The sequence below is a fragment of the Lygodium microphyllum genome, chromosome 27 (genome assembly GCF_053477565.2).
Source record: "Lygodium microphyllum isolate KBCC chromosome 27, Lygodium_microphyllum_v1.1.10, whole genome shotgun sequence".
Taxonomy (NCBI): domain Eukaryota; kingdom Viridiplantae; phylum Streptophyta; class Polypodiopsida; order Schizaeales; family Lygodiaceae; genus Lygodium; species Lygodium microphyllum.
This window is the reverse complement of record NC_141161.1, coordinates 93,088,642-93,232,820: the sequence shown is the minus strand read 5'-3', so window position 1 is coordinate 93,232,820 and position 144,179 is coordinate 93,088,642. Positions and strand designations below refer to the sequence as shown.

At 41.6% G+C, this 144,179-nt stretch overlaps 1 protein-coding gene across 1 annotated transcript; it reads left to right on the top strand.

Moving 5' to 3' along the window:
• Window positions 1–42,466: 42,466 nt before the first annotated feature.
• LOC148012606 (lipase class 3 family protein) lies at window positions 42,467–127,223 on the top strand. Its single transcript, XM_087669442.1, has 15 exons — window positions 42,467–43,643; window positions 44,009–44,118; window positions 54,575–54,637; window positions 54,740–54,947; window positions 55,053–55,157; window positions 55,231–55,382; window positions 55,551–56,136; window positions 67,193–67,258; window positions 67,394–67,470; window positions 81,070–81,351; window positions 120,695–121,031; window positions 121,129–121,281; window positions 121,675–122,232; window positions 122,370–122,652; window positions 126,804–127,223. Exons 1-14 carry the CDS (start codon window positions 43,332–43,334, stop codon window positions 122,547–122,549), a joined length of 3,189 nt encoding a protein of 1,062 aa, XP_087525568.1. The 5' UTR covers window positions 42,467–43,331; the 3' UTR covers window positions 122,550–122,652; window positions 126,804–127,223.
• Window positions 127,224–144,179: the final 16,956 nt, after the last annotated feature.

Genomic DNA, 144,179 nt, shown 5'->3' with positions numbered 1-144,179 from the left:
TGTTGATATAAGCCTTACTAGCATTAGTTGGGGTATTGGATTGGATAATGATGAGAAATAGTATGCAGTTAAATTTGGGGGAAAGCTATTGAATAAGAGACAAAGAAGATATCCACAAATTAAGAGAGAATTGTGGGGAATGGTTATAGCTCTAAAATGTGAAAGGGAGTATTTTATTAGAGTTCTAGTGATTATGGAGATAGACCATTGACCTCCTCTTGGGATGATTATGAGCTATCTCATATTTCCGTGTTGCACTGGAAAGCATAAATAAAATCTATGAATCTTGAATTTCAACATGTTGCAAAAAAGGATAACTTGGTGGAACATATATTGTTTAGATCTAGGTATGAAGATGAAGAGAATATGATGGCTCATGATGAAGAGGCTAAAATTGCAGGAGGTGTACTTGATCATGAATGTTCTATTTCTTCTATAAAATCTCCATAGATAAGCTATATGATAGGGAATGGACAGTATTTGAGTACATTGGTAAGAAAAGATGAATGGACGGATGATGAGCTCAAGAGAATTAGAAGGAAGGCATGTGGCTATTTTCTCAAGCATTGCTTTCTTTGGCATGGCAACACACTCCCCCTCAGACATCATATTTTATAGACACCCCCCTTAATCAAGTTTTAAAAATGTATTATATATGGGCAATGTCTAGATGTTTAGCAACCATGGCATACATCAATATACCAATTGAAAATTCATAAGGAACATTAGTCATTTTAGCCTTTTTCTCATCTGCCTTGGGGCTATCTTCTTAGCTAAGTTTCAAATATGGAGGCAATGGAATACCAATATCCTTTCCCCTCTTCACATTGAAATGCTCCAATACCTTCCCAATGTATTCCTTATGGGACAAATAGAGTATCTTTTTTTCTCACTCCCACATAATGTGCTTACCAAGAATATGACCAATATTCCCGAAGTCCTTCACGTCAAAGGTTTCATGCAATCTTTTCTTCAATGTATCCACATTCCATGATCAATTTCTTAAGCAATCAACATTTCATTCATAAAGGCAAACTCATGATACCATTCCCTAGGAGCATGTTTCAAACCACACAAGTTCTTATGCAACTTACATAAGAGCTTACATATCAACTAAAGCAAGAACTATATGAAGGATAGTCATATTGAATACTATTGAGAAAATATTATCAAAGTCAATCTCTTCTCCTTCTCCTTCTTAAATCATTTGGCCATCAATCTTACCTTTTACTTAGGAAATTTATAAGATGGAGATACCTTTGGCTTGCAGGCACACTTACATGGTAGTGCATGTTTGTCCTTGGGAAAAGGAATTGACTCCCATGTAGCATTCTTTTCCAAGAAATCCATCTCCAATTAGATAGCTATCTACCACTTATGACTATCCTTCCTAGTCATAGCATCGATATAATAAGAAGGCTCACAACAATCCATAACCATGACATAATCTATAGATGGATTTGGTAGTCTAGAAATCCTCACAGACCTATGTAAAACTGGCTCAACAAGAGTCATTGGTTGTCCCATTTGTCTATCCTATAAGTCATGAGGCTATCCACCATGCTTGGCACTCTCACCTTAGTATTTGTTGGCTTTCCAATCCTTGTATCCTATGAAACAAGCCATTTATTGCACATGTGCTAGTTGCCCATCCTCTCAAAACACTATTCTATGTATCCCTACCATTTTAATAGGCCAAAATATACATTTCTTGGACTTAGGAACAAGCTTACTTTGGTTATCCCTAGATGTGTGCGTAAATGCCTCACAAATAAAAATACTCAAATTATCATAACTAGGTATTTTGCTAGACCATAATTCTTCTAGTATCTTACCATCCAATGGCTTGCTAGGAGGCCCCTTGATCAAATGCATTGTTGTCTTTACAATTTCAATCCAAAATATCTTATTGAGACTGACATTAGAGAGCTTATTATGGACCCTTTCCTAAATGGTGCTATTCATATTCTCAACGATACTATTTTGAGCAAGATTTTTAGGAGAGTTGTTAACACTCTCTTGGTACCATAGCTTGCACAAAATTTTGTAAAGACATGAGGGGTATACTCACCACTGAAGGGGATGCAATGGCAGTGGAGAAGGAGAAGAGGAAGATGCGGGAGAGAAGAGCACACACAATGTAGGTGCTGTCCAACTGAACTGATAGCCTTATTACACTATCATATTATATATGAATAAAGAATGGGCGGTCACAGTATACACGGGTAGGCCTAGAGGCCTTTTACCCCAACAACCTCCCACTAAAAGGCCAATGTGGCTAGGGAGTGAAAACAAAGAAAAGAAAAGAAAAAAGACAAGGTGAGGAATCATAACATCTCACCCAACGTCCAATCAGAAAGCGAGCTGTGCAAGAAGTGTTGAGAACCTCTGCAGAAGAAGAGTCAAGCATCCCTGAGTCCATGACATCCAGGAGATAAGCGATCCCACGGCTCCATACAACGAAGCAATCCAAGAATGCTTCTCATGAAGCAAGCACAACTCATCAGTGCACGGCTGTAAAGCATCAAAGTCGCGCATAGCATTAGCGTGGCGCATATAAGACAACGGAGAGCAGTCAAACTCTCCAGAGTCAATCATTGAAAGAGAGCCAACATCTCAGACACTCGTCCAATGGGGTCTCAAGACTACATGTGGCCTCAGCGAAGCGGAAGACTAACATATGGCTGGCTATCTAGCCTGCAAAACTACAAGAAAACGGCTCTCATGAGCCTGCAAGGGGTCTAGCAACTGACCACCAACATCCTGACCCTGATTGCTATGCATAGCTATGTCATTTGGGCCAATAAGTGCCTCATTTTCAGCATAAACAGCTTGTAATGGCACTGTAGCTGCTATAAAATCAGTCATAAAGCGTACTGAATGCTCATCAAGAGGGCTAAGAGGTGTCTGTGTCTCATAGAAGACAGCATGACGGCTGTGTATGACCTGTTGGGCATCCAAATCCCATAATTTGTAGGCCTTAAAGTCACCATCTCCATAACCAAGGAGGATACATCTACGTGACATAGGCTCATGTGGCATACGTACAAATGCTTGGCAGCCAAACATCCTCAAGTAATCATAGGAGGGTTGCATGCCACTCCATGCCTCATGGGGTGTAATACCATCCAAGGTCAAGCATGGCATCCTGTTAACCAAATAGACTGCTATCATAAGGGCCTCAGCCCAAAATCCATAAGACAACCCAGCTGTGGTAAGCATAGAAGCAACCTTTGCCTGTAAGGTCAGACACATGCCATGAGCAATCCCATAATACCGTGGGCACAAGAAATCAATGCCATACTGCTGATAAGAGGTCCGAAAGCTGGGAGAGAGAGCATGACTCTCATAATCCATCTGCAAGCACCTAGGCCTGCTACCAACAGAATCCATAAACCTGTCAAGCATAACTGCAGTATCCTCAATCTGCACCAAGGGAAAAGCCCAAATACGATGGGTAGCATGATCAACAAAGGTCACAAAGTACGAAGCTCCACCAAGTGACTGGGAAGGCATAGGTCCATATACTGCACAATGGACAAGATCTAGAGGAGCATGCCTCATACGATCGCCATAAGCCAAGGGGGCTCTGAAAGGACCAAGAGTACAATCAAGGCAAGCATCAAGATCTGTAAGTGACATAGGAGGCAGCAATGAGTCTGAATGAGACAAGATCTCCATCTCTCTTTGGTGCATATGGCCTAGGCGATAATGCCATAACAATGCATGTGGTATCCGGATAACTGCAACCATAGAATCTCCCACATGAGAGACATGCATTGGGTAATGAGAACCAACTCGAGAACCTCTGGCCAAAACCAAGCAACCATGACAGATCTTCCATGACCTAACCTGAAGAGAAACAGAGTAGCCTGCATCATGCAATTGACTCACAGAAATTAGGCTCTTACTGAGCATGGGAACATGTAGAACATCCCTGAGGATAAGAGAAGTCCCATTAGGCAAAGCTAGGTGTATGTTCCCTGTACCAACAATAGCATAAGTCTGCTCAAGGCCCATATCAATACATCCATCGACCTCCCTGTAAGAAGAGAACCATGCTCTACGAGGGGTAACATGACAAGATGCCATAGAGTCGAAAAGCCAATCAAAGGCATGGGCCTGATCATTGAGCAAGTAAGTTGTAGGGAAACTAGATGACAGGAGGATATGCTCAACTACATCATCATGGGTAACTGCATGTACCTCACCACTAGAAAGAGTGGTAATACCTGCTGCATTGCTAACTCTCTGCTCATGTCAAGTCTGTCTCTGTCTCTGTTACTCTCTAATCCATCTAAAGCATTTTCTTTGAACATGCCCAAGCTTCCCACAATGGAAGCAAACGACATCTGAAGTAGAAGAACTTGTAGAAGATGACAAGGAATCCAAGTCAGCATGAATAAGACTATCCATAGCATCCACGGAGCTCAAGCACTCAAGGGTTGTCCCAACATAGGGAACCTGCTCATAAAGACAATCATCTGCTAGTACATCAGTGGTAGAAGCATGCTGCAAATGCTCATGAAACCTCAATGGATGGGAGGACATAAAGGCATCAATCAAGGATGCAAAAGCTCCCACATGAAGAAGAGTCGTAGCCAACTGCATGACATAACCAACCACAGTACAGTAAAGCATAAGACATCTGTCATAAGAGCATATGATATTCAGCCATGAAATCAGCCCATAAGCATATGCATACACATAGCTCTGTAGTACATCATGCCACCAAGGAACATCCAAGTCAAGTAAAGACCATCCTGCAAGAGTCAAGCTCCAAGTGAAGCCCAAACATCTATACAACAACATCCAAATAAGTGGCTCTGTAAGGTATATAACAGTAGACCATGTGCATAGACGGGTAAGCATACATAGCATCTGCTCTCTAACATGGACGGGCAATAGGAGCCCAACTAGCATAAAAGCTAGACAACAGAGGAGCAAGAAAGCCATAACTATAAATCCCAAGCACTATCCAAGTCCACTGATTAGTAAGTATCCCGCATATCACATGCAATCGAGCAATCACAGCTCAATAGGCAACTGCCAAAACAAGGGATCAGTTCACTACTCAATACTGTAAGTGCATCCAAGATCCATAATCAGAGCATCAAATCCCATATACTATCCAAGGTCGTAACGAAAAAAGCCAAGTCATAACGGAAAAAGCCAAGTCAATGTCCAAAAACTCAAGGGAATACTCAAATTAATGTCGAGACGAGCTCAAACAATTGCCATCCATAGCTAAAGCATAAAGCATTCACCAAGACATCATAACCCGTATTGGGTAGCCTAGGCATAAACCATGTCATAGATGAAATGCCAGCTACAAAGAAGTGACAGTCAAACCCAAATCGAGCTCTAATCTCAGCTCAAAAGTATTCCGGAGCATAAACAAGACATGTGGCATAGTCCAAATACATCATGACATCATACTGAGTAGCCGGGAGCACCCCGTAACCAATAGGCATAACCCAACTGTAGCATAAATAGCTTCAGCCCTGAAATTTCCAGCAGCATACGACCTTTGTAAACTGAGCAAATCAGTGCTCAATCCAAGCTCAAATCCATAGGCAAACCATAGGCATACATTCCCATATGTATAGGCACCAACCGTGCATAATCAAGCATCAAATGCCAAGACCTGTAAGCATAAAATTGAAGTAACAAGTGGCTGCCCTGTTTTGGACAGATCTGGGATTGTTCAAAATAGTCAATGACTGAGCTAAATCAGCTCCAAATGCGTCTCACATAAGAGGCATAACATCCATAAGTGATCCGGTATCAATAGACATCAGTAGAAGCATCACATAAGCCATAGGCATACAAATACATGCTATCTCAGACCTGAAATCTATTGCAGAATATTCTGCCATCAGAATTTGGCAAATCTGATATCACCATCGCGTTCGAAGCATGCCAAAACCCCAAGTTAGACTCTTACCTTGCCTGAATCGGGTTTCGAATGCCCGAGATATGACAAAAAGAGTGATTTTTGGGCAAGATTTTGAAACATGTGCAAAAAAAACTTGAGCTGGCTGGGGGGGGTCTGCTGTCCCATGTGTCAAAAATGGGGCTCAATGGGGGCCAAAGAAGGCCTACGCCAAGCCTCAGCAAGCCTTGATAGGCTGGAAGCAAGATCTAGGTGAAGGAAGCTCCAAGAGGTGTGAGCTATGGCTGCCCACAACTTGTGAAAACCCTGTTGAGCTGAAAATTGAGTGAGAATGAAGATCTCATACCTCGTGTGGAAGGCCGGGATGAGCTCTTGAAGACCCGCTCTGATACCAGTTGAAGGGGATACAATGGCAGTGGAGAAGGAGAAGAGGAAGATGTGGGAGAGAAGAGCACACACAATGTAGGTGCTGTCCAACAACACTAATAGGCTTATTGTACTATCATATTATATATGAATAAAGAATGGGCAGTCACAGTATACACGGGTAGGCCCAGAGGCCTTTTACCCCAACAACCACCATGATCAATTCTTAAGAACTTGAGCTTTTTGCTTGACTAGTTCTCTACAATTCCAAAAGAACTTTCAAATATTCATCCAATACATCACTCTTCTTGCAAAAAGGATAGTCCCAATCTTTACAAAATATAGACAATATATAACTTATAGGAAAGTGGCCTAATTCAAACAATGGATAACTAAATATATTAAATCTAAATTAACTAGTGTTATACCCTCAAGAACCTCACCCTATCATTTCCACTTCATATTTGATATGATGAGGAAGGCTGCAGAGAATCACATCATGGACAATTGATGGATTGTAAGGTTATAGAGGGTGAGCACTTTATTTGCGTAATGGATAGTCTGGTCTCTCTCCTCACGTTATGTTTAACAAGGTACCTAGCAAAGGCTTCTCAAACAAGTATATATATATTATGCACATTATGCCTATCCACAAATCTAGAGACCCTCTAAATCCAAGCAACTACAAGGACCATTATGGTGGGCCACACACTAGGCAAGATCTATGGAGAAATGATGGAGGTAGAGTTGAGTGCCTATATTGGGAGAGGGGGATTGTAAGACAAAATGGATTTGGAGAAGCCCTCCTCTACAATATATCACAACACCTAAAGAGGGATGATGGAGTAGGAAAAAGCCAAAAACAAAAGACTCTAATATTGCTTTGTAGAAGCATTGATACAATCCCACAAGATATATAACAACACACACTCCATAAAGGCAAGATTCTATTAGATAGAATATGGGATATCTATGTATTACATGAGAAGGTGATGAGGCGAGTCTCAAATGCAATCTCTAGCACATCAACATGAAGCAAGGTTGTTTCCTCTCATCTATACTATTTGGACTTTACATTAACGAGAGAAAACACCACATCACATGAGCTAGCAATGATGGGGTGGACATAGCATGTATATTGGCCATATTATGCTTTATGTTGATGACATTTTCTTGGTTTTGAAGTCATACGAGGGTTTGTAGCAACAAGTCTACATCCTACACAACATCTTTACAAAGAAGATCTTTCACACATAAGCCCCAATTAAGTAGAGGTTAGTTGCTTCACTCTAGGAGCAAGTTAGGTGGAGGTCATTGATTCACATTTATTTGGGAGTTACATTCACCACATCTATGTAAGAGATATGGTCATCCTCAAGATAGGCATGGTCATGTACAAGGCATTTATGCAATTTCCTTTTGCTTTAGTGCAAATTGGGCAAAACTTAATGCAGTTGCTAGCAATTTGGGCATGATTTCGAGTAGGATATGCACACTAGATTGAGCAAATAGGTTGTGCCAAGTGGCAGGTAGTAGATTGTGGCATTTCTATTATTATCTTATTGGTTGTTGTGATGGTTGTTTCCAACATGTAGTCAACCACTTTTAACTAGCTCACTTGATGTATTTTGTGTGATTTTGTTAGTGTATTTATGGGACTAGCCTACATGAGGGTAATTTTGCTTCAATTTCTTGCAACAAATGAGATAGAGCTTTGATACTTTGATAGCCATGGTAGTAGAGCAGCATAGAAGGACTGATTGATTGTGGGAAAACTTGAAGAGCCAATTTTGGTGCAGCACTAAGGCTATGTTTTAGTGTTCGAGGGCAAGGAAGTGAGCTCACATCAACATAAGGTTGAAGCGAGTGGAGATGCACTTGAAATGAAGGGAGTTTGTTGCTCTTGTGTAGGTTTCTATCAAAGAAGGAGAAAAGGTTTGTTTTTAGCCATTTAGAGTAGGGTTTGATTTTTAATCACCTCTAATGCTTAAGGGATGTGAAGAAGGGGTGGATGAAGCCCTAGCAAGATGCCTTTTTGAAGTCATAGGAGACTAACCTTCATTTCGTGTAGGTGCTTCAAGGGCCATGCCATCAAAACTCAATGTGGAGTTTGAGGAGGTGATTATGGACCAAAAGGTCCCCATATTACCAAATCTTCCACACGATCAAATGCTAAACGGGAAGAACTACCGTATTTGGTAAGTGATGATACTTATCATCTTAGAATATTGTGATTTGGCAAACCTCAAGACAGAGGCCACTGCCTATCCATTAGCCCAAGATGTTTACAAAATTTCTTCTTTAGAGAAAGCAAAGTTGGTCAATGTGTAAGCACACAGTGACAAATTGAATGTCCACATCCATTCTTTCATACTTATTTTATGTAATCCAACCATGATAATCCATATTGAGCATCTTACTAATTCTCAAGAGATAGGACATGAATTGGATTGGCTCTATAACTGAATAAGTGTCATGAAGAGGTTTCTCTAGAGGTGCATATGTGGAATTTGAGTCCCAACAAGTCCACTTCCATGTGGACTCATGTGAACAAGATTCAATAGCTATAGACATAATTTCAAAATGCAAGCAAGGTAATCACATCTGGTGATATGACAATCACAATGCTATCACAATTGCCCCTAGATTCAATGCATTCTACTTTGCTTTGATTACTTCAATGCAAAAGAAAGAGTCTTAAATGGGAGAAGCCAATTCATATGGTCTTGGACCAAGAGGAACAATTGCAAGGTGGAAACTCACTGAAATTTAAGGCTTTTATAGTTTAGGAGAAGAAGAATACAAAACAAGGACTATTGGGCTATCATCAAGAGCTTTTCTACATTTTGAGGTTATTGAGCCTTCTTTACAAGATCCATCTAATGCAACGTTGATGACCCCATAGACTCGAGAGTGGATTGTGGACAATGATGCTTCTCATCAACACATGACTCCTCCAAATGGCATTGCCCATTTTTGTCCAATGTAAGGGCATATTCTAAATGTTTTGGAAGTTCTTTGGTTCATATACTTCACAAGAAGAAGACTCTTGGGCTATCATCTAGAGCAAAGAAGAATACAAAACAAGGTCTCTTGGGCTATCATCTAGAGCATTTCTACATTTTGAGGTTATTGAGCCTTCTTCACAAGATCCATCTGATGCAACATTGATGGCCCCATAGATTCAAGAGTGGATTGTGGATAGTGACACTTCTCGTCGACACATGACTCCTCCAAACGGCATTGCCCATTTTTGTCCAATGTATGGGCATATTCTGATTGTTTTGGCAATTCTTTGGTTCATATACATGGTAAGGGTGATATGCAATTGATTCTAGATGGATAGGATGTTGCTCATACTTCAAAGATTCTTTATGTTCCATGCTTGGGCTATCATCTTCCTTCCTTAAGCAAGATGTGTGGACTTAGCCTAATGGCAACATGAATTCCTTTTGAGTTCTTGATGGAAAGACAAAACATGTGCTTCACGAGGGGCATGAGAAGAATGGTGTCTATGAGATGTAGAGTTCTTTGCCCCCCTTACTTCTCTTCTTCTTGCTTCTCAGTCGCAGTTTGCACTATGGTATGCTTAGTATAGCCACCTCAACTACGAGTACCTTGGAAAGGCAACTCATGACCAAATTATGTGTGGATTATCAGATGTTGGGGTGAGCCATCCACCATGTGTATATTGCATATGTGGTAAACAACATAGAGATGCAATCCCTAGCAAGTCTTTGAGGTGGAAAAATAGGCCCTTAGGGCATGTTTCTACATATTTGTGTGATTGGCTTGAGGACCTCTCTCTCAAGGAGAGTCCTTACTTTATGTCGATTGTGGATGAGTACAACCAAATGACATGGATATATTTTCTGGCACTAAAATTAAAATATTTCTTATACTTAAGGATTGGCTCATATTTGAGAAAATTTGTTTAAGCAACAAGCTTAAGATAGTGAGATCCAACAAGGGTGGAGAGTTTGTATCCAATAAATTAGCTTAGTTTTGTGCAAGTCAAGGCATTCATTAGGAGTTTCCTAACACTAACCCTCCTCAAGAGAATGAAATTTTTGAGTGGAAGAAAAGAGTGTGGCCAATATGGCTCACAAACTATGATGGAGAATTTGTAGACACCTTAGTGTTTTGGGCTAAGGTAGTAGGCACACCTATTCATATCCTAAATCAATTTGCTACATGTGCCATTACAGATATGACTCCTTTTGAGGCATATTTTGAACTAAAGCAAGATGATTCTCATTTTAGGGTATTTAGATGTGATGCCAATGTCAACATTCCAAAGAAGGAGAGGAATAAGTTTGAGCCAACTTTCAAGACACATGTGTTTGTTGGCTACAACTCTCATTCATAGGGGTGCATGATATATAATCACATCTCACAAGATGTCTATATGAGCTGAGAGATACAATTTGTGGAGTTTCCAACTTTGGGGGGGTGGGGAGCAACCCATTCTTGGAGATCCAAGTAATAGTTGGGCACTTGAGAAAATTCCTACTATGGAGCCTATGCCTATTGAGGCTCTATCTCTATAAGAAGAGGAGGATATTGCTTCTCCATTGGTTTTTCCACTAGTAGATGTTCCAAAGACTTCAATAGAGGTAAAGTGGTAAGGGGAGTATTAGACTCCTTGTTGTTGGGCTTGTGAGACACTTCGTGAAGCAAGTACTGAAGGGCTTCTCAAGTGGTGGTGGTCATAGGATGGCCCACAACGATCTTAGAGGAACTAGGCACATTCCACCAAGCTTGTTTGTATTAATAATGGTTTGATGAGCCATGCCATATAAGATAGGAGGCCACCATTCAGATAGTACTAGCTTTTATCAACCATAGGAGATGTCTAGTCTATTATTTGGATGTCAAGTCTACATTCTTAAAAAGCAACTTAAAGGAGGAGATCTATGTTGGGCCACCTCCTAGCTTTTCTTCCTTAGATGCTAAAGTATATAGGTTAAAGAAGACTCTCTATGGCCTCAAATAGGCTCCTTATTCTTAGAATAAGAGGATAGACTTATTCCTTCAAGATAGGTTAGGGTATCAGAAATCTACATCTGATCTAAATTTGTGTATCCACACATCAGCTAGAGGGCACGCCGTGTTTGTGCTCTATGTGAAAGATCTCATCTTAATAGCTAACCATACCTTGATGGTATGGCAAACTAAGGAAGCACTCCATGAGAAGTTTGAGATGACATATATGGGGCTTCTTCATTTCTTCCTAGGTCATAAGATATGAAATTTTGAGAGGGGGACCTTTCTCTCCCGACAGTGGTATGTGTAGGAGCTCTTGACCTCTTTCAAGATGTAGGAGTGTCAAATCATTTCTACTCCCATGGATCCAAATTAGAAGGCTATGTTTAATATAGCTTCACCATTGGTGGATGCTTCCCACTATTGATAATTGATAGGGTCATTGATTTGGATTCTAAATACATAGATTGATTTGTGCTTTTCAATGGGTTTTCTTCTAGGCTTTATGATTAAACCTAAGAAGGTTCATTGGTAGGCTACATTATAGGTACTAAGGTTCTTAAGGGGAACCCCCAACCTTGACCTATTTTATCTAGCAAGTGCAAATAGTTCAGTCTTGGTACTACGAGATTGGTGGACAAGAGATGGTGGAGATATTGACTAGAGGAGATCAACTACACGCTATGGTTTTCTTCTAGATATAGGTGCCACTTCTTGAAGTAGCAAGAAACAACCTACAGTTTCTCTTTTATCTACAAAGGCCAAGTATCAAGTGTCTTGTACTACCACTTTTGAGACTGCCTGCCTTTGGAGGTTATTCGAGGAGCTTGGCTATTCAAAAAGAAGAGCAATTACACTTCTATGTGATAATGAGAGTTGCATAGCCTTGGCATGGAATCCCATTTTCCATGCTAGGGGTGAGATCTAAACTCTCAAGGCATTGGCAACATTGTTAGAATAGGGAGACAACTTGTAGAGAATAGTCCCCACAAAGTGTGGTTCAAGAATGACAACATGCATCTTATATTTTCCTCAAAGAAGAAAATCCTTAAGGGATTATCCCCACATCAAGTCAGTGGTTTGAAGATAGTCTAAAGCTAAGCATATATGGTAATACCACTCATTGTGGATGAAGCCTTGCGCATGAGCAAGAGCTAGTCCCACACCTCTACAGAAATCACATAGGAGATAACTCTCAGTAGGACTTCTTTAGAGATGCACAAAGGTGTGTTAAATATGTTCAAACATTGCCAACCAAGGTGGTTCTTTTCATATTCTTATTCATCCCAATTTTCAAGTGGTGTTGATTGTTTTAGAGGACAAGGATCGGCTCTAGAGATGGAATTCCACACCTTTTTCTGCAAAAACTAAGCCTTCACAACAACATTCCATGACATTCAAGCTTATCCTCTTTGTTTCTACATGTGGGAGTGCCATTAGAGAGAAATATGAAGTAAGAGATGAGGAAGATAAATATATATGGGGAAATTGAGTGGTCAAAGATCCTTGGAAAAAAACACAAAATTTCAACTGTTCAAGAAGTCATAATTCAATCATAAGTGACAAAATGCACGTGTGCTCCAGAAATATGGTCCACAATAAACACAGTTGAGTGAGACCACTGAATCAAACATGAAAGACCCTCTCTTAAGCCCAAAACACGATGTAAGAGTGTGAGACGTAAAACCCAAGTGAACAAAGATTAGTAGCATTAGTCATCTACATAAGAAGTCGATAACTTTGCATGAAATATTCACACCTTGGTCAAATAAAAAAGATGGCAACAATCTACTATTCAATTCAACATGCTATTAGTCCAAAATACCATGTCACCAATAACAAGGGAATATATAATACCATGACAATAACTAGTGCTCAAATTACCAATCACAATGCCTCTACCCTCCCTCTCTCCAAGGATACTAGACAATGCAAGAATGATGGGTGAATAGGAGTGGAAGCCGATGTATAGGCACCTATGAAGTTGAGAACCAAGAGAATCAAGTTAGTCATTATGAATAGTCACCCAATGGTCTAAGCATGGCACCCACTAAAAGCCCATGAAATACACAAAAAATGCAATGCATAAAACTAAAATTTCTTTTATGTACCATTGACATGCCCAAGTGAATTACAACTAAAATCTTGAGTTGTTATAGTCTCTCTCTCTCTCTCTCTCTCTCTCTCTCTCTCTCTCTCTCTCTCTCTCTCTCTCTCTCTCTCTCTCTCTCTCTCTCTCTCTCTCTCTCTCTCTCTCTCTCTCTCTCTCTCTCTCTCTCTCTCTCTCTCTCTCTCTCTCTCTCTCTCTCTCTCTCTCTCTCTCTCTCTCTCTCTCTCTCATCCTACTATGTTGATTAAGAACTAAGATACTTGTCTAAGAGTAATCCCTATGAAAGCCAATAAGGTTTTCCAATCTTGTAAAAGGAAAAGAAGTTCCATGAATTGAAGCATTGTTTTGTAGTTTCATCACCACAAACATATCTTGTCTATAGAATGACTCTTACCTCAACCCGAGGATTGTTAAAATCACCTAGTTGACAATTAAAATTTCTAAAAGACAATTATAGGAAGAGTAACCAAATCTTGCTACTTCAAATCTATTTATACCTATATCTATTAAGGCCAAACATGAAAAGAGATTGATCTCTTGGGACTAAATAGTAGAGACAATGACTTTGTTAGAGATGGGACAAGTTTTGTTTCTCTCTACTAGTTCTTTGAAAACTAGCCACAAACCTTTTAGATGGCCCTCTACATCTAGTTTAACATGTCAAAACTAAGGAGATAGTTCTTGTTTATTTTTCTAGTATAAGAGGTGAGCAAGTCTCTCCCATTTAAAATTTAAGAACTAAAGAGATAGATCATGTTTCCTTTTTAATATGAGCTACGAGCAACTCTCTTTAACTTGCAAGGGGCACTTATATGTTGGGCGTAACATTTGAAATTTTTCAATCTCCCCTTAAAAATGAGTTACTTGAAACACATTTTATCTCATGTATAAATTTGGTTTTCACTCCGCCTCTTAGGGACTACTTTCTAATCATTACATCATCATTTTCCCTTTCATGCATTTATTACTCAACGACTACCTATACGATTTTGTCTTTTGCACATACCAAATGGCTTCTTTCTAATCAGCATCTCATCCATTTGTGCCTTTTTACTCAAGGTGAGAGATAATGATTAAATAAAAGGAATCAAAACTGTTTTAAAAATATTGATTTCACTTTTTTCATGTTGTGATTAAAGGCATTCATCAATGAACCTTGTGTAATGGGATTAATTAATGAAGCTATTTTTATATGTTTCATAGCATGGCAATACTTATTTAGATATGACTGGATGTGTGCATGAAAAGTGGGTGGAAGATTGTCATTGACAACATTATCTGATGAATGGGTGGAACCAATTAGTCAAGGGATTTCTGATTGATGGAAAATGGGAATAGGGCCAAACATTGACTTCCTAGTTAGTGTCATACATCTCAACTAAGTGACGTTTTATAGGGGGACAAAGCTAAGATTTTGCCTTATGGGCAAAGAGCTCGATCTGATTCCCCCTCATCTCTCACTCTCTTTAAACCAAGTGTATCAATTAGTCTACTCTCCACCCTAATTGATTACAATGTGATCTTCCCAACCAGATGCTAGAATGCTGCTAAAGACTATTAGGTCTTAAGTATCCTCAGGTTGATCCTAGTTGATCATGGCTATATGCTCTGCTATGAGGTAGACTCAAAATGACTAGCTAAGTTTTTCAATACTAAGGTGTTTGGATGGTGCTTCCCAAGATATGTTTCCAAGCAACTACCAAACATCCTCTTCTCCCACTAGGCTAGGGCAGGTATATCACACACGGTATCAGAGCAAAACAAACAATGGGTCATATTGCACAAAAGTCAAAAACCCTAGTTATCTCAAGATAATGACAACTTGATTTCTCTAAGGGAAAGAGAATGTAATAAATTCAGTCCACGATGTCCAGATGCATGTGAATACCAAGAATGACTTTTGAAATTACCTCTGATAGTGTGATAGAGGCATGGATGTATTGCTCTCCCTATTACATGGCCATAGCAGAGCCAGGGATAGAAGTAGAAGCAGAAACAAAGAGCCTATTCTTCTCTTATAAACCCCCTACAAAGGCAAAGATAGAATCCGAAGAGGACGATGATGAAAGTGAAGGTATAGATTGTGAAAGTGACCTAGGAGAGGGTACTTATGAGGAGGACATCCCAAAGGCTACAAAAACTTAAGATCCCATGTTGTTGGATAGAAGGACTATGGTACCTTTTGAACTTGTAAATGAATCTCATCATATGCAAAAGATTTATAAGAAGTGGATTAAGCAAAATAAGCCTTCCTTTAATAGTGACTCTTTTCACCCTAAACTACCCTTCTTAAGAAAGGATGATGATGATGCACCTTACCAATAAGCACCAGTCCCACATCTCGAACAGAACTTAGATGGTCCATGTTATGTGACATTTTTGGATGCATCCTCAAAAGGTGAGTTCTTGAGTCAAGAAGTAAATAACTTCAAACAAAATTCAAAACATCCTCGATACCATTTCAGCATTTCAAAGAGCCAAATGAATCCGATTGAAGGTCAAAGTTGGTTCTAGTGGAGCATCAAACGAAGAAGCTACTTCCTTGAAGGACTCTGACACGTACCCAAAAGCAATCCATGGGACTTTCATTCAAGAAGTAGAAGGTGAAAATCAGTTGACTTTTATTGATGCAAATAGCACAGAAAGGCATCTCGAGGCGGGCAACGGTCTTCTAGAAGAGAAGCTGTCGACTCTTTATAACCTATTAAAAGAGAACCTTTATATTTTTGCTTGGTCTTACAAAGATTTAAAGGCGATTGATCCCACTGTGTGTCAACATCACATCTACCTAGAGCCTAATGCTAAGCATGTACGATAATGACAAAGATGCATGAATCCAAATTACTCCACCCTAGTGAAAGCAAAGTTATTAAAGCTCTTAGAAGTTGAGTTCATCTATCTAGTAGCCAATAGTGAATGGATTTCGCCCATCGTGTGGTCGTACCTAAGAAGAGTAGAAAGTCGTGGATTGGTGTGGACTTCTAAAAGCTGAATTCCAAAACAAAGAAATATAATTTTTCTATCCCCTTCACTAACCAACTATTAGACATAATGACAGATCATGAACTCTATCCCTTGCTAGATGACTTTAATGGATACAATATGATGTAGATTGCAAAAGAAGACCAATCCAAAACAACCTTTACCGCAATATGGGGGACCTATACTTATAGAGTGATGTCGTTTGGGCTCTCTAATGTCCTTGCTATCTTTTAGCGAGTTATGGTGGCCACATTCCAAAATCACCCACATGATTTCATTGAGGTGCATCTAGATGATTTCTATCTTCAATATTCTCTATAAGCATTGGAGACACTTGGAGCAATGCTTTGATCGATGCCAAGAGTATGGGATCTCCCTCAACCTTGACAAATGCATCTTTGGAGTTTCTTTAGGCATTCTATTGGGCCATCTTTTCCCTACACAAGGAATAGTGATAGACTCTACCAAGTTTGAAAAGATTGCAGCCCTAACAATACCTATGAATCTAAAATAGTTTAGAGGATTTCTTGGTCACGTGGACTACTATAGATGATTCATCGCCCACTTTGCAATTAAGGAAATCTCCCTACATAAGTTTTTGAGGAAAGATGCAGAGTTCATTTGGGCAAATGACAATGAAGAAGTCTTTAATACCTTGAAAGAGTGCCTCATCAAAGCACCCAACCTACAATCTCTCGATTGTGGACAAAGGAATTCCATGTGCACATTGATGCATCAGTCAAAGGGCTAGGTGTAATTCTCTGTCAGAAAGACTCCTCAATGTTGGACCAACCATTTATTATGCAAGCCAAAAAGTCATTGATAGGGAGAGAAATTATACAGTGACTGAGTTACAGTGCCTTGTAATGGTGTTTGCCGCCCTAGAGAAGTTTTAACATTACCTTCTGTCAACACATTTCAATTTTTACATGGATCATGAAGCTCTGTCCTTCCTAATGAATAAAGCATATGTCAAAGGCGAAATGATGAGATGGCTCCTTGTGTTTTAAGAGTTTGATCTTGAAGTGGTCACTAAACTTGGTCATTCCCATGTCCTTACTGATCATCTATAATGAGTCCCTCAAAGTAACAAAGGGAAGCAAGATTATCCAAATCTTCTTGATGCAAATTTGTTTCTAATAGAGACTGTGACTCCATGGATTGCAAACATTGCCAACTTATTGGCCACACAATAGTATCCTCTTGGCATCTCTAGTCGAGAGAAGAAGAAGCTCCAATTGGAATCATTCCCCTATACCTTGTTAGGCATTGCATTATACAAGAAAGGCAAAGATGAAGTGTTGCAAGGCCTCTATGGCCTTAAGCAAGCACCTAGGGAATGGTACCGTAAGTTCGATACTTTTATGCATTCACACGGATATAGCCATAGTGTTATGGATCCTACTCAAATACAAAGAAGACTTGTGATGGTAGACTTATGATTTTGGTACTCTATGTGGATAATATGTAACTCAATCTAGGACGATTTGTCTTTATCCCATAGGCACAATGGAGGAAAAGTGAAACCATCCTGCAACTATAAAAGAGTGTACTTGACAATCATTTGAATGCAATGCTATCATACTTTGCACTTTCAATCTTATCTATATCTACTTAAGATTGTGTTTACGAGTCTAAGCCAATTAATCTTGGAACCTAATTCACTTAATAGTCACAGTGTGTCTAGTCTTAGTCATCATGCTTCTTGTCATTGACTTCCATCCTCCATAGCTAAACCTTGCTCAAGGATTCGTGTTTTTTAACATGGTATTAGAGCCATGGTAAGCTTGGCTTAGCTAATCTCAATGTTCTTCAAACTCCCCACAACCTCTCCTTAGCTCAGCTTCATCAAATGACTTCATCTCTCACTCCATTTCACTCTACGTCTCTTGACTGCCATAGCTAGCCACACTCTACTCTGTTGGAGCTCCTAGATCTCTCAATACATGCCATATCTCTAATTGATTCCTTCTAGAGACTTCTTTCATTACTTTTGGTGCAACCTCTTGGTACGTCAATTCCTAACAGTAAGTTCTTAAAAGCCTTGCATTTCATTTTTCCCCATTCGTTGTTCCAGATCTACACCAATAATGGTCGTACAACTGCCGCCATCGATTCAGGTCTCGGGATTAGTCCTGTGACCATAAGACAATGGAAGATTAATATATAGGCTCTCTCCTCATCCAATCTTTCATCAAATATTCACTAAAAAATCAAGCCCCTATCCAAAAACCCTAAAGATAGCCATAGCCAATTTCTCCCAAGCTCTTCTTTCACTCTATTTTCTCACTCCTCTTAGTTCAACCAACCCAGTACTACTTTGATCCACTGTGCCTTGAAGTTCTAGAAAGATTGCCATATCAAATTAGCAAGGAGGAGGGGAAGATTCAACCATCAAAGTTCAACATTAAGTTCAATAAGTATAGTATCTTTTGATACTCATTAGTGCTTCTTGGCACTTATGTCTCTTGACACATCCAAGCAAGTCACTTGATGGTCTAATCTAAGATTTTTGGTGACGATTTGATGCTCCTCCTGCCATCTAGTATGGAAAAAGATTCACCATCATGCAGCCTCAAAGGAACGAGCTTCCACACTTGGCAAACAAGGATCAAGTTGATCCTAACGAAGAAGGGCCTTTGGTCAATAACTAGTGGCTATGAGAGGAAACCCAAATATTCTACTCTTGTAGCAGTATGGCAAAAGAGTGATGACAAAGCCCAAGCCATTAATAATCTTGAGCTTAATGACAATTATATCCACCATGTAGACACATGTGATACATCTCATGTCACTTAGGAACAATTGGACACACTATTCGGTGCCCAATCTAAATATTCAAAATATGGATTGTTAATTGAGTTTTTCAAGTTGGATATAAAAGCTAATACATCCTTTGCAACTCACCTTAATTATATGGAAAGTCTACTTACTGAACTTGCAAGGATTAACTTAAAAATGGAAGAAGACATACGCATTACAGTCTTGCTTAAGAGACTTCCTTTAGAATTTGGTAATGTCTCCACCACACTAATTAATATATGCCAAATCCAAAGTTGGTAGACATTAAAGCATCACTTCTTGAGGAAGATAAGAAGCTCGTAGGTATAGAGGAAGCAAGCACTTCAAAAGAAGAACATGTGCTCTATGTGAACAACAAGTACAAAGGGAAAAAAGACATTGTTTGTGACTTTTGTAGAAGAGCTGGGCACATTGAAAAATTTTGTTACGCCAAGAAAATATCATGAAAGGCCTACCTTACAACTATCAAAGACAAAGAAGATCGTGAAGAAGAAGAAGAAGAAGAAGACACTCAAGAGCAAAAGAACAAGCCTCATCAGCCCTTCTATTCCCACGATTCAAATCGACTTTTTTAGAGCATTGTATGTACTCGCCTTAATGTTCTTATTATAAGCCTTGTACTCCTTGTGTAACATCTTACACTATAGCATCTACACACTTAGTGAGGCCTTGTGATAGCCTCTAGCTTTATATGGTTCATTTTTCCATATCTAAACTTAGCAAGGTTCTACTCATGACAGCCTCTGTATACTCAGTGCTTTTCATGGTTGTGATTGAGGAGGGGTGTTGAGAAATATGCAATCACACCTATGTGTTTCCTCTTTGTATGGAACAACTAGGCAAGAAACATGCAACTCAATCTAGGAAGAGTTGCCTTTATCCCATAGACATAGTGGAGGAAAAGTGGAACCATCCTACAACTATAAAATAATACACTTGGCAATCATTTGAATGCAATGCTATTGTACTTTGTACTTTTAGTCTAGTCCATGTCTACTCAAGATTGTGTTTATGAATCCAAGTTAATTAATCTTGGAACCTAATTCGCTTGAGCAATAATGTGTATCTAGTCTCAATCATCATGCTTCTTGTCATTGACTTCCGTCCTCCATAAGTAAACGATGCTCAAGGATTTGTGTTTCTTAATAAAAACTAAGTGAATGCAAGCTCAATTGAAGCCAAAAAGCATTCTAAGACATGTGTCAAGCATCCCCAAGTGTCAAAAGGAACATTCAAGCATCAATACCGAGCCTCGAAAGTATCAAGTGACTAGAGGCATATGCTTTTCCCAAATAAATGGCATTCAACCTTGTTATTATAGCAATGCAATCTCTAAGAAAACTGAACTAAATGTATACTCAAATCATCCCAAAAACATATCCATGCACCAAAATAGCATCTCCCACGTATCAAACATACATTATGGAATTTATTGTTTGTTGTCCAAACCAGAACAATTCTATTCTATGTGAAACAAAGAATAGAAAAACACACAGAATCAACTCTATGAGTACCCAAATTTGTGAATCTTATCGCTCTCTTTGTTTTAAGCAAAATAACAATGCCTATATCTGATATTGTATAGCAAAAATTATGGCCAAAATGCAACAATGTTGTCAAGCTACCATAGATGTCCACAACTTATACAACATGCTCTGTATCCATTCAAAAATAGATAAAATGGCTGCACCTCAACTCAATAAGCACGTAATAAGGCTTAGCTAAGCCTTGAAAAGCTCCTCAACAAGTGCAAAGCAAGCTGGAGCAAGTCAAAAGAAGGAAAGACTCAATGCATATCTCAAGAGAAAGAAATAATGGCTATCATGAAACCTTGAGTTAAAGCTTTGAATCCGAGTTGAAGTAAAGGATGAAGAGGCTCCTTGAATGATTGGCTCTGATACCAATTAAAGAAAGTGAGCCCAAAGTGGAAGCACATGAGCGGAAGCAAGAGCTATGATGGAGGAAGAGAGAGAGAGAGAGAGAGAGAGAGAGAGAGAGAGAGAGAGAGAGAGAGAAGATGTGGGAACTCTAATAGTCACAATGTGTGACTAGTCTTCCCTTTATTTAAATATCACTAAAAGAATAAAAAATGAAGTGATAATGATGGGTGCTCGCTACCTGTATATGTTTTGAGCTTTGCTGGCTCATTTGGCATTCAACTTTTGCTTTAGTGGGAGCTACTTGACTTTATGGATTGAGCCACATTGACACTTCGATGTACTACATGGAGCATTTGGTTTATGCAATTGAGCTTTAGATTATTACAGTGAGATAGTGGAACTCATTGTGACATGTACATGCTCTCTTAATATTTATTAGATGTAGTTATTCTATCGTGAGTTGATTTGATATCTCGGCTTAGACCTAGTACTTATGGCTATTAGGGTGTTGTCAATTTTATTTATGTGCTTTTGGGTTATGTATTGAGCTTTGCTTAGTGGGTTATGCATTTGGCAGTTCTCTTTATTTACCTTTGAGGCCTACCCTGTGCTTGACATCTATGTCTATTACATATATGGTTTCTAACACATCATAATTGTGACAATCTTCAGTGTTGGCTGTTCATGGCTTCTTCCTTCTTGATTGTTCATGGTTGGTTGTTGGCATATTGTTGCAGTTTATTACAACAACCTATCATTTCAATTTTATACATTCTATTTAAGGGTAGTCACTTGAACTTAACATTCTTTTGCTTACATGCTGTGGACAACTCATTACTTTGTCTCCACTCTCCCGCTTGATTTAGCACTGGTTTTGGGGCTGATTTGCAAGGTATTATAGTAGCATGTCTTGCCCTTCTTTGTACTTGCTTGGTCTCATCATGGCTAGTGATTCTCATGATAGTGCTATCTTCAATATTGAGAAACTAGATGGGACCAATTACAGCTATTGGAAGATTCAGATCTTGCAAGTTTTAGTGCAAAAAGTACAAGTTAGACTACTCAAAAATGGGGATGCCAAACCTAAAAATATTACAATCGAGGATTAGGATGAACTAGATGAGCTATGCAACTCCACAATCATTTTCTCTCTCTCTAAGCAAGTTCACTACAATACTGTAACTAGAAATCAGACTACATATGAGCTTTGGACACAGATTAAGAATCTTTATGACAAGCACAATCCTGCATCTCAAATGTATTGGCTAAAGCATTCGATGGGCCTTCACATAAAGGAAGGGACTTCTATGTTTGCACACTTGAATGAGTTTCATTCTATCATTAGCCATTTAGCTTTGCAAGAGATTGAGTTCAAAGATACTTCACATCCTTTATTTTTGCTTGGTACTCTATTTGAGTCGTAGGACACTTTTCATATGGCTCTCTATGCTAAGGATGGGCTGAAATTGCAAGATGTTGAGAGTGCCCTCTTGACAAAAGAGGTGAACCAAAAGAATGTGGATGCTTCCCATACGTCACATGAATTAACTATGAGAGGTCAGCAGGATGGAAATGGTTGTGGTAGAGACTCTAACAGGTCTCAGTCTAGGACACACGGACAGTCTTGCAATAAGTCCCATGGCTATAAGTTCGGTCTTACTTGTCATTATTGTGGGAAAGTAGGTCATATTCGACCACACTACCATAAAATGCATGAAGACAAGCGCAAGGAAAAGGGAAAGGGTAAAGCGTAGAATAAGAATGATAATCTCATTGTGTGCCTAGTAAGTCTAGTGTCAAGCTTGAGGAGATTAATGTAGTATAGCATGATATATCTAATGATCTTATCTTGGCAACTTTTTCTTTGGATGCTTCATAGTTGATTGATGCTTTGTCAATATATAATCAATGTTGGATAGATTCAAGGGCTTCCTTTCATGTGACTCCTCATAGAGAGTGGCTTTACTCCTATCATAGTATAACTGGATCTGTCCATTTAGATAATGACATGGTATTAGATATCATTGGTATTAGTGATGTCCAATTGCATTTTGGTTCTAACAGCATGTTCACTCTTCATGATGTACATCATGTACCGACTCTCATGAAGAGCCTTATCTTTGCTAGCACCTTGGATAATACAGGTTATGTTGTCTCTTTCGGTGATTCCTCATGGAAGATTACATGTGGGAATCTTATTATCGCATGTGGTGCTAAGTCTAGTACCCTCTATATTTTGCTGGAACTAGGACAGTTGACCATGTTTTGGCTATGGCTATAGTTCCACATGTATCTCATTGGCATCATCACCTTGGGCACATATCTTTGAAAGGAATGAAATTGCTTACCAATTTGCAAAATCTACCACCCCTATTTTGAGTATTTTGATTATTGTTTATATGGCAAGTAGACAAGTAGTATGCATAAGAAGTCTAGTATGAAGTGTATGGGTGGGCCTTTAGCTCTTGCTCATTCAAATGTATATGGTCCCATGCCCTGTCAATCACTAGGTGGTGCAAAGTACTTTGTTACATTCATTAATGATCACTTACATAAGGTCTAGGCTTACCCTATTAAGAAAAAATTGGATATCTTATCTACCTTTTAGCATTGGCTTGCTCTTATTGAAAACAAGTCTTTAGTATAGGCTGAAATGCCTAAAGTCGGATAGTTGGGGTGAGTATGTCTCAAAAGCTTTTGAGCAATTTTACAATAATCGAGTATTAAGTGTCAATTGACCCCCCTCTCCCTAACATGGTACTGTTGAATGTATGAACATGACGATTCAAGAGAGATTTTGTAGTATTCTTAACAAGACAAGCTTACCACAACATTTTTAGGTTGAGGCACTTACTATAGTTGTACACTTGATTAATCGATCCCCTTGCGTTCCTATTGATTGCCAAGTTGTAAAGGAGGAATGGACTGGAAAACCTCCATCGTATGCTCATTTGCACATCTTTGGTTGTGATTCATTCTGACATGTTCCCGAGGACAAGCACAATAAGCTGGATCCTAAGTCCGTGAAATGCATCTTTCTTGGTTATGGGGATGTAGGTGAGATGGGCTATCATCGATTGGATCCATAGGCTTATAAGGTGATCCATAGCCATGATGTTATTTTCCATGAGGAAAATATACATAAGGAGCCTAAGCAGGTGGTTGAGGTATGCAGGGTGATCTTTTAAGAGAAGCCTCCTGCTCCTATATGGCTAGATAGTTTGCAAGCAACTAATGCTCCAATGGGCAGGCCCCACCCATTGTGCAAGATTAGCCTACTTTGAGACTCTACTAGAGCTAATGAGCAATTTATGCCCTCCATGGATTATATTATGGTGACAGATACAAGTGAGCCTCTCTTTTATGATGAGGCCATGCACAAAGATGATAGTCACTCATCATGGGATAGGGCTATGTAGTCTAAGTTTGACTCCTTATAGACTAACCATACATGGGATTTGGTTCCTTTGCCTTGTGATGAGAAGACATTGCCATGCAAGTGGGTACACAAGGTGAAAAGTATCCCTAGATACCCCAAGCCCACTTATAAGGCCAGATTGGTAGCTAAGAGTTTCAAGTAGGAATATGATGTTACATCTAGACCTTTATCAAATGGATGTAAAGATGGCTTTTAAACATGGAGACTTTCATGATGAGATCTATATGCAATAGCATAAGGGCTTTGAAGAAGGAGGTATGGAGAACACCTAGTGTGCAAGTCAAGAAAGAGCCTTAAGCAGGCACCTAGGAAATGGTACTACAAATTTGATGCTTTTATGCATTCACAAGGATATAGCCGCAGTGCTATGGATCTGCGTTTATACACAAAGAAGGCTCATGATGGCAGCCTTATGATTTTTGTATTATATGTGGACGATATGCTTATTGCTAAGAGAGCTTATGATGAGTTGGATGCCTTGAAAACTTAGCTTAAGAAGAGCTTTGAGATGAAGGACATGGGACAAGCCTCACACATTCCTAGGATGCACATCACATGTGATCGCTCTAAGGGACTGCTTTATCTATCATTGAAGGAGTGTATCCAAAAAGTCATTGAGTAGTTTCATATGCAAGATGGTAAGCCTATTGGATGTGTCCTCTACCTTCTCATGTAAAGGTTAGTCTACAGGCCGATTGTCCACAATCTAATTGAGCAAAATGCCAAGATGGCCAAGATTCCTTATGCATCCGTAGTGGACAGTTTGAAGTATGCAATGGTAGCCACTTGTCCTCACATAACATTTGTAGTGGGAGTCATGACACACTATATTAGTACACCTGAAAGACAACATTGGGATGCCATAAAGGGTATCATGAGATACCTAAAGGGCACAACAGCTATGTGCATATGTTATGGTGGCCAAGATACAAGAGTCATGGGGTACACTGACTTTGATTATGTAGGACATGCAGATAATAGAAAGTCCACCTCTGGCTATTCTTCACCTTTGCTATAGGTGTTATTCATTGGATGTCCACAATGTAGAAATGCATGGCCCTCTGTACTACCAAGGCTAAGTATGTTGCAACCACTGAGGCTTGCAAGGAGGCTCTTTGGTTAGGCTATTTGGTAGTAGACCTTGGTATGGCTGATGTGATCTCTACATTGGATTTGTATTTTATGAGTGCTTATCAATTGGCCAAGAATAAGGTCTTCTATGCGAAGACAAAACACATTGAGGTGCACTACAGCTTCATCAAATAGGTCATTAAGGATAGGTCTATTGACCTTGTCAAGATCTCCACACTGACCAAAATCCTCACTAAAAGTCTCTCGGTGGAGCATTTTGCCTTCCTTAGGAAGTCGATGGGCATTGGATGAGATGGCATCTTTCCTTATCCTATTGTACTTATGTACATTTGTACTTTGTCACTTTTTTCTCGTTCTCTCCTCACTAGGGTTGGGCTTTAAGTGGGAGGTTATTAGGGGTAAAGGCACATGTGCCTAGCTGCCCGTGTATTAGCTACACCCTGTGCCTAGCTCTTTGTGTAATTAGTTACATTGATAGTACCCACACACTTGTACTCTGCAGGTGGTGGGCACCCATCACTATCACTTCATTCTTTATTCTTTCACCGATATTTAAATAAGGAAAGGCCGATGGTCACACATTGTAACTATTGGAGTCTCCACATCTTGTATCTACCTCTCTCTTGCTCTTGCTCCTTCGATCATAGCTCTTGCTTCCACTCGTGTGCTTCCACTCCTGGCTCACTCCCTTAAGTATTCTTTCTTTTTATGGTTAGCGAGAAGGATGCATGGTTACTTAGAGTGGTGTTGAGAAGATAAGGTGAGAGATTATCTATCAAGGTGAGTTGTAGCTTCTAAAATAATAAAAGTCCATCAAATTTCCTAACTATTGTGTATTTATCCCAACAATATAGGGTAACAATGCCACTATAACTTTAGAGAAAGTGATGATGCTTAGAACGTAGTGATGCCTACAACATGTCATTATAATTTCTTTCTCCATAGTAGGGCATCTTCATGCAACTAGTTGAACAATGATGGAGGGCAATTGGGATTGAAGGCCATATGCTTAATATTGGGTGGTAGGGGAGAGAGAAAAATCATAAATATGAAGTGGTCTAGGCTTATTTATACTAGGTGAGAGAGAAAAGGTGTAGGTATGGCAGACCACTACAAAAAGAGAGGAAGACAGTGATGGAAAGACAGGATATGTGGACCACAGAGTGGGTTTATAAAGCAATTAGGAGAGGAGGTAAAACAAAAATGCAATTTTTATGAAGGATACAAATGGCTACTTTGGGCCTATATTCAATCATTTCTAGTTGGTGTGAATTATCTTTGGAGAGTAAAATATGGGGGGTCTAAGCATGCCCCTATTCTTTGCTAGAGGATCCAAGAAGTGAGTTATTCATGTCACGATGGTCAAATGAAGTATTTGGAAAAGATCAACCTTGCAATATGCCTTGAAGTATCCATATTTTAATGAAATAATGCTTTTTATCATCATTCACATGGATAAAAATATAAGAAATCTTCTAATGGGAGGTAATGATTTATGTGGTTAAATTGTTCAATTAAATCAAAAGGTCGAGGTGGGCTTATTCATATTGAACAAAAGCTTTTAGTAATGGCCAAAAGTGTATCATACCAAGGCATCATATAAGATGAAAGGACCTTACATTCTTTGCAAGAGTCAATACAAATGTCTCTTCAAAATTTTGAGGTAGGTTAAAAAACCTTTAGTAAGTAAGGTAGATGCCTATTCTATCAAGGCATTATCTTTTGTACACATATGTTGGTGCTATACATGCACACATATTATCTTATCGGAAAGTTGGATTGAAAATGTCATTTAGTAGTAATGGTAAGATTGTGAATAGTTTGAAGCGCTTAACATACTTGTTATTCCTTTAGTAATGCAATTCCTTTAGTAATCATAAAAGACTATACATACTTGCTATAACCACATCACATTATTTATTTAGATAATATTCTTTCAATAAGCATCATTTTTTATACACATAGATGCAAAGCTCTAAATGATTTAATGCTAATATATACAAAGAAAAACATTTGGGAGACAAATACTTCAACATGCTCTATAATCAATGCAAAACACTCACTATTGACTCCACTCCTTATTATCGATGTATCATCTCATAACCAACCTAAACCCAAAGCCAAACCAAACATCTCTCTAGACTACATACTTTATTGTGTTGCTCATACACACAAAAACACACATACGTAAACACATTAACACATGCAATCTTGCATAACATGTACACACCGTAGATGTATGTAAGTACATATTTACATAGATGTACATGTGCATACATAGGTACATATGGACACATATATGCATGCATATTTCTATGTACATGCATACATATGTATGCTTTTATGCATGCACTACATGAATCTAAAGAGAGAAAGAGAGAGTGCACTAAAACTCCTAATGCATTTCTTATACATAACCAAACCAAATGTAAAAAGTTCAATCCATGCTAGTTTTGTAAGAAGTCCTTATTTATGTCTTTTGTAGCCAAATAATATTATAGTTCTTTTTTTATATGTAAATACCTCCTCCCCCTCTATCGTTAATATGATTCTAGGTTTTTCCACAATGGATGTTAGATAGACCATAAATTAAACTCCCTATTACAATGAGCCAATTGTATGTAGTCCCATCTTGAGACATATGTAATATGTTTTTAAGTCTTATTAAGTAATTAGATGAAGGAAAAGGAGAATTGGTTTTCCATATTAACTTCAATAATAATTAAAGAGTAACACAAAAGTTTCATTTGGCATCTTTGGTTCTTCCAAGATGGGAGAAACATAAGAAGTGCTACTGGAGGATATAGGTTAGCTTGAGCATTGAACCTTAGAGGAGTCAATCTATGCTCTCAACACTAGCTCAAGTGTCCAATTACATTACTTGCCAAGTAGAGAATATCTCAAGTACCGAATCACATAACAATATAAGCTTTTTCCTCTCTTCATGTGGATAAAAAATCCAAAGAGATTATTATCATGTTTGGGAAAAGGTGTAACTATTTTGAATCATGTTGCTTGGTGCATGCTTAGCTAGATAGGATCATTCCATTGCCCACATTGTGACCATGGGTGCACAACACAAGTTAGTTTGCAAAATATTTGGGTGTGAAATTTAGGCAAGAAATGGATCTAATTTTGAGGGTCTTACATTGCATAAAGCACTCTTGAATATGCGTTGTCCAAGTGGTTATTTTAGTTCCTATACCTTAAGATAACTTGAAAGTTTGCAGTTACTATGAATTTCCAAAGATAGAGGCCTCATTTGATTGGAAAAATCATCAAATAGAGAACTATGCTTTCTAAGATTTCATATGCATTCCCAAGCATGGAGATTACATTCAGTTGGCAAAATCATTGTATGGAGAACTATGCTTAATTTCTATGTTAGTTTAGGTGAAGCTTCAACATTCATTTTGTGTGTAGAGCTCCAATATTGACTTAGCCTATGTCTAGAGCTTCAAATTTACATGATTGAAACATCAATTCAAATTTACATGATTGAAACATCAATTCAAAGCCCAATCAAGTAACCAACACTCTACAAGTCTTGTTGGATAAATATAATGGTTTGAGAGAGAGAGAGAGAGAGAGAGAGAGAGAGAGAGAGAGAGAGAGAGAGAGAGAGAGAGAGAGAGAGAGAGAGAGAGAGAGAGAGAGAGAGAGAGAGAGAGAGAGAGAGAGAGAGAGAGAGAGAGTGTGTGTGTGTGTGTGTGTGTGTGTGTGTGTGTGTGTGTGTGTGTGTGTGTGTGTGTGGCTATGGGAATGCATGTAAAGGGACTTCCAAAGGACAAACCTTATAAGGGCATGCTTTAGGTTTTAATTATTTAGTCTCATTTGCATATTCAAAATGTAAATGGTCAAAAATGATCTAAACAAAGGCAACAATGAAGGACAAGCATAATCACCACCAATAGTGGGTTACTTCATACATTCTAGCAAGTCCTTAAAAATGCTTCATGTAGTATAGTGGTCTTGCAATGATTAGTTGAATGTTCACTTCATGCAACTTGACTTGAAGCTAAGGGAAAACAAGTTGCTAATCAATTAAGTTACCGTGGATGTGTGATTGATCATGTTTTGAAGGGTTCCTTGTCCAAGTAGAAAACAAAAGTGGTTCACTTCATAGAATGGCGGTGCCACCTCAATACGTCTACATGTCAATGGTACGATTCATAACTCCTAAATGAACTTGTTTCTGTGTGATCCTATCATGTTATTCCTTTTTGGAATGTTATTCGAGATGCTCTAGTTTTAGATGTGTCCCTTAACTTAGGGTTTGTCCATCAATTAGGTTCAATAAAATTGCATATTGGATTTTAGAGAGTGTTGACTTCATTAGGGAGGACACATGGTGTTGCCAAAGTACTATGTGTGAAACTTGCTATCTCTATTTGAGGTTTCAAATAGGCTGCTGATACTTACCTTCTCTAATGCATCTTATTGCATTATAGAAGAATAGCTCTACGTGCCTTCATTAGATTATAAGCTAACAACTATATTCTACTCCCATAATTCTAATGCAACCTCATGTAGACCTTATTTTTTACATGCTCAATTATTAAAATAGAGAGTGTACAACCATCATCATATTTTTCCTAGTGACATTCTCATTTAATTCAAGACATTTGAGATGTTACTACTTCTTCATTAAAAATGTGTTAAATTTATGATGTATTTTCCTCATGAGAAGCTCTTATCGAGCATGAACCTTGTAAGAAGCTCTCTATTTTCTTTCATTAGTATATGGCAATTATTTAATAGGATGGATAGAAGGAGCTAGAAGGATTAGTGTCCATTGATTAGCATGAGAAATGTTTGAAGGAAACTCTTAGGAGTTCTCAAGCAAAACAAACTATGGAAGTTTGAATATTGAGTTTCACAACATTCATGTGCATAAATTACACTTCACTATCCAAATTTTACTTTATTTTTCAAATCACTTTAGTGCTTCTCTCTCTCTCTCTCTCTCTCTCTCTCTCTCTCTCTCTCTCTCTCTCTCTCTCTCTCTCTCTCTCTCTCTCTCTCTCTCTCTCTCTCTCTCTCTCTCTCTCTCATTTTATGTTTGGTTCACAAATGGCCCCAATAATGCACATAACTGCACATGCATGGATGTAGGATTCCTTAAAGTCCATCCACTTTATTTGTATGCTCATTAGTGCTTTTACATGGAGCCTACCATGCTTTTACGATGAGTTGGGGCACTATCTAGCATTTTGTTAAGGCATTGTAGTTTCCCATTATCTTTTCATTTCTTTTTCCCAAGAGGTCGTCACTTTTATACCCATACTTATCATTTGGCCATTAACATCTTGCAAATGCTTTCATGTTTCAATGTTGTTTGCTTATCTCTTCTGGCATTAGATTTGATTTCTTTTTAAATTGAGTTTCACACCATAATAGCAAAGGTGAGCACCAATTTGTTTTGTTAATCATGAAGAAAACATTTTGATAGGCTTCAAATATATTTGCAAATGTGACTTAAGCAAAGCATTATTTTCTTGTGCTAGTAATTTCTACATTATGGACTTTTTGAATGGCACATCATACAATTCTATATTATGTATTCTAGTTGTGGTAATGTACTTAACTATAGTAAGGATTCTAATCAAAATAGATTTGACACATGCAATGAAGAATATATTAGTAATTGTTGTCTTATGCACTTCAATATTCTTCGAACAAGTGAGAAGCTAGTGCTTTGTATGCTTTATGGCAATATCCAATTGGTTTTAATGCAATTTTGTTAAGAACTTCTAGTTTTCTTAGTTGCCATCTAGATCAAGGTTTCCCTTGCAAGCATGTGATTATGACGATTGAAGTGCCCCTTCTTTACATCACTTCACATTAACTAAAAGGAAGCAAGCTTATCATATTAAGCTCTAAAGTCTTATAGTAGCCAATACCTTAGGACTACCATTCTTATCACTATTAGGACTAAACCCAAGACCTTAGCTAATCTTAACTTTTTTTTCAACTTTTCTCAACTCACTTGCATTCTTGGACTCTCTTTTGAGGTGGCAAAGCTAACTAGATTCAAAGCTAGTGGGGGTGTTGGTTACCATCACGAGGCCAATCCCTCAACATGTAATTAAACGAACACATTAACTTTTGAGTGAAGAATGCTAGATGTTTCTCATTTTATTATTTAGAAGATCTTAAGTTTGGATAAGCTAGATGATAAGGACATTAAAATGTTGATAAGGCTACTTGAACTTCGACCTCCCATGACTATCTTAATAGAGATAATATGAAATTTATTTTTTTTGCAAAACAATTTCAAAGCATGAGTGGCACAACCTGTGAATGACCTTTTAATCAATGGAAAAAAAAGATGAGATGTATTTGAAATGTTTGTAATAGCTTATTCATGAATAATGTAAAAGACTATAGAAGACACCTTGAAAAAGATCAATTATCATTCTTTGTTAAGTGCCATTAATGTGTTTATGTGGTACGATAGGAGACATTAAAAAGGAACAAATTATCCTTTCATGGATTGCAATAGTGTAATAATGCAACCATGTCCTAGCTATGGTAAAGTATCATTAAATTATTTCGCAAGATATCAATACCAATTTTGTGATGGTGACAAGCATCTCCAAATATTCCTTAGGGTTAGATGTGCTTAGTTTTTGTTGAGTTTGCATTTGTTTTTTCCAATCATACTCAATAAAGCAAGCAACTATTAGGATAACACCATCCATTATGAATAAGAAAGTAACTAGACATGCACTATGATGTGTCAAAATCATAAGTTTTGGTCCACATTGGCAAACAAATAATATGCCCCCTTTAATTTGATATTGTAAGATAAAAAATTTTGCATAATTTTTTGTCATGTTATTGCTTATTATTACATTGGGCAATTTATTTTTTGAAATTGCATGGCAAAGCAAGAACAATGGACTTTCTGAAATCTCACAAGTGCTTGGAAGAAAATAGAGGTATGATTGAGTTAGTAAGTTGAAGTACTTAATTTAAACTAAAGCATCGATAGTCAACAAAAGATGGTGTCTATATGTGTACATGTGTGCACATGTTTATGTAGCACTTCATACTGTGAGAGGAGTTTGAACTCTCAAAGTCTATTTTTGAGCTTGAGCACTAATCATGGTCACTAATGAAACATCGATTATCATACAGACTTATGAATCCTTCGTAAAGGATATACAATGTTTTTCTTTATGGTGATTGGGCTTCAACTTACTTGTTTGGAAAACTGTTTTTGTAAAGAACACTTAATTCCGGTTGATTTCTTAAGTTAGAGACAAACTTTTTATAGTGAAAGTTTTTTGCCAAGTGATTGCACAAGTAGTGAAGTTGTCAATGTGACAACATGTTTATCCATTTGCCCCACATCCGTGGCACATGGAAGCTTGTGTGGAAATAGGATTTATTGTTTCAAAGAGGTCTATCTCATCATTTTCTCTCACAAGTCCTCATTCAAAGCACCCATTTAAATTTTTGTATTGGGAATGGCCAATTCACTACTCATTGGATCTCAAGTCCTCCATCTCATGCCATAGTCCTTTTATGTTTATTGAGACTCATTGAGTCCAAGAATAAAGAAATGGAATTTGTCTCTCAAGGAGTCTCCCCTCTTCTTTGCTTCTCTCTAGTACTACCTAAAGAGTTTGCATATTTGTTGCAAGGATGATAGGACCACAAAAACAACTCTTTAAATGTTGAATTCCAAGGTTGGAAGAGTGAAATGTGCATTTTTGCAAAGTAAATTTGTGTGTGTAAGATGTTCCAGGCATGCACCATGCTGCGCACAAGCACAAGCACATGCACCCACACACACACATGTGCACGCGCGCGTGCACGCACGCACACACACAGACACGGGGGGAGAGAGAGAGAGAGAGAGAGAGAGAGAGAGAGAGAGAGAGAGAGAGAGAGAGAGAGAGAGAGAGAGAGAGAGAGAGAGAGAGAGAGAGAGAGAGAGAGAGAGAGAGAGAGAGAGAGAGAGAGAGAACACATGCACACCTTATCTTTGATAAGGTAATGTATAATATTGCAAGACCTAATTGGCATTAAGTCTCATTGATTGTCAAATTCCCTCTAGAACAACAATACCTAAAAAAACATTGAGTCAATTTTGCCATGTTTAACCTCACATTGTTTTGCCTTATCTAAAGTAAAAGCCCCATATAGACTTTATGAGGCCTTAAACTTTGTCTCACAAAACCTTGTAAGGTAAAAAGGCTTGAAAAAATAAATCAATAAGGTCTAATACCTTAGCCAATATGTTGATCATGTTGCTTCTACGTAAACCTCAGTGTTACAAAGCATTGATATCATTCTTAAATTGGTTAATAGATAGTTTTGATTGGTGGATAGGTTGTAGCATTCAAATTTTATAGATCTATAATGATGTAAACATAATAGTGTGTATATACTCATTTTTTCCATAGAAACATTATTGTTTTTGCTCATAATTGACTATGACCTTATCCTTGCTCTATTATCTCTCAATCATGGGTATTAGTAATCATATGTTGAACATTGCAAATCAACAAAAAATTAATGTGGTACATTTTCTACATTTTGGTTATGTTGATTAATATAGTCCTTCCTCCCTTTCTTAGACCTTTATAGTTTCTAGAAGAATATACCTCATTAGGTATCTAAAAAACTACCTTGACATCTAATGTATAGGTAGAATAATCATATTTGAAAATGTCCAAAATGATAATTATAAATAGCTTATTTTGAACATTTATATCCATAAAAAGGGTACTAAGGATAAAGAAAACTCTTAGCCCTATATTGTTGTTGAAAGCATTATCTTAGGAAAATCGGTCCATCTTGGTTATAAAGAAACTAAAAAGAGGTAGGATGTAGTGCGCATACCTTTACCCTCCACAAACTCTCCAAAAGCAAGATATGTATAAATTTAGTTAAGATAATTTTTGAGAAACCTCTCTACCTAGAGGCCTTAGTTTTTGTCATACTTCTTACCAAAAAACTCTTATATCTACTCTATAAAGGTTTGTTGCCTTAGTTGAGTAAAAGACTACTTCTAAGAATTTATTTCTCATCTATTAGTTGATTTACATGTTTAAGATGATACGATGAAATTTCACATTATCCTCAAAGATTGACTTATTGTATTATATCATCCAAGTTAAAAAAAAAATCATACTAAGTCTTGTATACTTTGAGATTTCATACAATATTATTCTCTCATGTGTGGATCATGTATGTTTTTTTCTCGCAATTTTTGTAGTCAGAGATAGTCTAATCTTTCAATATCAATAGCAAGTCCCACAGGGTCTTATTCACTTGTCCACCTCAAATAAACAAACATAGTTCTAATTTTTATTTGGGGCCTGTTGGTAGGTGAGCTTAGTGGGTTGAATATTCATCTCTTTCTTCAAAGACAAATTAAATCAAGACACATTAAAGCACTCAAAGTCTAGATTCTTTTAGAATCTCTTTGTTTTCAAATAAGGCCCCTTAAAAAACCATAACTTTATTATTTTATTGTATTGTTCTTTGATGGAATAGCCAAATCTCTTGGATAGTTTTATAAAAAATAAATCTTCCACAAGCAACCAATCATGCACGTAGGCACACATACACACCCAACCACCCACCTTTACTGCAATCTATACCTTGCCTATTTTGAGTACAACATTTGCAAAATCATTGCCCAACGGAATAGATACGAAATACTCAAACACATTTCCCACACCTTCAAAAACTATGATGATCTCCTTATGGTCAACATACCAAATCCCATGCTTTTCCTAAAGAACGATCCCAACTCCACATTCACACATTACAAATAGGTATTGTTGGAGTTTGACATCTCTGGGAATTCATTCTTTATCTTTGAGATCAAGTGCTTCATTTCACTCTCTATACAATCCTCGACTATGGAGCTCTCTTGCTCCCACAAACATACAATCATAGGACATATGACAATAGAATGCAACTACCCTTGTCTTATAATAGATTCATCCACAAGGCAAGCAACTGTCCTAGGGGATGGTCACACAAGGTAATACTTTCCCAAACCAGGTCGATCCTCTAATGCAACAACCATGCAAACACAACCTATGCTCGCATTTGAGCACTAGTATAGAGGTATTAGTAGATTGGAGCTTTGGCAGCTTGTCACAAAAGCCTTATCAAATGATTGGCTAGTTGAACAAAAAGGAACTCCTTGTCATTGTGCTCTATTAATGGGTGTGTTCTATGGGACCTACTCCATGACAGGGGTGGTCCATAATTACCAGCCACCCTGGCTTGGTCTCGGTATGTATGGGTAAGGGTAGGTTTACATCTATAATGGTGTTTAGACTAATTAAGGGGGGCAGCATCTTTTATATTTAGGGGTAATATGATCATCTTATCCTCCCTTTATCTCCATTACATGATCCCTTAAATTGATGAAGCTCCTAACCCCTTCATAATTTCCATCACAACACTACATCTCCTCAGAGAAAATCCCACTCTTTTAATTGCAAGTAGGTGTAATCTTGTGTGCTTTCTAATTGTTGCCAAAAGACATGAAATGTGCCCACATATGCATATGTGCAAAAAAAAGAAATCAAATTGTAGATTTGGCTCCCCAAGAAAAAAACCAAGAAACTATCTTTCTAGCATAGAGGGATGACTACTCAAAGCCATTGTTATGCAAATACAAGCAAGCCTTCTATATTTGCCACACAAACCTATGATCAATTGCCTAGAAATCTGACAAAGCCTTACCATACATAAGGTGAAAATTCACTTTCTTAACATTGTGATAATCCCAACAATATTTACAAGTGGAAGACAACTAACGTCTACACACACTTCTAAATTAAAACTATCTCAACCAAAATCATACACTTTCAATTTGGAAAGTCTACATGTACACTTTCAATCTAAAATTGTGGACTCTTTGGAATGCGAATATATATGCCTAGCTTATAGTTGATGCTAATGGTGTTGCAATTGATAACACATCCTACGTGATCAAAGTGGATACAATAATCACCAAAGCATTTGCTTATTGCATGGAAAATAAATTAGATGGTTTAAAGTGTTCACCAATTTATTAACACATTTTATTAACAAGTAATAACTAGGTGCTCACTAGGCTATTTGCATTTGTTTCTTGTTGCCTTTGAAGAGCTTGGAGATAACTTTTAAGACACACAAGTCTCCTAGATGAAAGATCAATGCTACTAAAGCATAGGGCCAAATTGCAAACCTTGATTCATAGATTGTGGATATTTTCTTTGATATTGTGATTTTACAAAGAGAGACATTGCATTAACTAGCTATTAAGTGAGTATGCAAGTCCTTTCAATGCCATAATAGCAGGGTAAGCACGTTGCAAATGTGGCATCTTATTTTTGTCAACTGCAACAAGGCAAAAGACCTCAAATGATTTTATTGAGTAGTGTTCTCTATATTTACCCTTCATTGGCACAAAGGATGCAGTATCATTGAAAGAGCTATATCACAAGAACCTAGAACAAGATCGTGCAAATACTAGCAAACCACAAAATCAATAGCCATATCAATGCATTAGTCGTCATTGATTCATCATTTGTTGGTAGCTTTCGACATGAAGCAATGCCTCAAGGACCTTTATGCTCTTGTAAATGACCTTTATCGGTTATAGCCCCTATGTATAAATCCACATCATGGCTTAACATGAACCAAAAGGCATTGATGGATGTGTCCCTTTGTATTGTGAAAAGTATGTCTCTTCTTTGCAATATGAGGAGAAGCTTTGAAAAACATCATCAAATACGGTACTCTTTTTAGGCTATTGTCTTCCCAAACATGACCTTTGAAGATCATGGATTCAAAGATTGGAACCGTGATCAAAGAGGATGCCCTGAGCTCGACGCCAAGGGATGTGGAAACTTAGAACTCCACTAGTAAGATCTACAAACCTGGTAAAACAATGTTTCTAAGGTGATGGCCCTCTAAAGTCAAGTCTCTGGTTATGGAGGATGCAACACAAGCCATAGGGGTGACAAAGTAGATGAATCTCTCTCTCTCTCTCTCTCTCTCTCTCTCTGTGTCTCTCTCTGTATCCTTTTTGTGGACAAAAAGAGCCTACCTAGCTACAACTATATTGTGTCCCTAGGAATAAAATCAAGAAGAGACACTTATTAATGCTCAAATGTCACATCACAAAAGCAAGTAGGTCAATGTTGGATTACATTTCTCTTTGCATTTGTTTAAAATGCATTCCCACCAAACATTGTATATAGTCACCCACATATCTCTTTCCTCTGTATGTGTAAGGTTCACGATTTGGATTCACAGTAGTTGTTCTTGATTACTTTGTATGTTCAAATTTAGGAATTACACAATGAAAGCATGGTCTACTTTGTTAAACACATGACCTTATAAAGGTGGCATGTGAGTTAATAAGAGATTCTCTCACTTATAGACATACACACATACACATATCTGTATATACACATGTATGTATGTATGTATGCATGTGCATTTGTGTCTATGAGTGTGTATACACATAGGCATAGACGTGTGTGCACATGCATGCATGCACACGCGCACACGTAAACACACACACCCCCCCATTACATGCACATTACTTATATTGATGTCTTATAAGGTCTAAAATCATAATTACATGAAGAATCATTAATCACATTATCTACATGCTTCTCTATCTTATTATAGACAAGGCCGTTGCAAGTTAAAATATAATGAAAAAAGTGATGGTTTATACTAATGGCATGTAAAAAAAATGAGTAAGATGATGAAGTGTAACGTTATGTATGATTCATAGGACTTTAGATGCTAAGGGAGTTTTGTATAGTAGATGTTATGGAGGAGTCACGCTTTGAGAGAGAGAGAGAGAGAGAGAGAGAGAGAGAGAGAGAGAGAGAGAGAGAGAGAGAGAGAGAGAGAGAGAGAGAGAGAGAGAGATTATCTCTTTAATAGGATCTTTCTTTTGGTTGGTTTCATAGGCAAACTTCTTGGCAGACACACCATGTGGGGTTGTGTTTGGAGTTCAAATTCCCTTGAGACTCTCTCTCCCTCACACACACACACACACAAAGAGAGAGGATGTGTTTTTTTAGTGAATCAATACTAAGTGTTTAAATGTATTCACATCCATGGTGGTATACACATTGATGCACCAAAATTTCAAACACACACAAATCATATTTATAATAAACTTTAACAATGTATTATTGTACATAAGGAGCATAGATGACCATCCTTATGTGGCATACTTTGAATTGATGTCTTGCAACTTGCATCTTGCATATAAGTATAAATTCTTGGAATGATGAAGCTTTTGGAAGTGACAAAGGTGCGTGTTTTCTTTGTCATCCTTTTGTCCCAATTAAGTAATTTTGGGTTGCATATTCGTAAACCTTTTTTTTTTTAATGAACCAATTTCCATGCTTATCTAGAAGTATGCATGATAATCAATGACTTTGCAAATTATAGTGAATACTCAATTTTGATATATTTTGTATAGTGGAGGGTTTTATATTTGTTTAGGATATTGAATTTCAATAGTATTAGCCATTAATGTATTTGTAATCATTTGTTGTTTAGTTTAGGATATATAGCCTCCTTAATGACAACCCACTAAATGAGATCCTTTGTGGATTAAATGTCAATATAGTTGTGTTTTTTGTTGTTTGTATGTTTAAATTATCTTACATTGTATTTCATTGTTTCATTCATGACAATATAATTGCATTTTTTGTTGTTTGTATGTTTAAATTATATTGTATTGTATTTCATTTTTTCATTCATGCCATTTCCTTTCTTGATAAATTACTCCTACGTATACATCTATTTCAACACAACAATTTGAAATATTGCCAATTTTAAGATGAAGGAGAGTATGTGCATGGTTTATGATCATATTGTGGCATAGTTTGAGATTATGGTATTGTGAGAAAATAATGAGATAGGGTGGTGTGTTGTGATTGTATTGCAATATGCAAGTTTAGAGTTTAGGGTTACGAAAGGTTTTTAGAGAGAGAAGGGAGAGAAATCATGCGAGAGAGAGGGAGAGGGAGAGGGGGGAAGTAAATACCATTTGCACTCACCTTTTTGATCCATGCTTGTGTGAGTCCTAGCATGGAGTGCTAGTTCTTTAGTATATATTATTTATACCTTCGGTTCAATGTCCCCCAACTGAGGAAAAAGTCCTCGAGCCTGTGCGGCATAAGCAAGAAAGGCTTGGAATGCAAGGGTGAGTGGAAATGTCTTTCCATTATGGTAACTATGTGTACACACTCACTCTCTCCCCCTCTTTTCAAGACACCCGTTTCCTCTCTCGTTTACTTCAAGATCTCTCTCTCTCTCTCTCTCTCTCTCTCTCTCTCTCTCTCTCTGTGTCTCTCTCTCTTTCCGTGTGAGAGGATTAAACCAAACATTTTTATTTTTGTATGAATGTTGAATAAAGCTTCCATTTGTTCGCATGATGAATATGAAGCCTTAAGCTCATAGTGAGCACTTTTGGATACAACATATCTAGCTCTCTTATATGTAGGTCCAACACACACACATAAAGAGAGAGAGAGAGAGAGAGAGAGAGAGAGAGAGAGAGAGAGAGAGAGAGAGAGAGAGAGAGAGAGAGAGAGAGAGAGAGAGAGAGAGAGAGAGAGAGAGAGAGAGAGAGAGAGAGAGAGAGAGAGAGAGAGAGAGAGAGAGAGAGCATGCCTGTATGCATGTACATTTTTTGTCTATTTCTCTATTCGGATGTATACATACACTCTCTCAATCCATGTATATGTGTGCAGGCACAAGATGTATCCTTTCTCAAAATATTTGAAGGTGCTTTCATAGAAAATTCATTATGTAAGCACAAACTATACAAGGCCCAAAGCAATGAAGCAATCTAGCATGCGAGCATATATGGGTCTCTTTGATGGGCTACGTTTTGATGTTAATAGGAGTGCCCTCTAACTTGCAAATTCATGGTTGCAATTTTCGATCTTTGGGTTGTTGGTAGTTACGACATCACTAGGCACTAGGTTGAGTCACTAAGGAGAAATAAAGAAAAAAATGAGCATGAAGCAAGGAAGAGGAAATGTATCGATGATGTTTGTCTATGATACTGGGTGCAAAATTGTCCCCTCTTTGTAATGCTACTCTACTTTTTGAAAAAGAGATGTAGCTAAGAGCCATCAGTAAATCTATTGTCATTGCTTGATCTTACATGCTACTCTTAGTTTGTAAGATCAAGGAGAAAAGTCAAGACGCTTCTTGCAATTGAAGTTGAGACTTTATTAATAATCCATTATCAAGTAGTTAACATCAAACTTTTTGTTCTGTTTGTTCAACTCACAATGTATTTTTCATGTCAACTTTGGCAGATGGAGGCACTTGTAGGTTGATGGTAGGCACAGAGCTAGGCATGGGTACTAGCCTCCTTTGTTTCAAAAACTTATTTTAAAAAAAAGAGTAAACCTAAGTCCCACCACATGCAATACCCCTGCATATAGCCTATTTTCCAAGGATGGAAAAAAAAAGAACCCTCTCCATTGGGCCTTGCCTCTCACTTGCATGTCTTCAATCAATTGAGAGGGGGACTCAATACCATGGCCTACGAATGGCTCCCTTGCCTCCCTCCCTCCCTCTCTCTTTCACTCTTTGTCTCTCTCTCCTAAATGGCCCCAACCTTCTCCTCTACTACCTCAAGGATTAGCTAGATCAAGGTGCATGTGCAAGCACATTGACATGTACTCACCTTATTGCCATATGAGTTTGCTAAAGTAAATGATTTGTCATGTAGATGAAACAATGCAAGTCATGGCAATTTTGGGTCATGCTTATAGTTTATTTTAAATCTCTATTTAGGAGAGATTCCTTAAGAAATATCTCATATTCCAAATTTTTAACTTTACTTGATTGTTTTGCTGGCAAACTCCTTGGAAGACATATAAATGCTATGAGTTTGGGGCTTCCTTACCATTGAACTGATATTACATTCTCTCTTTTACCATTTCAAGTTAATTAATTGGCTTACCCTATTTGAAATGTATATAAAATCTATGATGAGTTGCTATGAATGTGGCATTTATCATATTATTTTTAAAAGAAGTATTGTAAATGTTTATATTGTATATTTTAGATAAGCACACTAACTTACAGTTAAACTTTTTATGGGAAGTCCCTATATTAATTTTATGATCATCAAAATAAGTACATGCACGTGGGAGATGAATTGGTGGTAAAATTATTCTTAAAAAATGCCTTAGTATCCTTTCGACATTGAGAAACATATGAGCAATTCCCTTGAGGGGTTTTTTTGGGGGGGGGGGGTCTCTACTTTTCTTGGAAAACCCCTCTTTCTCAGGAGAAACCACCTATACCCTTTTTCCAATAGGAAATCTTCACTTGAAAAAAGAAAAGGCATCCTAATCATGTGGACCGCCGAGTTAACAGGGATATTTTTAAAAGGTTTTTATTAAAAAGATTAAATAAGAAACCTTTCAACATGGCACAAAAAGAAAGATAGCTTCTAGATATGCGGACATTTCAAATGTTTTTTATTAAAATAATCAAAGGGGGTTTCTAAAAACCTCCCGACTTGAACTCGTTTGCAAAGTTAGAAGCGAGAACACACTTGAAAACAGTTTCTTGTGAGAAACCCTCACGAGAATAGCTCCATACATTTTATAAAATGCTTTTATGTTTTTAAAAGTATCGACGTTGGCCTTGAGAGACTCTTATGGTTTGTCATATTATGAGGCATAGAGTACGTTGTTCATCTTGTTTTGTGAGAAAAGGGAAGTGGCCGTGTGTTATTTGTGTGAAGCGCGTGGTTCATCCTTTTTGGTGAGGAGAGGGATGCAGCCATGTGTTGTTGGGGGCTTCGGAATGATGCCAAGCGCGTGAAGCGGGGTTAGCGACCTTGAATATTTTGGGCGTTGCAAGTGAGAGCTTTGTGCTACACTCTAACAACATCGAGAGACAAATGCCGGTTTGTAAAGAAAAAGGGGTTTTATTTCCCGGCTCCCTGCAGGCGTTGCTATTTTTATACATTTGATGCCAAGTCATGTTTTTCGTCACTGCTCGAGGCTGTTCGGCGCAGGTTTGCTTTGATCGCCCAATCGTTGCCAGTTTCGAATTTCGCGATCGCCCTCCTCCACACTCGGCACAATTGTGCTCTCCCCCCTCACACAAATTTTGACAGAGGACAGAGGACCGGGGGCGCTATCGCTGGCATGATCGATGAAGAAAGAGAAAGAATCTCAGTCGACTGAGGCCGTTACCTGCTTAGCACAAGCCCGCAGGTGCCGGCATGAAGTTCCTGAAGGATTGACAGAGCAGAGGACCTGGCGCCATAGCTGGCTCGATCAAGGAAGAAAAAGAATCACAGTCGAATGAGGCTGTAACCTGTTTATCTCAAGCCCGCAAGTGCCGGTATGAAGTTCCTAATGAGAAGGCTCCATCACCGAGGATGATGTGGCCTCGATAGCTTTTCTGTGGTCATCATGATGCTAGACATGGCCTCGAGAGCTTTTCTGTGATCATCGAACAATATCATACTGCCTCGTGCTTATCACTGAGTCGACATCTAGAGTTTACCTTACCTGTATTGGAGCAACATCTTGGACTTGAGCTTTTTGCTGATCGTCCTTGCCTGATGCTCATCACGTGAATTGTCACTAGAGTTCATCTAAACTGTATCGGAGCAGGCATGTTTGGTCGCTGCAATAAGGGCGTTGCAGGAGAATTTCCATCTGTGCTCTCCAAGGAAAGAAGGAAGTGGGGGAGGAAGGTCTACATCGCGACATCAGAACACAGTACAAGGCAGCTATGGCTGGCTTAACTGCCTGGGTAGGCTCAATCCAGCAACGCCTGGACACATGGGCACGGCAGCACCGTGACCTTGTGTCATCTGTTGCAGCTCCTTTGCCTCCTGTATTACCATTGCCATGGCGGCCACGGTGGCAATGGACCTGGAAATGGCCATGGCAGAGCAGTCAAGAAAGCAAAGAGGAACTCGAGAAAGAGTACAAGAGAAGGAATGAGCAGTTGCAAAATCTCTGTCGTGCTCTCAAGGCAGAAGATGTAGCCGACCTCAAGGACATTTTGGGAGCCATGGTCCTCTCTGAGTGTGTCTACAAGGTAATAATAAAATGGGCTACTATGGCTGAAGCACGTTTCAACTAAGCTAAGGTTGAACCATACAGTGAAGAATCTTGTTTTGAGTACATGAATGAGAGCATGCAGGGATTGGTGCATGCGTGCACATATCAAGTTGTTAGCATGAGGGGTGCATGTGTGCAAATCACAAGGGAATATGCCTTTGGTTCTTTCTAGAAGAGGGTTGTGTATTTGCATGTTGTCTGTGCTGCGAAACAGTTATTGAATGTCTTTTCTGTTTCTTTCTTTGTGTGCACGTGTACATCTGCATGTGTCTCTGGACATATGTGTATACATGTCTACATAGACATGTCTATAATCCTAAACGCACATGTTTTAACTTTCAGAGACCTGATTCTGAGGTGATTCGCGCTGTAAACAATTTTAAAGCCGATTTTGGTGAACAGCTAGTCTCTATAGAGCGGGTCCAGGCTTCTCTTGATCATGCACCTCACAGGTTCTCCACCTTTTCATAATACCATGAGAGAGATGATTAATTTGGCATCAAGGTTGTTGATATTAGTGGAAGCTGAATGTCATTTCCTTTTCTGAAGGTCTCAATGCATTATCTACTACGTGCTTTTTGCTATATTACACAAATGTCTCTTCATATGGGGTACACACACTTATCTAAGTGCCAAAGAGGTTCTTTGAACCAAAATAACTATGACAAAATGTTTCAGAAAAGAATGACTTGTATTATGTCTTGAGACGTGATGTTGAGACTTTCCGTGTAGTGTGTCATGGGCAACAGCTGGGTGGGATCCGAAAGTTGGATTTAATTAGACTCCCATCTTATTTGTTACAAAAGAGGAGGGTCTGCACAACTACGTGTAAACTATCATGCTCAAAGTAAGCTGACAAATTTGAAATCAATGTTGCATGCCATATGTATAGGGTAATGGAAACTAGGGCAGAATGTCTTTGATTCATAACTGTGCAGCTCTTAACTAGGGGCTTCCCTTACTTTATTTCTGGAGTACAGTAGCTAGAGAATGCAGGATTTGACTATTTAATTGTCATTTCCTTCAATTGGAAATGTGGCCATTAATTCAAAGTGGGATTTGATACAAGCTGTTTGTTGGCATGTTACTGATAGTTTCTGCTAGTTTTAGAAAAGCTCAACTGGTGCAATCATTTTTCAAAGACGATTTTGAGAAGTGAGTACCACTATTCCTGTGTCTTTGAGGCAGATATGCTTAGGATTGTATTCACACTTGAGCAACCTCACTATGTGTTTGTCATGATGCCATTTGGACTCACTAATGCAACTCCAACCTGCAACTGGATGATGATATAGGTGTTCAAGGATGTGAATAAATGGTGCACTTTGGAAGATTAAAATCAGTCTTGCAAATATATGGAGAGGATGAACTTTAAATCAATGTCGAGAAGTTTATTCTTGGTCTATACAATTTCGAGTGAAATTGGTTTTGGGTGATTTCTGGACTGTACATGAAACTGAGGGCCTCATATGGCTCACCCAGGCATCCATTCGATGCCCCCCCTTTTTTTTTTGTTTTTGGAGCTTCCTTTGCTGGATAACTGGATTTAACTGGAGCAGCTGGTCGAGTTATGTGAGTAGCTAACAGACCTGAACACTCGAGCTTGAGGGTGGGTGTGGCTTACACAATTGGAGCTAGACTTGTGACTGTGTCAAAGTGATGAGCTAATGATGCACGTGCACGGTTCACTAAAGTCAACCTTACTGCCAAACACAGAGAGGAACAGCAATCCAGGGTGAGATTCAGGTGGGAACTTGCATAGTTGGAGCAAAATGAGGACAGAAGTCTAGATTGTGAGCAGGCTAAAAGTGCAGGCAGCAAACACATGAACAGTGAGCAGCAACCTGCACAAATAGTGAACAGCCAAAACACAAATCTTGACACCATGAATAGCTAAAATTCAGAGAGACTGGTCACAGGTAGAATTGCAAGCAGTCAGGTCAGAACCTGGGCTGGCTCCAAGCTATAACAAAATGACTGCTGGACAGTGATGTAATTGTGGCTGATTAGAACACAGCAGTCCAGTCTTAGAATAAGCTTGTAACATCAGCGCTTAGTAGCTGTGGAAACTGGACAGCAAGTGCAAACTCAACAGCAAGCACACTTGCACACATGGAAGCGCATTGGAGGTTGAACACGAACACAAGGTATGAAGACAAAGGGCTAACAGAGGGCATAAAGGACACAAACTTCTTGAAAATAAATGAATGTTTAGTTGAATGGAATGGATATAGACAAGAACCTTTGCACAAGCAAGATGTGATTTAGAACGAATCAACATGAAGTGGTTGGATTGGTCCCAAACTGCCAAAGTAGCTGAAAGGGTGAAGATGCAAAGAAGGGAGCACAATATAGGGGTTAGGAAACTCAGAGGGGTGGTCCAAGCTATACAGAGCTGAATGCTAAGTCAAAGACATGAACAGCAGCATAGAGTGTGCCGGAATTGTATGGATCCTAGATGTGAGCAGGCAGCCTGCACTTGATGTCAGAACTGAATTTTCATTTTTGATGTAGTACAGCTGTGCATAGTGGATGGCCAACATATGGCAGTCTGGCGCAAAAATAATGGCATGGCAGGCTTAAAAAATTGTGTCGAGGTGGCAATCCATAAGCAAGTTGTCCACGAGCCACCTTCCTATGGTACTGTAGCTGAGGTGGCTGAACTGAGCATGCCATAGCTCAATTTGTCTGGGAAAAAAGAAGAAGAGAGAGGACTTGGATTGGAAACATCTCTTGGAATTTGCCAATATACTGTTGGGTGAATATGTTCAACACGACCGGGAATCCTTTCCAGACTAGGAGAAAGAGGATGTTTTGGATGCTACTGTGGATACCAAGACTGTATTGTGTTCCTTTTGTCATCCTTTTTTTGACTGGAATCCTGCTGGTGCTCTCCTAGATTTGCCAATGGTTAAATTCCATTTTGCAAGAAGATTGTGTAGACGAAATTTTTTGTTGGCCCACAAGGCTTCTATGAGACAATGCTCAAATCAACAAGCGCTGAGATGATCTTCTGGCTAGAGTTTCATTTTTCTTTGATAGACGCTTGGTGCATGTAGCGGCTTGGAGAACATTGGCGGACTTCTAAAGATTGATTTAGTAGGACTGCCAGGTATGGGTTGAAGTTGAATGCTTAAGGATGCTATGGGAGTGATTGGTACAGTTTTGGTTCCCCCTAGCTTGTGGGTTGCCAACCGCAACCACATGTCCATGTTGTTGGGATACATCACGCAAAAGGCCCAATTGGTTGCGCTTGAATTGCCTTGGAATGCCTTTGTTGCACTATCGTTTGTAGTGGAGAACCTTTGCAAGGCATTGTTTTTCTTGTGGGAATTGGGGCATTTCATGGCTGAATCTTTGGAGAAGACCTTTGTTGTGGATGGGGGTTTGACTTCACTAGTTAGTGATGCCTATGGATGATGGCCCTCAAGCACATGAGGCCCTGATGTGGACTATTGTGGATGAAGGGAAACAACCCATGCAGCCTTTGGTTTCCCTTGACCAAGATTGGATTGATGTCTGCACCAAAAGAGGTAAAAAGTTTGATATGAGCTTGACAGTAGCTATGCCAAGGGCTTTACAAGACCCTTTACGCACTTATGTGGATCGCAAAGATAAGGCATCGCCTGTATTAGTTGCTAATGCCATATTCCCGACGGGGCCTTGAAAATCTTCTACTTCGAAGGCCTTTGTTGACCATGTGTGGGACCCTCCTGTGTGGCTTGCTTTTGATCTCCATGGTAAAATGATCACCCCTTGGGATTGTCGATATCCAAGGGCTACTCCAAAACATGGAAATGATCCCTCCACCTCCAAAGTGGAGCATAGGGACTTAAACTCATTTGTAGTATTGGTTGCCTTTTTGGACGAGAGCACTCTTGATATTTTAGTTGCCAAAGTGCAATTGAGGCAAAATTAGCCTCGACATTGAGATACTTTTGTCATGACATATGAGACTCGCCACTTGGAATGTTTGTGGCATTTGTTCATGCAACAAGCATCATGATACGTGGCGTGTTTTGCATGATAATCAATGGGATGTGTTATGTGCTCTTGAACATAAAAGTCATGGTGGACTTGGCAAAATCATGGATTGCCATGGGTTCCATTTGTCCTATGCAAGGGGCTCAATTTGATGCTATTTAGGTGTGCTTATGGTCGTGCATGACAAATTTCAACTGATCCTTGTCAAGAATGATGCCCAGACGTGGAAGGCCCTCAAGTAGCTCACGACGTGACAACTCATAAAGTGAGTCATAACCAAGATGCCCTAAGTGAAAATGCCAAAGACACTCATTGTGCATAGGCTCTCGAGATGTGGCTAAGGTCTGGAAGCTATGGAACGCGGAGCCCTCAGCAGCCAGCTCGGTGAGAAAATGAGTCATGTGGTATAGGCCATTAGGCTGTGCCTCACCGCGAGCAATCACTAAACCTGTGTGAGAGTCAAGGATCTCGACTGTGGTCATTGTAAAGAAAACTACTCGCCCCAACCGGCAAAGCTGCTGAACAGATAACAAGTTCATCCCAAGCTGAGGAACATGATATACATTGTCCAGCAAAGCCAGATTCGGACCCTTATCAGTGGCAAAACTGACGCAACCTTGAGCTTGAATCTTGACCGAGGAGTTGTTTCCTACACAGACCCGCCCGGCTGCAGGGGCTCGGGTATGGAAAATGTCCTCTATAGGAGTTGTGTGATGTGTAGCTCCATTGTCCATGATCCAAACTGGAGTTGAAGTGCTCGGCTGTGACGAGTGGGCCTTTGCAGTAACCTCGTTAGGAGGCAACTCACAAATGTGAAGGAGACTCGCATCGGATGTCTCTATGGAGGTAAGAAAGACTAAAAACGCAGGTAGGACAGCCTGTAGAGAGAGAAAGACTAAAACGCAAGCAACAGGTGAGAGAAAGACTAAAAACGTAGGTAGGACAGCTTGCAGGAGAGAGAAAGACTAAAAACGCAGGCAAGACAGCTTGCAGGAGAGAAAAACTGCAGTGACTACAGTAGGAGAGAGAAAGACTAAAAACGTAGGCAGGACAGCCTGCAGGAGAGAGAAAAACTGCAGTAGGAGAGAGAAAACTGTCAGGGCGGCAGCTGGGGCCTGCAAACGCAGCAGTTTGCTGATGTGGCAGGCTGTACGATAGCAGTGCAGATGATTAGCAGTCAGTCGCCAGGCAGAAACAACAGCAATCAGCGTGTGGAGGGCTGGAAACAGGCGCCAAACTGTAGGGAACAGTGATGGACAGCAAGGGCTGAGATGTCCTCCGCGAACGGGGTGTGGGCAGCAAGCTGATAACACTTGAAACCTGCAAAAACGAGATTCGGGGAAGAGTGGAGGGCTAACTGCCAATTTATAGAAAATTAGGGTTTTAGATTCTCTCCCACTTCTCTCTCTCGATCCGCTCCCCGTTTTAGGGTTTTGGCTAAAATAAGCCTGAAATAAGCATTTTTTGGGGCTGTTTAAGCGGCTAAGAGCAATTCTTAGCACAACAGGTGTAAGTAGTCATGTGTGTCTTGTGTGGTTATCTCCTACCTATGAGACTTAGTGCGAGTTAGATGAGGACATTAGAAGCTCTGACATTGTCTTTGCTTGTCATTTGATGTGTTTTAGACACTTTAGATGGAGGGTACATTAGTGTGTTTCTTTTGGGCACTTTTGGCTATTTTTAGGGTTTTGCCGCTCTTTGCCTAAATATAGGCGGCCTACCCTCCCACTCTTATTATTTATCCTTGATCCTTTGTGATCAGCCAGTCCTCCTCATTCTCTCATCTCCCTGCTACCGTTTGGCGCCACATTGATATGTAGAGCTATGTGTTGGGGCTGACTGTTGCAGCCTTGTACCTTTAGCCATTGCAGTCATATTGTTCCTTCTCTCTTTTGTGTCCTCCCTTTGTCTCTTCCTCCTCTCCGTGTTCACTTTTCTCTTTCCGTCGCGCACTCTCACAGGTTGGTGGGTTGCCTCTTGTCTTTGCACTTGCAAAATGCCACATTTCCAATGACACTTGTTTATCTTGTCTCATAAGTGCAGAATCTTCTCGCTACCATATTCTTTCATGCCCTTTGGCATGGAAAATCTGGTCGTCGTTGTTTGCTATTTGGAGGGTTGTGGTTGGCACCTCATTGCGCCCCTTTGATTGGGTCTTTGGTCAGCCCAAATACCCTACTTCAGCACAACCACATATGAAGATTCTGTTTCCATTTCTCAGTTTTTAGGGTTGTTGGCACAAGTGGACAACCCAGAATGCTTTTGTTTTTGATTTCGCATCTGGGTTGGAGACACACCCTGCGAAGTTGAAAGGTCTCCTACATTGGCAGGCGTCATTCTCATGTTTGGTATATGGATTCCATTTCTTGAGAACATCTTTGAGTTCTCTTCCTTCGCAGTGTTCTTTTGATTTTTTGTTCTTTTGTTTTCTTTCTCGTCTTGTGTCCAGTAGTTTATTTCAGCACTTGTTTATGCTTCCATGCTGCACGACTTCTGACATGGTATCAGATTGCAGAATCTCGGTTCTTGTTGTGATTTTCTATTGATTATAGGTATTTCTTCTCCCTGCTGATCAGGCCTGCGTTTTTCAGACCAACAATCTGTGTTTTCAACTTGTGCTTGGATTCCAACTTGTAATCGTCAGTTTGCTGCATTCAATGCTCCATCAACTTGCATTTTTGATTTTCAGCCTGCGCTTGGATTCCAGCCTATAATCGTCAGTTTGCTGCATTCAATGCTCCATCAGCTTGCGTTTTTGGTTTTCTGCCTCTAACCGTGGTTGGGTGACTGTTTGTACATGACGTTTTTGCTGTTTTTGGCAGTTTTTGACTGGTTTTCTCATTTTGCAGCAATTGCCCTTCGTTTTGATTAGATTTTTGGTTACACTGCATATGAACTCTCATTTTATAAAGTCTTTGTTAGTGGTTTGGCTGTATTCCCTCTTTGTATACCCTCTATCCTCTATCTTGTCTTCTCCAGATGGCTCCTCCGTGCACTTCTACAGATGATAAGTTACATGGACCTGACTATCTTATATGGAGTGCTGTATTCCCACCCACCCTTTCACTTTCACCCCACTCCTGGGGCCGTTTATTCTCTCTTTCCCTTTATCCATTGTTTGACACATCTTTGCGTTTACAAGAGAGGCTCTCATCTCATTATGGAGGTTCTAGTGATGCCTTTACAGTTTCAGAGAGGGGTGACAGGAAGAAAAAGTTGAAGGCCCAATGTTATCACTGTGGTAAGAAGGGCCACTTGTGGAAGGACTGCAAGGAGTTAGCCGCCTCACGAAAGAAGGAGAAGTATAAGAAAGCAGGATGCAGACTCCTTTGACGTGTCATCCTTTTTCTCAGACTCCGACTCCAATCCTCTAGCCAAGGGGAAGTTCGTGGCACGGAAGGGATCCAATTCTTCCAATTGCGGGAAGGGCTTGGTTCCCCCTTTCTCTGTTGCTTTCTAGTCCATGTGATGCGGTCATCCCTCACAACTCTCCGGTGGCCCAGAGGGAGTGTAAAAGGGTGGTGCGATGCGGCAATTGAGCCTCATCTATATAAATATACAGATGCACAGGTTCTAGAGAGGGATGTTCTTGATGCATCAACTGAAGTCTGGTAGATTCAAGTCCTGGGGCTGGGATTGACATTTGGGTTGTTCATGATGAACTATTTCTTTGACAAGAAGTGGAATTGGCTCCTAGTCTTGAGCTCACATGAGGGGACACTGTGGCGGTCTTGGGCAAAGGTGGGGAAAGTATCCTTATTACCACCAGTAAAGTTGTCCACCACCAACGTCTTAGTCTTTTTACTATTAGCAGATTGGAATTGATCTTGGGCTCTTTTTGCATAGCCCCTAGTTATATTTCTATTTTGGAACTTATTATTCCAAGGCTTATTATTTCTTGGTTTGGAGTGGAGTTCCTGTACAATCGGTTTTTCTCTTATCAATGTGTCTTGGTGGTGGGATGGACGCATTGCTTCAAGCCGTGTGTTTAGGGAATCATCCAATCTGTAGCAAAACTTGGATACTTGCTACGCAATATCCATAGACGGTGCATACTTGAGAAGTGTTACAAACTTTGAGTAATAGGCTTCCAGTGTCATTCCAAGTTGCTTTAGACCAAAGAATTCATTCATCTTTTGATTGGGATATGTTGGCGGGAGATACCGGCCTCACACTGCATCCTTTAATACACCCACTCTCTAACTCTTTGCAAAGCAATCAATCTCTACAAAATTAAAGTGGGCTTTTCTAATTTAATTCAATTCAAAGAGTTTGAAACACATGATAGAGTGAAGATTATTCTCTTTTTTCCATGATCACATATGTTCAGAGGCATTTTTGACAGGATGGTCTTGTATGCTATTGTGAGACATTGTTGACAAACACTGAGATTTGTTATGACTCTTCTCTATTTTTAGGAGCTGATACGATCGACATTGACCTTAGGTTCTCTCCAAGGAACCTTGGTGGAGGCTTAATCACCCACTACTTGGGTATCCATGGTTCTACTTTGGTGGTTCTTTGTTGTATATGATTATTTGTATCAGATCACCCATGATCTGAGAGAGGGTGTTATTAGTCTAGACAGCTCATGTGTGAGTCTAGGCTATGCTTGACATTATTGGGTATTTTAGGCATTTGATGGTGGTCATATTAGTGATTATTAGGCATTTATTTGTGGCCTACCAGCTGCTATGTTTGGTATATTTTGGGCCTATTTATTTAGTGGCTCCTCCTCTCATTCGATTATCATCATTCTTCAAGTGGTCTTCTTGTTGGAGAGAGGAGCCAGTGTGGGTGCCCACACAGCTAGTGACTTACTGTTGTATGCGCATCATTCTTGTGTTTTGTATATGGATTCCATTTCCCGAGTACATCTCTGAGTTCTCTTCCTTTGCAATGTTTTCTTGATTTTTTGTTCTTTTGTTTTCTCTCTTCTGTCTTGTGTTTAGTAGTTTATTTCAGCACTTGTTTATGCTTCCATCGCAGCACCACTTCTGAAACTAGGTAGGTAGGTTGTCATTGGTGGTGGTGAAGAGGAAGATGAAGACTCTCGCAAAATAGCTGCAAAGACCCCTCCTAGAAATACCACATTCCAGACAACATTCCTTGGTTGGGGAGTGTTCCAATGTTGCAACATTGGTGGGAACAATAGCTTGAACGTTCTATGTGCTTGGAATGCATTTCCTATCCCTTTATGTTTCAAGACGGTGTTTGCGTGTTCCAATGGTGATTTTCTTTGTTCCATATCGCTATGGATGGTGCACAACGAATCTAGATTGCTTTTTCTTTCTTCTTTTTCCCCCCTGAAGCAGTGCGCTTCCTAAACTCAAATATATCATGTCCAGGTTTATTGCAGTAAGTCTCACCGTTTCTTCTTTTTGCCTTCACCTTGACTGGAATCAGATGAAGTCCCAACATTATTCTTGGGCTTGCTAGAAGTCTTGGCAGTAAAAATGTGATAACTTGCATAGCACATGGCAACCAATCTTGAAATGGTAGCAAACCTTTGTGAAGTGTTAGGTAGGCCGGCCAATGTGGTTGGCACATTTTGACTATTTGGAACTACATCAATAAAACACAAGTTGCTCTTTCAAGTCCTTGATATGTGTCAAGTATCCGTGTTATCCCTTTCATCCATCTGAATATCCTCAAGTTGCTACCTTTAACAAAAAATCTAATACAAAGGGCAATTGTTCCCATGCATTTTTGCCTATCTTACAAGCCTAATATGCAGGATAATAGCCCTCTCAAACGGATAATGCAATTGATGAGTGTGCTTGGTCTCTATCCCAAGTGGATTGCTCTGTAGTGTAAGGTGGAGCAACAACATTGCTAAATACTGAATCGGTAGTCATTCCACTACTAGAAGCACAATAAGTAGGTATTGGTGAAGGTGTGACATCCACCCCTGCTGTATTCCATAGATTTTGGCTAGAATATATGCCACATCATGTAAACCCACATGGGGTAATTGGTGCGGTCTGGCTTGTCATCAGTTGATTGTTGTCCATTGTGTGCAACTGATATGGAAGAAATTGCATAATGAAAGCAAATTCCCGATAGATCTCAAGGCTACCCTTACAAATTTGCAATTTTAGTGCACAACTTGTGCCTTTGGGGTATCATTGCAGGTACATTTAGCCATGTTTGCTACGACTTTATGCAAGCCTTGAGGCTTGGACGGTTGGATTTGTGCAATTGCATTTTTATTGAGCAACAAGCAGCAGCAGATTGAGTCACCAGCAGTAGCAGCCGCAGATTTAGAGTGTGTGTGTTAGTAGGGGATTCCTTGGGCTGTACAACAAGCTACTCCCGCTCTAAACCTTGGTGTTGCAAAAGTGAATGGCTGAACTGTGAGGCTGCTGCATGGACTGCAGAGATTAGGGGCCTGTGACACATGGGAGTGACAGCAGCAACACTTTCTCGAACCTTCTGTGTTGCTGTAGAATAGAACAGCGGGCTGTTATACTGTTGCAACATGGGCTAGCTTTGAGCATCAATATATGATTTTGGGAGTGCAAAGCCCACACAGAAATAGCACCCCTGAGTGAGAGAGCTGGTGAAATTCACACTTGACTGATTCAACATTGAAGAAAAATGAAAGTACACAACCCTAAGGTGCAAAAGCACCACTGGCTAAGAGGAAAACAACCAGAAGGGACACATGCTAGATGTAACACTTTATCTATTCAATCTTTATATTTGCTTGCAATTTATATATTCCATCCTTGTGTTTGCATTTTCTTAATGTTTTCTATCCAGCCTTGATACTTACACAGAATTTTAAATAAACAGTCCTCGAATCACCTGGAGTTCCTGTTGTTTTTGTCTAGGATTCATTTTAGTAGTGTATTGTTAAAGTAGGGTGATTCACAATATGGCAACTCTGCTGATAGTTGAGATTTACATCAATTTTGACAGATATCTTTTAGCTGAGTCAGGGAACACACTTTTCGCTTCATTTATTGGGACAAAACATTACAAGTAAGATGATTACTGAAGATTCGTAAGGTGCATTTAGGTTTCCTTCAGTGCTGTTTCTCTTATGTCTGGAGGTTTGGTTGATGTTGGTACACATATCTACAGGGATATGATAACAGATGTAAATATACTTCAGAGAGCCCTTTTTCATGAAGATTCTGATGCAGATACCCTGCAAGGTGAAGAGGATTCTGAAGCTGTAAGTGTTACAAAAGGGGATTCAAATAATGACAAAGGACAGGTAAAAATGAAACAGGGAACACGGTCGGCAGTTGGGAAGGGGAAAAGAGGACCTAAGCCAGCTGCTCACAGGGTGTGTTGATTATGGAGCTGCAAAGAGTAGAGAACCAAGTTTTGGATTCTATTTTAGCACTTTATTCATCTAAATTATTGGTTCCCTCCACATTGTCTCTTACAGGGTTTCCTTACTCGAGCAAAAGGTATTCCTGCAATCGAGCTATATAAGCTTGCAAAGAAGAAGGATTGTCGGCTTGTTCTATGTGGACACTCTTTAGGTGGCGCGGTGAGTCTCTGTTTGCTTGGAAAACACTCGGTGATTTCATGCAGCAATAATAGGTGTCTTATTTTCAATGCAGGTTGCTGTGTTGGCAACTCTAGCAATCCTAAAAGTGCTGGCCTTATCTTCATTGTCATCAACATCCACGACTGCTAACAAAAGTGAGAAAATGGTTGAAGTGAAATGCATAACTTTCTCTCAGCCTCCAGTTGGCAATGCAGCCTTAAGAGAGTGAGTTGTTACATTATTTTGCATTGATAATTGACCATAAAACCTGCAAGTGTATCCTTTCCATCCAAGCAAAACTGAAGAGTAATATGTGAAATCAGGGTAGGAGTTTGTCCTGTCAGGTACGGCATGCAGTTAAACATTAACTCTGACTCAGATTTTTGGTGCCAGTTATGTTCATGAAAAGGGATGGCATGGATACTTTCGGACGTATTGCATTCCGGAAGATATTATACCACGAATTCTCTCCCCAGCATATTTTCATCACTACCACAGTCAAGCGCAGCTCAAAACTACTGCTTCTGATCTAGCTGAAAGTTTGAGTAGTGCAAGTGCTGGACAGATTGCTAATGATACTAATACTGGCAAGTTAAATACAACTTCCGATGAAGGTGAAAGTATTAATTTTGGACTAGGTCATCTGCAGAAATCATTGCGTAGAATATCAAGGCTTGTCCCTTTAGTAAATGGGCAAAAGCCTGTACTACCACTGAAGCACAAAAAACAAGATTCATCAGATACTTTTTCAAGAATTGATTCAAGCACCTATTCAAACAGAGATCTGGAAGCAGATTCAGGGCGTTTTGGTATTCCAGAAGCTAGTAGAACAACAGCATTGGCATCAGGTTCTCAAGTTGTGGATGCAGACAGATCAACATTTGCACTTGGAAAGGCTGCAGATACTACAACTTCAGGTGTTGCTCCTGATTGGCGAAGCCGAGTCCCATCGTTGCCTTCTTATGTTCCTTTTGGCCAGGTATGTACAATCCTAGATATGAAAGTGAATTAAAAAAAAAGAGGTGGTTTTCCTCATTTAAATGCAGATCAAGTAAACGATTGTTTGAAGTCAAAACATTACCTTGCGACTCTTACTGCAACTATTTGTGGAACAGTTATTTGCAGTTGATGCATAATTACTACTGTTAAACTACAAAATGCGCAGAAAAGATAGAAATGACAACCATTGTGTAGCTGTTTTCTCAAAACACACATTTATTTCATCCAACACAGCTTGATTGGTATCGGGACATGTCACATCACAGCATGTCATTTCACTAACATGTGTTGCGACACTCTGATCTGGCTTTGATACCATGTGAGGATACACTAGGGTTTGCAGAGAAAACACAAAGAGTAAATATGACCAACGCAATGAACTCGGACAAGAATGCAAATGACAAAGAAGAAAATGAATGATTTAGGAGACTCAATGAGTAATCGATGCTGAATGTGATAGAATGGATGTGCAAGGACTAGAGGGCTGCTGTCCAACGACTGTAGTCTCTCCTGGGAGTGAGTTGAAGGAGAGTGTCATCATCTGGAATGAATCCTGAGTGCAGCAAATATGAAGCTTGATGCCGAATGATGAAGATGAATGTCAGGTAGCTATGAAGGCTGAGAAGAAGCGAAAGCCCAACAGTTCTTGGATGCTGAGGCTGTGGAGATGCCAAAAACAGCAAAATGCAGTAGAAGCTGTGACAAGGGGCAGTCCAATACTGACCTGCAGCCTCCAGTGATGACAACCAGCGGTCACAAGGGCTGTACACACCAAATGCAATGGACTGGAAGTAGATGGCAGCATGCAGGGTTGAAATGCAATTATCAGGATCAGTGGCAACAGGTTGATGAAGAAACACAGTTGAGGTGGATGATGTTAGCAACTGGATGGTGATGCCGGTGGCAAAAATGATTAAGTTTGAAACTGGTCTCTAGATAACTAAAGGGCAGTATAGGTTTCAACATTAAATTAGAAAGCACAAACAACTTAAAATGGTAAACTAGAAAATAAAATACACATAACGTGGGAACTTGAGTGCTCCTACTCAAAGGCATAAACACCATTTTTCCCCAACCTTGGTGCCCCTTGCGGTATTTCCTTAGACTACTGAGAAGAATGATAAGTTGGCATATACATCACTGGTCCACTATTGATATTTTGTATGGAAGGACTTCGGTGAATAGCCAATGTCCTTTACAATATCTTGATTGGACTTGATATCAAACTGGGGATACCTGAAATGGCTCATCCCTCAAGTCAGCTTGCAAACCCTAAAATTACAGCAGTAAACCAGCCACTAATTTGGTTCTCAATCCTGAGTGTAGAACTCTGTCCAGGTTTGCCTTGATGCAATTTGACAACAGTTGCTCTCATCAATCTTGGCTTTTCTCCTGATAAAACTGTCCCAATCATGCCTATAATAATGATTGCATTCCTATGCAATTACCAATTCAGCACGAACAAAAGCGAGAGAGAGAGAAATCCCAATTCATCCCTGATCAAAAAATCCTAATTTATCACAGATAAGTAAGCTCTTTGCCAACAAAAGCGAGAGAGAGAGAAATCCATCCATCCTCACAAGACTGATCGCTCTTGCTCTAGGCAACGAATTGATGGAGGAGATGATGGCTTGAGGATGTTCAGGGGAGAAATGGCTTTACACAACCAATATGAGCTGCCCCCTGCTCTCTACTACCCAAAAATCGCTATTCCTCTTCCGGAATGAAGAAAATGATACTTCTCTTGGCCAGCCATGGCTTCTCCCAAGCTTGTGTCCTGAATGAAAGAGGTGAAGTGAGAAAATGGCAAGTTTCACATGCCCAAAATCCATTAAAAAATACATCGTGTTTATTATTTACTAAAAATTGGAAAATTGGGATTGTCCAAACTTTACTGAGACTTTCATTAATGAAAGTTCCACTATTTTAACGTTAGAAACTCATTCTTCCAAAGGTTTTGAGCAAATTCTTTGGTCCTTCCCTTGTGCTAGAAGTCCTAAACTCTACCATTGCATGTCTAGTACCCATGCTTGCTCATGTTCTTCACTGGCCATTGCAATAGTCACCATGTAGGGAGCTAAGGGTACCAACACAACATACCATGATGCATATACATGTGACAAAATAAGCGAACAACTTTGTTGTCATAAGCATGTTAATGCAAATATTGGGAATGTACGATTATGAAAATGGTGGGCAAGTGGCCATACCAAACTTTGAAAGAGGGTGAAGACTTGTGCCAAGAAATGAAAATGCCATGTGCCATCTGGTAAATTTCCAATCCAAGGAAGAAGCGTAGGATCCCAAAGATCCGTCATATCAAACTCGTGGCCCAATATTGTCCTCGTCCAATCAACCTCATGTGTGTCTCTTCTTTTGATAATGAGGTCATCAATAAAGAAGATGATCAAGACACACCCGTGCTCCACAGCCTTGTAATAAAGGTTGGGGTCATGATTTGATCAATCCGCTGATACCAAGCCCTATGAGCTTGCTTTAGGCCATAGAGGGCATTTCGCAACTTGTAAACATGGCCCTCCTTTCCCTGCACAAGAAAACCAGGAGGTTATGAGACATAAATCTCCTCCTCCAAGAAGCCATTTTGAAAGGCTGACTTCATATCCGTTTGATAAATTGGCCAATGGTGATGGGCAACTAAAGCCAAGATAGTTCGAATAGTAGACGTCTGAGTTGTCGGTGCGAAATTCTCAAAGTAATCCAAACTTGCTGGCTAAGAGAATCCCTTGGTGACAAGTTGTGCCTTATGCTTGTCCAAGGTTCCATCTGCAAAATTCTTGGTCTTATAGACACAGTTCATACCAATCACCATCCATTTCTTTGGACGAGGAACCAACTCCCAAGTCTGGTTCCGCTGGATAGAATCAAGCTTGGCCTCCATAACACTGTGCCAAACATCTTGTGCAAGAGCCTCATCAATTGTAGTAGGCTCATGGTCTTGAAGAATCTATGACATACGGGCATAGTTTACACAGAGTGAACTATCTTGCTAGGTGTGAAGTTGAGCTAAGCTATGTGGGCCAAGAGGCATCTCAAGGAATTGAGTAATTCCTGAATCGTGCATGGGCCTCTAATACCACCAAGGAATGGTGATAGGCTCATCTTGTTGCGAAGGAGACTGAGAGGTCTTCGGTACTTGTAAAGCACTTGTTTGTGGAAGGGACTCCCCCTCACTAAGGGAAGGTAGATCCTCCTCATCTAATGAAGAAGACTCCCCCTTTGACGGCTCAATCCCCCCAGATGAAACCTGAGGAGTAGGAGAAGGGGTAGAAATACTTGATGATGAGGTAGCAGATAAAGGAGCTGTTAAGGGTGGAAGTGGAGAAGGTGAGGGAGAAGGGAAAGGAGGGGAGGATTTGTCACGAGGACGTGAAAATTTGATGCTTTGCTTATGTTTAATTAACATTTGATTAAAGGATTAATCAAATGTGCAATTAAAAGATGCACATGTGTTGCACATGTGAGGTGCAAGCTACTTTTTCACAGTTGAAGGCCGAAGGACCCTATGAAAAAGATGGGTGTCAAAGGCAAAAGTTGTAACAAGTTATACTTGTTAGATTTTAGGTGAATTTTGGTGTCAGTTTGCCCCTAGGACCATTAATTGGCCATTAAGTGTTAGTAGTGACACTAGGGACTAGGCATTAATTAATGGATTAATGCTTGTCCAAGGGTCAATTAATGCATGGGACCAGTTTGGGTTGCAAATGGCTCAGCCAATTAATTTTTGGATGGGCAAGGTCAATTTTCTGGGCATGGATTAAGGGTTGAATTAAATTTAATTAAATGGCTGGAAATTGCTGAAAATGGATTAAGAAAGCTGCCACTTGGCATAACTTTCCCATGTAAGTTGGGGAAAGGCTAAATAGGGCTGAAGGGAGAGGGAAATCTTGTTTTTTCATTTTGGAGCTGTTGGAAAGAGGTGTTGGACTGTTGCTGCCAGCTTTTGGGGCCATTTTCCAGCCATTGGAGACCATTTTTGTGATGGAGATTGCATATTCTTGACCTTGGGAAGCTGGCAATTGCTGCTGATGCACTTTCTCTTGAAGATCACAGTCTCTGATGCTCCTATTGTTGTTGGTGCATCCGTTTGGGGCTGATACAGCAAGGCAGCAGCTGATTTTGATCAGTTCTTCGCGACAAATCTCAGAATTTTCTCTCTCTACAGCTGCCAGCTTTTGGGGCCATTTCCCAGCCATTGGAGACTATTTTTGTGATGAAGATTGCATATTCTTGACCTTGGGAAGCTGGCAATTGCTGCTGATGCACTTTCTCCTGAAGATCACAGTCTCTGATGCTCCTATTGTTGTTGGTGCATCCGTTTGGGGCTGGTACAGCAGGGCAGCAGCTGATTTTGGTCAGTTCTTCGCGACAAATCTCAGAATTTTCTCTCTCTACAGCATTCTCTCATCTCCTTCAATCTATGCTCAGCCATTCTCAGCAATTCTTAGCCATTCGGAGGAGATCTCAGCCATTTTTGGTGGGCTGATCTGTAATTTCTGCAGTCAATCCTAATTTACAGCAGAAATTAGGGTTTAGCAGCCACCTTGGGATCCGTGCCAGAGATTGAAGGCTCAAGGGACTGAAAGCAGAGCTGATAATTGAAGATTATCAAGGGATTTCAGGAGCCAGCCCATCCTAAATTGATTTGGGGCAGCATTTGGCCAGCCAAGGGTCAAATTGGAGAAGAAGTCCTGGGTGAATCAAGGGGCAAATGACCCAAAAGGCTTGCTGGTCATTTATGACAGCAAGAGCAATTGGTTAGCAGGAGGAGTTTGAAGAATCTCAAGTTGTACTCCTTCCAATTGAATGAAGCTAAAGAAATACCACAAGGGGCGTCAGTTTTGGGGCCAACAGGAAGTCTACTGTCCAAGAATGTTATGGTAAAGTGTGTAATTCATTTTATGTGCATTTATTTATTGCTGTAATTAACTCTTAAATCAGATTATCACCACCCATTCCAAGAAGGAAGGCTGGTTTCAATTCGCAGACGAAGAAGGGGTGCCAAGGGGTAACTTGGAAGAAAGGCGAAGGGCTGATGGTGTCGGGGGGCAGCAGTCAAAGACGAAAAATCACCTATAACAGAAGAACCATCAATAGGATTTGTGGAGGCCTCAACCTCAGCGAAGATCACATCCTTGCTCACCTCGCTCCTTCGAGTCTTCGGGTCGTAGAGCCGATAGCCCTTCGTGGTCGTACTATAACCAACGAAGATAAGCTTCTTCAACTTGGGGTTGAGCTTGCTCCTTTTTTCCTTATTGTCCACATGGACATATGCCTTGTATCCAAATATGCGAAAGTGGAAAATTGAAGGCTTCTTCCCAAAGAAAGCTTGGTGGGGAGTTGTATCCTTCAATGCCGAAGTAGATGACCAATTGTGGATATATACCGCAGTAGTCAGTGCCTCACCCCATAAGAAATAGGGAAGAGTTCTGCGCTCCAACATTGACGGGGCCATTTCAAGCACGGTCTGATTGGCATGCTCCACCACACCATTTTCTGATGTTGTGTTCGGATGGGAATACTCCACCCTAATACCACGGTCCCTCTAAAGCTCAAAAAATAGGTTAGAACAAAACTTGCCGCCATGATCGTCTCGAACACTTTGAACTTTGAAGGAGCTTTGTTTCTCAGCAAACACCTTCCATCACAAAAGTGGAAGTATGCCTTGCTCTTGTACTCCAAGAAATAGAGCCACACATAATGACTAAAGTTAACAATCAACATAAGGTACTTGGCCTTCTCAAGGGAGGTTGTGCCCATAGGCCTGCAAAGGTTGGTGCGAACCAACTCAAGTGGGGTAGAAGCCTTTCAAGCAGCAATTTGTGGATGAGGTTGCCTATGTTGCTTGCTTCTCAAGCAGCTAGGGCATAGTTTGTGAATGGGAGGGAAATTAGGAAGTCCCTTCACCATCTTCTTTCTAGAAGCCGATTGAATAGCATTAAGATTCAAATGCCCATAACGAGCATCCCAAAGGAGTCTAAGCTCGTGGGAAGTCCACATAGCAAGGGTTGTGAGGGTGTGGAGACTACCCTCCTATGTACTTCTCCAAAGAGCAGCTCCTAAAGATGTATCTTTCATTGTGATTGGATCGTGGGTAAAGATGACTTCAATACCTAGTTGTGTAAGACCGTAAACCGAAAAGAGGTTAAAACCCAAATCTGGTACATAGAGGACTTTGGCCGAAGAAGAATGCCGATTGGGCAATAAAGGAATGGTCCCCAATTCGTGCATGGGGACTGAAGAGTTGTCACCAATGGTGACGGATCCCCCTTTGGATCTCACGTCGTGAATGTCCAATGACTCATTTGTAGTATTTGCTGCCTCTTGACTACTTATGTTTTAATGCTTGTGATCATTGTTTATATAGTAGGTAGACACATAACTCTCATAAAAAGTTTGGCTCTATGTATGTGGGCGAGTCTTTGGCTTGTGTTCATTTAGATGTTTGTAGTCCCATGCCTTGTCAGTCATTACATTGTGCTAAGTACTTTGAGATGTTTATTAATGATTATTCACATAAGGTTTATGTTTATCCCATAAAGCATAAGTCAAAAGTTTACCTAGTTTCAACACTTTCTTGCTCTGGTTGAGAACTAGTCTAGGCATTGGCTAAAATGCCTATGATCTAACAATGGGGATGAACGTGTTTGTAAGGCATTTCAATAGTTTTGTGATGAGAGGGATATTAAGTGTTAGTTGACAAGTGGGCGGCATTGGCCTGGGCGACAATGTTCTAAGCAGTAGTGGAGTTGGTGGATTTACGTAGACAATGCTAGGTTGGTAGATTTGGTATAGTGGGCGGATTGGCAGGAGTAGCAAGCATGCTGAGTAGAACTGCCTTAGTGGTAGGTGGTAGAGTTGGTAGACTTGGTAGGATTTGGTTGATGAACATCAATTGGTTGACTAGAAGAGCTTCTTCTTTACGTATGTATATAGAAAACATCAACTATGGAGGAGAGAGAAACATGAGAGTGAGAGAGTGTGAGAGCTTAATAGGAGAGTGTACTTGCTTGTTGAAGTAAAAAGATAGGTGAAAGTACAAGTAAGGTTTAGGTCTAAGGTTAACCTAAGCAGACTTCCATTAACTAACCATAGTTAGGTTTATTTACTCTAGAGCCTAATGTCACTGCCTTAATGGCGTGGACTAGCGGTATGGGACACTAGCTCTTGGGACATAGTCGTGATTTATCTTGCTGCTAGCTCCCAAGCTTGGGTGTGAGGCCGTTTGGCTCTATGGTTAGGAGGTGAGTTTGATGTCCATTCTCTTTATGCTCTTTGTTGTGGGTATGGCTTTGTGTCATGTCTCATGTGTAAACGCAGAAGTGTACCACTAGAGAAGACTGAAAACTGATCCTCAAGGCAGAGAACTGACATGCAACAACAGGAGAGGTGTTTGCTGATGTAGACAACTTGTTGGACACCAAAAACGCAGGTACTACAATAGTTGCATGGTGGGAGAGATGGCAACAACCTGTTGTTGGCACTAGATGCTGAAAATGCAGGTTTATTAGGTGATATGATGACGCAGCAGATGGAGACCTCCAAACAACAGGCAATAGTTGAAAATAGGCTGCCTAGGACTGGATATGATGGTGGTGATGTTTGGACAGCAGATGGTAGGTGCTTGATGGCTAAAATCTGCATGGTAGAGTGAGAAAGCTGCACAAAAGGATGAGGTTGGGTGAATGGTGGGCAGCCCGTCTACTTATAGATGTTGAAGGGTGCCCCAATTAATTAAGCGTGTTTTGGGGTTGTGTAAAAAGGCTAATCAGCTGTAAAGCGTGTTTTAGCTCAACAACATTTCATTAGTATTTGGATCTAGGGAGGACATTTCACATGCCATGATACGTAAAGATGTTGTCATTGAACAATCTCTCCATACAATTTGCTTTTGTTTGCTTCCTCAGCAAAATGAAAGGGACATGCTTACTGAACTGCGAAAATAGTCCAGTTACTATCATTCAGAGTGATGCTCAAGCAAGCTCCAAGATAAAAGCCATATCTATGCTTTCCGACTGTCTATCCTCAATAGGTAAAGGGTGCAACTAACCCAGTGCCTTTTGAAATATGATGCAAATCCCTTAGAAAAGCATCGATCTTTTGCCCTAGAGCTGGTGAAAATGAATTCTTAATTGCCTTCATTACATCATCAATATGTTGATGCCTTGCAACTTTAGGCATTAACTGCTTTGTAACATCAAAGAAGGCCATGTTTATAAAGAATCCATCCCCAAAAGTCCAGTGCATATGTTGTTGACCATCAGATGACTGATCACAAAGCTCTACTTTCATATGTCATCACGTGTCCATCATACATCAAAACTGTTCCAATGCTGTTCTCATTTGTTTTGCCCCAAATTTTGTATACGTCCTCTTCCAAATCAGTCCCTCTTTGTCCTCATGCATTTGCTAGCTGTTCCATAAATAGTGACCTTTCTCATGACAAAAGTGATCAGTATTACTGTTAACCAGTCCCACTTTGTCCTCTGTGCCTTTGCCAACTGTTGCTCACATGAACAATGACCCTTCATGCAATAAAACTGATTATTTTACCCTCTAATCTGTTCCTTTTTGTCCTCATTGCTTTTTCTATTAGTTGCTCATGCCAACCATGGATCTCACATGACTATTTGAAACCTCGTGCATGCCAGATTCATGCTCTCCAAAATCTGAAAATGGTGCCACATGGTAGCAAACTATCATTTGTAAACCCGTATTACAGTTTCCTAGACCAGCTCCACTACCTGGCATACCAACATACATGCCGTTGTGCATTTTCAAGTGGACTTGGAATTAGAAAGCCCTGTGTGTTTTGCATATCTGGAGAGCATCCATAAGACATGGGTCTTTGTTAGCTGTAACCAACTGCCCAACAACCACCCGTGTGAATCACCCTTGCTCTAATATGTGATCGTTCCAAAGCCATATCTCGTGCATACATACATTTACCAATACAAGTTAGAAGATAGCAACATGTGCATTAAATTCAAAAGCATGGCAAAGGGTCAGCAAGCAAGATTATCTCAGACAATAACATAAGTCCTCAACTGTGCTTAAAGAGCAACTTGGTTGCTGCATGCACCATGTTGCTGTGATGCCTTCAAGTAATGTTCTGATCTCCAATGTTTTCCTGTCTTCATTCCAGGCATAGTAGCTAGCTACGTTTTCAAAGTGATCGATCTAGCTCAATACATCTTCAATTGGGAGGCCATCAAAGGATTTGGGCCTCACTTTGGGGTCTGTTCTATTTTGGGGCTGGGTATGCACAAGAAGATTTTACAGAGTTTGATTGGCGTGATTAGTTTGAATCATCAATGGAAAGATTGCATGGAACATTTGCTCCATAGTGGTTTGATAATCCTTAGTGCATCCACTTAGAACTCTATCCAGTTTTGCCCTATTGCATTTGCCAACAATTGCTCTCACCAATCTTGCCTTTTCTCTAGACAAAGCTGTCCCAATTGTATTGTAACAGGTCATCCATAATAGTGATTGCATGTCTATGAAACATTGCATGCATGTTCAAAAATTGATGTACATCCACAGGCAGCTCTGTTTTGCTCTAATAAGCTGAAACCCTAATTCAGCCCTGATGAACCAATCCTAATTTAGAATTGATTAGTGAGCTCTTTGCCCATAGAAGAGAGAGAGGGAAATGTAGACTGATGTGATGCACACAACTGCACATGATGCTGTCAAAAATCACCTTGATGCTGGTTCAGCCTGTTCCATCGCCATAATGCTGATTCCTTTTGGTCCAAACATTAAATCAATGGAGTAAATGAGGGCTTGAGTCTATTCCAGGTGGAGAAATGGTTGCACACCGCCAGATAAGGGTGCTTCATACTCTTTGGATAAGAGAGACATAGAGAAAATGGCCAGTTTCACTTACTTGAAATCCATGCAAAAGTATTCCATGTTTTTGCCTTGTCAACATTTGCGGCATCCAAAGCTTTCAAATGAACTCCCCAAACATTAAATAAGCGGTTGCCCTAACATTGGCCAAGTTTTCACTTTTCTTTTAGCCCTAGAAACTCACAATTTCAATGATCCTGAGCTAATTCTTTGGTCTTTTTCTTGTGCTATAAAGCTCAACTTTGCCCAGTGCATGTCCAGTCCTCTGGCATTACCATGTTCACCATGCTCAGAGCTAGGGGTACTGGACTTTGAAGTAGTTTAATCACAATTAATAAAAAATCTATGTGAAGTGTAACTAAATATATTAAAAGTTCATTCACATTTCACATTCTAGTGACAATCTTAGTGTGTGGGAGATGGCTATAGCACCAATAATCTGCAGATGATGTTGATGGCACTCTAGGAGCAGGCAACACATACTGATGATGATGAGATAGAGGGAAAGCTGGTGTGGCAAAGTGTGGGCCAAGGGATGAAGATGGCAATTCCCAATGATTCCCTTCTATAGAACTTTTCGAGCCAGTTGTCCTTTCAAAATTTGAAGATTCTCATGTTTAATGTTCAGTTCTTTTTGGCTTCTATTAAGAGTGAATAAATGCTAGAAAAACATACAAGTGATGGTCATTTTTGGACTGTAAGGGTTGTGGGGACAGTAGCTTCTTTCTGTCCCATGTCCCATTCCATATGCCTATATAGTCACAAGTGATGGCAATTCCCCCGTATCTTGTGTACCCCATCCCCATCCCCTTTTGCATCACTTATGACTATGCAGAAAAATATAATTAATTGGTGGCAATTTCTAGGTGGCTTAACACTTGTCCCCTTCTTCCCCTTGGGATTCATTCTGTCTGATCTGCTCCCAGATAAAGATGAGATGATATTGTCGGTGTGTATGAAAAATATTCATTGGACAAGAGAAGAGACTGAACATGCTGCTGTAATCTATCAAAAGACATTGTTTATATTTGCCAAGAAATAAGGATTACATATACACAGTCAGCACTGCTGTGATGTAGCAATACAGTGTAGCTTTATCAGTGAAGAGCATGACTTTGTGAAAGACAATGTTTTCTCAACAGTCTTGGTTCATGTCTTAACAGTTGTTTCTTTTGGGACTATCATCCGTGGAGCCTCTTTCTGCATCAGAATTTACCCAGCTAACCTCTGTAAGTTTCAGTTTTCATTAGCTAGCATAGACATGTAGTGAGTTATTTTAGCTGTTACATACAAAAATCTCGAATTTGTTTTCTGATTTGGCTGGTGAATTTCTAATGGCCTTTCCACTTGAGCTGGTGCTCCAGATGCAGTCTGTTTTTATACAGTTAAGGGAGCGTTTTGAATCACACACAATGCGATCTTATCGCTCTCGCTTTTCAAGGTGATGCATTGCGAATCTTCTTTCTCTAATTCAGATGTTTTGCAGTACTTACTGTGACTTGGCTGTTTTGCAACCCACCAGTTCACAATGTCCATCCTAATCACTTGGTTCAGTTTAAGCTGGTTCACCTCTCAAATGATAAAACTCCATTTGAGAGGTGCAAGAAGTGTGTTTGATATTGAGTCTTGCTTGAGCCTAGCTGCTCTGTGGAATATGGCTTGCTTTGGGTCCTATTTGCTGTCATCATCACCAAAGACCTTTCCATGGGTTGCCAATCATCATAAAGTCCCTTTGGTCTATCCTCTTCTGCTGATGGCTCTCTCCTCGTGTGGTACCTGCTAGATCAGCACATTTCTGCTCCATAGAGAAGTGTTGGTGTCACTGAAGTATCAAAAAGCCATAGTTTGATGTGTAGCTCTTGGAACTACACATGGCACTGTCTCTCAGCTGAACCAAGTTTTGCTAGGCCTCATGCAAACTTGGCCTTTGTTGTATCTCCCATGGAGTATTATGGCCTCTTGAAGGTTGCACCCAATTATATATATGTTCTGACAATCTCTATGGGGTCTTTATTTGATATAGTTACTCATGCTGGTGTTGTGTTGAACAATGTGACCTTGGTCTTTGCAAAATTTCTTGAGAGGTTTTAATCTATTCAAAAGGTGTGTAATGCATCTTAATGCTGAGGGTGTGGAATGATCGCAATATCATCAACATATAACAAGATGGGTATCAGGACTCCAACCATGCTTTTAGCAGGTCGCCCAAATCCGTCTATGTAGTTTGCAATCTCGTTGATATAAAAACTAAATAGTGTAGGTGATAGTGGGTACCCTAGTAAGGCTGGTCACTCTGTCTGGTAGCCTTTTTGGTGCCTGTATCCTTATTTTCATTGACTTATACCTGCATAGCTCACGGTATATCATTAAGCTTGTAGCCTCAGAATAAGTGTGTTGCTGATTCATAAAGGATTTATACCAATTGTATATCATTTGGCACCCCGATATTTTGTAGTCTCCTCGTAAGCTTGGGCCCTGGCTTATGGTGTAGTCTCAAAGACTTTGTGAAAGTCTACAGAAGAACAAGTTCTCTTCCCATGTGCTCCTCCCTTCTTTATGATTTCTTTGTTTAAGTATGTGGTCTAGTGTGGTGAACCGCTTCCAAAAACCAGCATGTTGTGCAACAGTTTGGTGGTGTCTCTCTGCCCCAACTGCTCAACTAATGCTCAATGACAGAACCATATACTTTGGCCATACAATGGCCAATCATAAAAGCTTCTGAGAATCATGGGGCCTTTTGTCTTGCAAATAGCCCTCTGAAAGATGTGTTCCAACTGAAGCCAATGTATCATGGGCATGGCTAGGCTATCATAGATTGGGATCTCCTCGTTTGCAGTCTATCAATGGCATTTATGATAATTCTTGATATAAAGAAGGTACTATTGACTGGCCTCAATGTCATAGGTTTTGGTGCATTTGCTACATCATACAAAGCTCCAGTGTAACTGTGCCATGCCTTAGGTGCTGCAATTGGGGTGGGTGGCTTTTTCTTGTGAAATATCTTCCAAGCTCTCTTGCTGCCCCTCCCCTACAATAGCTATTAGATCTCTTTCTCAAGCTTAGCTAGGCAGTTATGCTTCTTCCTTCGCAATAGGATTCAAGAGTCTTTTTGCTTGGCTGTGTGTACAAGTGCCCAGAGGGATCCCAAGCTGGAGTCTAGCTTTACTCTCGCAATATTCTTCATCATACCAGCTGTTTTGGGGGACTATGTTTTGTGGAGGTCTACTACTCGAGATAAAGGGTCTGATGGGATCGTCTAGCCATAAGGACAAGAACCAATTTGAAATCAAGTGGAATGTAATGAGTAGTATCCTCAAATCATGAGACTTCCTCAATTGGAACAATCTGGTCACCTTGTCCCAGTCATTCTTTCAAACGACTCATGTTGATGAACTTGGATTTCCGATGGTAAACCTAAGTTTATCCTTGTCCTAGTCGTTCTTTCAAACGACTCTCGTCGAACATAGGATGAACTTGGATTTCTGATAGTAAATCTAACTTATAAGATATGCTACTTATCTTCTTGGTAATTTGGAAAGGAGTACAATACCTTGAAGATAATTTATAGCACTTGCCGGTAGTCATTGAATTGGAGTCCTTTGGAACTTTAAGGTAAACCTACATATTTTCTTGGAGCTCTTTGGGAGTACAATGTTGGTTAGCATAAAATGTAGCACGATCGTGGGCTATTTTAATATTCTCCTTTGCAATCGTCAACATCTCCTGCATATCGTACAGAAAGTCAACTATAGAGTGAATTTTCACCCCCTTGAGCTCTATGGCAATTGGTGGTTTCGGCTCATAACCATACATAAGCATAAACATGCTATAATGAGTAGCCGAATGCTTAACATTGTTATAAGCAACTCAATTTGAGGAAGATGATTCTCCCAATTAGATTGTCTACAGGAAACATATGCACAAAGCATATCCTTCCTAGTTTGATTTGTCTGTTTGGTCTGCCCATCCATTTTTGGATGTTCTAAGGACGACAAGGTCAATGGATTTTCCAACTTTTGAAAGACCGTTTGCCAGAAATGGCTAGTGAACTTAGGATTCCGGTTATTGACTATTTCATTGAGCAAACCATAAAGTCTATAAAGTTGTTTGACAAAGAGACTAGACAACTCATGGCTTTTTACGATCGTCTTTGTAGGAATGAATCAAGCCATTTTCGTCAATCAGTTGACCACAACCCAAATTTTATCATGACCTCGATTTGTATAGGGCAATTCTACTACAAAATTCATGGAAATGCTACTCTATTTCCTATCAGGGATTTGTTAAGGATGCAACTTCCCTACTTGTTTGTGCTATTCAGCTTTGTTAAGTTGACACTGCGGGCACTCGCACACATGAGACTCAACCATAGTCTTAATATGTGGCCAATAAAAATAACATGTAACCAAGGCCAAAGTTCAGGGTGCTTAGTGCATCATGACACTTGTACAAAATTTTCTTACAGATATCCTGATCATCAAGCATACACATTTTGCTATTTTTAAAAAGTAATCCATTTCTAATGGAATAATTTTCCACCATCTTTCTTTCAGTAGCTAGCCTTTGGTCGTCTGGACCGTCTAAGCCCCTTGGGGTACTAGGTCCTTGTTGAACTAGTTGCTAGATCTTACCAAAGCGAAGATCATATTGATAACACTCTTTAAGAGAAAGATAGAAATCAATCGAAATTTCGAAGAAGGACAAGGTATTGACTTCAGGAATTCGACTAAGAGCATAAACAACCATATTAGTTGCGTTTTTTTTATAGCGAATTTCAAAGTCAAATTCTTGTAAAAGCCCTGTCCATCTCACGCTGTGGCCATGGAGATCGAGTTGATCATATATGTATTTCAATGAGTGGTGGTCTGTCCAAATAATGAACCGAGTGCCGTCCAAATAATGATGCCATACTTTAAGCATATGGATGACTACCAACAATTCCTTCTCTTAGGTGGTATAATGCGTTTTGGCATCGGCAAGCTTATGGCTCTCAAACACGATAGGTCGGCCATCCTAATAAAGAATAGCACCTAAAGCATAATTAGTCGCATCCGTATGAACCTCAAAAGGTTTATTCGGATTGATAATTTGCAACATCGGTGCAATGGTAGTAAGCCGTTTCAATGTTTGAAAATATTGATCAAGCTTTCTAGTCCAAATAACATATGGACTAATGTGCTTTTTTTGCTTCAGATACCCTTAAGCATACGTGTTAAGGGTTCAGCAATATGAGCATAGTCCTTAATGAATTTTCGAAAGAGCCTTGTAAAAGCTAAAAAAGATTTTAGTTGCCTAATGGTCATAGAAATAAACCAATCGAGCACTACACGTATTTTTTCGGGATCAATTCGAATACCATCAATGTAGATATAATAGCTTCGTGTGAAAAATTTTGGACTTGGATAGTTTAGCAAACAATTGCTCTGGTTTTAAGAGATGTAAGACAATACGCAAGTGTTTAGCATGCTTGTCCAATGTCTTACTATAAATAAGGATGTCGTGGAGGAAAACGAGTATCCACTTTCCTTAATAGGGATGAAATAGATCATTTATCATTTGTTGGAAAGTTGAAGAAGCATTGGTCAATCCAAAATGTAGAACTAAAAACTGATAATGCTCGTATTGCGTTCGAAATACAATTTTCGGGACATCCTTTGAAGCTATCTGTATTTGATGATAATTGAACCTTAGATTGATTTTGGTGAAATAGTGCGCACCATAAAGTCGATCCATAAGATCATCCATCCTTGGCAATGGATATTTATTCTTGATAGTCACCTTATTGAGACGCTTGTAATTGGCACAAAAGTGCATCATGCCATCTTTCTTTTTGGCGAGAAGGATGGGTGTGCCCCATAGGGATTTACTTGGCTCAATATAGCCCTTAGCCAAATAGTCCTGAAGTTGTCTAGCTACCTCCTGCTCTTTTTTTGGGCTGAACCTATAAGGTTGCCAAGAGATTGGTTGGCTATTGGGCAAAGTTTCAATATGATGGTCTAAGATTCTGTGAGACGACGAAAGTCCGTTAGGTAACTCGGACTGAAAAAATCAGCATACTCATGCAATATCGGATCCAAATACTCACTTACATTTGAACTTGTATTAAGATTATTATTAAAAGAATCAAATTACATCGATAATCAGAAGATTGAACTTTTTCAACAAAACAAACGTAAGTAGTAACATCTGGATCGGAAAGATGTTGAGAAAACTCCATTGCTGAAATCATATGTATATTATTATTTGTGATTCGAGAGGGTAAACAATCGGAAAACACATGATTTCTATAATCAATATACAAGGAGAAATATTTTTCAAAGAACCATGGCATGCCAAGAATGACATCCACATGGTCAAGGCTCATAAGTTGGAAATCCATGATGTGATGGTAGTGTTGGATCAAAAGATCTAAGTCAGGTACCACCTGATTCCAATGATCCACTGTAAGGCTCTCCACATATCAGACACGATAAGCTCGATTAGTAGGTACGGTGTGGAGTCACAGACTTTGCATCAAGGGAGAAGAAATAAAATAATGAGTAGAACCATTATTGAATAAAACTGTAACGTCTTGGCCATTTATATGCCTTGTGGCGTTTAAAAGATCATGCGGACTAAAAACAGTTTTATTAATGGAACTAGTATCGTTATTATTAGCATTAATAAAACATTCTTAAAATAAAATTTCAGAAGAAATACATGGCGCTTCAAGAGTATTTATTGAAGTCTTGGAAGTAGACTTTACTTTTTTATTTTGGGGACACTTGCAATCACTATGAAAATGACTCGAGGCAAAACAACAGCTCTTCAAGTGATCCTTGCTACGAGTGACCTTACACTTGCCGTCTTTTTTCTTGTGCAACTTCGAAGTTGGCTGACGAGTTGCCGCTGGGATAGATGATTTCTCTGACTTAAAAGATTGATGTAGCTTGATGGAAACCGCTAGCCGATTGGATGATCTTACTTGCAGCCAAAGTATTATCAAATTTTTTTGCATACATGTAGACGTCCTTGAGTGAGTGAAGAGGATTATGGAGCACCTCATTTTGATAGTTTGACGGCAATCCAAAAAGATATCACATATAGAGCAATGCTTGGGGATCATCCAAGGCCTTTGTCTTATGCAATAAATCCTTCAATTCCTACAAGTATGCATTCAAGCTTTTCTTCCCCGTATCAAGCGCAAATAATTTTTGAAAATTTTCAATTCGATCATTGGTCACAAAATGTTTTTGAAAAATGGATTGAAAATTAGTTCAAATCGCCGGCTTAGAATGTAAGCCCGTCCACTAAGCGTACGCCTTCCCTTGTAATATGATTTGTATTTACTTGATGTGTTGGGCATCATTGAATTGATACAAATTAAAATATATTGTCCATTTGGCCAACCATGAGTCGATGTTTGTCTCATCACAATCCTTCTTTTCCCCTTTAAAGGGATTGGGTTGGAATTGAAGAGGCAACGCCCTCATGGCTATGGACACAAACACAAAATGGGAGAGTGCGGAGCTCAGCTAATTAGCGCTGCATTTTCTTCACTTGAGCTTGAAGAATCGCCACAATAGACAAACTCCTTTAGACTTGAAAGAAGCAACAACTTTGGGATGCTACCCGTGTGTGTGTTTGGGCTACGGATATGCTCCTTGTGCTGAGATTAAATAGAAGAGTCCTTGAGATGCCTATCATGTCAAATGCCAGGTGACGGCTGTATCACATGTCTACAGATTGCCAATGCTATCATGCCATGCCTATAGATTGCCGAAGGCACACCACACGCCTATGAATAAATTGGTATTTAATGGTCATGCTTGCCAGTCAGCCACTATTCTGTGCCATTCTCACATTGTGGCACACACTCTCTCCTTTTGTCTACATTTGTCCTGAAACGGCAGTCCAAATGGATTAGGACAGAAGATTATGTACCTTCTCTCTCCCCATCAGGCCGGACAAAGAATTTGTATTTTCTCTAATCCCATTTGTAGCGTTTTCTCTCTCCTTGTTTGCAAATTTAAACTCTTTCTCTTTTTTCCATCATAATGCTTCTCTCTCTTCGACACCCATGACTAATAGTAACCATTAACATTAGTTTAAAAAAGTAAAGGTAACATTCACATAAATGAAAATGATAACATTAAAAGTAATTGTTAGTACTAACACCAACATTAAATGTTAAAGCAACAATACCATTTAATGTTACACTATCATTAAATCAATGCTAATATTAACATTAAATACGAAAGTACCCCTAGGATCCAACCTACACACGAGACATGACACAAGCCAAACTCACCATCAAAGGGATTGGACATCAGACTCATCTCCCAACCATAGAGCCAAACGGGCGCAGCCCCTAGCCTAGGAGCTAGTAGCACTTTGAGTCATGACCACATCCCAAGGGTTGGTGTCCCATGCCACTAGTCCACACCATCCTGGTGTATGGATGTGTTGGCCATGGAGCCAAGAGTCCAAAAGTGGTGATCACACAATGAGTGTGCACAATAGTGCCTTGAGTCCTATTTACAGGACTTGCCTGCTCTAAATCCAAGGTGCCCTTAATGCATTTAGGCACGTCACAACCACTGTGACTAGTGCTACTAGTGCCCATTTAGATGCCTTGGGACATAGCAGGGTGTCTCCCCTTGTGATGTATATCGTGAAGAGCTAGTGTAAAATAACTCACTGCAAATATCCCTCTGGGCTCATGTGCTTGTGCACTACATCCACTTGAAACCAGCCTTCCTCCTCGGATAGGGTGGTAAGTCCATGATTACAACTTAATTACAGCAGCAAACAATAAATGCAAATCTGAAAATACAAGTTTACCTACTGATCTTGGACAATGCATATCCGATTGGTCCCAAAATTGGCACCCCTTTCGGTATTTCTTTAGCTTTATTGAAGACAAGTTGACTTACAATGGGATTCTCCCAATCCCTTTCGATATTTCAACTCCCCCTTGCTGTCGAAAGTGACCAACAAGTCTTCAATCTATTTTGCCCCTTGATTCGGGCACTCAATTGGTATTCACCCACTTTATAGATGATGAAAATGCCCCAAATTCAATGGCTGGCTAGTCCTCCACCTGGCTGAAATTCACCTTTAGTCTTGTTGAATCCAAGACTTGGAGCTTCCAATTTTTGGCAGCTTTCCAAGGGTGCTACTAAACCCTAATTTCTGTTGTAAATTAGGGTTTACAGGAGAGAAATTTGCAATTTCTCAGCCTCCAAGGGTCCAAATGTTGAGATCTTTGGTGCAAGGCTGTGAACTGGTGGGTAGATGAAAGGGAAAGCTGTAGAGAGAGAAAATTCAGAGTTTTGTCGTGAAGAATGATTGAAAATCAGTCAAGTGCAGCTGGTGCCCTGCCACAACAGCATGTAGATGCAAAGAATTGAAGAAAATCAGTCATTTACTGTTGCTGCCTTGCCTCAACAGCTTGTAGATGCTGTCTCCTGTTGTTGATTGGTTTTCTTTTGCCCCTGGCTATCTTAGAAGGTCCTCCAATGGCTGTAAATTAGACCAGCAGCCTCCCCTTCCTCTCTTTTGCAGGCTGCATTTATAGAAATGCCTTTCTTCAGCCTCTAAAGACGTTTTTCAGTCTTGCATGGGCATTTTTCACAAGTGGCAGCCTTCCCAAATGGTTTTTTTCAGCATTTTTCATAATTAAATATTAATTTTCAGTCTTAAAATACTAAAAATTAATCTAATAATTATTTCAGTGCCTTGAAAAATAATATGACTGGCCAATAATTAAATTGACTAGGCAACTTCCATTCCTGAGTGTCTTTGCGCCAGCTTTGACCATCAGATTGGTGTTAGGTACCATTAAACGCCACTTCTCTAGTGTCACCAACTGACATAATGATCAAATGGATGACCTAGGCCAATAATTGGCACCAGATACCACCAAGTACCTATGCGGCATAACTTATAGCAACTTTTGCCTTTGACATCCCGTGATTTCTTCGAGTCCCGGGCTTGTAAATTTACTTTAACATCACATGTGCATCATTTACTTAATCATGTAATTAAAAATTAATCCACATGTTAAGTGAGGTTTCAAAAATATATGTCCTCATGATAGCCCTCTCCCTTGAAATCCTTGCAATCGTCTTCGATTGCATTGCCAAATGTATCAAAAGCAAAGTACTACATTGGAATTTTCATAGGGCATCATAGTCAACACAACATTGCGCACTGTTGTTCAACCATTTCATATGCCCAATATATGCTGAAAATTACCAGCCAACATAACATAACATGAGACTCACAAGGAATCTCAAAAACATTGCCAGATTATCATGTGACATATCTATTTCTCATGATCTCAACTCATCTGGCAAAACCAAACCATAGCATAGCATAACCAAGCATAAATCATGGCTAAAACATCAATGGCATCATAACATATGGTGTTGTCCATGGAACTAGATGTAAACCATTGAAAACTGAGCATAATCTGATCATAAACTGATCACCTGTTGATCTGAGAACTAGTCACAAACTGCTGCAAATGTGACCGCAATACCTTGGATGCATGTTGAATACATCCGAGATCCACTACATACGAGAGCTGTCCATAACTAGAGGAGAGGAAGTGCTACCTCCCCCTTGAGCATCAGGCAATACTCTGGACCCTTGCTCTGCTAAACCTAATGGAGCCCGAACTAAAGTCGGTTCTAATTGAAAGGCATCTAGATAAAGCTGCAACAACTGAGGATGGTCTGTCAAGTCATCCTCTTCCATCCATTTGGCATCCATTGGTGAATAATTCTGAAATTTCACCAAGTATCTCCTAGAAACTTTACCTTTGACCTTTCTTTCCTTATGTGCCAAAATCTGCTCAGATACCAAAATCTCATCTAGCTCCTCAACCTCAGGCTGAATTTCAGCAGACTTGTCCTCTGGCACATCACCATGAAAAGGCCTCAACAAACTAACGTGAAAGGCATTATGTATCCGCCAATGTGGAGGTAATTTCAGCCGATATGCCATATTGTTGATCTTCTCCAACGCCTGGAAGGGCCCATAGTATCTCATACTCAACTTCGGATACAATCTTTCTCTTCCTTTCATTCCCATGTGAACGTTCATACTGAGAGGCATCATCATTACTTGAGTCCATCTCACTGTATGAAGACGTATTGTTGTAATTTCTTAGGTGAGAGTAAAAATCAGCACTAGTACAAAGCTTTGGCTTGCAATTAGGCGCCTCGGGCCCACCAAATCAAGGGATTGAGTGGTATCTCGGCAATGGAACCACAAAACCAGCCTTCCTCCTTCCTCTCTCTTGCAGGCTGGATTTATAGAAATGCCTCTCTCCAACCTCTAAAGACGTTTTTCAGTCTTGCATGGGCATTTTTCACAAGTTACAGCCTTCCCAAATGGTTTTTTCAGCATTTTTCATAATTAAATATTAAATTTCAGCTTTAAAATACTGAAAATTAATCTAATAATTATTTCGGTGCCCTGAAAAATAATTAGACTGGCCAATAATTAAATTGGCAAGGCAACTTTCATTCCCGAGTGTCTCTGTGCCATCTTTGACCATCAGATTGGCGTTAGGTACCATTAAACACCACTTCTCTAGTGTCACCAACTGACACTTATGGCCAAATGGATGACCTAGGCCAACAATTGGCACCAGATACCACCAAGTACCTGTGCGGCATAACTTATAGCAACTTTTGCCTTTTACATCCCGTGATTTCTTCAGGTCCCGGGTTTGTAAATTTACTTATCATGTGATTAAAAATTAATCCACATGTTAAGTGAGGTTTCAAAAATACATGTCCTCATGACACCACCAGCCCTTTCCTAAACAAAATAGCAACTCCTCGTGAACCTATGGTACCCCCCACAGTTTGGGTTGTTGACAAAATGCGGATTTCTATCTATATCCATGCACCATTGAAAGCCTACCATTTTTGCATTAATGTGTCGCCATGGAGAAGGCAATGTCCTTGTCCTTGAGATGTGTAGCCTACGTCAGGTTGTAGGCTTCTGTTATAGTTGCATATAGAAAGTTAAGTTCTAAAAGGATGCTAGTGTCATTTGGTCGTATGCTCTATAATGACATTCCCTTTGTAAAAAGCCCTCTCTAGCTTTTTATGCTTCCAATGCTCATGGCATTTGGTCCTTCTTGTGTGCCAATTGAGCTGGTGCAAGTTCTTTGTTTAAGCAGACTTTTCCCCCCTCTTTTAGTACACTGATGTTTCGGGGTTGTGGGTGAAACGTGGATTGCCATCTGTATTGATGTTGGGAGCCTACTACTTTTGCATTGATGTGTCTCCGTGGAGAAGGCATTGTCCTTGAGATGTCTAACCTACATCAAGTCGAAGGCTCTTGTTATAGTTCCGTAGGGATATCTTCACGTCCTCATAGGTTGCTAGCGTCATTTGGTTGTATGCCCCATAATGATGTTCCCATCTTTGTAAACAGCCCATTTCCTAGCGTTCCTTACTTGACATTCATGGCATTTGTTTCTTCTTGTGTGCCAATTCAGCTGGTCTAAGTTTTTTGTTCAAGTAACCTTTTCCCTTTTGGTGCACCCCACATGGCAGCAAAAGCTCTCTTTTGTTCCAAATTTGCAAATGTCAATATTAGGGGCATTGTCTTAGTGGTGTCCTTGCCAACTTGCAAGTTGCCATGCACTTGATAATGGTACCTCCATGACACTAATATTTGAATGTAATGAGTTGGCATCTTCTTGGGGAGTGCCTTTCTCTTGCCAACCTGTGATCCTTACGTGCAAGGCTTTACTTTTCTTTTGACTTCCTCCTCTAACGTGTCATCCATGACATCTAGCTTGTGCTGCCCTTTTTCACCACTTGAATTCATTTTGGATTCTCATCTATCATTTTTTAATGCCTGTTTGGCCACTTCTGCAAATGTATCGATTCCTTTTATATGTTGTTCAACTCCATTTTGAGTTGAGGTGTTCCAATTGCATTACGTTCCCTCAATTTGTCTTTGCATACGTACAATTTTTTCCTCAAGCCTTTAGGCTCTACTTCAAGCTGGGGTGCTGCCATTTGCTCATGTTCCTCCGATTTGCTTTTGCATACTTTAATTCTTCCCTCAATGCTGAAATAATCTTATCCTTCTCTAGGTGGGTGTTTATTCCTTTGTGCATTTTTTTCCTGATCTTAGGCTTCATAAAACATTCTGCAACCTATATTTCCATATGTACTTGGGCTTGCACTTTGTTTTTCATTAGTGCATTTTTTTCTTCAAGCACACTAACCATTTTATCATCCATCGTTATTCATGTTCTTACCACAATTCTCCTTGCATCTCAATACATAATAAGTGCCTTTCCACCTTGACCAACTTTCGAATTTCATCATATACTGCTTCATTGATTGTGTTTGATGTTTTCCCATGACTCTTCAACCTTGGGGAGGTTGTCCATTCTACATTTCTGGACATAGTAGTTCTTGAAAGTGGGGTCTTTACAGGTGTGTTCAAAAGGTCAAAATGGCCTATGGGACCAAAAGTGATACATTAGTACATGGACCAAAAGTGATACATTAGTACATGTAGTATGTCATCATGATAAGACAAAACTAAAGGAAAAGAACGACGACAGATATAACTATTGTTTATTACTACTGCATGTGAATGGCAGTCTACAAAAGCCAAAGTGTGCTAAGGTATCGTGTAACTGTAGTGTCGTGTCATGATGCCCCTCACGGGGAGCTGTGGCATCTCTGGACTGAGATGTCGTGTTGGATAGCTCGTGTGATGGGTGATGATATTTTTGATTTGTTGGCAATATGCTGGCCATAGGTGTGACCCATGTGGCCGAGGCTATGTCACAATATGTAGTGCTCTAGCTCGCTCCATTTTAATGCTTCTTGATGTGCCTCTGTATGCTTGTTGGGAGGGGGGGGCACGCTGCTTCTTGGGGGCAAGCAGATCCATCTCCTCTCAGTGGAAAATAATTTGAGATCTCTTTTGTTGGTCTATCTCTTGAACTAGCAGAACTCTTCATGCCCATAGACGCGGACCTCTTTATTGGCCTTTGGAATCAAGTAAAAACTGCCGAAGGCAATGTTCATTTGGGAACTCCATGATCCAGCAAGCAGTCCAAACACCTTTGGAAAGGCAGTGGAACCTCACTTTGATCTGATAGTAGATTGGGCACATAGCACTCTGTTGTAGTCTCTGTCTTTGTGATGCGTAACTGGAAATTGTGACCCTTCCATACAATCATTGCATAGCAGCATGTCTTGACCTGTAGCTGGTGTGATAAGGTGTTGAGCTGCCCAATAACACTACAAACTGAGAGATGACTGTCCATGTAGACTGGATGCACTATGAAACCATTTGGAGCTGTGTTGAGCAAAGACTCTGGCAGGAGGCTATCTTTGTACCCAATGTGAGCGGAGCATGGATCCATGTCCTATCAGTATCCGGTCTGATGATATCCTTATTGGCCACCTGTTTTGGCTTGGTCAGCTCTAGTGATGGACAGTTGAGGCTATACTCTCTCCCCCTTTTTTTTTAAGTGTGATGCATCAATTTCCCGTGCAGTGGGGCATGAGCTACAGCCTACACACTCAGCTGTGTCCTCAACTGCCACAGTCTTGAAGATGCGAGTGCCAACCAGGGGTATCTCCTGCCCTGTAACTCCCAAATGTGCTGAAGCACAGTCAGGGTCTGTATTAGAGCCTTACTCACCATTTGCATCTGATCATCCTGGATATTGTATGACAAGAGGTCGCTCTACTGGTGACCACCCACCATAGAACTGCCAATCGGCCCTAGTCTGTCACTTCAATGGCTCGCAATGCCTCTGAAGTAGGCCCATGGATATGTAGGAACTAATACAAAGCATACACGTCAGTTAGGGCACATGTACTTACCCTAGGCGGATTTTCCGAATTTAATGTGTGTAAGTTTGTAAAAAATATATATTTTCCTTACGGACACTTTTTTCACCTTATGTACATAGCTAAAACAAGATTATCAATGGTTAATTTAAAAAATGATCTTCCTTACGTAAAGTAAGAATTGATAAAAACTCCAATCTTTGCAGGATACATAAAGCATGCACGGGTGATAATACGCCTCCAAATTTTTCCATGGAACAGGTTCCATATATGCCACATCTTCAACAATGGCTAGGTTTGCCAGGGACAGTCGTTGCTGAGTTAGGAAAGATAGCAGAACCCTTGATTATACGCAGTGCAACTTCCCTGGTACCAGTTGGCTGGACTGGACTGCCAGGGGAGAAAAAAGGAAGTCCTTTCAGGGTTGAACTGTGTGGTTATGGACTGCACTTATGCAGTTTGGTGAGAGCTCAAATCAATGGACAATGGTAAGTGCATCCTGGTAGATGAAATCATGTATTGTTGCTCTATGCTGTCTAAAACAGCCATATCATCTCATTGTTGTACTTTTTTGTACCTGGGTTTAAAGTCAGCCTGCAAATTACCTATTTTAGTTAAAGGGGGCTGCTGAGTTGCTTAGGTTGGATCAAATTGAGTGAATTATTTGAATGCTCTTAAACAGTTTTTTAAAGTTCTGTTTCTCTTCCCTCAATGGGTGGTGACTAGGCATAAGTAGATACATTTCTGAAAACAAGTGATGCAAAACATATCAACAGTATGCACAGCATGGCAGTTGTTGGAAGCAGGGCCGTAAATGCTCCATACATGTGTTTACAATTTTCAACTTTATAGTTTGTTCTTGTGAATTATGGGCACTTCAGAACTGGTAATGAAGTGTTTCAATCCTTGCTGTGGATATGTGCAACATGTGATAACAACTGATCAAAGGAAACATTTGACAGAAGACTGCATAACCACAAAACTATAGCAAACAGGTGCTGCAAAAGAAGTGTGGTGGGGAACTTTTGTGGCCACACTTTTTAGTTGTTGGAAATCCTTGTCATGTAGTGCTATCCTTGTGCCTTGTAAGCCTAGAGCAACTCATAAACCAAGAGCTACTCAGTCCTGACTTTAGTTGTTTGTTTGCTCTCTCAAGATTGTAGCGTTTTGCTTTTGCACTTGTTCTTACTACAGGAAAGTGGAGCTAGCTGACCAGTTGTTGGTCACTTCAAGTTTTGCTAATTGATAGACTCTAACTATGATAAGTGTTTCTTGCCGGTGAATTCAAGCGTTGAGGTGGTCTGGAGTTGTACAATCTCACGCTCATTAGGGAATGTTTGGAACTAGTTTGAACCATGGTAGCCACTCGCATGAGAAGTTGGGAGTGGCTGAGGGAAGACTAGGAGAAGAATCCTTTGATTTTCATTGTAACCACAACTAAGAATCCACCATGATAAGATCACTTACCAAAGTAGCTATCAGGTTGCTTGGAGGTAGCTTTGAGTGTGGTTGCCCTTGTAGAACTTCCTCTATATGAAGTCCTGTGGCGGCGACGACGTTGAGCTAAAACATGCTTTACAGCTGATAAGCATTTTTAAACAGCTCCAAAACATGCTTAATTAATGAAAAACACAAAATTGGTGCATGGTTCGAGAGAGTTTCAGTGGTCCCCCAAAACCCTAATTTTTGTGGCACCCTTCAACATCTATAAATAGATAGGCTGTCCAGACATCACCAACTGCAGTCCATTACTATCCAGCCCTAGGCGGCTTGTTTTCAGCCATCACCTTGCTATTTGGAAGTCTCCATCTGCTGCATCATCATAACACCTGATCGGCTTGTGTTTTAAGCATTTGGTGCGAGGCGACAAATTGCTCCCATTTCTCCCACTAGATGATTGTTGCAGTACTTGTGTTTTTGCTGTCCAGCAGGCCGCTTACATTAGCACACATCTCTTCAATTGTTGCGCGACAATTCTTTGCCTCGGGTGATCAGTTTTCAGCCTTCTCTCTTTTTTTTTTTTGCAAGTAAAATGTGGCTGATTATATTACTAAAAGAAAACTGATTACAACGGAGTGCTCATGCTCAATAGACTAGCTGGAGCTGATGAAAGTCACAAATACATCATGTATACAAGCCTCTCAAGGCAGTCTGGGGGGGATGGGGGCAAGAAGCCATGGGGGGGGGGGGGGGGGGATGATGTATCGCTATCTGGGGCTGCCTGCCTGCATCACGAAAAACAAGTCCTGGCCGCCCCAAGTGCGCATGAAATGATATCGGAGCTCCTGACGAGCCCTGGACTCACCTTGCACTTGATCCCATTGGCTGCGGAGGGAGTGGATAATGGAGGTCCAGAGCTCTGCTAAGGTCGCCTGTATTGAAAGTCTCTCTTCGTCGAAAGCCTCCTGACACCGCGCCTTCTAGATATGCCAACTAGTAAGACTCCCTGTGATCTCCCATACCTTAAAGTGGTTTGCTGTGGGCTCTAGTATCTGGTGGATGGGTAGAGCCTCCAAACCGACCACTGCGCACAACCCTGCCTTGATAATGAATATCGTGTCTTGTACCCTGGCATCATATAGAAGGTGACGACCTAGACTGACCTCCTACCAGCAGAAAGCTCCCCATGAGATATATCCAAGGTTGGGTGCTATGCGGCAAAGGATGCAGTATGCTCCTCTCCACACGAGCTACGCCGCTTCACACGACCAAAGGCAGTGCTTTGGGGTTTCCAGAGGCTGTTGTGTGCAATGCTTATAACCTCCCTCCTTCTGCATTTAGGCAAGCCAACTTCCCACCGCAAAGCCTCCATGTGCCACCAGCCATAAAAAATACAACACCCTCCTCGACCTCCAGCTATCCCATAGGCGGCATGAGAAGGTCCGTCGGAAAGGCTCCGTAATGCTATGCTCCGCCAAGTGCCTACTACGTGACGACGGCCAATCCATATCCTCCTGTATCAGTACGTGTCTGCCAATCCTGGCCATGTACTCCAGGAACCTGGGTGGCTTCTTGGCGACCACAGCGGTTGGCCATAGCCACTCTCCCGGATCCCACTCTAGGTCATCAAGTGGCCTACCCTCCTAGATCCAGAGGCGCCACTCCCTGAGCTCCAGCCAAAAGACAAAAGGGTCTAGCCACCAAGTCTTTCTCTGAAGGCCAATCACCCGGATCCTCTTTCATGAAAGAACAACTATCCCCTCATCCTCTTGCCCTTTGTCAAGAGCAAGATGCCCCCTCTCTTGTACGGAGAAGAAGGTCCTAGGTGGAGTGCTGCCCACTCTACCTTCCACTTGTAGGGGGATGCCTGCTGGTGAAAACCTAGCGACCCATACCTCCCCGGGCTCTATTGGCTCTTGTATCGGGGGAGCAAGCTACTCCTGAGGTATGGTTGTGTCTATCTCCCTTCTCCTCAACTCCACTCCTCTCTGGCAACCTGATACTCGTTGTAGCACCTCCTTGTCCACCATCCTGTACACCTCCCGTCGTGTCCTGATGGTACGAGCCGGGCTAGCTTCCCAATCAGCCCACTCGATGTGGGAGCACTCACTAATTTGTGCCTCTTCTCGATCCCTGAACTGGGTTTTCCAGATCACCAGCTGACGGTCTATCTCCTCCTGGCAACCTGGGGGGCTCTGGATTAGGGCTTTACGGAGGCCCTGCCACACGTGAAGCAAGCTGCATAGGAAAGGTGATCTAGGGGGGGTGATTTGGGCTGACGTGAAGATCCATCTCAGGGACAGTCTCCACTCACCGCCAAGCCTCGGTCTACAATCCTGAAGACCCTCCTGCAATAGGACTTTCCGGGTTTGCCCTCTCGGTGTGAGGCCACAGACAACTAGCTTGCCCAAGAGGGCCATACTCTGATACTTTGGGTCTATGATCCCAAGCTCTTCCTTGGATCGATGCCGTATGATGGTCGCCCACGTCACCTTGGCCCTGGAATCCCTGGAGCCATTTGATCCGGACCAAAGGAAGTTCCGCACTAGGCGGCGAAGCTGCACTACGCAGGATGAGGAGAAGCATCAACATGAGGCGATGTACCAAGCCGTCGCTAAGAGGACTTGGTTAACCACTAGGGCTCGGTCGGCTAGTGAGAGGCGAGAGCCGTGCTCTAGTAGGTCAGCTTTCTCCGAATAGAATCGAGGACTGGAAGAAGTGCTGGGCGGGAGTGATGCCGAGTCCCACCTGGAACCCTAGGTATCGGACGGTCTGCCCTCTGCTCACCCATCTAAATCCTAGGTGGACGCTCCACTCCGTGCGAGAGTCCGGGTCTGTGAGGAAACCAACCGACTTTCGTCAATTGATTTTCGCTCCCGCTGCAGAACAGAACACCTCAAGAGCCAGCCTCACTCTCTCCAGTATTAACTCATCATCCTCTATGTAGAGTGCTGTATCATTTGCATACTCTAAGTCTAACAACTTAGTCTCCTCTCTCACTGGAAGTCGGACTGTAGTGGAGGCTATTCACATTCGAGGATGCAAGGTGTAAGCTCATGGGAAAATGTGTGATTGACCGAACAAGCATCTGTTCAGTGTGGAGGTTGTTGATGAGGAGGCAAAACTATGGGGTATGCAAGTACGCTTTCGTGCAGGTCTAGATGGTGGCCCTCGGCCGGACCATAGGGGTAATAGATGCTCTAGGTGGTACTATCAATGCATCTAACAGCCATGCTGAGAGTCGTGACTCTGTACATTGGTAGAAATGGGCCGCCTGTGCCAGGGTTCACTTGATCACATTCCTCGGAGCTCTTCACTGTGGGGGGGACTTGAAAGATAATGCTCAAGTATGGGACCTCGGCATCAGCCCACTAGTTAACGTCCATTATGCAACCAGGCCATTACTGTGCAAATAGTGCTAGTCCTTCTTCTCCCATCCACTGGGAGATGTGGTCCGCCACCTGACTCTTCAACTCCTCCTCTATCTGTGTCGTTGTCCAATCCCTTGAGTGAGAGGGCTGAAGGAAAAAACTGTAGTTTGGTCCATCCGGTGGTGCTAGTAGATAGACCTTGCCCCTCCTTGACTTACGAACCACGAAGATCCCCACCTCTAGAGGTAGTGGGAACACTTCGTGCTCTGTAACTCTCAGGTAGGACTATGGGCCACTGCGGAAGAACTCCTGTGGCAACAGGTGTGCTTGTCTCGGGAAAGTATGATGGGCGGTAGGGGCAGATGAGCTGGTGGCTGTGTGGGAGGGGGAAAGCTGCTAGTGCGAGGAGGATGTAGGTGTATGTGGCTCATCACCTCCTGTGGGAGGAGGGGGGTTGGGTCTGGAGGGGATCACCTGAGTCGGGTGCGGATCAGGGGGGTGCTTGGCAGGGAGGTGGTGGGGGGGAAGAGGATCGAGGGATGGTGGAATGGTCTGAGGTACGTGGCGGGTGTTTGGGGGGGGCTAGTGGCCTTGGAAGGGGGGGACTGTGGGCCAGGGTGAGTGGGGGGACTCGGGAGCTTGGGAGGTGGAGGGGGTGGGTGGGTGTGGGGACTGTGGGATCTCAGGTGATGTAGTCTGTGACGCGGGTGGTGGATGTGAGGGACTGCGGTCCTGCCGGGTGGGGCGGGTTGTGGAGTGCTCTGTCGAGGGGGCGTCGCTCGCCCTCCTACTCCCTGTTGTCGAGGCTGCGTCTGAGGAGTTGGTTGCGGCCTCCCCTGCCGTCTCCCTCTCTGTTGTCTGTGGACCCGTGTGAAGCCATCAGTGTCCACCTGCGGCCCTGTCGACGGAGCCGCCTTGGCTCCGAAACGCGTGCAATTTGTTGCCTGATGCCCAAAGTCGTGGCAGTGCAGGCATTGCTCTGGTTGCCCAGTCACAATGACCTTCTGCCTAAAGGAGTGACCTTCTGCCTTAATCTCCAGGAACTTTGGTATACTCTTTGTGTTTTTCACGGCCACTCATACCTTTGGGACTCCTACAGTTGTCACTGCATTTGCGAAGGAGGCAAGAAGAAGTATGCCGAAGAGCCATGCAAAGTCCTCCACTAACTAGCAGTACTCTACTGCCAATTCGGGATAAAGTAAGGTGATTGGGTGTCTGAGAAATCTAGTGTGGAGCCTAAATGTCTCCACTGTGAAGCTGCTATACCAGGGAACCATGTGAATGACCCCCTTCGTGGAGGCATAGGGCTAGCTCTCCACTAACTCACGAGCTGCGTCCGCAGAGGTGAGTCGAACCATGAAGATCCCTCAGCCCATGAGGACTGCCTCCATGATCTGCGTTGTGCCAATGCGTAGCGTGGAGTGGAGCCAATCCCGCAGTTGGGCCCTTGATGGGGAGTGTCCAACGACGTGACCAAAGATCGCTGTTTCTTTCAACTCCAGCTCTGTAGCACAGAAGGCTAAGAGTTGTTCCTCAGAGAGGATGATGCGCAAGGTGTTTGACTGGGGGGCACTCGCAGAATGTGCCGGTGTTTGACGAAAGGTTTCCATTGTGCGTCCTTGCTAGGAACCTAGCTATCATGCTAATGTGTTGCTTTGGGGGGGGGGGGGGGGGGGAGGGGAAATTGTTGTTTTCCAAACGGTGGTGTGACCGCCTGGCCAGGCCTCACAGCGGAAGAGGCGGGGGGAGCGCGCAGGGGGGGGGGGGGGCGGGCAGCCGGGGGAAAGGCGGGGAGCGCAGGCAGGCCTAGGGCGGGCACAGTTGGGGGGGGGGGGACAATGCAGGCGGCCGCGGGGCAGGCGGCGGGCGCATGGCGTGTGGGGGGGGAGGGAGGATTGTTGAGCGGGGTGGGGGGGGGAGGGATTGTTGAGCGAGAGGAGGGAGGAGGACTGGTGCAGGGCGGGGGGGAGGGGAGGACTGGCGCAGGCGGCAGTTTGGTCGAAGACGGGGGGGCAGCGATGTGACGCGATGGTGGGAGTGGTTCGTAGTTTTCAGCCTTCTCTAGTGGTGCACTACTACATTTACTAGATTTCAGCGTTCGATTGTTGTGTTTTGGTGACCAGCCTGTTGCCCTTCATTATTTAGCACTCTCTCATCTTCAACTGGTGGTTACAACACTTGGGATCTGTCTCCGGTGGACGTCACTCTTTGATACTCCATTGCTCTGCCATTAAGTATTATGTACACTCTACATTTATTTGTAGTATTCATTCACTTCAGAGTTTCTTCTCTCTATGTTTGTCTTTGTGTTTGAGTTTTACATTTTGTGTTTTGCGTTTAGGGTTTGAGTTTTGCATATCATGTCCGAGTCTTTGTGTTTCAATCTTGGTTGTACATACTGTGTTTTCTCAATGCGAACCCTAGCATATCTTCACATGGTATCAGAGCTGATGCTCTTCCAAAGAGTATTTTGCGGTGATTGTGAAGCCTCGTCTTTGTGGGAGACTCACACGTAACTCGATCCTGACTCATAATGTCTCAAGCACCTTCTTCTCGAGATCCTATGGTGCCCTATCAGGCTTCTTCATCATTGGAGCCAAAACTCTTTTCTATTTATCCTTTTGTTGTGCAAGATCCATATGGTTTTAGTATGTTAACTTTAATAGAGGAGGCTCTCGAACCAGATACCCTTTATCAGGTACATCTCTACCATCTATTTCATTTGAGCAAGTAAACCACTCTCCTTAACTCTTTCCCATCCCACACTATCTTCCACATTCTAATCTACTCACATCTTCATTCTAAAATCTTGGATCACAATCCTCTTCCGCTTAAAGCACACTAGGGGTTAGATATTTCATCTCCGCTCCTAGTATTTTTTCCTTCCCTATCCCATCTGTCAGAGTGCAGCGATGCGGAAGCGTAGGACAAAGACTGAGAGAGAGTGAACATATATATATATATATATATATATATATATATATATATATATATATATATATATATATATATATATATATAGAGAGAGAGAGAGAGAGAGAGAGAGAGAGAGAGAGAGAGAGAGAGAGAGAGAGAGGAGACAGTCTAAATGCAGAAAATCTGCAGTGTAGTCTGCTGTATAAGAGTGCAGAAATATACACAGGGCCAGAGGAAATATCTGGTTGTGTCTCCAACTTGATGACCTCGATCTCCGTCAGCCCGAGCACAGTCTGTCCCAGCCACACCCTGAATGAATAAATATCGGAGTATGCCACACCCTGGCTATAAATAGCCAATAAATAATAAACAACAGCACCAGGCCGACTGCAGAAAACTGGCCAATTGTGCAAAAAACTGCTGTCCAACTGTACCAGCGCCATGTGGCATCCTGCCGTACTGCAAACGTGGCATCCTGCTCTGTCCATACGCTGCTGATGTGTCCTCTGCACTCTGCCGTACTGTTGTCCACAGAGAAACCTTAAACCAGCCTGTCCAGGGGATGACTCTACCTCTAACACCCCCTCTTAGATCCTGGATGAGGCATCAGACTAAGGGATCTAGAATGCTGATGAAGTAAAGCATGGGGAAGCACCTTCGTGAACGAATCTGCAAGATTATCCTTCGTCTTGCAGTACTCCACATCAATGGTCCCATCCAGAAGCTTCTCCCGAATGAAGTGATACTGGATCTCAATGTGCTTTGTCTAGGCATGGAATACTGGATTTCGTACCAAGGCAATGCAACTCTCATTGTCACACCGCAGAAGAGTAGGACGAGTTTGGGGGCAGCCAAGCTCCTCCAACAATCTCCGAAGCCACACAACCTCACATGTGGTGGAAGACAGCCCGATACTCCGCCTTAGTAAAAGAAAGGGCTACCGTGGGTTGCTTCTTGCTACTCCAAGAGATAACACCTGTACCCAAGGTAAAACAGTAGCCTGTAGTAGACCAGTGGTGGTCCACATCACCAATCCAATCCGAGTCACTCCAACCTACAAGAACAAGATCTGAAGCATTTGAACCTGTTGGATAAAAAATCCCTAAGTTAGAGGTCCCTCTCAAATACCGAATAATCCGTAGGATAGCCTGCCAATGCACTTGTAGGGTAGCCTGTCAATTCGTAGGGTAGCACGGTTCACTCATGAACCGTGCCAAAAGACCCACAGCAAAACAAAGGTCAACACGAGTGAGTGTTGACAAGCCAAATCAAGGACCCAATCAACTGACAGTAGCGGGAAGCATCCATCACGGGAGAATTCGAGTGTGAAGTGGCCTTCCAGTTCGGATCCATAGGAGTAGAAATGGTCCGACAAGTCTCCATCTCAAAAGTCACCAAGAGCTCCTGAACGTATCTCTGCTGAGAGATAAAAATCCCCCTCTGAGACTGATAAATCTCATGACCCAAGAAGAAATGAAGAAGCCCCAAATCCGTAATCTCGAATGTCTGATGTAAAGATGTCTTGGTCTCTCGGACCTTCTGTGCATGATCCCCTGTCAGAATCAAATCATCAACATACAATACAAACAACACACGACCAACCTCGGAAGTGTGCACATAAAGCTGTGGATCGGCCTTGGAGTGCCGATATCCCAACTTCGACTGAAGAAACGAGTTAATCTTCTCGTTCCATGCACGCGGAGCCTGCTCGAGGCCATATAAGGCCTTCTTCAACTTGTAGACTTTCCCATCTGAGGATCCAAAGCCAGGAGGCTACCCAACATAGATCTCCTCCTGCAAGTTACCATTGAGAAAGGCTGACTTCACATCCAACTGATAGACAGGCCATCGCCTATGGCCAGCCAAGACAAGAACAACTCGAATAGTCGCCATACGAGCAGTGGGGGCAAAGGTATCATGGAAATCAATGCTTGGGCATTGTGCAAAACATTTAGCAACAAGGTGAGCCTTGTGCTTGTCCAAAGAACCATCGCTAAGGTACTTGTTCTTGAAGACCCACTTGACGCCAATCACCTTCTTGTGAGAGGGACGAGGAACAAGAGACCAAGTGCCATTCCTCTCAATAGCCTCCAACTCGGCTTCCATAGTCTTTCGCCAATGATCAGATTGCAAAGCCTCCTTCACTGAAGTGGGCTTATGATCCTGCATAACATGGGTCATCAAACAATAGTTAGAGCAAACAAGCTCCGAAGAATGTGCCTGATTTCTCCGTGACCTCCACAGCCCATCTTGCGGTGCCCACTCCTCAGGGACCCCCTCGATCCCTGAATCTCGGAGTGTGTCATGGGCCCAAAGAAGAGGAGGTCGGACCTCTCCTCGGGACCTCTCCCCATCGCTCTCCATCTGCTGAAGACTCGGGTACATCCACCGCAGAAGCTCCACCTGTGTGGCCGGTGGAAGAGAAGACTCTGAATCAGAAGAAGAATCTCCATCAAAGGACTCTGGCTTCAAAGGAACTGTCTTGGGAGCCCAACTCTCCCTTGGATCTCCAAGAACAGGGTGCTCCTCACCCCCCTCTGTGGCCGGAACTTCCACGAACCATACATCTCGGCTCATGTAGACATCGCGCTTGACGGGATCAAACAGACGATAACCTTGGGACTGGGAGCTGTAGCCAATAAAAACCTGTCCTCGAGAAGCTGGCTCAAACTTTACATGCTGTGTCTTTGGGATGTGGACATAGGCGTCACACCCAAAGATCTTGAAATAAGAGACATTAGGCTTAAGTCCCAAAGTAAGCCTCAAAAGGTGTCATCTTGTCAATGGCCAAAGTGGGAGATCGATTGAGGATGTGAACTGCGGTAGCCATTGCCTCGGCCCACAGAAACCGAGGTGTCTGTCAGTGTTGCATAGTGGTGCGCGCCATCTCGATCACACTTTGGTTCTTCCGCTCCAAAATGCCATTCTCTTGAGGAGTGTTGGTGTTAGCAAACTCCTGGTGAATGCCCCTATCTGCACAAAAACAAGCAAACTCATTAGACATAAATTCACCGCCCTTGTTTGAACGCAAGGTCTTCAGTCGCCGGCCAGATCGGTTCTCCTCAAAGAGAAGCCAATCCTTGAAGTGGGAGTAAGCCTCTGACTTCAATGTCAAGAAATAGGCCCAAGTCATCCTACTGTAGTCATCTACGATCAACATGAAGTACAAGCTCCCCTTCAGGGACTCAGTCCTCGTCGGGCCACAAAGGTCCGTAGATACAAGCTCCATGGGTGAAGTAGACCGCCTCGAAGCTTTGTTGGGAATTGCATCCCGATGCAGTTTCCCACAAATGCAGAAGACACATGGCTGATGGCTCACCACTATATCTGGCAAACCTTGGACAAACGATCCTCACGGTGCCTTCCGAAGGTACTCATAGTTCAGGTGGCCAAACCGAGCATGCCATAGCTTGGATTGTGTTTGAGAGGTAATAAGAAGAGAGGTAAGAGTTGTAGAGGACTTCAATTTGTAGATGCCATCCTCCGTATACCCTGCAGAGAGAACCTTTCTCGATCCATGATCAAGGACTCGAACAGTATCATTGTCAAACTCCACCAAGAGGCCAAGAGAACAAATCTTATGGACTGAAAGTAAGTGATAACCCAAGCCTGGCACATGCAACACCTCGGAAGTGTGGATACCACCACGTCCATTTGGAATAAGCTGCATCTCACCCCGCACAGTAATAGACACAGAAGAGCTGTCTCCAATGAGAATCTGCCCACGCGAAGGTCGCAAACGGGCAACACCAACGGGGGAAGGAGTTATGTGCTATGAGGCACCACTGTCCACGATCCACTCTTGAGCCTGGGGAGCTGGCATTGCAGCATCAGAAGTCTTCGGTGTAGAGTCCTCAATGACCGCAAAGTGTAGAAAAGCAGCTGATGAGGGTGTAGCCACCGCTCCAAAATCCTTCGTGTCCTTTTTGGTGTCCTTCTTGTCTTTGTCGGTGCAATCCTTCTTTCAATGACCGGTCTTACCCCAAATATGGCAAGTCGATTCCTTCTCCTTGTCCTTCTTGGATTCGTTGTCCTCCTTCTTCTTTTGGTCCTTCCCCTTCTTCTGAGAGGCTTGACCAACCAAAGCCTCTGATTTTGAAGCATTCTGTCCCTTCAACTATTCCTCTTGGTCCAAGACCATAGGAACCAACTCTTCTCACCGAAAAGTCGACTCCTGCCCTGATGCAATAAGAGCGGAATAAAAGGTACCGAATCGTGGCAGCAACTGGGACAGTAAAGTGATTGTCATGTCTTCGGAGGAAATAGGCTTCCCTGCAGTTTGAACCTGCATCTGAAGCTGCCGAAGCTTGTCGATGTGTTCCCGAAGCGAAGAAGACTTATTCACGGACAAGGTCCGCATTTGTACCTCCAAAGAAACCCTCTTCATCAGGGTCATCCAGTTCTACATCTGGTCGGCTGTAGCCATATCTCTCGAGCCAGCGTCAAGCGCTCGATGTGAGCTATCACGGCTGTAGCGCAAGACAGAAAAAGAAAGAACGAATCTTGGCATTCGGTTTGTCCCAATGAGACTGGGCCTTGGTCAACTCCGCACGAGCACTGGAAGAGAGTTTGGACTCATCTAGCATCGAGGGTCGGTTGATCTCCTCCAACACAAGCTCCTCCAAATCATAAGACTCAAGGATGGCCAACATCATCCCTCGCTAGATGCGGTAATTGTCACCATCAAGCTTCTGATCCAATGGAAGAGCCGGTAGGACAGGCACCTTTCTGTCCATGATCGCTTGGAACTCTAAATCAGCCTCTGTAGACATGTTCACCTGCAATGCCTGCACAAACGCAAAATCAGCCCCCTCTGACTGTGTAAACACAGCCTGTTAGGGCTGGTTCCTCTGCTGCCCAAACCTTCTTCACCTGCCGGAGGCGATGAAAACGTAAAATCTGCAATGGAAGGCCTGAAACGCAGCCTTCCTCCCTTTGAATAGCAATGTCCTGCAGCAAATTCACCAGTTAGACTCCTTTCCCGTACGCCCACGCTCGCTTCAGCCTTGATCCGATGCGCAGCCCTCCCGTTCGCCCTCGAATCTTGGAAATGCAGCCTTGTGTCGCGCTGAGATCTCCTCTTCAGATAGGTTCAACACTCAGTCAGTCCGTCTTCACCGCTCTGATACCATGCCAGAGTGCAGCGATGCGGGAGTGTAGGACAAAGACTGAGAGAGAGTGAACACGGGGGTAGAGGAAATATCTGTGTGTGTCTCCGACTTGATGACCTCGATCTCTGTCAGCCCGAGCACAGTCTGTCTCAGCCAACAGATCTCGAGATCAGAACCTGAATGAATAAATATCGGAGTATGCCACACACTGGCTATAAATAGCCAATAAATAATAAATAACAGCACCAAGTCGGTTGCATTAAATGCAGCCGACTGCAGAAAACTGGCTGATTGTGCAGAAAACTGCTGTCCAACTGTACCAGCGCCACGTGGCATCCTGCCATATTGGAGATGTGCCATCCTGCTCTGTCCGTACGCTGCTGACATGTCCTTTGCACTCTGCCGTACTGCTGTCCACAGAGAAACCCTAAACCAGTCTGTCCAGGGGATGACTCTACCTCTAACACCATCATCCATCTACCCTCCATTCACTACATCTCTTGATACATCGTTAGGGGAAATGCCACTCTTTAACATTGTATCAAATGACCTTTCAAACATAGGGATATCCATTCTTTGCTTATGGACTATTGTCACATGTCTTTTGGGTCACTCCTACTTAGGGATATCCATCCTTTGCTCCTCGTGTCCCTATTTCTCCACCATGGGCTCCTCATGCGATTACCATGCCCATACCCAGTCTGCGCATTCCCACATTTGAAGCCACTGTGCACACATCTCGTATGCATAGTGGGTGCTTTGGGATCACTTTTCCCATGTACTCCATTCCCCCACCTTATCTCCTCTATCCACCCTACTTCCATTATACATCTTCTCTATCTTTTAGCACTACCATTCTTGTTGCAATGGCCAATAATTCCTTCATGGATAAGACTCGTTTTAATGAGTCGAATTTTACCACTTGGTTGAACTTCATGCAATAAGTGCTTGAATCTTAGGGACTTTGGGACCTTATCATTGGTACTGAGGACCTTCAATTAGCTCACCTTGATCACATCCGTCAATAGAGATTCCACAATGCCACAACCAATGTTGAGTTAATACAAGGGTTGCTTTCTTAATTTCACTTACAGTTATAGCATTTTTTCCTTGCGTTTGAGCATTGGAGTCATCTCATTGACCACTATGTAGCACGAGATCGCACTTGATGTACCAATCTCGATTTTGAGCTTCAAGAGTTTTCCATTAAGGAAGATGATGATTTGAAAGTAAAGTTGGCCGAATATCGGTGGTTACTCGCAGAGTTTGCACTATTGGCTCCTCGAAGTTAAATGACAATTAGGTCATTTTTTTCTTGAACAAGTTACCCGACAAATACTTCCATTTTATCTAGCACATTATCTCACTACCTAGATTAGGGGTTTGAGTATTAGTTCTTGCACTACGCGAAGCTGCACGATTAAGTCCACAAGAATTCCTCCACACGCATCCATTTAGAGGGGCGAGGGTTGGCCACCTCTTCTTCTTCGAGAGAAAACCAACAGTGGCAAGAACTTACGAGTTACAACAGAAAACAATTAATGCAAATCTGAAAATACAAATTTACCTACTGATCTTAGACAATGCATACCCCATTGGTCCCAAAATTGGTGCCCCTTTTGGTATTTCTTTAGCTTTATTGAAGAAGAAGTTGATTTACAATGGGATTCTCCTGATCCCCTTCGCAATCTAAACTCCCCTTGTTGTCCAAAGTGACCAAGAAGTCTTCAATCTATTTTGGCCCTTGATTCGGGCACTTAATTGGCCTTCACCCACTTCATAGACGATGGAAATGCCCCAAATTCAATGGTTGGCTAGTCCTCCACTTGAATTTAGCTGAAATTCACCTTCAGCCTGATTGAATCCGAGTCTTGGAGCTTCCAATTTTTGGCAGGCTTTTCAAGGCTGATACTAAACCCTAATTTCTATTGTAAATTAGGGTTTACAGCAGAGAAATTTGCAATTTCTGAGTCTCCAATAGTCCAAATGCTGAGATCTTCAAAGCAAGACTGTGAATGGCTGGGAGATGAGAGAGAAAGCTGTAGAGTGAAAATTCAGAGTTTTGTCGCGAAGAATGACTGAAATCCAGTCAAATGCAGCTGTTGTCTTGCCACAACAGCTTGCAGATGCAAAGAACTGAAGAAAATCAGTCATTTACTGTTGTTGCCTTGTCTCAACAGCTTGTAGATGTTGTCACCTGCTGTTGATTGGTCTTCTCCTACCCCTGGCTGCCTCAGAAGGTCCTCCAATGGCTGTAAATCAAACCAACAACATCTCCTTCCTCTCTCTTGCAAGCTGAATACATTAAAAATGCCTCTCTTCAGCCTCTAAAGACGTTTTTCAGTCTTGCACGGGCATTTTTGATAAGTGACAGCCTTCCCAAATGGTTTTTTTAGTATTAGCCATAATTAAGTATTAATTTTCAGTCTTTAAATACTGAAAATTAATCTAATAATTATTTCGGTGCCTTGAAAAATGATGTGATTGGCCAATAATTAAATTGGCTAGGCAACTTCCATTCCCGAGTATCTCTGCGTCATCTTTAACCATCAAATTGGCGTTAGGTACCATTAAACACCACTTCTCTAGTGTCATCAACTGACACGTATGGCCAAATGAATGACCTTTGCTAACAACTGGCACTAGATACCACCAAGTACCTATGCGGCATAACTTATAGCAACTTTTGCCTTGACATCTCATGATTTTTTTCGGATCCTAGGCTCGTAAATTTACTCTAACCCTAGTTACACCTCACATGTGTAACATTTACTTAACCATGCTATTAAAAATTAACATGTTAAGTGAGGTTTCAAAAATACATGTCCTCATGACACCAATGGGGCTACACCTCTCGCAACCACACCCTTTGCTCCATTTATCCCAGTGGCTACTAGACATATTGTAACCGGCCTGTTCATTCGGAAGGGCGGTAGTGTACAACCAAAATATATAAATGCTTTCACCCAATTTAAAAGTCGCCCACTTTACCTGAACTTAAAGACACAGAATCAAAAAGGAATACAGGATGCTAGAATGCTCCTGTTGCAACACAGACACCCTGTTGGCCCCTAAGTTAGGCGCCCCTTGCGGTATTTCTTTATTTTTAGAAGGAGAGAAATTACAATGGGCTGTCTTTCACCTATTCTAGGTGAAATTTGGCAGCATAACAGTACAATTACTGACCCAAATCAAGTTGACCGGGAGGGGAAACTTTGCCCAAGTCTGAAACTTCTGGTTGGAGTGCAGATTTGACCATTTCAGTCTGCTGTAATTACTGGTTCAGACCTGTTCTGAGACCTGTTTACAACACATACTGTTCCCTGCACTGTTCTGCCCACTGTAATTACTGGTTCAGACCTGTTCTTACACCTGTTTTCAGCTCATATTGTTCCCTGCACTGTCTTGCATCATCTGGGCCAAGTGCCCCTTGATTCTGGCATCAATTGGGCTCTGAAATAGCCTCTGAACAGTCCAGAATCAGTTCTGGTTTAGTGCTGTTTCAGACACTTGCTTGGTGAGGTTAACACCCTCACCTGTCCCTGCTGGGAACTGCAAACAACTGCTCCTGTTCCTGAAGAAAAGAGGCTCTTGCCTCATGCAAAAACAACATATTCCACACAGCTGTACCTGAATCAGAAGAAAGGCCCTTGATTCTGTAGCATAACCATACTGTCAAGGGAGAGAAAGAGAGAGAGTAGGAAGCAAGCTCAGCCCTCTGTGCATCATAGACAAGGTAGACCAGCTCTCAAGAGCTCTCCATCTGCAGCAATCCATCTCCCTTTCACAAAAAAATGAGCCCCCCATGCATTGAAACTCGTTTTTGTGCTGCCCTCTCTCTCTCTTTTGGGAATTTATGCCCAAATTGTGACACATGGCATACATGTAACAATTTTCCTGTTTAAACCTTTCGGTCTAAAATTCTCCATCCTTGGTTCAAAATTTGACCTCGGCACAGACCAGAGGATTAATCCTCCTACAAAAACGAAGATAATGACGCGAACAGATTTTGGGGTCCAAAAATAGTAACTCCCTAAATTTTAGGAGTTGCTTCCATTGCATTCCCACTAGTCTTCTGACCATCTTTGCAGACTATGGCTACATCCAGATTTACAATATAGCTCAACTGAAAGTGAATTGCCACTGATGACCCCACATGGACTAATCTCTTGTAGATTTGTCCATCTTCACTTTGAACTAGTCTCTTCCAGGCTAGTTCTTCAACACACTTGTCCATATACACTTTCACAAGTCTCTTCCAGGCTTGTCAATCTATAGTGCCATCAGTCTCTTCCAGACTTATACTGGACCTTAACTGTCCAGTCTTGACTCACTAGACATTCCTGTCTGTTTCACATACTGGCCATGCAACTCAGGCGTTTAGATTTCCAGAGGGATCCTTCCAAAAAGAGAAACCAAATAAAATATGTAATAAAGAAATCAACAAAAAGGTAAGAGTTGTCGCAATCTTGTGACACATATATCAAGCGGATAGCCTCAGTAGCCTATTACCTTCACTACTTCTGAAGGATTAGTTGATTGGTTTGATAGTGGCTCACCTATTACACTTTACGCATCCATTCCTAGGGCATCCACTGCACCTTCTAGGACCACTTTACCACCTTGTTAGGTGTTTCATTGACACAACCCTACTGGATACGTGATGGTGGCCACACACTTGGCCTTTAGCTTTTAAGACTTCTGTTGCTTACTTTCATACTTATTATATTTTTTACAACCCATTATGTAGAGCACCATTAGACAGATCCTAAGCTGTTTCCACCAGTGGATTACACCACCATCCTTCACATGATACTTCATCACCTTTCTTTGGTCATTGCAATCCTTTGAGTGGATGGATAAGCTTATACTGTTGTGTGATGTGTTGGATGCACTATTCCTACTGCCATCTTTTGGATCATTGTTACTTAATCAGTTACTACCCATAGCCTTAACTTAAAAAAAAAAAGAAGTTCAATGTGGTTCCATCCACCTTTGTAGGGCTTGGTAGGCCATTAGGTGGCCAACAAGCACCCTTTGTCTGATGCTTTGTCCTCTCTAGGGTGCCTACTTGGACTCCCTTGGTAAGATAACCGTCGCCTCTCTAGTCTTGGTAAGCCATTGGGTAGTCAATGTGCGCCCTTTGTTTGATGCCTTGACTACTTTAGGGTGGGATGCCTTGGAGTAAACATTGCAGGCCTTCCCTTCTTGGCTTAATTTTGGGCTTGAGAGGGGATGTTGAGCTAAAACATGCTTTACAGTTGATTAGCATTTTAAAACAGTCCTAAAGCATGCTTAATTAATGAAAAATGCAAAAGTGGTGCATGATTTGAGAGACTTTTAGTGGTCCCCCAAAACCCTAATTTTTGGAGCACCCTTCAATATCTATAAATAGGAAGGTTGCCCACCATTCAACATCATCCTTTTGTGCAGGTTTTTCACTCTATTGTGCAGATTTCAGCCATCAACCACCTATCATTTGCTGTCCAGCCATCATCGACTGCAGCCCATCACTATCTAGCGCTAGGTGGCTTGTTTTTAGCCATCGCCTTTCTACTTGGAGGTTTTCGTTTGCTGTGTCATCAAGCATATGATCATCCTATGTTTTCAACATCTGGTGCTAGGTGACAAGTTTCTGCCATTTCTCCCGTTGGGCAACTGCTACAGTACCTGCGTTTTTTCTGTCCAACATGCTGCCTACATTAGCACACACCTCTCTAGTTGTCGCCTAGCAGTTCTTTGCCTCGGGTGACGAGTTTTCAGCCTTTTGGTGGTATATTGCTGCGTTTACCAAATCTTAGTCTCTAATTGTTGTGTTTTGGTGACCAGCCTATTGCCCTTCATTATTTAGCACTCTCTCATCTTTGACTAGTGGTTGCAGCACTGGAGATCCGTCTTCGGTGGACGTCATTCTCTGACACTCCATTGCTCTGGCCTGGGGCATTTTGTACACTCTTACATTCATTTATAACATTCATTCACTTCAAAGTTTCTTCTCTCTATGTTTGTCGTTGTGTTTGAGTTTTGCTTTTTGTGTTTTGGTTTTAGGGTTTGAGTTTTGCTCATCCCTGTCTGAGTCTTTGTGTTTCAGTCTTGGTCATACATGTTGTGTTTCCTTAGTGCAAACCCTAGCATATCTTCATAGACGTGTGATGTGTGGCTTCATTGTCCACCATCCATGTTGCTTGATGGCCGTAGGAATGTGTGGGGTGGGCCTCTATAGAAACCTTGTTGAGAGGCAACTCGTAGGTATGGATCAAACCCTTATGCTTGGATGTCTCTACAAAGATGAGGTGGGCCTAGGGACTTACATTAGGTTCGGGAGAATAGTTCAACATCCCTTTGGAGTGAAGAAGGGTATATATATTGTGATGGTTGTCTAGAGGCAGCATGCCCCTGGGGTCTCCACTAGCCTTATATTGGAGTCTAACAATTGCTTTACCTCCACTAAGAGGGGGTTACTTGCAATAGGTTGGTTCTTAGATCGACATTCATTGTCCAAATGGCTTGCCCTTTGACAATGTTGGCAACACTTGCTCTTCTTTGGGCAACTATGCAATCTTGATTTTTGGGTAGATTGGGTGTTCCCTTGTTCCTTATTAGTCTTTTTAGTTTTGTCTTTGTTCTTGCTTTTCCCTTGCTTCCTCTTTTGGGGAGTGGAGACAAGCCCCCTCTAAGATGGCAATGTGAAGATATGCTAGGGTTAGCACTGAGAAAACATATAATGTATGAACACAACTAGAACACAAAAACTTAGACAAAAACACAAATAGAGACAGAAGATAACTCAGAAGTAAATGTCTGAATGCTGTAAATGAATGAATTTGTGTACAAGATGCTCAAAGGGAGAGCTGACCAACAGCTGATGACTCTCATGGGAGTCGGTTGAGGGAGTAGTCAGATTGTGATGTCTATGGGAGATGGATCCTGAGTGCTGTAACCACCAATCGGAACAGGCAGGTAGCAAAATGCAGCCGTTAGGAGTGTGTGTTGGTTTGGCAAAGACCTCTAGGAGTAGAGTGGTAGCATTATGACTTGGCTGGACCAAAAATGTAGCAGTTCCAGCACCAAATCTGATCAGGGTGGCAGTAAGGAAGGCCAGAACCAGGGCTGACACTGACATGGAATCGGTCGGGAACATGTAGAGTGAACAGCAGCTAGGAGCAGAAGACGCAGGCTGGACAGGCTGGAAAGATGGAGTAGATGCTGAAATCATCAGATCTGATCAAAATGCAGTAGTTTGTGTCCTCCAAAGGGCCGGGTGACAGCTGTCTATAGGTTGCCAAGGGCTGGAGGAGGCGTGGCAGCAGTCAGAAAAGAGTTGGCAGCCACAGGGTAGTGTAGACTTGATGAATGGGATGGGTGAAATGAATGAGATGCTGAGTGACTGAGCACACTATCTATTTGTAGATGAGCTACCAACCAAATTGGGAGAGTTTGCTTATTGACATAGAAATTGTTTGTAGCATTAAAGATTGAGTTTTGGGGCTCTTAAAATGAGATAAACAAGGTTTAATGAGAAATGTTCCCTTTTTTAGCTTAACACCCCTTCTCAAGTCCAAAATTGGAACTAGAAAGGGTCTGCAAGTTTAGCTCAGCTGGTGTTCTAAGATGTCCCACCCCAAAGTAGCCAGGGTATCAGTCAATTGGTTCACATTGGTGTCTTACAACCTACCAAGACTACAAAGGTGATGGTTATCTTACCTTGGGAGTCCAAAGGGTCACCCCAAAGAGGCCAAGGCATTGGATAAAGAATGCTTGTTAGTTGCCTAGTGGCCTACTGGGACTTGCAAAGGTGATGTAAAACCACTTTGACCTTTTTGTTTTGTTTGTTTTTTCTTTGAAGTGATTGTGCCCATGGGGGTAATAAAGGGATGGTTGGCTCGCTGCTCAGGTAACGCAAAACAAACATTTGTACTCAGCCACCCTTGTGGGTGTTGATGATAAAGTAAAGGGGAAGAGGTATGTATCGTTGATGGAGAAAGTAGAGGATCAGCTCAAGGGTGCTTTGCGCAATGAGATACATAGATGAATGCTACATGATGAGGATGTGTAGCAACAAGGTGCCACTTGGAGAGTGTTCCTCATGAGGGAAATTGTACAGTGGCATAGGTGCCCTTTTACAAAGATGATGATACTCATGCACTGCAAAGGGTGAGTACATAGGAAAGGGAGGTTGATGTCAAAGGCAATGCTGAAATCTGTAGGTACTGAGCAAAGGGTAGAAATCTCCTCTCAGCCATGGATGTTGATGCGGAAGGAGGAAGATGAACTTGATGTTGGTATTTGTGTGGTGTTGAGGATCGTGAAGACGGAGAAAGATGAAGCACCCAAGCTGGAAGAGCAAGGGAGAAGCAGCCATAGTGGTGGCATCAAGAGATGCTTAAAGATTTGCTTCGGGAGGGGAACCCTCCATGTTGATAGAATGACAATTCTCCAAGTAAGATGAAACCACAAAGGAACAACGAGCAACCCATGTCTCTAGCCTAGGAAGGACCGGTGCAAACCTGCATGCTAGCCCTAGATTGGAATACAAAACCTAGCACGTGAGTATAAGAAAAGAGATTAGAACTTGCATACTACTATTTCATAGTGAGATGCTTCAATGTTAAACAAAAAAAACACAGTAAAGAAAAAATTAAAATGACTTATAGACCTGACTTGTTAGCTTGAAGAATTTAGAGTGCTAGTAGACTAGCCTAGAGTATTGTAAGAGACCTAGAAGATGCTAGCCTAAAGGATGCTACCATCGTGTGTATCCATCAATAGGTCTTTGCTAATGAAAGTTGAAACTTATGGCGAGGTGGGGGAATAGTGGGGGCTCATTAGGAGACCTCGGACGGTGACTACAAGTATACATGGTAAGAAATCTAATGTATTGGGTTTAGCAAACCAATCACTTGAATCTTTAGGAGTCCTATAAGGCTGGGTTGGAGGGGTTTGTCCATATCCCACTTGTCCAACGGTGCTCCATTGAGGTGGCTGGAAATTAGAAACAAGAGTAATGGGTATAGCAATTGGAGGAGGACCTCCTCTTGATTGTCTAGGGGTAGTACCACCTGTGGATGTAGTTGCAGTCTGTTGTGGTTTTCTAGGTGGAAGACCTTGGGTCTTAGAGCAACAGTTGCTGTCTACATGGCCCGAGTGTTGGCGATGGGTGCAAAACCTATTCTTTTTAGGGACTTGTTGTTAGTTGGGTTTAATCTCTTTGGTTTTCTTGGTTCCATCTGAGGAAGGGGTGTCATTGTTTTGGGTTGTCTTTCTGTCTTGAGAGTTCTTGCTACTTTTGAATTTCCCTTTTGAAGAAGAGGATACCAAAGCCTCCTCTAAAAGTGAGAATGGAGAAGAGGACTTTTTGTGGACTTGATCATGTAGCCTTGACTAACGCAAGAACTGACATTGAAACTCGTAAAAGGTTGGGAGTCGGGGTAATAAAATTATGTGTTGCATAAAGTGGAAGTATTCAGGAGGCAACTTATTTAAAAAGAATATAACCTAATCATCATTTGACTTTGTGGAGCCCATAGTTGCCTCTGTACGTGGTACGGAACAGTTTGTACGGTACGATTTCGTACGTTAAAACTGGCCTCTTTCAGCCACTTGGCCTACGCGTCCTTGTTCCGCATTTCCTGCGCCCCCGCGTCCCGCGTTTCGCACTTTTTCTGCACTGTTGCGCTTTTTGGGGGGGATGGGAACCTTGGATATCTCATCCCACCCCCCTTTCCCAAATTCCAGCCATGCAAAACTTAAAAGGTGCTCCTCTTTGGATTCCTTCCAGGCTCCAGTTTGCAGTCCTCTCTTTGGATTCCTTCTCTCTTTAGACTTTGACTGTTTGAACTTTGAACTTTGACCCTTCTCTCATCTACAAAAGGGTGCTCCTCTCCTCCATGCTTCCACACCAATTCAGCAAGCACTTACAAGTTACCATTCTCATCTTCTTCTTTTCCGCACTCTATTGAAGCATTTGCCATTCTCAAATCTCATCTCCCATCCCTTCAGGCATCTATCCCGCACCCTATCAAAGCATTTGCCATTCTCATCTCTCATTCCCTCTCTCTCACTCTTGCTCTTTCAACTTTACCCCCCAACTTTACCCCAACCCTTGGGCCTCTCGAGTCTCGCTCCCTTTCAACTTTCAAGACTCAAGTTTTAAGAGTCCAGAGTCGAGAGTCGAGACTCAAGCATCTCTCTCTCTCTCTCTCTCTCTCTCTTTCTCTCTCTCTCTCTCTCTCTCTCTCTCTCACTGGCCTCTTTATTCATCGGCACCATGAGTCGTGAGAAACACGAGGTCTTCAATTTGCATGCGATCCATGTGGAGGGGGACACAAAGAAGTCTAACTTCCACCATTGGACATGCAAGTATTATAGGAAGTGCTATACAAGTGATGCAACTCGGCTTCTCCAACATCTTTCCAAGACGGGGGGGTAAGTTGCTCCATGCAAGGAGATCCCTCAAAACATTGTGGAGGAGATTCTCGCCAAGATGAGAGGGGGATCCACAAGAGGAGGAAGTGGCTTATCGGCACCAACTCCTATGCCTACTAACGAGGAAGCATCCAATGTGGGCGTATCTTCAATCTATGTGGGAGAGGCCTCTACCATTGGTGGTGGGGGCTCCACATCCACATCCGGCTCCGGTAAAAGACAAAGAGTGGAGGCTCATGCGGTGCCGAAGAGACAATCGTCTCTCTCTCAAGCTCCTGGTCATGTGCGCGGATCGGTTGCCTTTCTTAGAGAAAGGCAACGACTTGCGGACATTGAAATTGCATGCACGGTAATTGAGTGCAATCTTGCATTCAATGTCCTAAAGCAAGAGCAATGGAAGAAGATGGTAAAGCCATTGTCAATGTGGGTCCATGTGAAGGATGGACCGTTACCACATACAACGACATGCGGATGAGAAAGATTGATGAAGAGAAGGAGAGGATTGATAAAGCCCTTGATCCTATTCGAGCCGCATGGATAAAATATGGTTGCTTCATTCTCATCGACGGATGGAGTGATTGTAAGAAATGGGGCATGATCAACATACTCGTCTTATGTCCACTGGGCACTTACTTTTCCATTCTCGTGCCTCTGAGCTCAACAAAGGGTGTGTTCACACCTGAGCACATATAAAAGGCATGGTGGCTCTTTATTTCCCAACAACCTTCCATCTAAAGGCATCATGCCTTAAGGTTGAGAAAATAATCAGGTAAGTATGAGTATGTATAAAGCTGAAATACACATACTATCCAACTCCCATCATTTGTTGGCAAGGAGTAAACCGTTCCGCTAGAAGACCCTTCATGAGAAGATCTGCAGGATTATCATCTGTATATACCTTGACAACTTAATGCTTTTGCTGTCAAGTACATCCCTGATAAAGTGATACTTCACTTGTATGTGCTTCATCTTTGCATGAAAGATGAGATTCTATGCTAGCATGATAGCACTTTTGACTATCACAATGGAGGACAAGAGTCTCAGCAATGCCAAGCTCTCCCACCAGACGTGAAAACCATAAAGCCTCCTTGTATGCCTCAATGACAGCCACATACTCTGCCGTTGTAGTAGACAATGCAACACACTTTTGTAGCCTGGAGATCCAGGAAATTGCTCCCCTTGTGAAGGTGAATACATACCCTGAGGCAAACTTCTTGTTGTTAGTATGACCAACATAATTTGCATCTGTAAAGCCAACAATAGATGCCTTTTGCTTCCCAAAGCAGATGCACAAATCCTTCATGCCCTTGAGATATCTCATGATACCTTTCACTACTTCCCGATGCTTTCAAGTACCCTAAAGGGAGAGGCTAGGAAATGGTATTGGGGCCTTCCGAGAGGGTCAATTCAACAAGAGTCATATACCTCCGTTAAAGAGTACACAAGAGCCTTTGATGACATTCTGAAGCTTTAGCCAAGGAAAGATAGTCAATTACCAGAAGATGTGCTTGGTGAACTCCTTGTTAGTGGCTTGGAAATAAACACGCAGTTCCAAGTTAGGATGAGAAACCTAAGTCACTGGAGGAGGCAAAGGTTCAAGCAGATGATTATGAGAGATATATTTAGAGGTGTTGGGAGAGCTATTGGAGTTTTCCCTACACCCTTGAAATTCATAAGGATTGGCAACATTTGTTGAATGTTAGTTATACTGGAGGTGCAAAATGAGAGGCATACTAGGGAGAATCTTGGCATTAACTATGATAATCCCAAGGTCTAGGAACCTTGGTATCTTAGTGTAGCCAATCCTATGTTCCAAAGCCATGAGCTAGATGGAAATTGGTATAGACCTAATGAGGGAAGCAAAGTGGTCAAGCAACCCCTGTATGGTCCAAAATTGGAACAAAATTATGTGAATGAGATGGCCCCCTACAACTTAGTTGATGCATGCTATTGTGTGGAGGCAAGTGTAGGTGATAGGAAACCTAGGGTTTATGATGGTAAAGACCTATCTAGGGTTGGATCTAGTAAAAGGATCCGATTTAGAGAAAGTGATAGGCAGCAAGTGAGCCGATATAGATTGGTTATGATGAAGGGCTGCCCTCTGCACTGAGTTTCACATATGGAGTGGTATACCAAACCAAGATCCTTCATATCAAAGCTGCTTTGTAGGTTTTGCTTCAATGTGTCTAATATATGAACATTCCTACCACCGATCAACATGTCATCCACATACAAAATTAGTATAATAAGGTTGCCATCTGTCGCCTTCTTGGTATACAAGCAGTGATTCACTTGACTTCTTTTAAAACCTTGAGATTAATGATTGTATCAAACTTATGATACTATTCACGCAATGCTTGTTTCAGCCCATACAAGCTTTTATTGAGTTTACATACCATCTTTTCTTGCCCCTTGGCCACAACCTTCTGGCTATTGCATATATATGTCCTCATGCAAATCACCATGTAAGAAAAAAGTCTTCACATCCATCTGTATGAGTTCCATATTCTCACATGCAGCCAAATCCAATATGGTTCGTAAAGTAGTTATTTTAACTACAGGAGAAAAGATCTCATCAAAGTCAATCCCATGTTCTTGCTTGTACCCTTTGGCAACCAGCCGTGCTTTGTACTTTGGCGAGGAAATAGAGGTGACCTTCATTTTGTAAACCCATTTGCATAGTAGGATTTTCTGCCCCTTAGGCAAATGCACCAATTCCCAAGTACCATTTTTCTTTAGAGACTCCATCTTTGACAGCATAGCTTTATGCCATTTCTTACTGTGCTATTTGTCCATTGCTTGTGTAAGATCTAAAAAGGTCCACCCACATGTACCTTGCATACCCTAAGATAGTTGGTTAAGGCAATCACAAGTCCTTGGCGAAACCTACCAAATGCCAAAATTTATAGTAGTGAATTATACAATATCCAAATTTACCCAATGCCAAAGTGAATCATACATCTAACCTAAGAAAAACAAGAATGATATGTAGGATTTAAAAAAACCAAAATCTAGCCAATTATGACGGTTCGCCACAATTTGTCAACATGTCATAATTAGCGATATGATTCGTACGAGGAACAAACCTATTTGGCTGTTTGGTATTTCCGGTCAACCTACGGACGCTGTGATTAGTGTTTGCTCGTTGTTCAGCCTACAAATTCGCATTAATAGCTTGCTATTCAAAAGGTTTAGCATGCTGTCTTGCCTGTTCCGACTATTCCAATTACACATTTTCTTTGTGAAACTGTGGTATATCATGGGCAACATCTTGGTGAACAATTTCAGCATCGTGTCGTGCATTTATAGGGTTATTTACAACAGGTATTTGTTGCTGTACAGTGGTTACTCTTTGTTGTCCTATAGGTACTTCTTCTCGGAACACAACCCTTTTCACTGCTTCTGTCTTTTCAGGCCGTTCATGCATGTGATCTTTCTAGAAGATTACATCATTGTTGTATTTAATTTTCCTTTTTTCAAGATCCCATAATTAATATCCAATTTCTTCCTCGTTACCATATCCTAGGAAAATGCATTTATAGGACTTTGGTTCCAATTTGCTGCATTGTTCTTTGCGTATGTGTACAAATACCTCGTAGCCAAATGCTCTCAAGTGTGTATAGGAAGGTGGCTTGCCCAACCACACTTCTTGAGGAACTCTCCCTCCAAAGACCTATTTGGTAACCGATTTATCAAGTGTACGCCGTACGGCTGTCATAATAGCCTTTGCTCAAAATCCATGAGGTAATGTAGCATGAGACAGCATGGTATGGACCTTTTCCTGAATAGTTCTATTCATATGCTTTGCAACACCATTTTGGGGTGGATTATAGGGGGCAATGAGCTCCCCTTTTATCCCTTTGCTATCACAAAAGGCCTGAAAGGCTTTGGACACATATTCCCCACCATTGTCAGAGTGAAGTCACTTTAATGTCTTGCTGGTTATATTTTCAGCAAGTGCCAAGAATTTTTAAATTTATCCACTTATCCACTTATCCAAAGCCTCATCTTTATGAGGGATTACATAAACCCATACTTTGTGTGTGACATCATCAACAAATGTGATAAAATATTTCTTTTTCCTTGGAGACAACCCTGGCATTTGACATATATCTGAATGTATCAACTCTAAGGGTGAAGATTTTAGTGAAAGAGACTTTTTATGTGATGTTTGAGCATGCTTGCCATAAATACAATGATCGCACTGGTCAAAATCAGTATACCTCATGCACGACAAGTAACCCAAACAAGAAAGCACTTTCATTCAAGTTTGACTCATGTGCCTCAACTGGCTATGCCACAAAGATGCACGTGGTTGCTTGGTTATGGTGACAACACACTAGATACATGTAATGGATTTAGAGTATACTTTTAGATCCTTTAGTAACAATTCTAGAGCCCTTATATATCTTCCATATGCTATCCCAAAAAGTGGTATAGCCTTCATCATCTAGCTGCCTTCTGCTTATCAAGCTCTTCTTGAGTTGGGATACATGCCTCACATTATGCAAAGTGAACACTGAACCATGCTGAAATACTAATTGCAGACTGTAAATCCTTTCAATGTTACATGCATAATTGTCCCCTAGGTGGACAACACCATGTCTACCATCACTATAGTTAGAGAACCACTCACGGTGTAGTGTTACATGGAACGAGGCACTTAAATCAAGAATCTAGGTGTGCATGTCATCATCAGAATCTACGATCAATGACTCTGCCCTTAGAGAAGAAGCAAAGAGCACATACACTGCCACTGTCACTCTTGTGATTGACTACATTAGCTTTCTCTATTTTCACACTACTCTTCTTTGCATATTGACAGTTCTTTTTTTCATCTTTGTTATCGCCAATGTTTTTTCCTTTGCGCTTTTCTTTCTTCCACTTAAAGCAATCCCGCTTGAAGTGTCCTTTCTTGCCACACTTATGGTACTCCACATTTTTACCACGAGATTTGTTGCATGCTTTGTCAAAGTTGCCCTTCTGTTGGGATTTGCCTCTAGTGTATAGTGCATCGGAAGACTTGTTTGCTGAAATATTTTGCCTATTGAGCTCCTCCATGAGTAAAGAGCTCTGCACATTTGAATATAATATCATAGCATTAGAATTACTCATTGCTGTCCTATAAGTGTCCCAACTTTCAGGCAAAGTGCATAGCAAAAAGATTGCCTTGAACTCGTCATCAATGTTGAATTCCAAAGCAATTAGCTGGCTGAAAATAGTGTTAAACTATTTCAAATGTACAGACATGGTTATACCGTCCTTCATATGAAGGTCCATCAAAATTTTCAACCAATAAACCTTGCTGGCTGCACTTTTCTGAGCATATAACTCCTCAAGTTGTTGCCACATATCATAAGGAGATTTCAGTCTCTCTATGTTGAAGAGAAAAGTGTCTGACATTGATAGCTCTATGGTAGAGCTTGCAAGCTCATCTAAATCATCCCACTCCTCTTGATCCATGGTTGTTGGTTTTATTTCTTTTGTCTTGATGGGCTTCACATGTTTCTTTTGCACCAAAACATTATAGCACAGCTTTTGCAATATAGCAAAGTTGTGTGCACCCTCAAGCTTCTTGATGTGCAGAAGATTGGTACCATCACTGCTGCTAGCCATGATTTACAGCTCAAAAGTGATTCAAAAGTCAACAACTGTGAGAGAGAGAGAGAGAGAGAGAGAGAGAGAGATTGTGAGTAGCAATAGAGAGTGAGATGCATGATGTGTGGGTACAAAAAGGATGTACCACTCTTAGGTTTTTTGTGATAGTTATATGTAAGGTACTAAAGTACAAGTGCTAAGGTTGTGTTCACACCTGAGCACGTATAAAAGGCATGTGACCCTTATTCCCAACATAGTCTTTATAAATCCTCTCAGGTATAATGAGGACACATCACCTAGAGTCGCGTGATTATATAATGTACACGTACACACCTCAAGGGACATGACCAATTATGAAAAAATGCCAAGGTGAAATAGTTTACGAGCTTGGGCTAGTTAATGTGTGAATAGGGGCTTGGCTCAAGCAAGTGCGCGATATGACCCTTTATTCCCAACATAGTCTTTATAAATCCTCTTAGGGATAATGAGGACACATTACCTAGAGTCACGTGATTATATAATGTACACGTACACACCTCAAGGGACATGACCAATTATGAAAAAATGCCAAGGTGAAATAGTTTATGAGCTTGGGCTAGTTAATGTGTGAATAGGGACTTGGCTCAAGCAAGTGCGTGATATGGCGGGCATACACCAAACTTTCTAAGGTTTTGGGTCTTGTGAGGCTAGTGGAGAATACATATGTACATATAATATACAAGGAGAAACCGAGATAAATCTTTTTAGTGAGGATGTTAGTGTTTATCATCGGTCAGCACTATTGTTTTGTTTCACTATTGATAGTATGTAAGGTGTTTAACTGACAAAAGTGTTAGTAGGATTGTCAGCTCATGTGTGAGTTTGTGCATACTAGTTGGACTGGGCACACTAGTCATTATTTTAGTGATTTTTGTGTGGCATTTTATGCTAGTTGGCCAACAAGCTGCCATTTTAGGCCTTATGCCTATTTATTTTTTGGCTTACCCTTCTCTCATTCAGTCATCATCATTCTTTAGGTGGTCTTCCTATTGGAGAGAGGAGCCAATGCCGGTGCCCACGTAGCTAGTGACTCACTTCTATATGCGTCATTCTTGTGTTTGGTATATGGATTCCATTTCGTGAGCACATCTCTGAGTTCTCTTCTTTTGCAATGTTCTTATGTTTTCTTTCTCTTCTGTCTTGTGTTCAATTGTTTATCTCAGCACTTGTCTATGCTTCCATAGCTGCACCACTTCTAACATGGTATCAGATTGCAGGATCTAGGTTCCTACTGCAATTTTTTGCTAATTATAGGTCTTTCTTCCCCCTACTGTACAAGCCTGCGTTTTTTAGACTAGCAACCTGAGTTTTCAGTTTGCGCCTAGATTCCAGCATGCGATCGTCAATTGGCTGCATTAAATGCTCCACCAGCTTGTGTTTGTTCATTTTTTGCCTCTAACCATAGCTGTGTTTGCACAGGCTGTTTTTGCTGTTTCTGGGAGTTTTTGGCTGGTTTTTCTTCATTTTGTAGAAGTTGGCCTTTGTTTCTGATCATATTTTTTATTGCATTGCATGTGAACTCTCATTTTGTGAAGTATTTGTTGTTGGTTTGGCTGTATTCTCTCTCGGCATACCTTCTATTCTCTATCTTCTCTTCTTATTCTCTCCCAGTGGCCTCTCCCGGCACTTCTACGGATGATAAGTTACATGGAGCTGACTATCTTACATGGAGTGCTGTGCTGAAAGCTTGATTTGTACAGAAGCAGTTTTGGTACATTATTAGTGGAGCTATTCCTCGGCCTCAGTGTCCTTTTCCTCTTCCCGAAGATTTTGATGAGGTCAACCATGAGGAAGCTATGCTTACATAAGATTCAGACGATGCATGTGCATATTCTACATTGCTTCGATGTATTTCTAAAGAAGTTCTATCAGCAGTTACCTCCTGCAGGACATCACAAAAAATATGGTCATAGCTTCAAATGTTATACGAGGCACCTTCCCCCATGCGTGTTGTGATCCTTTATGGACAGCTTCAATAGATGAAGTTTGAGTTGAACACTATTCGGTCCTTTTTGCTTCATGTGACACAGGAATAGGATCAACTTCAACACATGTGGTCTGTCCTTTCAGAGACACATCTAGTGGGAATGGTACTCTACAAGCTCCCCTTGGAGTTTGATGGAGTGGCCAATCCTTGCGGGTACAGACATCCTCTACACTTGTGATCTTTACACATATGTCCTCTCTATTGCTTGAGCATGAGGTATCTTTGTGTTTACAGGGGAGGCTTTCATCTCATTATGGAGGTTTCAATGAGGTCTTTACAGTTTTAGAGAGGGGTGACCGGAAGAAGAAGTCGAAGGCCCAGTGTTATTACTATGGTAAGAAGAGACACTTGCGGAAGGACAATAAGGAGTTAACAGCCACCTAGAAGACAAAGGAGAAGAAAAAAAAGCAAGATGTAAACTCCTTCGACGAGTCATTCTCTTCCTCCGACTCTGACTCAGACTTTGACTCCGACTCCGGCTTCGATCCTCTAGCCAAGGCAAAGTAGGTGTGAAAGGGATCCATTTCTTCAAATCAAGGGAAGGGCTTCATTCCCCCTTCCTCTGTTGCTTTCTAGTCTAGGAGATGCGGTTATTTCTCATGACTTTCTAGTGCCAAAGAGGAAGTGTGAGAGGGTGGTGATATGGGGCAGTCGAGCCGCATCCATATAGGTATACATGTGCAAAGGTTTCAAAGCGGGGTGTCCTTGATGCATTGATTGAAGTCTGGAAAGTTTAAATCCTGGAGCTAGGATTGGCATCCAGGTTCATGATGGGTTGTTTCTTTGACAGAGAGCGGGATTGGCTCCTAGTTTGTGCTCACATGAGGGGACACTTTGGCGGTCTTGGCCAAAGGTGGGGAATCCATGGTCACGTATGTTCAGAGGCATTTTTGATAGGATGGTCTTGTATGCTACTACGAGACATTGTTGATGGATAGAGAAATATGTTATCACTCTTCTCTTTTTTCAGGAGCCGGTACACTTGACATCGACCTCAAGTTCTCTCTGAGGCACATTGGTGGTGACTTGATCACCCACTACTCGGGCATCCATGGTTCTACTCTGGTGGTTCTATGCTGTATGGACTGTGATGAGTCATTATCATTGTATTGTATCAAATCACTCATGATTTGAGAGAGGGTGTTAGTAGGATTGTTAGCTCATGTGTGAGTTTGTGCATGCCAATTGGGTTGGGCACACCAGTCATTATTTTAGTGATTTTTGTGTGGCATTTGTGGCATTTTATGCAAGTTGACCAGCATCAAATGCTGGCCAACCAGTTGCCATTTTAGACCTATTTATTTTGTGGCTCATCCTCCTCCCATTTAGTCATCATCATTCTTTAGGTGGTCTTCCTGTTGGAGAGAGGAGCTAGTTCTAGTGCCCATTCAGCTAGTGACTCATTGTTGTACGCATCATTCTCGTGTTTGGTATATGGATTCAATTTCCCGAGCACATCTGTGAGTTATTTTCTTTTGCAATGTTCTTCTATTTTCCTTCTCTTCTGTCTTGTGTTCAGCAGTTTATCTCAACACTCGTCTATGCTTTCATTGTTGCACCACTTTTGACAAAAAGGAGTTCCCTTTTGGGGGGGCATGCTCCAAATCTTCTAAGGTTTAATTAGAATGGGTTGTGTGAGGCTGGTGGAGTTTAATCAAAATGGGTTGTGTGAGGCTGGTGGAGTTTAATTAATATGGTTTATGTGAGGCTGGAGGAGAAATGGGTTGTGTAAGGTTGGTGAATAATACATACCATACATATTAGATAACAAAAGCTAACTCTTTTGAGTGAGGATGGTACTTTGTATTACCAGTCAGTGTTATCATTTGTCTCTATACTTGTAGCAGGTTGGGCATTTGATTTGTAAAAGGATCTTTTACTTTGGGAATGAAAAAATGGTTTTTGCAAATATTTTTGGAAAATTCATAGTCTTTCTATGTTGTCCAAAATCAAGGGAAGAGCTACATGTTTGATGCCAAACCAGCCAAACCATAGTAACATGGAACGGGAACGGGGACGGGGATGGGGTCGGGGACGGGGGACGGCTAAAAGCAAGGAATGGGGACGGGGGGTGGGACGCAGGAGGGAATGACATATATAAATAGGATTTGAAAATGTATGCATGTGATGTGGTGGATGGATGTGTGAGCATAGTAATAGGGATGCCCATTTTGTAGCTTCCCATCCTAGTCCCATCCCCATGTTAGAGCCCCCTCTCATGGTAACAGGGGATGGCAACTTATCATTCTTGTCCCTGTGGGCCCGTCCCTATTTCCATCCCTATCCCCAAAACCGGTCCCATGTTACTGTGTGTGTGGGTGAATGTATACTACCAAAGAACATACAAAAAAACCACCCACTAAAAGACACCCACTCCCAAGAAAAAAAAAGAGTAAAAAATGTCCCGTAACAGGGGACCTGACAAGGGGACGGGGTAGGGGACGGGGTAGGGGACGGGACAGGGGATGTCCCTTGTTGGGTATTTGACTCGCGCCTTACTTACGTCTACGCTCATATGGGAGTGTCGGTGATCAGTAGGACATTGGGGCACTTTTCACTCTCGGTAGGAGAGGTTTTTTCCCCCAGACTTATGGTCTTATTGTCGTATGTACTTATGTGCTTATGTTACACACATTTGGGCACTTAGTGTGTGTCGGGTGTGAACACCCCCCTACAACCCTAAGGTTTAAGGGTTATACTTTGTACTTTCAGATTACACTCATTCAGTTGATTCTCTTGGGTGTCGTGCTTCAACTCTGTCTCTCACTCTCTCACACTGTCTACTGAATCTCTGTTGTACCTTGATCCTCTGTTGTCACATTTGGTATCAGAGCGGTCCTCAGTCAGCAGCCAGCAGCCCCCGCCAGTTTTGCCCCCGTGTCGCCAGCTCCAGACCTGCCCAGTCCTGCCTGCGCCTGTCAGCCCGTCAGCGTGCAGCACCAGACGACTCCTCTGCCCTGCGCGCAGCTCCAACAGTCAGCGCGCAACACTTGCCTGTCCCAGCGCGCCACCAGCAGGAGCCGTCAACGTTAGTCTCGTCAGTCATGTCTGACATCAGTCTCGTCATGTCAGCTGCAGGCTCTGACGTATCCAGCACGCTGTCCAACAGTGCAGTCCTCGTCAGCCTAGGCGCCGCCTAAGTCGTCTGTTAGCCCACGCGACTTCCGTCAGACCACCGTCAGTCCACCCGTCACATGCGACTGACCTGCGCCCGCCCGTCAACGTCACGTGCAGCCCGCAAGTCTGACATCATCCCGTCCTGCCCGCCGTTTTGACCACGCGCAGCCTGCTCGTCTAACGACCACGTCAGCCTGTCCTGCGCCAAACTGCCCGCCGACCAGCACACGCCAGTCTGCTCCACATCAGGTAAAATTTTCAACAAATTTTTTTAATTTCAGCCCAGTTACAGTTCTGGAAGTGGAGGTTCACACGCGGCAGGCACAGAACAAGTGGGGGGATAAATTTCATGCAAATTTCTGGACTGGATCGTCAGAAATTTTGGGGCTTTTGTGTATTTTGAGGACAGTTGCATTTGAATTGCTGATACAGTCACAGAAAGACTGTTTTTGATAGAAATTTTGGCAAAAATTTTGGGGATTTTGACATAACAGTGTTGCAGTGCACTGTTTGCACCTTGGGAAGCGTGCATTAAAAGACAGTTTTTTGACAGAGTACGCCCTTGCACATTAATTGCAGAAACGTATTTGTTGCAATTTCTGGAAATTTGCAGATTTCCAGTTAATATTGCTTTGACATTGCTCATTTTGTCTTTGGAAATTTATCATCATGGCAAATCAAGGAGGTGATGTTTTTACGTATGTATCCAAGGAAGACAGACTGGACGGAAACAACTATTCCCTTTGGTCATTCATGATGAAGAATGTATTAGTGGCCAAGAATTTATGGGATTATGTCAGTGGAGAGGAAACTCGACCGGGAGTTGTAGCTCCCGCTACTCCTCCTCCCCATGGCGCACGTGGACAACGGGGACCTCAGCCACTTCCACCAAGAACTGCAGCTCAAAAAGCTTGGGATACCCGTGATGCACAGGCCTTGTCGCTGATTGCTTTGGCAGTTCAGCGGTCCATCATACCTCATATCCGTTCGGCATCTTCTTCACGAGATGCATGGTTGACTTTGGAGCATATGTTTGCAGAAAAGAATAAGACTCAGATCTCTTTCTTGAAGAAAGAGTTGGAAACTCTGAAGATGCATGAAGGTGATTCTATGCAGGATCACTTAAACAAGATTTAGGACTTGAGGGAGCAGCTCAGGAATGTAGATGAGTATTTTTCGGATGCACAGTTAATATCCACCACCTTGAATTCCTTACCTCCTTCGTACTTGTCTTTTCATACTGCATTGAACCTCACCATGAGGATTGCCGAGCACCCACTCACTTTTATTCAGCTGGTTAGCTTGCTTCTAGAGGAGGAGCAAACACGGAAAAATAGTGGTGTGGATGCTATAGTCTCTGAGCAGGCTTTTGTGGCAAGATAGAAAGGCAAGAACAACAAGGTGAAAAATGCTCCACAGAGTTTTGGCACTTCGGGCACATCGCAGAATCAGTCACAAGGGGGAACTCAAGCAAAGAAAGGAAAATGTCATTATTGTAAGAAGCCCGGCCACTATATCACTGAGTGCAGAAAGCGCATTGCCAAAGAGAAGAAGAAGGAGTCAAGAATGTCCGTTTCTACTACTCCTTCCACTGCTAGTGAGTCCGCGTCCTTTGTTGTGGACGGGGACTATTGTTTTTACACTTGCAGTTATGACATCTCTTGGGCCGATAGAGCACTTAGCTCTATAGAGGATGCTGACACTTGGTTCTTTGACAGTGGTGCTTCTAGACATATCACATCTCGCAGAGATTTGTTTGCTTCAGTTAGTGCACCTCCCGTTGGGAAATCGGTACAGTGTGCCAATAATGCATCATACCCTGTTTGTGGTATTGGGAAGATTCAGCTCACAGCCATTGATGGCTCTATTCTCCGCCTGCAGGATGCTTTGTTTGTGCCTGGAATAAAGAAGAATTTGCTTTCTATTTCTTTTTTGGCACGTTGTGGTATGCAGGTCACCTTTGATGATGACCGTTGCATGGTTCGAGAAAAAGAATGCATGACTTTGGTCTTGACAGGATCTTTGTGTCATGGTTTATATGAGTTGGATGCTCTTTTAGTAGATCAGTCAGCATACTTGACATCCACTCTTACTCCTGCTATGATAGAGGCGGAGTTATGGCATGTTCGTTTAGGGCATGTAAACTTTGGCAGCTTGATGCTTTTACAGCGCACTCAGATGCTGGATGGCTTACCTCTCTTGGAGAGACCTCCTGAGCACTTATGCGAGGGATGCATTTTGGGGAAAATGCATCGGTTCTCATTTCCTCGTGATGTTGCTTTCAGAGCAACAACCAGATTGCAGTTGGCGCATTCAGATGTTTGTGGGCCTATGCAGACCATATCATTGGGTGGTTGTTATTATTTTGTGACATTCATTGATGACTTCACACGTTTTTGCTGGGTCTATTGTTTGAAAAAGAAGTCAGAAGTGTATGATGCATTTTTGGCTTTCAGTGCACTTGTTGAAAACCAATCTGGATGCAAAATTAAGACTCTCCGTTCGGACCAAGGGGGGGAATACATGTCCTCTATACTGAATTCTTTTTTGCAGGAGAAGGGCATAGTACATCAGTATACTACAGCTTATACTCCACAGCAGAATGGGGTAGCAGAGAGGAAAAATCGGTCACTCATGGAGATGGCGAGATGTATGCTGAAGGCAAAGAGCTTGCCTTATAGTTTTTGGATGGAAGCAGTCATGTGTGCTTGCCATATTTTGAACAGATGCCCTACCAAAGCCTTGAAGACCATCACACCATTTGAGGCTTGAAACAGCCGTAAACCTTGTGTTGGTCACTTTCGTACCTTTGGGTGTCTTGCCTATGCCCATATTCCACAGGTACTTAGAAGAAAATTGGACAACAAGGCTGTTAAGTGCATTTTTATGGGATATAGCAATGAGAGCAAAGGCTACAGACTCTATGATCCCGTTACGAAGAAGGTTTTTGTCAGCAGGGATGTTGTTTTTGATGAAAAATCAGAATTATCCTTGGCTGGTTTGGACACATATCAGGCTGCCCGTGATGTTTTTGAAGGGCTGCTGCCCATTACTTTTGGTGATTCAGCTGGAGGTTCACAAAATGAACCTAATGTTTAGCCAGCTGCTCCTATGGAAAGTGCAGAAATTCAGCCATTGGCTGATCGGAATATTCAGCATAATGCTGAAACAGAAATTCAGCAAGAGCTTGCACACAGCCAGGATGCTAGACAGCTACCTAGATGGTATTTGCAGACTATGCAAGATAGTCCTTTGGATGCACCCATGGCTGGTCGTATTAGAAGGCAAACTCGTTTGCATGATTCAGCACATACCATGGAGTTTATTATGGCAGCAAGTACTTTTGATAATGAAGAGCCTGAATGTTATGAGGATGCACAACTCAATGTGCATTGGATGGCAGCCATGCAAGCTGAATTAGATTCTATTACTAAGAATCAAACTTGGGATTTGGTGTCCTTGCCATTTGGGAAGAAAGCCATTGGAACGAAATGGGTCTACAAATTGAAAAGAAAAGCAGATGGATCCATTGATAAATACAAGGCACGGCTGGTAGCTAAAGGCTACGCAGAGAAAAAGGGCATTGATTATGAGGAGACATTTGCTCCTACTTCCCGTATGACGACCATCAGGTCTATGATTGCTTTGGCTGCACATTATGGTTGGACAGTACATCAGCTAGATATCAAGACTGCATTTTTACATGGGGAACTTCAGGAGGAAGTTTATGTACAGCAGCCCATTGGTTTTGCAGTTGAAGGCTCAGAACATTTGATATGCAAGCTCAAAAAGGCACTATATGGTTTAAAACAAGTTCCTAGAGCTTGGTATGAAAAGATAGATGCTTTCTTGCTTGGTCAGGGGTTTCTAAACAGCTCATCTGAGTCTATCCTTTACGTATGTAAAGAAGGGGGATCTATGCTGATTTTATGTCTTTATGTTGATGACCTTTTGCTCACTGGAACACATGTTGATCAGATTTCAGCATTCAAACAAAATTTGCAGCAAACTTTTGACATGTCTGACTTGGGAGTTTTGCATTACTACTTGGGCATCCAGTTCATACATACTGCTCGAGGTATTGGGTTATCACAGTCAAGGTATATTGGGCAGCTTCTTGAGAAGTTTGGCTTACAGGATTGCAAGCCAGTTTGTACTCCCATGGAACCTGGACTGAAACTGTCATTACATGATGACAGTGATTTGTTTGATATACATACATATGCTCCTGCAGTTGGATGTCTTATCTATCTATGCAATACTAGGCCGGACATACAGTTTGCAGTTTCAGCTTTGAGCAGGTATATGCATCAGCCACGTATGTCACATTGGCAAGCTGTCAAGCGTGTTTTTCGCTACTTGCAGGGTACTCGTTCTGTTGGGTTGCTTTATGCCAAGGGGGGACCACTGCATTTACATGCTTACAGTGATTCTGATTAGGCTGGTGATTATGATACATGTCACTCTACTAGTGGCAATTGTTTCTTTCTTGGCACTTCTTGCATTTCTTGGCTTAGCAAGAAACAATCCACTGTTACCACATCGTCATGTGAAGCTGAATACAAGGCAGCTTTCACTACCACAGTTGAATGCGTTTGGCTTAGACGCTTGCTAGCTGATTTGGATGTATCTGTTATCGAGCCTACTCCATTGTTCATTGACAGTCAGAGTGCCATTGCAGTGGCACGGAACCCAGTGTTTCATGCTCGCACGAAACACATTGAGATTCACTATCACTTTGTCAGAGAGAGGCTACATGCAGGTGCTATCAGCCTTGTCTATTGTCCTACCACCAGTAATGTGGCAGACATCTTCACCAAAGCTCTTCCTCGTGACAAATTTGAAGCATTTCGAGATGCTTTAAATTTGATATCCTTTGGTGGTGGATGATCCTTGTACTCTTGATCACTCTTCACTCCAGGGGGGTTTGTTGGGTATTTGACTCACGCCTTACTTATGCCTACGCTCATATGGGAGTGTTGGTGATCAGTAGGACACTGGGGCACTTTTTACTCTCGGTAGGAGAGGTTTTTCCCCCAGACTTATGGTCTTATTGTCGTATGTACTTATGTGCTTATGTTACACACATTTGGGCACTTAGTGTGTGTCGGGTGTGAACACCCCCCTACAACCCTAAGGTTTAAGGGTTGTACTTTGTACTTTCAGATTACACTCATTCAGTTGATTCTCTTGGGTGTCGTGCTTCAACTCTGTCTGTCACTCTCTCACACTGTCTACTGAATCTCTGCTGTACCTTGATCCTCTGTTCTCACATCCCTGTCCCATTTTGGCATCCCCATTCAGCCCATCCTTTCAGGACAGCGTTCCCGCATTCCGGGGCCTTGGGACAGCTGTTCCTTGTTACTATGAGCCAAACTGTTTGCCAATGTTTGGTCTGGGGAATCCAGGATGTGATTGCATAAACTGCCAAGTGCCTATCAAGCACAGCTTGGGTGGCTGAGAATGCCAAAGTAAATCTAGACAACTCATCTTAGACTTAGAGGATCGAACAACTTTTTTGCACTTCTGCATGTATGTAAGCTGACTTCTCCTTCAGCTGTAAACTCACAACCATGAGGTTCAGTAAATGTAGTAATAAATCTGAGTGAAGCTTGCATGCTTGGATATTTAATGCCTTCCATGGTGAATTGACAACAATGTAAGTTTATTTATGACGTTTAGGGCATGGCTTGAACCTCTGAGAATATAGGTATTGTTGAATAGCATAAATCTCTCTTAAGGATTGTTGTAAGTAGTTACCATGCATGTATGAGGTTTATAGGATGCCTTACACCTCTTGGAATATAACCGCTCTTAATCTTAGCAGGTGTTCAGCTACAGTGGAATCCTTCCCAGCACCAAACTTATCTATGGAAAAACGGTCCCCTAGTATGTATGAGCCATTACAAAGAATGCGTATTAGGATTGGGCCACCTGTTCAAGAAAGCTCACAACAGCCAAGTTCTGAATCAATCATAAATGCTGCAGAGATCCCTGACAATGATGCTGCAAACACTGGAAATGATTTTGGTGACATTCTGGGCGCTAGAAGCTCTGGAATTGAAGGTCTGAGTGAGCTCATTATACAATGTAGTAGTGATTTTGAAACTGTGTCCCAAAAAGTGGTTCTGCGACTCAGGCGCGTCCGGCTTCTTGGACTTGAGGTGGCTTTCCTATTTTAACCATACTCCACTGTCTGTATTTGAAAGCTCCGCCTGTTTTAACCTATTGCACCTCATACAAGCATCCTTGCGGTTGCAGGGAGCTGGAAAAACTTCATTGTATTATGCACTACTTGGCCAAGGTCGAGGAACTATCTTCAGCCCGGGTGATGGCCTCTTCCCTGATGTCGATCGAAAGGAGGGAATTGCTCAGGGAGTAGCTTATGTTGATCCAGTAGGAGTTAATCTGCAGGTCCATTTCTCTTCCTTTGCTTGCTAGAGTTCAAGCCAGTTCTATGCCTTGGTGTTGGATTGGTTCTTTGCACATCTGTCACTACACTCCACTGATGATGAAAGTGCTTTATATTCAAGACTCACAAACTGGGTGCTAAGTGATGGGATTTGGAATAATGATCACTCTTATGATGCCAAATTTATGTGGCTTGGGATACTTCATTCCGAAGGGGTTTCTTAACGACATCATTCTTTTCTGTGAAAACAAAACAAACTCACATGGCTTAATTCTGATCACAAATTGGTTTTAATATATTGTTTTACTTAGTCTCTTTTAATTTGAGACAAGAATATTTTTATCTGCCCCTTTTGTGTGATAGCCAGTGTTTACCCAATACTTTTGTCATTGTAGGATTTGGCAAGTGAAGTTGATCTGTTAAGAGAAGAGCTTAGCTTTACAAGTGGTCAACTAGAGAAAAAGGTTGATCTTGTCATTCTTGTGCATAATCTTGCCCATAAAATACCAAGGTTGCATCAATCAGTTAAGCCAGCACTTTCTGTGCTATTGGATGAGGTAGCCTCAGCAGGAATTCCTCATGTTCTGGCAATTACAAATAAGTTTGCTGTTAGTGCTGATCGTCGGCAGGCCGCAGCTGCTGCAGTGATGAAAACATATGAAGTGCCTACAAATATGTCCGTTGTTGTAAATTCATGCCCATATGCTGTACATGGAGTAGCAGCTGATGCTGCTGAATTTAAGGAGAAGATAGCTGCAGAAGAAGCTAGAGTGAGAAGCACAAATTTCAATGGAATGCTGCAAGGAGCTACACAGAGACTCATTGCTGCACCCATTAATCTTGTTCAACTTCCATTCCGAAAGAGAGAAGTGGTTCTTCCTGTAGAGGGTGTCAAAAGCCTGAGAGCTCTTGTTAACAGAGTTCTTTTGGATCATGAAGATGCTGCACTTATGGTGAGTTTCAGCTCTCTCAGGACAAATTTCATTCATATTTTACAGCAGTTCAGGTGTGAATATGGTTGTAAATGTTAAATATATGTGTTATTTGATTTCACTGTTTGATTTGTTCCTTTTCAACCTCATGCTTTCAGGAGCTTTCAAGAGAGCATTTGTTGTTGGAGATGAAGAAAGACTTAGCTGATGCTGTGAACCAAGCACAGAAGCATGATACTATGCTTTCAGGTGCCACTGCTGCTTCTGCTGTTGGTGCTAGCCTTGGTGTGGTTATTGCTCTAGTGGCTGCTGCTGCTGCTAGCCTGCGTAAGCCATAAAAGTCAACATTCAAAGATTGATCAGAATTTAGAAGAGGCGAATCTTGTGGAGCAGGTTACTAGACGTAGTGGTTCTTTCTGACATAAATGCCTTTCTAAACCGGTATGTCCTTGTTTGTTGTCTCAAAATTTCTAGCTTTTTAAGAGAAGGCTATTAAAAGGCTTAATCATTGAAGTGCAACTTTTATATAGTGCAGAGGGAAAAAGAGGAAGAGAATGGATATGCACACACTGTTTTAGGGGATGAAACTAAAGTTTATTCATATACAAATCTCTACTGGTTCTCTTATAGCCAGGAATCCAAATACTTGTATAGGAACAGGCTCTTTTGTACTGGGCTGTATCCAGCTGGTTAAGGGTGGTTTTGTACATTTAGTATGATACGTTCAGTATGCGAATGTGTGGTTTAATACCTACACAAAAATTTTAAGAATAAAATACATTGTTTTATACGTTCACTAAAAAAATACATATAATATTATATACATAATCAGCCTATACACATAAATTGTGCAATTTAAAGATAGATTGTGGAAAGCACAAAGTTTCCATGGATTTGAGTTTACACAACAATTTGCAAGGCCATATAAGAGTCGAAACTTAAAACTAGAGTTGGGTAAACCGTAACATGTTTGATTGAGTGAGAGAAAAATGCTATACATTAGAAGGTGGAGAGTCACCCTCACTAGAAGAGGCCTAAGACACCTCACTAAAGTCCCCATCACTGATGACACTCCCATGAGCTTCCTCTGCAAAATGCAACAATTGCATGTGCAGTAGAGGAACTCCCTAGTTGATGTGTGGTGCAGCAATGGTCTGGTGCTCGCAACTCAAGCAACAACTCGTCACCCCTAACGGGTGTGTGAGACTCGATGATCAATCTCCTCGAACTCCATGTAGAGATCCTTGAAGATAGGGATAGGAGAAACTTGGAAGAGGTGAGGGAAAGGGAGAGAAAGAGGGAGAGAGAGAGGGAGTAGGCTGCTGGAAGAAGATGGAGGCTTGAAGAAGATTGAAGAAGATGAGCAAGCTACAAGTTGGTTTGTGTGGTAAGATAGGGGGGAGGAGACTGCCCTTTTATAAGGGATGAGCCTTGAGGTGAGGGAGAAGAGAAGAGGAAGTATGATTCAAGGAGGGAGGAGTGTGAAAGAAAAAGTAAAGTTCAAACTTCAAACTCCAAATAGTTCCAAAAAATGACCAAAAAGCGGCACTAATGGTCGGATTTTGCACACAAGCCATGGTTACTTTTTCGAAACAATTCAAATGCATGGATCTTGTATGTAACTGTATGGTACAACCGTATGGAACGGTACTATACGAAACGTTTCATATGCGCACGGAATGCAACCTTGAACTGGTTCAATGGTGGCTAGTTTGCATGAATCTACCCTCAAGGAATCTTGATTGGGAAGTGAAGCTAGTACTATTCTAGTGAATTAGTACACCAGAAGCTTAAGAAGTGACTTCCCTCGCTCCTTGCACTTGTGAGATACTAGCTTGAGTCTTTTGAGCCAAGCGATAGCTCCTTGTGCAGTGTTGTGAGTCTCTCTACAATGGTCACAAATGGTGGACCCATGTAATGGACAAACAAATCAATTGCACAATTCCACCCATATGATCTCATTGAGTGCTTGAAACTCAAGAATATGAAGGCTAGATTTGCATACATGAAGGATTAATGCCTACAATGTGGGCTAGATCCATAGAATGAACATTTGCAATTGGTAAGTTGGTATGTTCATCGAAATTTGTGCAATGTGGGTATGTAGGTTGAACATATAAAATGAAAATATTTGTGCAATGTGGATATGTAGGTTGAACATATAAAATGAAAATATTTGAGCACAAAAGTCTCAAGTTAGGATTCTCCTATTGTTCTTGTAATATACTTGGAAAGAGGTTTATATGACTTATATTGGAGATCCATAAATTTTAGGAGCCATGGAATATTCCAATAATGTTTAGCCAACAAAAAGAGATGATGCTATCAAAGTAGTAAGGTTGGGTCTTGGCATGTATTTATTAAAATTAGTCATTTATATCTAGAAATCTTCAGGCCAAGACGGCTGAAGTGCTTTAGTGACCAAGGGGACAATCTACATGCAAATTTCAGGTTCGATTCTGTAAGGAGATTTTTGAACTATTTTGTGAATAATTTTTTGCTTTTTATGTTTTTGTATGTCCATGGTTCATTGTTTGAGAATCTTTGTTGTTAGTTTGGATATATGTTTTGAAGTGGTCTCTGCTTTTATTCTCTTGATGCTCGGATATATGTGATGTTGAGGTGTTCTCTTGAGGCAAGTATGTGTTGAGAAACCACTTCTTTAGTTTACACACTTCAGTTAGGGTTTTGCATTGTCAGCCTCAAAAAGAGATGTTGTCCACATTTTGGTCGTTTCGTCAGTGGGCGCCCACATAGTGGTGCGCCACCCTAGGCAGCTCATGCCTATAAATAGACCGTCACTTCATTCATTCTTCACTCACTTCTATCATTCTTCACCCCTCTTCCTTTGTCATTTAGACACTCTTCCCTTCTCTCTCCAGCCCTTCCACTACCCTCACACCCCTTCCGGCGGACATTGGGGTTTGTGGTTCGTGGCTGCCTACTCCATCTTCACCCTCTTGCTATTAGACACTAGCCTTCACCACCTTTTGGGCTGTGTTTTGGTGGCAGTCACCCTTCTCTTTAGCTAGTGCATCTTCCCTATAGTTGGCAATAACACTCCTACCTTGGTGTCAATCCTCCATAGCTGGAGACCTCATCCACTTCCTTCAGGCTTCATGTCTGGCTGCTTGGAGACCTCCTCCATGTCTGGTGTCACCTTCCCCAGCTTGGCATTAGCATCTTTGTGCCTGGTGTCACCCCACATCTGGCGTCAATTTTTGCAGCCCTAGGTAACTGCGTTTTTGTGTTGACAGGCCTTCATAGGCTACATTTGCTCTCCTAGTGGCTGTCCTTTCATCTGGTGTCGTCACCCATCCCTTGGCCTCATTATCTAGGTTGCTCTCCTTGTGTTTGATAGCTCCAACACACTCTAAGATTTGCGTTTGCTTCCTAGGCCATCTTCCTGGCATTTGAGAATTGTGCTTTGCTCCCTCAACAATTGGTGATCATCTTCCTTATCTCCGACGGCATTAGAGGATTGTGATTCACTCCCTCAACAATTGTCTTTCACCTTCCAGTGATTACTTCGATAGCCCACTGCTCGGAGAATTGCATTTCACTCCCTTTATTGTGTGGATTCCCCATAGGTACTGCCGCTTGAGTTAGACAGGACAGTGCAGTCATCTTTTGAGCTTTGGCTCCATTGTATCAGCTTTTCTTCTCATAGCATGATTCAGTGCATCATCACCATGTTCTTCTTGTGTTTTTGAGGTTTTCTTCTCTCTCAGTGTTTTCCGTACACACTTTGTGTTTCTCCCCACAAACCCTACTGTCTCTTTGGTTCCTTAGTCATTTTTGACGTAGTATCAGGGCCTCCTTTTGTTAGTCTTTTGTGATAGTATGAATTTCATATATTAGAGAGTGGGAAAGTATTTTGGTGGATTGTATGACAAGAACGTGCAAAGGCCATAATGCTTTTTGCGAAGTTGATCACTAGCAAAAATGAAGATTTTTTACTTGGAAGTAATATTCAAACTCTATGGGCAGTTTATCATGTGTTTGGAAAGTAGTTGATTGTTTGAATAGTAAGATTTTTGCCAACTTAATATAGTTTACAACTGCACGATTATGTCACCAGTTTGTGAGGGTGTAGATTTTTGGCTGCATTGACAGAATCTTAACGTTTTCTGTTGAACACAAAAGGGACCTATAATCATCCATGCACATATATGATCATTGTAGAGTGAAAAAGGAAAGTATGACCTAAATGCACGTCTTCAAAAAGCCAATTCAACACATCCTGTGATTCACAATGCTTTCTTGTTGATTTAAGCATAGAATAGCTTGAGCTAGATGCAGGTCCAGAAAGATGGCAATTCAAAGAACCTGTAATTAACAATGCTCTACAATGCAAATCAATCTAGTTGCCTTCAAAGACATCTTTTACTGCTTGACATTTCCATAACATTCCACTCACAAAACTAGCGCAGGAATTTTGAGTGGTTTTTAAAGATTTAGAGGTTGTTTGCTTGCTCCAGATCTCTCACTAGCTGTGTAATGGTTAACCATTTTCATCAGATCCACCTTGTGAGCCTTGTGCTATCCCTTGAAGAGCATCAAATAACACGAACTTGCTTGAAATTTTACAGGTCCAAAATGTGGCCCACCACAAGGAAGCAAAACAAAAGTCTTCCGTCCCCTGCCTCCCTTCCTCCAATACGGTAGCCTTTCGGAGAGAGATGAGATATCACATCCATCCTCTCTTTTTCCTACACATGAATAAGCGCTCTCTTCTTTTGTAGAACTTAACTGCTTCAATCTCTCTTCATGGCTCAGCTAGAAAGCATGGAAGGTTACCTAGTCATGGTCTTCTGAATACATCTATAAGTAAATAGATCGGGTTGGTGCAACATCTGTGTTAATCAATATTCAACCATGCAACTGTTGACGGTAAAGTTGAAAGGTTAAAAGACTGTTATGGTCAAAAGATCCCTTTGAGCATTGGCTGGCCTGTGAACAGTGAAAGAGAAGTGTTTCTCTATACCAGACGAAAAATGTATAGATTTTCCCATGTTTCACACTGTACAGACTGAAAACAGATATGTTGGATTTGCAGGCATTGTTAGCTCAATTAGGCCAAAGAACAGGTGGCTTCCAGCATGATAGCTGTGTGTGTGGATTTGAAATTGTCACATACCACTTTGACTGTCCATGCATTTTATTCTGCAATAAATTGATTAAAACCAAATAGAGGAGAGGAAAGAAATTGGGTTGACAGTTTTTATTGTTTTTTTTTTTTTTGGGTTATTGAATTTCTGCAAACAAGACTATGCTGTACATATAGTTGATTGCTTGCAAGTACATATAGTTGTTCGATTGTTCTAAGAAGTGATGGGCTGATAGCAAGTACGTCACTGATGGGATAAGATACCAAAATTGTTGTCTTATAGCACAAGACTAACTAGACCTCGAGGCAAGACAGCATGCAAAGGCCCGATGCATCCCCATTCCACCTTATCTAGTAGTGAAAGGCCCAATGCAAGGGTCTGGATCTAATCTTCCTTGGTTGTCCCCAAAAGCAAGGAAGTCTTGCTTAATATTTGGCATCCCTTTTTGGAAACAAGGCTCCTCTGCAAAGTGCTGAAAGTGGAATCCTTACAAGCTCTTTACTTAGAACACTACCCCTCACTCAACTCAGTCAACTAATTAAAGACCAACAATGATCATTTAATTTTGGAATAACCCATGGCTCAAAACTGTTTCCCCATAAAGGTTGTTGCATATTTTTATCAAAAGTTGGTCAACTAATTAAAGACCAACAATGATCATTTAATGTGGGAATAACCCATGGCTCAAAACTGTTTTCCATAAAGGATGTCTGTGTCCCCAAAAATGAGTTCTATCTGAATGATTGGCACGTTGTCATCTGAGACACAAGTCTCGGCCAACAATGCCATGCCTACCTAGATGAGAATCAAGGCTCTCTCAGTGGTGGCACGCTTTGATCATAAAGAATGCTCTTCTACAAGGTCACGGATGAAAGTAAATCCTTAAGCCACCGTCAAATTTTTTTTGTATTGCTAGCAGTTATAGAGTGCTTGTAAGTCTATGCTTAGTAAGGTATGTAAGACTTTTTTGATAGAGTAAGATCATATAGTTCACAAAGACACTTGATACTAAGAATAGTATTGTCTCTTTCGAGTGGGTAGATGTTGAAGTATAGCATTTTTTCGTTAAGAGCATGCACAACCTATTTATTTAGTCCTTGCATAAAAGCTACAAAGTAAGACAATAAGAAACCATACTAGCCCAATCTATTTTGAGACTGCCTTATTTTCTTCATAGGTCGATTTGTTCTAGGTGATGGCCTCAAAACACGAAATTTGCATTGGAGATAAAAAGAAAAGCTCGATAGAGCTTTATGTCCTTTCTTTTTGGCTTAAGAGAACAAATGAAAAAGCTTGATAGAGCTTAATATCTATTCTTTTCCAAGTGCATTGTATCACGTGCCTCTAAAGCAGCATATTGAAGATTTTGCTATGATTTGAGGTGGTTTTTCATAGGGAGCATGAAGTGAATAAGTTAGTTTTTCATGGTTGTAAGACGTGTAAATACGTTTTGTCCTTGATTTCGAAAGATTGACTAGACAACTTATTTAGAACTTCTTACTATGCATATTGTTGCTTTGTAGCATCTCATTGGCTAATGCTCATGATTTCTTAAATCCTTGTTTGTGGCTTTGATCTTGGCATGATGTTGACTAAGATCTTTATTACTTTGTTTATTACGATTTCATTTTTGATACCTTTATTCTCATCCTCCATTGGTAATGTGTGTGTGTGTTTTGTTGCTACTATACAATATTGAGATTCTTACATATGTTCCCAATCCTTCCAAGGCTTGATTATGACATCTATCAAATGAAGAGTATTACTTTATGAAATAGGTAGTATATGTGTTTGTTTAATCAACAAGTATGCACTTAACTTCAACCCACAAAAGAGTATTTCTTTACAAAGTAGGTGGTATACATGTTTGTTTGATCAATGGGTATATAGTTCCTTCAATGTATATTTCTTCATCTCGTAATTGAGTACTTTTATTTTTTTGGCCAATTTGGTTTCATTTGAGAGGAGTTGCAGATTGCATACTCATTGCTTGAATGAGATTGAGATTTTCTTCTCATTTTTCACTTTAAAAAGATGAGAATGGGAGAAAATAAAAAAATAAGCAAAATGAAACTAAACATACAAAGGCACCATTGGCAAAGTGAAATGAGACCATGGTGCTTATGAATCATGTAAAGAAGTCATTGAGATAATAATGTTGGAAGGAAAAATGTCAAGGTGATGATTAGAACAAGTGATTGTGGCTTATGCATGAGGACATAAAAGCATGCACGAAGTCTACTCGGCAACCTTATTTACCTTGATTGCTTGTTATCTTTTTTCATTGAAAAAGCTTTATATTTTTTATTTGCAATTGATGTTCTAACAAATGTACATGCATTTGGAAATTTGGAGGAGCATCCTCCAAGTGATTTCAATTGACTTAGAAATTGGGATAATCTCAGTGATGGAACCATCTAGGGTTTCTGTAAAGTTAAAAAAAGAATCGAGGATATTGGGGTTCACTATATGTAAACTCTCTATTATCACATTCATTCAAGCCTATTTAATTTATGCCTTTTTTTCAAACTAAATATCACTTTTTATTTAATTTGTGACTAATCTCTATATTTGGTATTGTGATGTATCCTATTCCTAGCCTAGCTTGGGGGGAGGATGTTTGGTAGTTGCTCTTGGATGCTTATCGTGAGTAGCATTGTCCAAATCTCTTAATGTTGATAGGCTTAGCTAGTTAAGTGGCTTTGAGTGTATCTTGTAGCAAAATGTACAACTTTGATCCGTTAGGATTAACATTGAGGGTACTTAAAGGCCTAATAGTTTCTAGTAGCATTTTGGCACCCAACCAAGAAGATTACACAGTAATCAATTAGAATTGAGAGTAGATTAATTGCTACACCTAGTTCAAATAGAGAGACGAGTTGGAGTGTCTTGACCCCTCGGCCCATAAGGCAAAATCTTAGCTCTGGTCCACTAAAATGACACTTACTTGGGATCTACAATACTAACTCTTGGAAGTCATTGTTCAATATTGTTCCTATTTTCCATCACTTGGAAAGTACCTAACTAATTGGCTCCGCCCATCTATTAGATAGTATCATTATGATGAGTGTCCATTTGCTTTCCATACACACATTTAGGTATGCTTAGTTATCTAATTTAGTCATATCACACTTTAAAACATGTAAAAGTAGCTTAACTAATTAACTTCATTCAAATAGAGAGAGGAGGGGGAGTGGGCTCGATTCCTCTACCCACAAGGCAAAATCTCAACTTCGATCTGCTAAATTGACACTTAGTTGGGATCTATGATAGTAACCCTTGAAAGTCCATGTTTGGTCTTGTTCTTATTTTCCATCACTTAGAAAGTACTTGGACTAATTAGATCCACCTATCTATCTGATAGTATCGTCATGATGTGTGTCCATTTGCTTTTCATGTGCGAATATGCTGACTAGAGTCTCTTGACCTAGACACACACAATTTGAATGATTGTGATCGAGGGAAAGAAGGGTATAAATAGCTTAAGTAAATATATAAAAAATAGCAAGTTGGCCAGCTTGAAATTGGCCGATTGCCATCATGTTGGTTTGACTATAATAAAATAATGCATGAAATGCTGCAAATGTTGCAAATATTGTTTGCTTGCCACTTGGTGCTTATGTGACTGCCTAGATTGCTTCGACACATTGCCTAACCTACCCAAAAATGCTACAATCATGCTCCGACTACTTGTATCCTATTCAACCTACTAAAAAATGCATGAATCCAAAGTACGCCCTCAAACTGATGTAATGGAACATCGATACCCTAACTTCCCTTAGAGGAATGAGTCTATCTTCTTATTCCAAGTATGTGGAGCTTTTTTGAGGTTGTAAGGGGCCTTCTTCAACCTATACAATGCCATTTGATGAGGAAAAGCTAGTAGGCTACTCAGCATAGATCTCCTCTTTCAAACCAACATTAAGAAAGGACTTTACATCTAGTCAACCATCTCCTATGGTTGACTAAGGCAAGAATGGCACCAATGGTAGCTAGTCAAGCTATAGGTGCAAAAGTATTATGGAAATCCAGTCTTAGTAGTTGGGTGAACCCTTTAGCAACTAGCCACATCTTGCTTGGCCTTTGGTGTGGTCTCAAGAACATCCACCAATGCTAACTTTGTGGATGAATCCAATGGTGAAGCAATCTCCTCCTTTGTTGAGACAAGGGAGCCTTAATAGGCATAAGCTCCAAATGCATAGGCTCAAGTGCTCAACCATCACCTAGATCTTTAAGTATAGGGTGCTCCTCACCCTCCTTTGTAGTTGGAAACTTCACAAATCGAACATCTTGACTTGTGTAGATCTCCCGTGAAACGAGATCATAAAGCATGTATCCCTGTGATGATTGCAAGTTATATCCCATGAACACTTGGCTTTTGTAAGCCGACTTGAGGTTATGTTTTTGTTCCTTTGGGATGTAAACATAGGTATCACACCCAAAAACCCCAAAGTAAGACATATTCCATTTTAGACCAAAGTAAGCCTCAAAAGGTGTCATACCAACCACATTCAATGTAGGTGACCGATGGATGATGTGGACAATGGTGGCCATTAGCTCAACCCATAGATATTGTGGTGTCTATTGATGCTTCATCATAGTCCGCGCCAACTTGATCAGGCTCCGAATATTCTGATCCATCGTCGGATTGTAGTGTCTTCAATTTTCGGCTAGACTAGTTCTCCTTGAATATCAACAAATCCTTGAAATTGAAGAATGCTTCATACTTCAACTCCAAGAAATATAACCATACCATCTTTTCGAAACAAGCTCAAAGGGATCGTTTGCCATTCATGGAGTCTTGCTGGGAATCTCATCTACATGTTGCTTGCCACGAATGTAAGACACACGTGACATGTGGCTCACCCCATTCTCAGGCAATCCACGAACAAGCTAAACATGATCCACCTTCCTAAGATACTTGTAGTTGAGGTCATCAAATCGAGCATGTGATAACTTGGTTTGTATCTGTGAACAAAGAAGAAGAGAGGAAAAGGCTGATGAAGTTTGAATCTTGTAGACTCCATTCTCCTAGTGACCTACATAAAGAACTTGTATTGACTCTCCATCATGAACTCACAAGGAGTCATTATCAAAATCGACCATAAGGCCAAGTGCACAAACCTTGCTTACTGAAAGTAGATGATATCCCCAAACCCGCTAGCACAAAGAGAACCTCTGATGTGTGAGCACCACCATGCCCATCCAAAATCAGTTGCATATCACATTTGCCTTTGATAGGGATCAAAGATATGTCACCAATGAGAATTTGCCCATGCAAAGGTTTCATATGGGCAATTCCATCTAAAAAGAATGTGACAAGATGCACCACTATCCATGATAGACTAATGAGGTTGTGGAGCCATCATCGCCATAGTAGAAGCCATTAGTGTCAAAGCATCAATCACCTCATTCTACCGGAAGGCCTCTAATGAATAGCCACTGCTCTTGAGTCTTTCAAAGATCTCTCTTTCAACCACCTCGAAATGTAGGAGTAGCCACTTCTCCTGAGTCCTTCATAGATTTCTCCTTCTTGGTATCCTTGTCCTTCTTGAGGAAATTCTTTTTCTGATTACCTTTCTTGCCATGTAGAATCTAATTCGTCTTATATGGTTTTCTTTTTTGTATTCTTCTTGTTGTCCTTCCCTTCTTTCGGGAAGGTTGTCATGTTAACACCTTTGTCCTTGGAGCATTTAGAGTTTTGAGTTTCTCCTCCTGATCTAAGACCATGGGAACCAACTCCTCCCACTTAAAAGCCTCTGTTCATAATCCTGAAGCAATCAATAGAGAGAAGAATGCACTAAATTGGGGCAATAACTATGAGAGTAGAGTTATTGCTATGTCCTCAAAGGTGATCAACTTCCGTGCATTCTAGACTTGCATTTGTAATTGCCAAAATTGATTGACATGCTCCCGTGTTAACCCCAAGTCGAGATGGCGAAAAATGGCGGATAATAAAGGAAAAAGTGTGAAAAGCATGGAAGAAGAGCAAAGACACGCAGGCGACCTCTAGAAGCTAAGCCGAGACCAAAGGCACAATTTTAAATGAAAGGCGCCTCAAAAAACTTGGAAAACTCTTGTAAAAGAGTGCCAGGCTCCCTCCTGTGCCAATTGTAAAATATTAGATGGGCATAGGCTAGAGGCATAAGGCTAGAAGAGGGAAATGGAAAAAAGACCTTGCCACAATGGCCGGTCATGTAAAAAGGGGGATGGGTGCCCATGGGATTTTAGGGTTTGTATATAAAGTTCAAAAAGTGAATGGAAGATCATTCTTTGGTGTGTGGCTAACAAGAGCTCTCTTCTTCTTCCCTTCTTCTCTTCTTCTTGCTTGTGTGTGCCCTTGTGAGAGGGAGTGTGAGAGTGTGAGGGAGTGAGTGTGTGGGAGTGAGGGATCAAGAGGGTGAAGCTCTTCACCATCTCCTCTTCTCTTCTTCTTTTCTCTTCTCTTCTCTTTTCTCGCGCGCGCGGCTATGGAGGATGGAGCTTGGAGATGGAGGAGGCTTGAGCTAGCATCAAGAATCGTGGAGTTATCGAGGTGTGCGAGGGAGGAGGCTACTCACGTCGGCATCAAGGTAAGCTCACTACACTCGTAGGATCGATGGCGCGTTGGCTAGGTGAGAGATAGCCCTTAGAGCTCGCTTGAAACGCTTGAAGCAATAAGCGGTCCGTGGGCCTTGGCGGTTGAGCGTGAGCTCCCACATTTTGGTTCCGTTATTGCCAGGACTAACGGATTCAAGCTTGAGCACTTGCGCGCCTCATATCGAGCATCGAAGTAGGGGATTCATCCCCGAAACGGAGCTTGAGATAGGTAGGAAGTTGGGTGTTTTTGATCTTCAAAACAAGTAAGTATTTTGGGATATTTTGGTTGTTTGATGAGTGGAAAACATGGAGAATCTATTTCGGTTTTTTTGCCTTCGATTTTTGTTACATTTAGCGTAGGTTAGAATTAGGAAATCGAATCGGAGAAAGATAGGGTTTACTGTTTCAAAACAAGGCAAAACATGACAAAAAGCGTGCAATATTTGGTAAAACACTCGCTAATGATGCCTAAGATCGGCAAGTGAGTGATTGGGGGCATCAACACCACACTTGGAAAGGGGTATAAGAGCCAGGAGGCCAAGAGAGAGCTCATTTGTGCCATTTCAGTGAGAGAGAGAGAGAGAGAGGTAGAGAGCTCCAGCCCGCATCGATTCGATCGCATCACCGACGCACTTACCGGCCCGTTCAAGTATATGAATCTCTCCCTCTACTCCCCTAGATAGGATCTGGAAGTGCATGGCCATTATGCTTGCTTACATCTTGTGTATCGATCAAATTTGTGATCACCCGGTCTACGCGCGCCGCACTCGGCCTGTCCGAGTGGCCTTTTTTGGGCCGAGCCCCAGAATCGGCCCTCGGCCCCTATCACTCGGCCCACTCGGCCCAAACCCTAGTCGGCCCTCGGTCCCGCCGCCCTCGGTCCGCGTCCGAATCAAAACCGTCAGAGTCAAACTTTTGGCCACGTGGCACATTCGGCCTCGGCCCGTCCGAGTCTCAAATTCGGCCCTCGACCACCTTCCACATTTGGCCCTCGGCCCAAGTGCCATTCGGCCCGTCCGAGTCTAACCCTGAAATTCGGCCCTTGACCCTGTGCCTCGGCCCGTCCAAGTGACCTATTGGGACCCTGCAATTCGGACCAGTTGGTCGGAGTGCAACTTTTTATCAAAATTTTCAGAAATTTGACCTGACTCGGCAAATACGCAGCAGTGCAAACTGTCGAAACCCTTCAGGCGCTCAGAACTTGATTTTGGCACACGTAATAGGAAAAATTGTAGTGTGCAACCGCTTAGCAGCTAGAAGTGGGCAGTTGGGAGACCCAAGGACTTAGACGCGAACCGCTAAGCTGTAAAATCTAATTGACCAAAAACGAACAAGGCAACATATGAGAAAACCCTAAACCCTGACAAAACGACCAAAAAATTGATCTACAAGCCTATCAGGCCTGAAACAAGCGAGAGTGTGTAAGACGCTGAGGAATTGCTTGCTGCACTCACATTGAATTTCCGCACTTGAAGTACACTTAAGAAAGCTAAAAGCCTGATTGAGCACAAGTGCACGAGAAATGACACGCGCACTGAGTGATCATAAATTGAGGTTTGTATTCAATAACTAAAGGAACTCACTCAGATAAACCACTCAAGGAACCCACCAATAGGAGAGGACCCAAGACATAGACAAACCATCAAAGCGCAGATTAGGACCAAGCAAGGGGCCCCAACGACGTGGATTTAACAAGTCTACCGAACTTGATCGACAGCGTGGTGGAGCAAGACAACTCGACAATGGCAGAGGAAAGCTCAGACCGTTGGTCTAATGAGGAACTCGATTTGAACGTCTTCCCAGATGCTATTCAACAGTTGGTAAGCAGTTACGACGCACATGCCCGGTATGAGCACCGCGGTAGGACATCAGACGCTATCATCGCAGACTAGAAGAGGAGAGAAAGCTAGCCCGCAAAATGTTGCAAGGCATAATAGAATACAATAGGGATCAGCAGGCTAGAAGCCAAAGGCAAAGTACGGAGTTGTGCGAGGTGCAGCGATTGTTGAACTTAGCAGGTAGGAACCGAATAGATCACAAGAGAGCCCTAGAGGGGGACTTGATGTTGAGCGAGCTTCTCATGAAGCGACTGCTAGATAACACGGCTGCAGAACAAAGTGCTGCGGCACTAGCAACATCGCTGCTCGTAGGACTAGGGACGAACCAAGGCTCAAAGAGCCAGTCCAAAATATCAATAGTTACCAAGAAACTCAACAAGTACCAACCCCATGATGACCCACACAGCTTTGTTGAGCAGTTTGAGCAAGTCTGCGAAGCCAATAGCCTCAACGACCTAACTCAATGCTCGCAAGCGTTCGGGCTTTGCCTAGGCGGCAAGGGTAGGACATGGTATACGAGCCTAGATGCTGTAGAGCGAGCCAACTTCAATGGCCTCAAGGATCTCTTCATCAAGAGATTCGCCGAGTCCGGATACTCCGATAACCTACTAGTACGCTTGATGAACGTCAAGCAGAAAGAGAAGGAGGACATCCGTGACTACGTAACCCATGTGAGGAGTCTCTTCAAGAGAATCCCTGTGGGCAAGCGACCAACTGAAAGAGCAGTTTCGACTGTATCCATCAGTGGAATTCGAGACGAGGAGCTATATAAGGCTTTGGCAAGCAATTCAAGCTTGCAACGAGACATGGTAGCTAGAGTGTTTGAGGAAGCCATCAGAGTCGATGATCAGCTGAAAGAGCCGAGCTCCAAGAGCTCGAATGTAGAGAGACCAGCTCGCGAGGTTCAGAGAGAGCGTCAGCCTTTAGTGAGCGATCAATCCCATCATCCCAAGATAAGGGGAAGGCCACTGAGACAGACCAAGGCTTGGCTGATGTCAAGATGGAATTAGCCAAGTTGCAAGACATGTTTAGACGACCAATGCGCCCGCACATCCAATGCGTGTACTGTGGCAGAAACCACTTACTGGCCGAGTGTCAAGACCCTAGGTCAAGACCTTGTGCTAACTACGGTAGGTTTGGCCATGACGTCGCACAATGCAGATTACCAAGAAGACTTCCGTACTCGCAACCCTATGGCCAGTCTTACCTAGCGAACAGGCTGCAGCCATTCCTTAGAAGGGGAGCCCCATTGGCCCTTCCCGCGCCTGATGATATGAAGCCAGCTGTTCCTAGGATGGAAATAAATCCTACAGGCATCCGTAGACTGCCTGGTCCTTACGTGACCCATCCACTGAGCGATGCTCCAGTCCACTACGTGGAAGAGCTAAGTGAGGAAGAAACTTACGTATACCCTTACGTCTCGCCTGACGACGAGGGCAACACTGTCCTCATGGACTATCAACTCGTGCCGGTGATGGTGCTAGGAAGAGGACGAGGTAGAGGCATAGGAGGGCAGACGCAGGATCCAATCATCTGTTGAACTTGCGGTCACCCCGATCATATCTCATCACGCTGCCCTGATAGAGAGCAGCAAAACAGAGACAAGGCTGACCAAAGGTGCGCAGAGTGCGGAATCACCCATCTCTTCGTAGATTGCCCAAAGAGAAAGCCATCTTCTAGCTCAGCCAACGTACCATTTGTCCCATTGGGACTGTTTGGTGTCGAAAACCTCGATGGGGAGGCCACACCTATCCCATTGCGGGTCATGATCCAAGCCCAAATGAAGCAGACCGGCATCTCTCTGCCAGGACCTAGCAATCTTGACGCAGCCTCGATAGGGAAGAAGAGACGCAGGCGGAAAAAGAAGAGATCAAAAGCTAAAGTCGCACTAAAAACCGAGAGTGCTACGACTTTGCTTACTGGAAAGAAGGTTTCAGACGCAGAGGCAGAGACTTCAGCCCCTAAGACGGCCGAAAAGGGAAGCGCTAAGGTAGGGGAATACCCGCATCCGAAGCGACAATTAGAGGCCATAGAGAAGGTGAAGAAGGCTCAAGAGCATCTCAAGGACGCTGAGCCCATCATAGAGGACGAGATCGATGATCTCTCCAGTGTAAGCACGCCAATATTACCGCCTCAACCTAAGTCGGCAGAAGCAACCTCACCACAAGCAGTGTCGCTAAGACCAAGCCTGGGAGCTACAGAGCCGCAGATCAGTCACGGCCATTGGCCAAGACAATCTAGGTTAGGGGAGAGACGAGTATCCAACGATCTCTTGACCACGCTAGTGACTACCCCTGTAACACTTAGCCTTGGAGATCTGCTTAGGCAGCATCCTACCCTATGGCAAGATCTTAAGCAGTGGGTCGAAGGGTCACGAGAGCAGGTCGTGGCAGACCCTCAAGACCATGATGCAGAAACATAAATACCGAGTTTGACGCTGCACTCTGTGCCTAAATCCTTGCACGTCAATGCCTTCTGGGAAGGTTCTGAGATGCACGCAGTCTTACCGGTCCTAGCCCTTGGTGACACAACAAGAAAGGGAATCGTAGACACGGGAGCTGGGGTTAGTGTGCTTAGCTATGCAGTGCTTCAGACTTGGGGAAACCTGCCTGTCGAAACTGGTAGGTTTAATGTCACACTAGCGAACGGTATGAGAGTAAAGCCATTCGGGGTACTTAAGAACTGGCCAGTGAAGATTGCAGGCGTCTAGTTCTCTGTTGACTTTATAGTCATGAAGGGAGTGGACTACGATATCCTATTAGGCCGAGCCTGGATGCGCAACACTAGAGTCATTGAAGATTGGGGTAACGACTTGATCTTCCTTGGCAACAGAACGGATGCCGTAAGGATAGAGATGGATACTTGGAAGACCTCATTGGTCGACCTAGACGCCATCTTTGCTATGCTCAAGGGTAACACTCAGGTCAAGGAGTCCTAAAGCCAACTTTTTATACTTTTGTCAATTCCTCAAATAACCCATCCCTTAATTCAAAAGGCATACGCCCTACTTTTTGTCACACAAGGCGGCTACCTTCCTTTAGGGGAATGGTATGAACAGACAAGCTAGGAGGAATACCTCTTAGCTCGTCATAACTCCAAGCAAAGATATCGTGGAATTTCTGAATCAAGGACACATAGCCCTCCCTTTCTTCCAAACTGAGCATGGACCCTAATTTAATCAGTCGTGAATCATTTATCATCCCAAGGTCCAACTCAATTACATATGTGTCTCTTATCCTATATCTTGAGCCTCTATTCGTTCGTTCAAAGTTACCTTATAGATATCCTCTATAGTGGACTCCTCTTTGGATTCATCACTTAATGACGTCTCACTAGCATATGGGTCCACTAATGCATCTAATTCTAACAAAGATAAAGATATCCTCTCACTTTGAAAAGATTCAAGGTAGGTATCTACTAGTACACATCTAGTACCTCTACCAAATATCAATCAACCAGTAGGTATATCAACCTAACAGTCCACTTGTAAGATCCATGGCCTACCTAGCAATACTTGATATAGCTAGGCCACTCTGCTTGCGAACCTAATAACTCTAAAGTCCAAAATGCATTCCACATTAGCAACAATCACGTGGACTTTAGTGATGCAACCTTCAGGTTGTCTTAAATTGTCATCAGCCATTTGGAGAATCGTGGAGGCATCTTTTTGCATTTCTAACCCTAGCCTCTCTATCAATTTCGAACTCATAATATTGACAGAGGATCCCGTATCCACAATATCATGTTCTACTAATATACCATCAACATATACTGCTATCCTTGGATAATGCTTTTCAGCATACTCAAACCAATCACCTCCTACTCCCGCTATGCCCAAGGGCTCCATGATATACCTAGTGTGAATAATCTTCTTAAACTCTTTACACACTCTTGGGGATAACTTGATCAACTGCATGAGATTTACATCCAGCTTAACCCCACAAAGAGAACTTGCTAAATCAAATTCATGATAGTTAGCAATAGCTCTCTTCTCCTGCTATACCATTCTCTCCGTTGGTCATTGAATAGGCCTTGGTGCCTCTTTCATAACTTTTTCCTTCTTCTTTGGCAACTCTTTATTGGGATCAATTTCACTATCAATGGCTTTTAAAGGTTCACCTTTCTACATCAAGGTTACGGACTTGTGTCCCCTTATCATCTTGCTTAGGGTTTCCCTTGATAGAGGTTTTACCTTATCTTTGTCACTATCTTTACCCTTTTGACCTCTTGTAATGACCTGTAGATTAGAAGCTTTTGTGCCGTTTACATATACAGCTTCAATAAGGCTAACTCCACTACCACTATGCATCTCCTCTATAATAGCCTTCCCTCTTTGCAGTATTTGTTTCGATCCCTCATCTTCCTAAGATTATTTCCTTGCGCTCGATGGTTGATGGACTTGGTTGTTTACTTCCTTGTTGGAGAGAGCTAATATTGCTTCAATAGGTACTAGCTAAGTGGTCGGACTTGTCACATATGTCACATTTAATATTTGGACAATTCCTAGGGAAATGTTGGCCACCACACCACTTACAATTGAATCTTGAGGGGACACCCTCTTCACTCAGGGCATCGACTCCCTATCCAATTCTACTACTTCTCTAGGAAATTGACATCAACAAATATTTGCATGTATTGTTTAGTAATCATGTGTCAATATAGTGCTTCATCATATCCTTAACTTCGCCAAGGACATTCAAGACACTTGACTCATAGCCATGGTCATCTACCTGTCGTTCCATTGGCCTAACCACTTGATTGGAAATTGGTTGATGATTTCTTGGGATGATTTACTTGAACAACATTAGAATTTGTTATTTGACTTCCAACATTTGGTGGAACCATCTGACTAACCATAGGCATGGTCACACTAGGAGGAGCTGGCAACATGGGCACATTCTGAATCATGCTTTCTCTTCCATTAGATGTACTCATGGGTGTCCGTTGACCTCCATTTGTCAATGCCAAAGTATTTCTAGTACCTAGACTCATATTCCTATTTGCCCTAGAGGATTAGGCCAATTGTAATTGTGACTCTACCTCCTCTGCTCGTGTAATAGCCATATGAATGTCAGCAAGAGCAACAATGCTCAATTATACCTGGATGTTAAAGTCTAGCCTATGCAAAAAGTATTGTAGCTTAGCAGCAGCTGGAATGGGAATATAAGTCTGTAACTTATGAAATACTTCATTCAATTTCTTGGCATAGACTCGAACATTCGTGTGAGGTTCTTAACATGTTACATTGAGAACACATAGCTACTACTAACCACCCCTTTCAAGGGAAAACTCTCTTCAAAAGGCTGCAAAAAATAAATCAATCTTAGTTATAGTTCCAACCTCTAGGATATGATACCATACTATAGCTCATCCTTTCAAAGTCATATTAAAGAACATCATTAAGTGTCCTCCATCTTGGATTCGACAATTGAACATTAACTTTTGGAACTCATTAATGTGAAGTTTCACATCTTCATCTACTAACCCATTAAAAATGGGAAGAGGAAATCCTAAGGCTAGCAAGTCTAGGATTCTTGCTACTGGGATTACAATGGGTTGTGCCATTATGATCAGATTTGCTAAGGGAGTTTGAACAAATGGCACTACTACCCCACTTGAAATGGGCTGACTAACTAAACTAGGCGAAGTACTAGAACTTCCTCCTCCTCCTCCTAACAAGCTATTTGTGGGACTAGGGTTACTAAGACCCTCCCTTGTAGGGATATCGGACCACTCAATTGAGGAGAATATCTCCTGATAATTTCAGCTTGTCGTCCTAGCTCTTTCTTGCTGCTAAAGCTCGCCTTAATGGTAGCGTTTTGATATATTTTTCTTCACATGAAGAGCGATAAATACTCAATTTAACATAAAGTTAGGGATAAACTAAGGCTAAACCTCATGTTTCAGCCATATCAAACATCCACAAATACATATATTATTTTTTCTTATTTTTAAAGTGAAAAATTCTATTTTTCCCTATTTTTATTATTTATTTATCAATAAATAATTATATTTATTGATTTTTTATGTGACTTGATTAGACTTACTGAGAATTCTTTTCATTCCTCATTTCATCCCATGAGAACACCATTAACACATCAAAACCCCAAAAAATCTATAATTTACCTTGAAACCACAATTTTATGGGTTTTGCATGTTTAAAGAAGAATTAATATACAACTAATTCTTGCTAGTTTTCTCAATATTTCTCATAAAACAAATCATTGACAATCAAGAGCAACCATTTCCAACTATTTGCGATCAAGATTTATCATAAAACAATGAAATTTATCGCTTACTCATAAAATTATGCTTTATCTCACACATATTTCGTATTTGGAAGGACATGGACTCTCACTAACAGTCACTAACGCTCCTCCAAACATTAATCTACACTCCATCATGTCTTGGCATCATCTCCCAATCGAAATCTCTCAAATTAGTCCACCCCCTCTCTCACAGATTGAACCATAGAAACATGCATCAAGAGGAGAGTTCAACCTCATGTATTTGGGCATGAACATGTGCCTAAATTTTAGGTATTAAAGTGCATTTATAGATTTGAAATACTCTACAAGTTGTCCTAAATATTGATAGTCCATATTTGATTGATGGCCTATATGGACATCATAGATTTGGCATCTTGGTTGTATGCTTTGGAAAGGCAGAAGCTATGAAGCTATAGTTAAGGAATATACTTTGCAAATGAAGATTGAAACAAAGTCTAGAATAGAATGTATCTCACTACTTTAAATAATTGGGCCATGTATCAAAGATATTTCATGTTGAAACACTACCACATGATTATAGGGCCAACACTGGATGTATGTGAGCATTAAATGCAAAGATCTAGACCATCTTTTTGATGATATTGTAGTTCATTGCTGGTTATTATAGATTTTGGTCAGTCATTGAATGTTAAACCATGTCTACATGTTTAGTGGGTAGTCAATACAACCTTATTGGAATGCTTTTACCCATGAATGGTATGACGTCTGTTTGGGGATGTTTTTGACATACTTGTAAGCTAAAATATCCTAGTTTTTTGTAGTCAACTTAGTGTCACATATCTATGGACTGAAAATGTCTTACGTAAGCAGTGTGAGGAGATAATTGCTTAGTGATTGATTGACTTAGTTTACATGGAATCAGGCATTGCTTGGTCACTCATTAACTATTGTTGTGAAGATTGCATTGAATACATAAAGTTGTAGAGATGGCGAATGCTAACAAGGCTAATAAGATAACTCAAATAGTGGGTGAGAAACTTGATTACAACAACTATGCCATCTCGAAGTTCATGATGGAGAAATTTCTTATCGGAAAGGGTCACTGGGACTTGGCTACATGTGCGGAGGCTAAGCCCAAACTCCCCGACAGGAATGCAACTCTTGATTAGCTTAGGACACATCGAGCCTGGACTGAGAGAGCTCAAAGGGTACTGCATTGGCTATCCCTATGTATTTTTTATGCTATAGTTATGCAAATAAAGAATTGCATCTCACTGAAGGATGCATGGGAGATTTTGATTCTGATGAGATACTATGGTACTACCACTAGTGCCAGAAAAATACAGCTAAAGTAGAAGTTTAACACGATGGACAGGAAAGGATGGTCCATTCAATACTATGTGACTGAAACAAAGGCTATTGCAAATCAATTAGCTCTTGTAGGAGCTAAAGCAGATGATGAGGATATGGTGGTTATAACCCTGAATGGTCTAGGATTGGAATACAAATCTTTTGATATGTCAATTTTAGTTAGGGCTAAAATGCCTAATTTTAATGAATTGGTATCCTTGCTTATCCATGAAGAAGTGAAACTAGGATTGACTATGAGCTCGAGTAGGTCTAAAAATAGAGATGCAACTTTTTACTCTAATTAACGAGGCCATTCTTATCATAGTAGAGGTTCTAGTCATGGTAGGGGAATCCAGCAACATGCATTTCATCATGGACAGAGTCAACAAGGATTTGTTGGTAGAGGTGGTGGATACTCTTGTGTGAGGGGGAGATCTCAATCTAGGGGCAGAGGATTGTAGCACACTCAATCTACTCATGAAAATGCAAACAAGGATAAAGATTTCTATTATTGTGGTAGCAAGCATGGCCACATTGCAAAAGAGTGCTGGAAAAAGAAGGTTGATCAGAAGGGTAGACAACAGGGTTACTATGCATCTTCTAGTCATGCAGAGATTGAGATTGGTAAGAGATTGTTTGTTGCTATGAGTTATGTACTAAACAAGGGTAAGCATCAAGAAAATCTTGATGTTGTTTGGTATATAGATTATGGTGCCTCCAACCACATGACACCACATGGTGAGTGGTTTGTTAAGCTAAAAACATGTACTAATGGCTATGTATATATTAGAGATGATTCTCAGCATGACATAGCACACATAGATATTGTTCCTCTAGTTATGCTTAATGGAAAAAAAAAA

Coding starts and splice junctions, on each gene's coding strand:
- LOC148012606 (XM_087669442.1), top strand. CDS start 43,332: ATGGCTGGCTTAACTGCCTGGGTAGGCTCAATCCAGCAACGCCTGGAC. Junction 67,259..67,393: donor AATTTACCCAGCTAACCTCT/GTAAGTTTCAGT, acceptor CTGGTGCTCCAG/ATGCAGTCTGTTTTTATACA. Junction 122,233..122,369: donor ATGAAGATGCTGCACTTATG/GTGAGTTTCAGC, acceptor TCATGCTTTCAG/GAGCTTTCAAGAGAGCATTT.